At 39.4% G+C, this 142,903-nt stretch overlaps 14 protein-coding genes, 3 long non-coding RNA genes, 1 other non-coding gene and 6 pseudogenes across 25 annotated transcripts; 13 read left to right on the top strand and 11 right to left on the bottom strand.

Annotated features, from left to right (window-relative positions):
- The first annotated feature begins 4,188 nt into the window (after positions 1–4,188).
- On the top strand, positions 4,189–5,194 carry LOC147918742 (uncharacterized). Its single transcript, XM_087503681.1, has 2 exons — positions 4,189–4,202; positions 4,429–5,194. Exons 1-2 carry the CDS (start codon positions 4,189–4,191, stop codon positions 5,192–5,194), a joined length of 780 nt encoding a protein of 259 aa, XP_087359807.1.
- Positions 5,195–5,636: 442 nt separating this feature from the next.
- On the bottom strand, positions 5,637–9,097 carry LOC147918741 (uncharacterized; annotated as a pseudogene).
- On the bottom strand, positions 9,013–10,322 carry LOC147918740 (uncharacterized; annotated as a pseudogene).
- A 10,683-nt stretch (positions 10,323–21,005) lies between these two features.
- LOC104770597 (uncharacterized) lies at positions 21,006–22,071 on the top strand. The gene is made up of 3 exons (XM_010495047.3): positions 21,006–21,163; positions 21,342–21,407; positions 21,754–22,071. The coding sequence occupies exons 1-3, from the start codon at positions 21,067–21,069 to the stop codon at positions 21,888–21,890; spliced, it is 300 nt and encodes a 99-aa protein (XP_010493349.1). The 5' UTR covers positions 21,006–21,066; the 3' UTR covers positions 21,891–22,071.
- Positions 22,072–22,824: 753 nt separating this feature from the next.
- LOC104770596 (uncharacterized) lies at positions 22,825–23,748 on the bottom strand. Its single transcript, XR_015593701.1, has 3 exons — positions 23,410–23,748; positions 23,213–23,293; positions 22,825–23,113 (listed from the first exon to the last, which is right to left on the bottom strand). It is a non-coding gene; the product is annotated as an uncharacterized LOC104770596 (long non-coding RNA).
- A 5,313-nt stretch (positions 23,749–29,061) lies between these two features.
- LOC109131175 (uncharacterized) lies at positions 29,062–30,060 on the top strand. Its single transcript, XM_087503680.1, has 3 exons — positions 29,062–29,354; positions 29,442–29,617; positions 29,960–30,060. The coding sequence occupies exons 1-3, from the start codon at positions 29,062–29,064 to the stop codon at positions 30,058–30,060; spliced, it is 570 nt and encodes a 189-aa protein (XP_087359806.1).
- A 5,747-nt stretch (positions 30,061–35,807) lies between these two features.
- Positions 35,808–37,511, top strand: LOC104770594 (UPF0481 protein At3g47200 pseudogene; annotated as a pseudogene).
- Positions 37,512–37,764: 253 nt separating this feature from the next.
- On the bottom strand, positions 37,765–38,307 carry LOC104770593 (uncharacterized). Its single transcript, XM_010495043.2, has one exon. It carries the CDS (start codon positions 38,273–38,275, stop codon positions 37,955–37,957), a length of 321 nt encoding a protein of 106 aa, XP_010493345.1. The 5' UTR covers positions 38,276–38,307; the 3' UTR covers positions 37,765–37,954.
- Positions 38,308–39,308: 1,001 nt separating this feature from the next.
- Positions 39,309–40,056, bottom strand: LOC147918739 (uncharacterized). The gene has a single exon (XM_087504447.1). The coding sequence runs from the start codon at positions 39,875–39,877 to the stop codon at positions 39,464–39,466; it is 414 nt and encodes a 137-aa protein (XP_087360573.1). The 5' UTR covers positions 39,878–40,056; the 3' UTR covers positions 39,309–39,463.
- A 10,233-nt stretch (positions 40,057–50,289) lies between these two features.
- Positions 50,290–54,469, bottom strand: LOC147918738 (uncharacterized). The gene is made up of 9 exons (XM_087503679.1): positions 54,367–54,469; positions 53,752–53,999; positions 53,548–53,614; positions 53,199–53,432; positions 52,942–53,070; positions 52,550–52,775; positions 52,127–52,271; positions 50,796–50,829; positions 50,290–50,711 (listed from the first exon to the last, which is right to left on the bottom strand). The coding sequence occupies exons 1-9, from the start codon at positions 54,467–54,469 to the stop codon at positions 50,290–50,292; spliced, it is 1,608 nt and encodes a 535-aa protein (XP_087359805.1).
- Positions 54,470–62,005: 7,536 nt separating this feature from the next.
- LOC147918737 (small nucleolar RNA R71) lies at positions 62,006–62,112 on the top strand. The gene has a single exon (XR_015594228.1). It is a non-coding gene; the product is annotated as a small nucleolar RNA R71 (small nucleolar RNA).
- A 20,262-nt stretch (positions 62,113–82,374) lies between these two features.
- On the top strand, positions 82,375–84,718 carry LOC104770588 (UPF0481 protein At3g47200). Of its 6 annotated transcripts, XR_015594165.1 has the most exons (4): positions 82,431–83,061; positions 83,171–83,438; positions 83,527–83,954; positions 84,064–84,504. XR_015594165.1 is itself a non-coding variant. In XM_087506675.1 (3 exons), the coding sequence occupies exons 1-2, from the start codon at positions 83,013–83,015 to the stop codon at positions 83,914–83,916; spliced, it is 795 nt and encodes a 264-aa protein (XP_087362801.1). In that variant the 5' UTR covers positions 82,519–83,012; the 3' UTR covers positions 83,917–83,954; positions 84,064–84,718. The 6 variants fall into 6 exon arrangements, 4 of the variants coding, with proteins under 4 accessions (XP_010493341.2, XP_087362799.1, XP_087362801.1 ...); XR_015594164.1 differs by lacking the exon at positions 84,064–84,504 and having other exon boundaries at positions 83,527–84,013; XM_087506675.1 differs by having other exon boundaries at positions 82,519–83,061; positions 83,171–83,954; positions 84,064–84,718.
- Positions 84,047–84,592, bottom strand: LOC104770589 (uncharacterized). Its single transcript, XM_010495041.3, has one exon. The coding sequence runs from the start codon at positions 84,590–84,592 to the stop codon at positions 84,164–84,166; it is 429 nt and encodes a 142-aa protein (XP_010493343.1). The 3' UTR covers positions 84,047–84,163.
- A 515-nt stretch (positions 84,719–85,233) lies between the features above and the next one.
- Positions 85,234–86,634, bottom strand: LOC147918736 (uncharacterized; annotated as a pseudogene). Its single transcript, XR_015594166.1, has one exon. The product of XR_015594166.1 is annotated as an uncharacterized LOC147918736 (transcript).
- Positions 86,635–89,862: 3,228 nt separating this feature from the next.
- On the bottom strand, positions 89,863–91,026 carry LOC147918735 (uncharacterized). Its single transcript, XR_015594116.1, has 2 exons — positions 90,601–91,026; positions 89,863–90,090 (listed from the first exon to the last, which is right to left on the bottom strand). It is a non-coding gene; the product is annotated as an uncharacterized LOC147918735 (long non-coding RNA).
- Positions 91,027–91,339: 313 nt separating this feature from the next.
- Positions 91,340–92,342, top strand: LOC147918734 (uncharacterized). Its single transcript, XR_015592539.1, has 2 exons — positions 91,340–91,546; positions 91,930–92,342. It is a non-coding gene; the product is annotated as an uncharacterized LOC147918734 (long non-coding RNA).
- Positions 92,343–97,788: 5,446 nt separating this feature from the next.
- Positions 97,789–99,681, top strand: LOC104772450 (uncharacterized). The gene is made up of 2 exons (XM_087503677.1): positions 97,789–99,446; positions 99,524–99,681. The coding sequence occupies exons 1-2, from the start codon at positions 98,441–98,443 to the stop codon at positions 99,679–99,681; spliced, it is 1,164 nt and encodes a 387-aa protein (XP_087359803.1). The 5' UTR covers positions 97,789–98,440.
- A 9,038-nt stretch (positions 99,682–108,719) lies between these two features.
- Positions 108,720–109,717, bottom strand: LOC147918733 (splicing factor U2af large subunit B-like). Its single transcript, XM_087504429.1, has 3 exons — positions 109,320–109,717; positions 109,163–109,230; positions 108,720–109,050 (listed from the first exon to the last, which is right to left on the bottom strand). The coding sequence occupies exons 1-3, from the start codon at positions 109,351–109,353 to the stop codon at positions 108,883–108,885; spliced, it is 270 nt and encodes an 89-aa protein (XP_087360555.1). The 5' UTR covers positions 109,354–109,717; the 3' UTR covers positions 108,720–108,882.
- Positions 109,718–109,974: 257 nt separating this feature from the next.
- LOC104772449 (UPF0481 protein At3g47200-like) lies at positions 109,975–116,658 on the top strand (annotated as a pseudogene).
- Positions 116,659–117,163: 505 nt separating this feature from the next.
- Positions 117,164–118,900, top strand: LOC104772448 (UPF0481 protein At3g47200 pseudogene; annotated as a pseudogene). Its single transcript, XR_015594014.1, has one exon. The product of XR_015594014.1 is annotated as a UPF0481 protein At3g47200 pseudogene (transcript).
- A 961-nt stretch (positions 118,901–119,861) lies between these two features.
- On the top strand, positions 119,862–120,511 carry LOC147918732 (uncharacterized). The gene is made up of 2 exons (XM_087503676.1): positions 119,862–119,871; positions 119,922–120,511. Exons 1-2 carry the CDS (start codon positions 119,862–119,864, stop codon positions 120,509–120,511), a joined length of 600 nt encoding a protein of 199 aa, XP_087359802.1.
- Positions 120,512–120,652: 141 nt separating this feature from the next.
- LOC147918731 (uncharacterized) lies at positions 120,653–122,873 on the top strand. Its single transcript, XM_087503675.1, has 4 exons — positions 120,653–120,998; positions 121,445–121,689; positions 121,774–122,002; positions 122,431–122,873. Exons 1-4 carry the CDS (start codon positions 120,653–120,655, stop codon positions 122,871–122,873), a joined length of 1,263 nt encoding a protein of 420 aa, XP_087359801.1.
- A 141-nt stretch (positions 122,874–123,014) lies between these two features.
- Positions 123,015–123,566, top strand: LOC147918730 (uncharacterized). Its single transcript, XM_087503674.1, has one exon. The coding sequence runs from the start codon at positions 123,015–123,017 to the stop codon at positions 123,564–123,566; it is 552 nt and encodes a 183-aa protein (XP_087359800.1).
- A 16,476-nt stretch (positions 123,567–140,042) lies between these two features.
- Positions 140,043–140,566, bottom strand: LOC147918729 (uncharacterized). Its single transcript, XM_087503672.1, has 2 exons — positions 140,523–140,566; positions 140,043–140,427 (listed from the first exon to the last, which is right to left on the bottom strand). Exons 1-2 carry the CDS (start codon positions 140,564–140,566, stop codon positions 140,043–140,045), a joined length of 429 nt encoding a protein of 142 aa, XP_087359798.1.
- Between the last annotated feature and the right edge of the window lie 2,337 nt (positions 140,567–142,903).

The raw sequence follows: 142,903 nt of genomic DNA, 5'->3' as shown, positions 1-142,903 counted from the left end.
ATAATTTAAGTAACTTGTCCATAAGTATTAGTAAAATAAAATGTCCACAAATGCAAGTAAAAAAATCATAGTCTAAATGATCTAGGTGGGTAGTTTGTCCACGAACATTGAATTTGGTACTTGTTTACAACAAGAATTTAGGAAAAAAATATTGACAGCTATGACAAGATTTCAAATGATGGACAAAACTATAACAGTAGACAAGAAATACGGTGGATCAAAAATGTAATATTGTGGACCAATTTAATACTGTAGACAAAAAAAATATCCAAAAAATAATTTTTGACTTGTCTACAAACAAATGTAATAGAATATGAAATCTGAAGACGAATGTAATTGAGAAAGATAAATTAGGGAAGAAATTTAACTAATTAAGCTTGTAGATTTAAAAGATAATGGAGTGAAGTAAAATTTTTTAAGAATAACAAAAGCAAAAAGAGAAATGGGAGAGAGTAAGACAAATTTCGTCTTGCTCCTATAAAGTTGTGGTATTGGATTCAAGAAATTATCAAATATGGTGGAAAACAGAAGAAATGTTTTGCAATATGATAGATCTGTTAGAAAACTCTTTGTTATATATGTGGAAAAGAAAAAGAATGACATAATATTTAATAAAATAACATTTAATATATGAAAATGTTATTAGCACCCACACCCACTTTATATCAAACTTCTTTCACTTACACCTACTTTCAATACTCTCTATACTTTCCTAAGTTTTTTACTTATGTGTCTTTTTTTTTATGACCAAACCGCCCTACAACTAATATTGAATAATTTGAAAAAGACTATATACAATGGTTGAAAAATTAAACATCCATCTTTTCTCTTTTTAACACTCCACATCATCTTCTTTTTTTCCACCTCATTATTCAACATCCATTTCAATTCTAATCTTTACAATAGTTTTGTTGAATAAAATTCAACACCTTACCCCACCAATTTTATTTCATATTCCTTTTTTTTTTTAATTTTGTAACTACGAAAAAGTTATAGTGAGAAATGAAGTTTTTTTTTATGTCCAAATGAAATGAAAGTAGTCTCTATATATAGACTTTAAAAAGTTATGAATTTGATATAAATTTCTTTTTTAGAAAAAATTGCTTACAACCAAATAATTAATTATAAATAATTGAGAGGAGATAAAAAAACAGAAAGTTCTGGACAACCAATAGAAACACCACAGATAAAAAAAAAAAAGTGTCGCTCCAAAAAAAAAAACTCTCATTACTCTCTCCACTCAGAACATGACACTTGGCATTGAAGACCCAATTTCTTCTGTATGTATTCAACTGAAATTAATCCACCTAGATTTTTCATTTTATTCAACACCTCTACTGGAGGCATTAAACTGTTGAAAAAAAATATTCAACATGTCCATTGTTGATATTCTAAGAATTACTTATTCTTTTATGTGAATGAGACACTACCGTTTGATCATAACCATGTAATATCTGAGGGCTGTGGTTTGTTGAAAAAAAAAAAAATGGTCGATGGTTTCCTCCCCCCCCCATTTCTTTCTCTCTCTTCTCTTTCTTTCTTTATTTCTTTCTTTATTTCTTTATTTCTTGTCATTTGTATAATTATTATCAATAAATTATATAATTTTTTTTGTACAATAGATTATGATTACATTTTTTACAATATTTTAAGATGCATTTTGCTATATTTTAGGTGAATAAATTATATATTATCCATTTTTAGCTGAACATTTGTTCATTGATAAGTGGATGGTAAATTATGGTGTAGTTTATGGATATTTACTTATGTTTGAACATTTAAAAAACATATGAAAACCTAATTAATAAAAAAGTTTATGGCTTGGTAGATTAGTTATGAATAACTAAATTTCAAAAACTAATATAATTATTGAAGGTTAATGATGAAATTTATTGACAAGATTGTTGCATGTTCAAACATCAACATAGTTTAGGGTTTAGACTATTCAGTGTCTATGTTTTGAGTTCAGGTTGTATGGTTAAAGGTTTAAGGTGTATGATTTAGGGGTTAAGGTTAAAAGTTTAGGGTTTAGGTATGTAGATGATGTGTCTATATTTTTAGTTCATGGTTTAGGATTTAGGGCTCAAGGTGTAGGATATAAGATTTAAGGTTTAGGGTATAGAGTTTAGGTTTTTGGGCTTATATGGATTCAGTGTCTATGTGGTGTTATATGAGCTAGGGATATATCTAACAAAATTTTAGTGGTGGAGAGGGTGGATGGGCTTTAAAGTAAACCCTAAACATGGTGATGTTTTAGGGTTTAGAGTTTATGTTTTATGACTTATGTGGATTTAGGTTTTAGGATACAACGACAACATCAAATCCATATATTCATGGTTATGTGGATACCAATAGAATTTTTGGGTTCTAGATATTTATGGTTAAGGATACAACGACAGTATCAAATTCATATATTCGTGGTCATGTGGATATCCATTGAATTTGTGAATTCTAGAGATTTAGAGTTTATGATACAACGACAACATCAAATCCATATATTCATGGTTATGTGGATACCAATAAAATTTGTGGGTTCTAGAGATGTAGGGTTTAAGATACAACAACAATATCAAATCCATATATTCGTGGTCATGTGGATACCAATGGAATTTTTGGGTTCTAGATATTTATGGTTTAGGATACAACGACAGTATAAAATCCGTATATTGGTGGTCATGTATATACCCATAGAATTTATGGATTCTAGAGATTTAGAGTTTAGGATACATCGACAACATCAAATCCATATATTCATGGTCATGTGATACCAATAGAATTTGTGGATACTAGTAACACATGATCATAAATGTGGGTATTAATAACACATCAAAGTTTGTTATCAAATCCATAACACATGACCATAAATATGGTACTAGGAACACATCAAATCTATATATTCATAGTCATGTGGATACCAACCGAATTTACGGGTACTAGAGATTAGGGTTTAGAATACAATGACAACATCAAATCCATATATTTATGGTCATGTGGATACTAATAGAATTTGTGGGTACTGGTTACAGATCAAAGTTCCTTAAAATTTATCCAAATAGATAACTATTTATGAATGCAACATTTTGTTAATCCATTATGCATCTAATTTAAGTAGGTATAAGAGTAATTGCATTTGAAGAGAGAAAAAACATTCTGACACCAATGTTAATTTCTTACTTCTTTTTGGTTTCAATGCTATTTCGTGCATTTTCTCTATAATATATCGTTGTAACCCCTTGTCCTTTCTAAAATATTTTTTTGGGGCACTAATCAAAGATAAATAAAAATAATTACTAAAAAACAAATATTTATTAAGTATTTACAATTTTTCATTTAAACATGTTACATTTTTAATGAATGCAAACCAACATTTTCTGAAGTATCTTAAGAAAAAAATTATTATATAATTAATAAAATTTCTATAATTTTTTTTTCAAAATATTTTGCAAAAAATAAACAGTTTCCTAAAGAAAACTTAGTGGCGCGTCTTTTTATTGTAACTATTAGTGATGTATATTATTTTATTAACAAAACTTTCTGTCTTCTAATATTTTATCATGTGCTTTCACTTATTATTTATATATTTTTTAAGCTTATTTACTTTTCTTTCTATACAACGTTTCGTTTTCATTTATACGTATTAGTTTTTCAATATATTCAATTTTTAATAACCAAATATGATGGTTTTTCAAAAATGACTTGTTTTTTTTAAGATTGAAAAACTTTTTAAAATCATTAATTTAACTAAAAAAAAATCTTTTTAAAACTAAAACTTTATAACTTCCTTAAATATATTTGGACTCTTGCATATCTTTACTAATCTCTAGAAAAAGTTTTACAATATAATATAAAATAATGGTATATTTACATAATAATTGAATTGTTTCAATTAATTATAATAATAATTTGATACCTACATGTAATAATATAAAATATGTTTTTTGAAATAACTTTTTAATACTAAGACAGCTCATAAACCTATTACCTTTTAATATAAGACAGATCATAAACCTAGTAGTACTTTCTTATGCAGGACGCAGAGAATTGATTGTCTTTGTAATTTATGGAACTGTCAATTTCTGGGCTTCAGTGTTCATTCTACCACAAGGGTGCATAAGAAGTATTGAGAGTTTGTGTTCACGGTTTTTATGGTGTGGTGATATAAAAAAAAAGCCAAACACCAAAGATTGCATGGAAGGCGTTATGTATGCCTAAGGATGAAGGCGGTTTAGGCTTCAGATGCATTGCCAAATGGAACAAAACACTCTGCTTAAAATTAATCTGGAGGCTGTTCAATGCTTCGGATTCTCTTTGGGCAGACTGGATCCGGAATAACAAAATCAAAGATGGTGTTTTCTGGCTCATTGACGAAAAGAAGCAAACTTCTTGGACATGAAAATCTCTTTTGCATTTGAGACCCCTTGCAAACAGGTTTCTTCGCTGCGAACTGGGAAATGGTGAAAAGATCTCCTTTTGGACTGACTGGTGGTCTCCGTTTGGTCCTTTGATTCAGTTTCTGGGTCATACGGGTCCTTCTCAGACAGGTATACCAATCTCGCACACGGTTTCTCAAGCCTGCTTAAATGATGGATGGCATCTCAGACCTACTAGATCTCCACAAGCGGAACTCTTGCATATCCACCTCACGACACAAACAGCGCCCACTCTGTGTAATGAACCGGATAGATTTCTTTGGAAAATTGATGATGACCTCTTGGACCATTTCAGCACTAGGAGGACCTGGGAGGCTGTCAGGCACCGTCAAGCATCACCACTTTTGGCAAAACAGGTGTGGTACAAAGGGGCTATCCCAAGACACGCTTTCATGCTATGGATCACTCACCTAAATCGACTACCCACAAGATCCAGGCTGGCAAACTGGGGAATGCAGGTTGAGGACAAATGTTGCATATGCAGGCTACAGTCTGAAACTCGAGAGCACGTTTTTCTCCATTGTGAGTTAAGTGAAGTTTTGTGGTTGCAAAATATTAAGAGGCTGGGATACAATCCTTTTGTTTTCCACACCTGGGATGCGTTTACGGGTTGGTTGGATATGTCGGATGCAACTTCCTCCCAGACACTGCGAAGATTGGTGGCGCAAGCAACTATATACTCCATTTGGACTGAGAGAAATGTGCGCCTTCACAATAACCAGGCAACACCACCGCACATCCTATTCAGGTTTTTGGATCGATAGATAAGAGACGCCATTCTTGCAAAGAGCCACCGGAAAAATTTCAAACGGCTAATGGAAGACTGGCTTAAATATGCTTACTGAGACTACGGGAGTCCCCTCTAGTTGGTCTGTTTTTCAGATACCTTTTGTCTTTTAATTTTTTTTTGTGGCAAAAGCTATCACAGAGTCTCACATCGCTATTGTAATCAGTACAATTGAGTTTCTTAAATGAAAATTCACAGTTTTACAAAAAAAAGACCTAGTAGTACTTTTTTAAATAGAAGACAGCTCAATTTGCGTACTACGTCAGGTCTTTTTTTATCAGTTTAGTTGTTGTGTTATCATCTGTGTTAATGCACGCTTTACTTTTTCTTTTGACGATTGTTAACGCACGCTTAACTTTCTTTCTTTTTTTTTTTTTTTTTTTTTGACAACTAAACTCTTAATTTCTTAAACCGACGGTTCAATTACAAGAGAGAGAACAACTTAAGGCAGTCTTTGCCAGGGCATCAGCGATCTGATTCTGAGATCGAGGGATAAAATTAAAATTACAAACAGAGAAATTGTGAGATAGGGCTAGGATATCATGGAGAATCCCGTGAAGGTCCTTCGAGTGGAGCTTCAAATTCAATGCCTTGACTAAACGCTGTGAGTCTGAGGCTACCGAGAGATGTGTAATATCCGAAGCAATTGCAACTTCGATCGCAGTCAGAGTTGCTAAAGCTTTGGCCATCAAGAGGGAGGATACGTGATGTGCCAGATCTGAGCCTTGTTGGATTGTTCGGTCCTGATGATCTTTAATAACCCAGACGAGACCTGATTTTGGCTCCGAGATCCACAAGGCATCGGTGTAGCAGGTAATCAAATCCACATTCGGATGTATTCGATTAGGAGGAGAAGGTTTGGTGGGGGTGGTTTAATCGCTTTTTCCGCTTGTGCCAGTTGCCACTCCTTAGCTCCGACAATTGCTAGATTGATTGCTTCTTCTGCGCTTTAATTGTTCCTTGTTGAAGATCAGCTTGTTTCATGTCGTCCTTAGAGTCCAGAGGATCCATGGTGACAGCGCCCCCCCCCCCCCCCCCAAACCCCAGAGGGTGGTAGGCAAACAAGCTGGTTTGCATTGGTGAGGCCTTCTGAGGTGGATGACACCAGGGTAGGAGAGAACGGTGTGCTAAACGGGGCCAGGTTCCAGACTTTGGTGGCGAAAGGACAGGTAAAGAACAGGTGGAGTTCAGATTCAGGAGTCTTACAGTGTGGGCACAAGATATCTTCCGACACATTACGTCGAGTAAGGTTTGATCCTACTGGAATTGGCTGCTGGATGATTTTCCAGAGGAGCATCTTCGTCTTCTGGGAGGTCTTCAAACCCCAAATATTTGAGTGCCAGTTGAAAGGAGGGGTAGCCTGAGGACTAGGAGGTGAGTTTTGACTTGAAGCCTCTACGTGAATAATGTAATAGCCTGATTTTGTGGTATAAATTTCATCTTGTGAAGGTAACCAAGCCCATTGGTCAGCTGCACCTTTTTTGCTAGGCTTTAACTTGAGAATTTCTGATTCATGTGCAGGAAGCACTCGTCTGATAAGATCCACGTTCCAGTTTGAGGTTCCTGGTTCTAGGAGGTCCGCAACTGTCCAGAGATGTGACTCAACTGGTGGTGGTCCCATTGGGGTTGAGGGGGTGTCGAAACTTAGCCACGGACTATTCCACAGGGGAGTGGACCTTCCGGAACCAATGAGCCTGCCCACATGCGGTTTCAGTAGGTCTCTACCGTTGCAAATGCTTCTCCACCCATGGGAGGCCGAGTTAGGTATAGAGCATTCCAGGAAACTGGAATTTGGGCTATATTTCCCTAGTAAAACTCTGGCTAAGAGACAGTTCGGGTTTGTAAGAAGGCGCCAGCTGATTTTGGCAAGAAGGGCGTCATTGAAAGATTGAATATCTCTGAAACCTAGCCCACCTAACTTGAAAGGTTGTGTCATTTTCTTCCAAGAGATCCAACTCATTTTCTTTTTTCCATCACTTTGATTCCACCAAAATCTAGTAAGCGCTGATTGGATTCTTTTGCAGAGGTTATTAGGAAGTTTGAAGCAAGACATTGTGTAGGTGGGCATTGCAGCTAGGACTGCCTTCAACATGGTGAGTTTCCCAGCAGAGGAAAGGAACTTGGACGACCCGTTAAAAGCCTTTTGCTTAATCCTATCCACAATCATGCTGAATAGGTCCTTCTTCTTTCGACCAAAGAGTTCAGGTAGTCCCAAGTACTTTCCTTGTCCTCCTTTTTTTTGATTCCTAGGATTCTCTTTGCTTCTTCTCTAACCAAATTCAGTGTCTTTGCTGCAAATGTGATTGAGGATTTGCTTTGGTTTATTTGTTGGCCAGAGGCTTGTTCGTATACCCTCAAGATACTTTGCAACTTGGAGCAGCTTTGGGGGTCAGAGCGACAGAAAAACATAGTGTCGTCAGCAAACAAGAGGTGGTTGACATGGGGGCAATTCTTTGCAACGCGTATACCAAGCAGGTCACCTTGGGATTGAGCTTTTGTGCAGAGGCCAGAAAGCACTTCACTACACATAATGAACAGGTAAAGGGAGAGTGGATCTCCTTGTCTGATCCCTCTCTCCGGAGTAACTGCACCACAAGCTTGACCATTCAGAAGGTAAGAGTACTCTACTGTATTTATGCATTGCATGATCCATTGTACCCAAGTGTGGTGAAAACCCATTTGATCCAACACTGCTTTAATAAAGTCCCATTCCAGGTGATCATAGGCCTTACTCATGTCAGTTTTGACTGCCATATAGCATCTTTCTTTTGCTTTCGAGGTTTTTAGATAGTGGAGAGCTTCATGAGTAATTAGTACATTATCTGAAATAGCTCTCTGAGGGACAAAAGCTGATTGGTTTTCAGAGATACATACATGGAGGATAGGTTGGAGCCTTTTTGCTAAGATTTTGGAAATTATCTTGTAGTACACAGAACAGAGAGCAATGGGTCTATAATCTGAAACCTTTTGAGGATTGATGAGTTTAGGGATGAGCCTGACATGTGTACGATTTCTTTTCAGGGGTAGAGAGCCGGACAGAAAGAAAGCCTGGATTTCAGAGGTGATAGTAGGTCCCATCGTCTCCCAATTTGCTTGGAAGAAACTGCCTGAGAAGCCATCAGGACCCGGTGCCTTGTCAGCATGAATGGAGAAAACACGCATTCTTGACTTCTATGATAGATGGTAAGGTAATAAGGTCCGCATTCACAGCCTCGGTAATACAATGGGAAATGCATGCTTCCACCACCCCTCTGCAACTGCCAGGTTCTATTTTGAATAGACTTTGAAAGTAGTTTGAGATTGTGTTAGTAATGTCTTTTTCTTCATAAACTGGCCTTCCCTCCGGGTCCTCAATGACTGATATATTATTGAAAGCATTGCGGGATTTTGTTGTCGCATGAAAGAAGCTTGTGTTTTTATCTCCCAAAGCTAGCCAGAGATTTCTGCTTCTTTGTTTCCAGAAAGCCTCCTCCTTTTGATATGCAAGTAATAGCTCCTTGTTTAGTAGATCAATGGTCTCTTGAGGTGCAGTATCATCAGTCATAGCTTCCTCCAGTTGATCTCTAAGGGTAAGTATAGACTTTTGGCTATTCAATTGTTGTGTTTGGCTCCATTTGGTAATGTATTCTCTGCAGGTACGGAGTCGAGAGTCAACACTAAGGTTGGGTTGAGCATTCCAGGATTGGGAGACTAGTTTTTTAACCTCAGGGTTTTCTTTTAGTCTTCTGTCAAAGTGAAATATCCCATGGCGTCTTTTCTTCTTTGGATCAAAGGAGGTAACTAGCGGTCGGTGGTCAGAGCCCTCAAAACGTAGGTATTCGCTTCTGCCTGAAGGGTAAGTTAGAATCCATTCGCTATTCGCCATGACTCGATCAAGTCGACATCTAACTAAGTGAGAATGTCATTTGCCTCTCCATGATAGGCAGTTCCCGGTATGTTTAAGGTCATAAAGGTCTGCACTTGACATGAAGGATCTGAGGTCAGAGAAAGATCCATCTGGGCGAGGTGGACCACCTACTTTCTCTGATGAGTGAATAATATCATTGAAATCACTGGTGATGATCCAAGGAGTTGATCTGTCAGCTGTGTACTCCTGGAGATTCTTCCAGGCTTCCACTCTTTTTGATCTATCCGGTTCACCATATAAAAAGGTAGCAAAGAAACTTTTTCCTTTGGCTAAGATCTTTGTGTCAATATAGTGGGGATTTGAGTTGAGGATCTCAACTTTCACATTATTTTTCCAGAACAGGGCTAGACCTCCCGCTCCTGGGGAATGAGGTGGTACCAGATGGTGGTGCGAGTAATCAAGCCATTGCAGGGTTTTCAGAACTGAGTCGGAGGAATTTTTAGTCTCCATGAGGAACAGTAAGTCAGGGAAGATACGTTTTCGTATTTCCCTAATACACTGGACTGTTATGGGGTTCCCCAACCCACAACAGTTCCAACTTACCATCCTTAAGGAACTGGGGTTAGGGGATTCTGAAAATCCGCCTTTTTCCTCTTTACTGCAGGGATCAGGGAGATCAAGGGAGAACCAGTTGAGGAAGGTTGAACCGAAGTGGAACGGTTCTGTGAGGGGCTTGTGTGGTGTTCCGAGGATGAGATCCGCAGGTTGGGGGCTTGACCTTGACCTTTTGGAGAGGGCTTAGAAGTTTTTCTCTGGGTTGTCTTGGAGGATCCTGGTTTCTCTGCATTTCGCATCACAGGTAATTTCCTTGGGGATCCTTGAGCAAAGTTTCTTTTTTGTGTTTTTGCTCCCAGTAGCTTCTGATTATGTTTTGATGCTTTTTTATGAGCAGGAGGCAGTCCCCTTCCTCGTTTGCTTGGCCCCGAGGCTTCTATCCCTAAGGTTGGGAGATCAGATTCCATAAGGCCAGGGCTCCGGGGGTTATCACTTACAGGTAAAGGTAAATGTGAGTGAATATCCTCTGAGGTGTGTTGGTAAGCAAGGATAGAGTCAGCCGTTTTTTCCATGAGATTCTCCTCTTCACTCTGCATCACCCTCATGCGACGAGTAGCACTCTCTTACGGGTCTGGGCAGGAGATGTATTGTATGGTGACCTCTCGCAAGTCCTCCAGGACTTGTGCTCTATGTGGGGAGTTAGCGGGTATAAGGGGTTGAGGTGTTGGGAAGGGGGGGAGGGAGCTTCCTGTCTTGGCGGTGGTGTGTTTGGGTCTGGGCTAGACACATTTCTTTCCAGTGGTGGGCGTCTCGCTCGAGAGGAGACAGAGGGGTCGCCAAGGTCAACTGTTGAAGAAGCTGGTTTCTCTCTCCATTGAAGGTTGCGAGCTGGGTGAGGCTGTTGTCGAAGAGACAGTGAACCCCTGAAACCGTGTGAGGAAGCTGAAGTTTGGCGCGGTGGGGTACGACGATGTTGAGAGTAGTGCTTTGCAGACTCAGGTTCCTTGTGGCTAAGGCGGTGGTCTCTAGAATTCGAATAGAATCTTTCTCTTCCTTCCAGACTGGTAAAATGGCGTTTTCTAGGATTTGGGTTTGGTCTAGGTAAGGAGATCCTTTCTGAATTTTGATATTGGTTTTTGTGGGGCAAGAAATTGTCTTGCGGGGTATAATAATTCCTTGAGGTAGATCTTTGAACTTGCAGGTCAGGATTCTGGGCTTTCCAGTCTGCGGAGGTCACTTCTTGGGCTTGGAGACCGGGACACTTGCTCTTTTCGTGGGATAGACGTAAGCAGTGGGAGCAGTAGTTTTTTAGATTTTTGTAGTCCATAAACACTATGACCTCACTGCCGTCTTCAAATTCAACAACCGTTTCTTTAGTAATAGGTTCGAGACCATTGATAAGGACCTTCATTTGTATAGCAGAGGAGGTGATTTCCCAGTCCAGGAGCTCTCCTAGAATTTCTCCAATAGTTTGTAGCATCTCGACTTTCCAATAGTGCTTAGGCAGGCCCTGTAGTTCTATCCAAAAGGGTATCATGGCAGGGAAGGTTGAGGAAATGACTGGTTCCCACTTTTGCAGGATGACCATCCATTGGTCAAAGTGGTAAGGTCTATTGGCCAGGACTTGGTGTAAATCTTCCTCTTTTTTGAATTTGAATTGAAAACATCCCTGCCCCAGATCTGACCCCGAGACTTTTCCTCGCAGGTTCCATCTGTTAGTGAAAAAAGGGAAGAGAACCCACATACATTGGATGGTAGGGTTGGTCAGTCGTCCTATGAGGTTCTTTTTTGTTAAAAAGCTTGTGTTGACGCTTTACTTGCATTCACAATTCGTATAAAAGGAGAAGCGATTTATCTTCTTAGCTTGATCCATCACATTTTGATTTTAGAAAAAAACATTGGCAACATTTGTTTCGTCTTTATCTTGATAAGCAATAAAAATTCAATTAATTCAAATCTTTTAATTAAGATTTCTCGAACTTTACAATGTTTTAACACTAACGGCATCTCCAACCCCACTCTATTTTAGAGTCAAACTTCTATTATAGAGCAATATTTGCTCCAGTCCTACTCTATATTTTACTCTAAAATAAAGAAAATGATAGGATTGCTCTATATATAGAGCAACTCTATTATCACCTCTATTTTTTTATATTAACTCTATTTTAGAGTTGAAAATAGAGTAAAACATTGGAGGAAAACAATGCTCTATTTTTGAGTTACTCTATTTTAGAGGAAAGAATAGAGATATAGATTGAAGATGGTCTAAGTAACAAAAAGTGCATTAAGCTCGTGGTGTTGGATCGTGGCAACTACGTATCAGCATTTCGGCGACCCGCACTCGTTTTACGAAGATGTTATTCCCATTAATTTTCTATCAAGTGATGCTTATTTATACCTGCTACTAGTATTTTCGCTTGCTCTATTGCTGTTGTTGTTTATATCAGCGATGAACTATGTAACAAGATTCTTGTAACTGAATCTCAGAGACGATGAAGAACAAGAGAGAGAGACGTTGAGCTGAAGAGAGAGATAGAAAAATATCTTTGTATTCTCATTAATTAATTCAATGTACAGATCGTATCTTATATACAACATCTAAGACTATGGTTTAAGTTAATAATGACTTAACTATACTCTAAACCATATAAACCGGCATATAAGCCATATAACCCAAGTATCAAACATACTCATACTCCTGATACACCCCCGCAAACCTTAGAATCCGGAACAAGTGAAGGATTGTATAGGTTTGATAAAGACATCCGTGTAAGCAAAGAGTGGAAAAGGCTTCGGATGTAGAGGCTTTGTCAAGATGTCTGCCAATTGATTCTCACTCGATACATGCAATGCTTTGAGGTTTCCAAGCTTGATTTGATCCTTGGTAACATGACAATCGATATCAATGTCCTTGGTTCTCTCGTGAAACACTGGATTCGTAGCTATATAGATCGCCGACTTGTTATCACAGAAGAGCTTGGCAGTTGTCGAAACCGGTGCATGAAAGTCTCGCAAAAGCTTTTGTATCCATATGATTTCACAAGTAGCATCAGCTAAGCTCCTGTATTCCGCTTCAGTACTACTCCGGCTAGCCACCTTTTGTTTCTTCGACTTCCAAGAAATCAGTGAAGTGCCAACATAAACACACAAACCAGAGACAGAACGGCGAGAATCCAAACATGTTCCCCAGTCAGCATCAGCAAAGGCATTGATACAAGTATCATTATTAGCAGAGTAAAACAAACCTTGCCCCGGACTACCTTTAAGATATTTAAGAACCCGGAGACCAGCCTGCATATGCACATCAGTAGGGAACTGCAGAAACTGACTCAAGGTATGTACCGCATAGGTAATGTCTGGCCGAGTAATTGTCAGATAGAGAAGGCGACCAATCAACTCTCGATAAGGCTTTGCAGACTCCATTGGTGTGCCTGTATCCTTGGTCAGAACAACATACAGATCCATCGGGACAACAGCCGGTTTGCAAGCCAATAGACCAGTGTCCTCCAACATATCTAAAGTGTACTTACGCTGACAAACCGAGATGCCCTTAGACGTCCTGGCAATCTCGAAGCCAAGCAAGAAACGTAGTGGACCTAAATCTTTTATCTTCAAAGCAGAATGTAACACCTTCTTCAGATCATTCAGGTCTCCATCATTATTGCTAGCAATTGCAATATCATCAACATAGACGAGTACAGCAATAAAGCTAGTCTCTGTATATTTCACAAACAAAGTCGTATCTGATGGAGACTGTAGAAAACCAGCATTTACCAGAACAGAGGTGATAAGCTTGTTCCACTGTCTAGAGGCCTGCTTTAGGCCATAGATAGATTTGTGTAATCTACAAACTGGATTAGGAGGAAGAGTTGCCATGTTACCTGGCGTGTATCCTTGAGGGAGACTCATGTATATCTCCTCATCGAGCTCACTGTGCAAGAAGGCATTGGAGACATCCATCTGTGTCAATGTCCAACCTCCCTTAGCAGCCAACTCCAACAGCAATTTGACACTAGTCAATTTAGCAACCGGGGAAAAAGTTTCATCATAATCCACTCCTTCTTGTTGAGTATACCCCTTTGCGACCAATCTGGCTTTGTATCGTTCAACTGAACCATCAGAGTGATACTTAATTGTAAACACCCATTTACAACCAACAACATTCTTTCCAACTGGCAGAGAAACAACTGTCCATGTCTTGTTAAGCTCCATAGCAAACAGCTCATCATTACAAGCTCCTTTCCACTTATCAGAGGCCATGGCTTGTTTAAAATTCTTTGGTTCAGTCTCTACCGAGTAAGATAAGATATAAGAACAGTAATGGGGATTGAAACGATCATATGAAAGTATAGAAGATAGAGGATATGGAGTAGTATGATTAGGTGGTAATGGTGTAGAAATAGATGCTAATGCACAGTGGTAATCGGATAAGTAACTAGGTGCTTTAGTCATTCGTTTAGTACGACCAGAAGGTAAGGAAACATTAGCAGTCCTAGAAGTCAATGGTTGGTCTACCCTAGGTGTCAATGTCAACTGTGCAGGTTGAGAATTGGTAGATGATGATGATGCAGACGTAGATGCATGAGTAGATGCAGACGTAGTAGCATGATTAGATGCAGAATAAGGATTCAGTAATGCATCATCTGGACAAACAACAACAGTAGGTAAAGCAGGTAAAATAGTATGCGAGAAAAAATCAGGTTGAAAATGTTCTTTGTTTAAAAAAGGAAAAATTGTTTCATGAAAGATCACATTCCGAGTAATAGAAATCTTATTTGTTGTTAAGTCTAATACTTTGTAACCTTTATATCCTAAAGGATAGCCTAAGAAAACACTAGATTGAGCTCTAGGCGAGAACTTATCCCTATCAACTGACAAAGTACTAGCATAACAGAGACAGCCAAATGCCTTAAGAGTTGTATAGTTGGGTTTCTTATGCATTAATTTCTCATATGGTGACATATTATTCAATAACACTGAAGGTATCCTATTGATCAGAAATGCAGCAGTCAAAACACAATCACTCCAATAAACAATTGGTATATGAGATTGAAAGAATAAAGCTCTAGCCACATTTAGTAAGTGTTGATGTTTCCGTTCTACAACCGAGTTCTGTTGGGGAGTATATGCACATGAGAAGTAATGAATTATACCTTGTTCTTGAACTATGGAAGCAAAACCTAACTCAGGTGCATTATCACTCCTAATTGCTTTAACTTTGGAATTATATTGATTAGAGATTAAAGAAAGGAACATTGGGAAAATCTTAGAAACGTCACTTTTATTTCTTAGCATATAGACCCAAGTAACCCTAGTACAATCATCAACTATAGTAAGAAAGTATTTATATCCCTCTACAGACTCAACAGGAAACGGTCCCCAAATATCCAGATGAATCAAGTCAAAAGGCGAGGAAGACATGTTATTATTGAAAGGAAAAGACAGACGCTTTTGTTTAGCTAATGGACATATATGACAATGATCATGACTACGAATAACAGACTTAGACAATGAAAGTGTACCAGACATACTTTGTAACTTGGCAACTGAGGGATGTCCTAGGCGTTGATGCCAAAGGCTATCATCAGTAGACAAGGATCCACAGAAGTTGATGCAACCAGGAGACTCAGCAGGTGCAGATTGGGATTGAGAGTGATTATTGAGGATGTATAGATTGCGGAAAAGTCTACCACTCCCAATCATCCATCCCTGAGAAGACTCCTGTATGAAACATGCAGTAGGATAAAAGTGAGCAGAGCATTGACTATCATGTAAAAGACTACTAACACTTATCAAATTAAATTTGTTTGTAGAAACAAATAGGACATTGTACAATACTAATTCATCAGACAATCGAATCGTTCCTATATGCGTAATCTCCAGTTTAGTACCATTAGGCAAAGCTACCGTGATTCCTGAGACTACAAATATTTCCGTAAACTTTGATATATCACAACAAACATGACTTGTAGCACCACTGTCTATTATCCAAGAACCACTGGGCAATGCACTTTTTAAGGAAGAGAGACAATGATGTTGATATGTGAAAATGTTATTTTCATAACGAAGATTAGTAGATATGATAGAGACTTTACCAGAAGAAGATTGAACAGCCATAACACCCTGTTCAGAGACAGTAGCCTGATTCTGATTAACCGAAGACTCTAGAGCAGAACTTTGACACGAGAAGTTAACTGACCAATCAGAGTTTGAGCTTGTTCCTGAGTTAGTTTACTGACATCGAGATTCACAGCATTGATAGCTGGAGATGGATAGTATGGCATAGAAGTGCTCATAGGTGATTGCGAAGTAGTAATCTCAGGAAGCTCAGTAAACAAATTCGCAACAGTTCGTTGTTGTGTGCCAAAATTCGCATTTGGATTAGACTGTGGAAACTGTGGCAAAGACATATACAATAAACTCATTCCTATTTTCTTTGAAACAGATCCAATCAACCATGTGATAACCATATCGTTACACCTAGACCAAGCATCAGAATCCGGATGATCTATAGGCAGTTTAGAAATCGTACCGTCAATGAATCCTAACTTGTTTCACACATTCAAGGCCATCCTCACAGATCTCTTCCAAGAATGAAACTCAGCACCCGTATCAAGTCGATCCGTGACTATCTGTAAGCCTGCATGATCCGTGCTCAACAGAGAATAAGGACTCGCATACAAATCTGTACGATTCTGAGAAACTGGAGCCGAAGAATTCGAACGATTCGGAGAACGATTTGAAGCCATCAAAGCTCAAAAGACGTAGAAATTGAAAAATCCCAAACAAGAACCAGTGATTACGATCAAAGACAAATCGAGAATTGAAGAAAAAAAAAACGAAAATCAAAACTCGCTCGCGAACACGAATTGAAGAATCGCGAAGACGATGAACGAAAGAGAATTTGAAAGATCCAAAAGAAAAGAGAAGAGATGAATGAGAATAAGCTCAATCGAAGACGCACTCATGTTAGCTTGAATCGTGATAGCTCTGATACCATAACAAGATTCTTGTAACTGAATCTCAGAGACGATGAAGAACAAGAGAGAGAGACGTTGAGCTGAAGAGAGAGATAGAAAAATATCTTTGTATTCTCATTAATTAATTCAGTGTACAGATCGTATCTTATATACAACATCTAAGACTATGGTTTAAGTTAATAATGACTTAACTATACTCTAAACCATATAAACCGGCATATAAGCCATATAACCCAAGTATCAAACATACTCATACTCCTGATACTATGCCTTACCACTCAACACTATTACCGACGGTTATATCTTCAGCATTCTAGCATTTTTATTAATCTTGTATCATTAATCTGAGAGAAATAAATATTATGGAATTTAAACTGCATACTTGGTGTAGAAACTTTTAAAATCTTAACTACTCTGACCAAGAGACTTCCATAAATTTAAGAAACGTTATTTTTGTTAAATGTAGTTAGATTCATCACTACAGTTAGGTTAAAATCGTTATTTTGTAATGCAATATTTTGTTTCAAATTCCGCGAGAAGTGACAGTGATTTAGTGGCGTTCATAAATTCATCAAAAACCGGCACCAACTCACCCCGGATCAAGTCTTCTTTCTACAATGAAAGTAATTGGACTATATATGTACCAACCTGTTCTGGTCGATAGATGAAAAAAAAAAAAATCAGATTCAGCTAGGTATTAATCAACATGAAACTTGTGTGTTGTGCCAGAACTCTGTTGCAGCTAAGAAACCGTTAAATGTGATATAATTAGATGAATTTCTTTGTGTTGTAACTAACTAGCTAGTGTTTACTACGTCATTGTTATATTTTTAGACACGAGACAGTTAGTTACAACACTCTATTGTTTAGCACATGAGTTGTATTGTAAAACACTGTATTGTTTAGACTTTAGACTTTAGACACTAGATAGTTAGGTACTAACTGTAATACGATAGGATCAATGCAATCACTATCTGATCTGCATTTATGTATATAATTTTTTATGTTAGTTGGATTAAATTACGGCATATTTGTAAACGTGAAAGTAGCTTTCAAATGTTTACATAAATATACAAACGCAGAAACTGCCGTTGGAAACAATTGCTCGTTATATGGGGTCAGTGGCGGAGGCAGGGTTAGGCCTGGGCAAAATACCCAACCCGAAATACCCGTATTGGAACCGAAATGAAAAATCCCGATTCGGATCGGGTATGGATCTTCTACATTATACTAATTGGATCTTGATTATAAATATTTTTGGGTATCAGTTCGGTTCGGATAATATCCGATACCCAATTAGTACCCAAATATATCCGAACATATGTGTATATACTAATTTTTTCTCTTTGTCTCCTCTTACAGAGACGTCTAAGACTCATTTAAAAGTAAGTCCCTTTCATCTTGATGCTTGGTTTATAACGCGAGTTTAGTACTTTTCATTGATTGATTCTCGTATTTGGATGTTTGATGTTTCTTTGAATTTTCTCAATAACTCTAGCTTTTATAGTACTTTTGAATATGATTTTGGATATTACTACTCTACAACTTATTTATGTTTTGGATTATTCTGTTTAAGAATTGTGTTTTTCTTGCTTATTTTGCTTGGTTAAGGTACTTTGGTATGATTTTTAGTTATAATTTCATGAAGTTTGATCTAGTTTTTCAATCTATAATTAGGGTACTATAGATATATATATGGGTACACTTAATCTTACAACTTCATCCGTAAAAGCAAAGGCTTTTTCTCTCCCAGGCGAAGTTATCGAGGCGACCTCCAGTCTAAACTGTTCCGGCGCCAGTGGAGCTCCTGCTCGCCGGCGTCGGGATAAAACCACCTGTTTGCTCTGCTGTTTCGAGTTCTTGCTAGTGCTTTCCCTCTTTTTAGCTCTTTTCCCCTCTTATTTTTATCTTTTTCAAAATCCCCAAAATCTTTTGAACCCTATAACCTCTTGCGGCGTACCATCAACCATCAACGAAGGGAAGCGGTTTCCGGTGAACTTCCTCCCTCAGCTTTTGGCCGCCTCACCAAATCAGAAGCATCTGAAAGTCCTCGGGTTACAAAAATTGGATCCGGTTTTGGATCTGAAATTTTCTCGATCCGACTTTCACTTCACCCCTGATGATCCCTCACCCTGGGCTTCGTTGCTGGCAGGAGCTTTCCCTCTTGGACCGGCAGATGCGCCATGCATAGGGGAGACGTCGACGGCGCACGGCGATTCTATTCTGGGGGTAACTTGTATTAAATCTGGACAGAGTAAGCCTTCTTGCCTCACTGCCTTCATAACAGAACAAACTCATCCCGCGCTATCATTGCATCACTTTTTTCCGATGATTCCGAGTTCAAGGCCAACCATCCCACTTCCTCCGGGCAGCCGCCATGGTCGCAATCCGTGCATAGCCATCACACGCTTAGGGTTCCTCTTAATGGATCCTAAAGTTGTTTTTGGCCCATTAAGGCTTCAACTGCCCAAGCCCATAAGGTGTACTTCAATTTTCTATCCCGTAAAACCCAGGTCAGTTTTTTTATGTCGATGGCCGAACCTTAGCCGCTGGTGTGATCAAGATTACGATCTCTATGGTAGAAGACTCCATCTGAGACGTAATGCATCATCGTTATTATGGCTTGGCTTTAATCATTCGAGAATCCTGGTAGGAATATCCCTTACGGCTTTGTCTTATGAACCCCTTAGCTTGTCGTGTAATGGTATATGGATCCCGATTCCAAGTTGTCAGAGTTTTGAGTATGGCTATGGTTTGTCTGAGCCTTTATCTCACTCTATGACAACACTAACAAAAGACTTCAAGCACCAGAGCATAACCAACTTTGCTCGAACCATTGTCAAAGTCCTACTTTCTGTAGATTTTCTCATACCGGTGAGATCCACGGCTCTGACCCCTTCCTCAACGTCACTTTGTCCTGTGACAGTGGCTATTTGTTCCTCCATTGACCTGTTCATGGAAGAAATGTCGATGATCCCTGACCTCACATGTACCAAAAGGCTAGCTAGTCTTTGGCTCAAAGCTCTCAAGGAACTATTATTGACTAATCCTATCTATCCTTTTCTCTATCTTTGTAAGGGATTGGGGAATGCCCTTTGTTGCTGTAGTATTTTACTCTTTGGATTCTTAGAATCCGTAACTCTATGTATTTGGTTTCTATCTTAGTGAAATGAAAACATAGTTTGACCAAAAAAAAAAAATGATATATATGGGTACTATGGTTCCAAACGGGTAAAAAATACTTGTACCGAACCGAAACTACAAAATATTGGATATATTTTGGTAATTAAAAAAAATTACCCGAACCGAACCAAACCCGAACCGAAATTTCTAAAATACCTGAATGATTCCATAATTTATAAATCCGAAATACCCGAAACCTGAAATACCCGAAACCTGAAATATCCGAACCAAACCTGAACCGATACTCGAATGCCCAGGATTAGGTAGTGTGCAAGTATGTGGGTCAACTGACCCTGGTGAAATTTTAAATTTAGCTGAAATTTTAAGAAAAAAATAAAATCGACTTATGTAAAATAGCACAATTGACCCTAGTAAAATTTTTAAATCACATAATTGACTCCAACAAATTTCTTTTGACCATGACGTGATGATTTCCTAACTCCGCTACTGTATGGGGTACCACCAACTTTATCGTATTAGTATAAGTTTATCAATTAGTATGTAATTGTCATTAATTAACATGCAGCTCTTCTAGGTACCTTCTTTATCTATCATAATACACTGTATAATGCTTTTATTTGTAATTTAATTACGAGGTAAGGCCCGGTCTCAATAAGTTAAAAGTGATACAGTACATGTTAGGCCTGGGCATTCGGGTATCCGTTCGGGTTCGGTTCGGATATTTCGGGGTTTCGAGTTTAGAGGTACAGAACCCGTTCGGGTATTTCTAGACTTCGGATTCGGATCGGGTATTTCGAGTTCAGATTCGGATTACCCGAAGTTCACAAAATTCAAAATTTTAGTATCTAATTTAGTCTAAATTATACAATAATACGCAATTTATCTAAAAGTTTAGAATATTTTTTACCTAAATTTACTAATAAACAGTTTAATACTTCAAAATATCGAAAATATCTAAAAATCTGAATATTTTAGACACTTATATTATTAAAATTATAAATATCACTAATATATTACTATTAACATTAATAATGTGGGTATATTCAGATATCCGTTCGGATTTTGGTTCGGATCGGGTTCAGGTTTGGATTTTCGGATTTAGAGATTTAGAACCCGTTCGGGTATTTTACAATTTCGGATACGGATTCGGATCGGGTTTTTTGGATCGGGTTCGGATCCGGATATTTTGCCCATCGGGTTCGGGTATTGACCCAGTTTCATAAAACTCATTAAAGTTGACTTAGATCCAACTCTATCTATATAAAGAGTGTCTCATGGATATAGCCGGATCATCAAATAGAACAAGCAAAAAAAAAAAAAAAGATGTTGGGTTTGGTGTTAGGAACCACTTTTGTCGGATCAGTTCCCATGATCATTTACAGACGCCGTGCAAACGAGCCCTTACCGAAACATAAACGAGGTAAGTACCACGACTGTCTTTATAATCCGTATAAGACAAGATATATATGGAAAAGTTCTTGCAAACCTTTCTAGTGTTCTTTTGGTATAATATGGAAAAATACATATATTTTACGCTTGCTTTTGTAATGATTACAACAAAGTGTTAATGAGAGTAGATCTGGTTTTTGTGGTACCAGGTGGAGGAAGCAGCATCCTCGCAGTGTGTCTAATCCTACTTTTGTTCCTAACGCAAGCACTTGGAGGTATCTATCTTCTACCGAATTAAAACTCTCTTTATGAGTAGATCCTAGAAGAGTCTCTTTATGATTAGAAACCGATCAACATAGATTAAACAACTACAAGATTCTCAACTTTTTTTAATAAAAAATAATAATTGTAGGGTTTCTAGTTAGAAACTGATCAACAGAAAACAACTACAAGATTCTCAAGGTTTTTATAAAGTTAATAATTGTAGGGTTTTTCTGGAAAGGAAAATGTTAAATACATATGTCCTACTTGTAGAAAATAAATTATGAGCGTAAACCTCCCTAATGTTTTCATAGGTTAAGTCATATAATATAACTCATATAAAGTTTTTAAAAATATAAGCAAATCTATGCAACAATGCTGGGGGAATCTGTAAACCTGGAGGAGCACGAAACAAGATCCATGCTGGAGAAGAATTCGACCCCAGGCGCGAAGATGTCCGTGATGATCAGGATGACTATGATCAGTTTGAGTTATGATTGGCGGAAGATATGCTGCAATCCCATGAATTTTCTTCTCATATTTTAGTTTCCAATAATGAAATGAAAAATGTGTGTTTCCCTTTCAATAGTTTATTTTATTCCAAGGAAAGTGAACGTTTTGTCCTTTTCTATTACTTTTATCACCACTTTATACAAGTTGCGTTATATTTTTATTAATCTCTCTCCATCATTCATATACAAGTTGCGTTATTATTAATAGATACTACAAGGAATTTGCCAAAATACCACAGGATTTAATATTGATCAAGAGTTATAAAGTATTAGTGCTTTAGAAATAAAGTAGTTAGTAAGAATTAGTTACACATTTAATTACTTAATTCTAGCTTTACTGTCTCATGTATCTCTCTCTCGTGTATCTAATTCTAAATTTCTAACTAACTGTATCAAATACCCTAGAAAAAGAATTGAACACATTAATCAATTGATGATATGAGCTGGTGCTTTGCAATCGACAAAACTAAGGCACTTCCTTATATGGGTTATATGGGTTAAACGCATAACCTCTTGAGGAACATACTTTAATAATTAGCAAAGCCAAGCGGATCCCGGAGAAACTGTCAGTCTTCAAGGGTCACCACTGGGAGGCGGCGACTGATGTGTACTTTGGCACCGGGAGTGGGATGAGGAAGTCTGCACAAGTACTTATATCAAATTAACTAGCTGATCAGAATGGCCATAGATCGCATTGTCACACAACCGGCTCGAAGTCTTTTCAACAAAGTCCGCCACAAGATTGTGTTACTTACGTCCTTACATAGATTCTTGTTTGGGAGAGGTTATTACAGTTCCAGTGTGATGTACTCATGAGTAACCATAACAAATAACATATATAACTTGTATTTTGATACATTGGAGCATGTTGCACAAACTGTGAGTGAAATCAGTCAAGAAACTAGTGGCTTGATTTTAATTAAAGAGCAATTAAGAGAGCATTCATATTAAATTTGCTGCAGTGTGGAAAGAAAATTGCTGAAAAAGAGAGAGACAAAATAAAATGTTGGCACTAATCAGTTTATATGAATTCTAATCTGAATCGCTATCTTTTGGTCCTCTCAACTTATAGTGGGGTCCACTGTACATTTGATTGCTTGTTGGAATACCACTCGTTATTGTGTCTGCGCTCGGGCAAGCGGCTTCTTCAATACCTATGCAGAAATCGTCGGCCTTTCGCTTTGTTCTTCCTGATGAACTCGATTGGACTGTGTATATATATGTTGGAAACATATATAAGACTTTTTTTTTTTTTTTTTTTTCTGTTGTTATCAGAAGTAAAAGAAATGGTAAAGTAATTGACTCACCCGGAACTGTACAATCAGCTGAGATGCTCGGCCTGATCGGGCTTATAAGGTGTTCCTCTTCCGCTCTAGCTTCCTTATCAGCTGCGGTGACAAAAAAAAAAAAAAAAAGAAGATTTTGTTACTCTGACGTTATGTCAAAAATATGATTTACTAAAGGAGATTTGTTGAAATTTCACTAACTTAAGAAAAAGACTCACCTTCCAGTCGCCCTCCCATGGCATCATAATATAACTCACGGAGTACGTAAATAAGAAAAAGAAGAATAACAAGAAGAAGTGCTCCGATGATGCAGGATCCTAAGACTAAATACAACATCATCTTCTTCTTCTTTTCTTTTTTTTTTTCTTTTGTAATTGTGAGAATGGTCAAGCTAAAGACGAAAAATCACTTCCTTTTAAAAGTATTGAGAACAGCGTCAACGAAGATGGGAACACAACAACTTATAAAACTTGATTAAAAAAAGACCTACCGTAGCACATAAATGAGCTGTCCTATACGAAAAGAAGTAATTAATTAAACATTTTATGATATGAGCTGGTGCTTTCTTATCGACAATAAGGCGCTTCATGCAATAAAATAAACACGGACGAGTATTCGTACTTACAACGTGTTGATAATAATACTACAGGTGATCCGCTTGATTTGTCTCCCGTCTCGGTGATAGATTTAGTGACAGGGCCTGCGAAGTAAAGGAAGATCTATTAAAATCCCTTATACAATATATTAATTTTCTATGAAATAAAAATGATTACATTACATATCACGATCAGAACGACTATTTTTGGAATTTTATGTATTCATACGAAATTCTAAAAATAGTAAACCTAGATTTAATCTTTTATTTTTTAATATTTCTTGCTATGAGTTAACACAATGACCACCAATGAATTGCTACAAAAGAAATATTAAACCATGAATTAACACAATGAAATATTTCTTTTGTAGCAATTCATGAATTAACACAATGACCACCATGAATTGCTATTTTTGCTATGAGTTAATACAATGACCATGAATTAAACCATGAAATATTTCTTTTGTAGCAATCCATGGTGGTCATTGTGTTTTTTTTTTTTGGGTTCACCTGTACTGTGGTCATTGTGTTAAACCATGAATTTAGAGGCTTAATTATGAAAACTTATATGTGAACCAAAAGAAAAAAAAAAGAGTTATGAATAATTTTGTTAAACTTCGTATTTTTCTTTTTGTAATAAACGATACTATTGATTTGATTTTTTTTGTCAAGTTTAAATTTTGCCAGAAATTTTTTTATCAATTCTTTTTTGGCTTTTATTTCCAAAATATAAAGTTGCCAAACTAATGACATTTTTTTGGCTAGAAATATAGTTTTATATAGTCTCGTCGAAAAGGAGTAATAGAGGAAGTGAGAAACCCATTTGTTATTTAGTGAAACTTATTTATCTTTCTATAAGGTAAAATAAGCATTGAAAAAATATTTTGCAATTTTTGCAATGTGAAAATATTTTTTAAAATTTTAAAAACATAATTTTTGGCCAGTTTTCTCTAGTTTATATTGCTTTTTCTTTGTGTAACGACACAAATTTACAAACAACTTTTTAACTAAATGTTTTAATATCAATATTATTAAAAAAATTATACAATACTTTATCAAATAATATCGAAGACACAAGAATTATCAATCTTTCAAGCGGGTCGACTTTGCCTACCACTCATTTTGAATTGTTTTCTTGGTCGACTTATTTTATGTTATCAATATCATTACCGGATCAAGTTAACTGACTGGTTCAAATGCTGCAGTTGTGGTTGCGGGAGATTGCAGAAACGAACGATTGCAGTTTCAAGCATTATTAAGCGTTTTAAACGACTGGTTTAGCGGTTTAAAATTAGTGCGTTTGCAGAAGGGTTACGACTGGTTGACGAGCGGATGCAATAGCGGTTGAAACATAACAAATGTGATATATAATATAAAAATGTTTAAAAACACCAAAATTTATATTAAACTTGATTTATAATTAAAATTTATTAAAAAATACAAAAATAATTATTCAAAAAACAAATAAATTTCATATTGAAATACTTATTCCTTTATGCATTTGGCTTTTCACCAAAAAATTAATCAAGTAATTTGATAAATGACAAAACATATGCTTTAGATCTTAGATCTTTTCTCTTTTTTCTTAGATCGTGGATCAGTAGTTGCATCGGCATGAATAATCAAGTGAGAGTTGAGAAGAGTCACTGGTGATTTGTTTTAATTTTTTTCATAAATAATCTTATTTTCTTAAATTTCTGATGAAATATTATATTTATTTAGATTTTTTTGAACTTGTGTGATGTGCCATTAAATTTACATCAAATTTTCCGGGTTATTATTAATTGGAATATTATTTTCTTCTAATTGTTTATTTTATAATCTCTGCAATCGTATTCGTACTTCATTTTCTCTCATACTTAATGAGTAAAATGGTTAGATAGAAGATATAACAAAAAAATTCATTATCATTGATTTCTTTTAAGTTTTTTTACAAAAAAAAGAAATCCAAACGCAATTGTCCGCAACCGCAAACGCTTGTGGGAAGCAGGTTTTAGAATTCAGTGGTTTGGAGCGGTTAGAAGCGATTAGGAACGATTGGGAACGTTTTATGTGATTGGTTCCAATCGTTAGCAACCGCTACCACCCACAAACGCAGCATTTACGAGAAGTAGTGGGAGAACCAGTAAACACCTTAGTTGAGAACTTTACACGTCCTAACAAAAAAACAAAATTAGAAACAATAGAACTTTCTTGTAACGATTTCTTATACATTCCTTTTTATTAAAAAAAAAGAAGACAAAAAGACAAAAGTCAAAACAAGATTATGAGTAGTGATGCCATCTGTGTGAAGTGTGAACGGCTTGATCTGTAAAATGTTTAAACTAATAACATGTGGGAGAAACGTGATATTTGTATAATATGGCAAGAATAAAAAATTAATCAATTTAAATTCGGTCTAGATGATCAAATCGATCTATCTAAAAAATCTTCAAAAAATTGCATCAAATCTAGAAGTGTATAAGATAGAGAAAATGATGAATTTTTTCCAAAGATATGGAAATAAACTTTTTATTTACATTCGATACCACGGAAATGTAAAGAATAGCTAGCTTGGACTAAACAAAACGAGAACATCTTACACATTCAAAAATCCTAGCTAGGCTTAATTTACTAGTTAACAATTTAAAATCCTAATTTGCAATCCACGCGAGTTAGGTATTTTTTGAAATGTTTTTGAATAATAAGAAATCTGTTTTCTCACTAATTTTTTTTTTTTAAGTTTAAGTTATATTTTGCTGTGTGAATTCTGAATACATTATTCTGAATACACATCGATCAAAAATTATAAAAATACATTATTTGTTTTACAAATAGTGTCATTTTATAAAATTTTCTTTATTTCACAAAGAATATCACTTTATATTTTCAATGTGACTTTTTACATCAACTTTCTTATTTACCCTTAACCCAAAACTCTTTTTACTAAACTTAAATAATTAACTATTCATTAAATAAAAGTATATTTATATACTTCTAGTTTTTCTCAATTTGTGGGTCCTGTATCAAAATGACATTTTTTATACAGAAGTAATATTAATTTATTTAAAAATAGTTAGTAAGAACTAAATTAGTTACACATTTAATTACTCCTAGCTTACTGTCTCGAAGTGCATAATTAACCTCTTGAGAAACATAATTAATTAGCAAAGCCAAGCGATTCTGGGAGAAGCCATCATTCTTCAAGGGTCACCACTGGGAGGCGGAAAATGTGGCACTGAGAGTAGTAGTATGAATGAAGTAGCAGAAGTTTCTAGGAATAAAATTAGAAATACGTTTATTTTTAAAAATATCAAAAGCTAGGGTTTGAGGGTCTCACAACTTTCTCAAAAGTTTTTGGATTTGTGAATCTTTATAGCGGTTTATAACAGATATATAGATGACTCCTTTTACTAAGGCCTTTCTTTTCTTTTAATTAAGTTGTATTAAGGACAAAAGACATTAACACTGATTCTTTATTTTAATTTATTGTTGATTTATTTCATATTTTATATTGTTTTTTCTTTGATAACAAGAAAATTGAAGGCCGAGTCTCGTAATTTCTTTGGACTGTTAGCATAGTCCACTCTCAAACTACTTTTGAATCGAGGAGACAAGAACTATCAATCTTTCGGAACGGACTGCTGTACCTACTACTACTACTAGTAGCCCAAATTTTATATTGTTTTCCTGGTCGACTTATTTTATGTTATCATTAACGGATCCAATCTGTTTAGTTGAGAACTTTACATACCAAATCACCCAAAAAAAATTAAAAAAGAGTCAAAACTGTTGTAAAACACTTAGTGGATTCTATCTGACCGGCCCGTGTATTATCTCTATAGTTATGGTCCATTGTACTTAGGCCCATCGGCCATGTTCTAAAGCTCATGCGGCTATGTATTAGTCTTAGGTCGGTTTACTTAATCCTTTATAGGAACCTATATATATGTAACCTCTTGAGACTTCATTCAATAATAAGAACAAGAGATTTCTCCCTATATCCTCTAGTTTACAACACGTTATCAGCATGATAGCCTCTAACCCTAAAACCCTAAGGCAGCCGCCGATTCTCTTCTTCTCTAAAACCCTAAACCGCCTTTGTTCTTCTTCTTCTTCGAGACTTATCCTCTTGTCTCGGAGATCTCTTGTTGATTCACGAGCATCCTTAGCTCGTGATCAAGTTTTATCCTAAACCCGATCGAGGTTCGTTGGTTCGCGGTTTCGGGGGTGAGTTCGCGAGGAGCTGTTCGAGGGAAGCTGTTCGCGGAAGCTGTTCGTGATCGAGGAAGAGAGGAATTACCAAGGTCTTTAGCTCCCGGTTCATAACCAGTCAGAATCCTAATCGGTGAAGATAAATAAAACTCGAAACCCTCTTAAAACCATATATTCGAATCTGAACCTTAAAGCTATTGAACCTTAAAAACAAACAAGTAAAACAACCAACATAGTTTAAGATCTCTAAAACCTAAAACTTAAAATTCGGATCATGTTTAGGTTGTTAGATTTCTTGAGAATTAAAACCAATTATATTACAAGATTAAAATTTGGTTGATTGTTGCTTGTTGTGATGCATAAGAACCTAGAACCAAAATTGTTAGATTCATAAGATATTAAATCAAACTGTTCTAGGATATTAAAACTTGGTCATTCATGCATCATATAGAAATTCGAACATGTATAGGCTGTTAATAGAACTCGGCTGCATGAATTAACTCTTAGGATTTCTTAGATAAACTTGAACATAGTTTTCCTGCAAATTTTCGGCCATGAAAACCATAGAACTCGAGTATGAGCTTGTCTAGGATCAATTAGGATAACTTCCATAACTCTTAACCATTATCCTAAAACTTAAGTAAAATTTACATTATAGTTTAAGAGTATATCCGATTAAATTAAAAACTTATGTTAAAGTTCCATAAATTAAAACATAAAATTTCGGATTAAATATTTAATTAGGATAAGTTCCTAAAACTCTTAACACATAAATCCTAGACTAAATAGGAAAACTTAAGAAAAGGAAATCCTATCTAGAAATAAGGAAATCATTGCATGCATATCTATTTGATTTTGTTGTCTTGCATGCATGAATTTAAACCATAAATCTATAAGAGGCAAGGCATGTTTCGGTCTCAAATACCGCATGGCCTAAGGCATGGTTCGGTCTCAAATACCGCATGACCTGAATAATATTTGTGGCATGGTTCGGTCTTAAATATCGCATGTCCTAAAAATAATGTTGCATGGTTCGATCTTAAATATCGCATGCTAACTATCGGTTGTCTACTTTATGCAGATGGCAAACCTCAAAAGCCTAGACTACCCCATCCTGCAAGCCTCTGGAAAGAACTACTTGCAATGGGCAAATGACACCGAGATCTATCTGTCATCACACGGCATGCATGAGTGCATCGATGAGGAATTCGAGAGCACTGACAAGAATAAGAATCAGTGCCTCCAGCATATACATCATCACATTGTTGAGTGTCTCAAAAGCCAGTACCTCTTCATAAGAGATCCTATCGCCCTTTGGACACAGCTTAAACGCCGTTATGGGCACCAAAAGACGGTGCTCCTTCCAAAGGCCGAGTTCGATTGGAAAAGCCTAAGGATCCAGGATTACAAATCCGTGGAAGAGTATAACTCTGAGCTCTTTAGGATTGTCTCACTCCTTAGGCTGTGTGGAAAAGAGGTAACTGAGCAGGAGCTGATAGAAAAGACTTTGTCTACTTTCAGCCCCAATAACAGAATTCTTCAACAACAATATCGGCATCAAAAGCTCGCTGACTATGGGGAACTCATTGAGTGTTTACTGTTAGCCGAGCAGAACGATGAGTTGTTGATGATGAACAGTGCAATGAGACCTCCTGGTACAGCCCCATTACCAGAAGCAAATAAAGTTGATTTGGGAAAGAAAGCTGCAGTAGAGCCTAAAGAGCCTAATGAGACCAACTACGTCCACAGAGAAAGACACTACGGCCGTGGCCGTGGTGGCAGAGGACGTGGTGGTCGAGGAGGCCAGGCTAGTCGAGGAGGCCGCATACGTGGTGGTAGGGGCCGTGGGTCCTTTAAACCACACACCAAGGCCAAATCGACTTGCCACCGATGTGGTATGTCAAACCACTAGGCCAAGAACTGCAGAACTCCCAAACACCTCACTGATGCATATCAAGAATTTCTTAAGAAAAATCCAGAGGCCAACCTTGTGCACCTCGATGATGAAGGAGACTTCGATCATGAGAAGGATGACTTGCTAGACTATGAGACTTCCGATTGCCTCAACAATGAAGATTGAATTTCAATTTTTATTTTGGTTTAATTTCTATGCTTTTATGATTTAATTTCCTTGTAATGACTTTGATTTAAATTCAATGGATTTTATTTTATAAATTTGACTTGTTAAAATACAAACTTATTGTCCTCTTTATAGAAATGGCCGAGGACATGAGTGAACTAGTAGTGGACAGTGGCTCCAGCCACACCATACTAAAAGACAAAAGATATTTCATAAATCTTATTATGAAAAATGCTAATGTTAGTACAATTGCGGGTATAGCAAAATTGATAGAAGGCTACGGCCAGGGTCACATACTCTTGCCTCACGGCACATACATTGAGTTATGTGACGCCTTATATTCACCCAACTCTAAGAGAAACTTACTGAGATTTAAAGATATAAGACTAAATGGTTATCATATTGAAACCAATGGTGAAGGATCTAAAGAGTTCCTCTACATTACAGAAAATGTGAAAGGACAAAAGAAGATCCTAGAGACTATACCTGCACTAGCCTCTGGTCTATACCATGCTAGAATCAATATGATAGAAGCTAACTTAGCAAAGCACAGAATGGTTAACCAACAATTCACTCTATGGCATGACCGGCTTGGCCATCCGGGTTCGAACATGATGCGTAAACTAATTAAGAGTTCAAAAGGGCACAACCTCAAAGAAAGAAAAGTTTTCCCTAAAAATCTCACTTGTGTAGCATGTGCACAAGGGAAACTTATAATAAGACCCTCACCAGTAAAAGTCACAAAAGAGACTTTAAACTTTCTGGAAAGGATACAAGGTGACATATATGGACCAATACACCCACCAAGTGGGACATTCAGATATTTCATGGTGATGATAGATGCATCTACCAGATGGTCTCACGTATGCTTGTTATCCACAAGAAACTTAGCATTTGCTAAGATGTTAGCTCAAATCATAAGATTAAGAGCACATTTTCCAGATTTTCCACTTAAGACTATACGTCTAGACAATGCTGGTGAATTTACACCCCAAGCGTTTAATGATTACTGTATCTCCATGGGGGTGAGTGTGGAACATCCTGTTGCACATGTACATACACAAAACGGATTAGCTGAATCCTTCATTAAACGAATACAATTGATAGCTCGACCATTGTTAATGCGATCGAAGCTTCCTGTGTCAGCTTGGGGACACGCGGTCTTACATGCAGCAGAACTCATACGCATCAGGCCATCTAGGGAACACAAATATTCACCATCCCAACTATTATCGGGTCAAGAGCCAGACTTGTCCCATCTCAAAAGATTTGGTTGTGCCGTTTATACACCAATTGCTCCACCACAGAGAACTAAGATGGGACCTCAAAGAAGGATGGGAATATATGTTGGTTATGAGTCTACCACCATTATAAAGTATCTTGAGCCACTCACAGGAGATTTATTCAAGGCCAGATATGCGGACTGTCAATTCGTTGAGTCCGAATTCCCTACATTAGGTGGAGAGACTAGCAAGCTGGGCAAAGAATTGACATGGAATCAAACATCCTTAAATTGGCAAGATCCTCGAACTCTAGCATGTGATGCAGAGGTTCAAAAGATTATACGTCTACATAGCTAGCTAATCAATTGCCAGATTCCTTTGTTGACCCGAAAAGAGTAACAAAATCGTACATACCAGCTTGCAATGCACCATTACGTATTGATGTTCACAAGGAACACAATAATCAAGTTGCTACAGAGTCTACACCACGTTTGAAACGGGGTAGACCATTAGGTTCCAAAGATAAAAATCCTCGGAAAACAAAAGGTGCAAAACAGACCGAGGCCCAGGGAATTATATTAAAGCCAGACGTTGTCACAGAAACCCCTAAGGTACAAAGTGAGGCTCAGGACGCTGAACCTCATGAACCTGAAGGAATTGACAACAATGAGATCTCAATAAACTATATTATGTCTGGAATACAATGGAACTGAAAAGATGTCGACATCGATGATATATTTGCATACAAGGTAGCACTTGAGATAAACGAGGATCATGAACCCACATCTATATTAGAGTGCACTCAAAGCAAAGAATGGCCTAAATGGCAAGAAGCTATTGATGTGGAGTTAAACTCTTTAAAGAAGAGAAGTGTGTTTGGTCCGACCTTAAGGATAACACCTGAAATTAAACCAGTAGGACACAAATGGGTCTTTTTAAGAAAGAGAAATGAAAACAATGAAATTGTGAGATACAAAGCACGGCTTGTAGCACAAGGATTCTCTCAAAGACCCAGCATAGATTATGAATAGACATACTCCCCTGTGATGGATGCAACGACTTTTAGATATCTAATAAGTCTGGCTATAAGAGAAAACTTAGATTTGCGGTTAATGGATGTTGAAACTGCATATCTATATGGTCCACTGGATAACAAAATTTATATGAGATTACCAGAGGGTATAGAACTCAAAGATAAGAGTGGTTCTAGAGACCAATACTGCATAAGGCTAGACAAATCGCTTTATGGACTGAAACAGAGTGGTCGAATGTGGTACAATAGACTTAGCAAATATTTGGGAAAGAAAGGCTATAGGAACGACCCAATCAGTCCATGTATATTCATAAAGAAGTTTGCAAACAAAGGATTTGTGATAATAGTAGTATATGTGGATGATTTAAACATCCTTGGAACCTTTGGGGAAATCGCCCAAACAGTAGAATATCTCAAGAAAGAATTTGAGATGAAAGACCTAGGCAAGACAAGATTCTGTTTGGGATTGCAGCTTGAGTACAGAAACAATGGAATCCTTGTGCATCAAAAGGCATACACAGAAAAGGTACTGATACTAGGATTTTGTGTCTCCTATCCTAGCAGGTTCAATTAACCTTAAGTGTTGTAGTATTTAAGGTGTCAATCCAAATGGGATGTTGCTAGCAATCAAGATGCAATCAAGGAATCACAAGTCAAGCCAATTCAAAAAGAGTGTTTTTTCTAACAATCCTAGAATGACAAAAATGCAAACGAAAATGTGTTCTGGAACTAGAAACGAGAATGCAAGACAAGAAATGAAAATTAATAAAAACAGAAACGAGTCTAAGCATGAACTAAAAAGCAAGAAGCGAAACAATCTCAGGAATGTAATATCAATCAAAAGGATAAAAGTCCTAAGGATGGGAGTAATTGATGTCGGTGGAGTATCCTAGTCTACAGAGTGTTTAACATGCCACAAGCAATCTATCCCTAAACAATGAACATCACAACTTAGCTAATCCAATCTCTCGGTAAAAGCTACTCAGACTCAACCACTTCCATACCTAGCTCTCGCTAGAGAAACGTGGTCGAGCAGGCATGACAAACAAATTCATTCACGTCAACAAACATCCTAGACAACTAATCTCTTAGGCTAGGAACGTAAGTCTCTGGGACTAGTTGGTCAGACATTTCATCGAACACCTTTTGGGTGTGGAAATGTCTCGAACCTAGTTCCAATTGATCAGAGAGAAACTAGTAATTCTAACTCTAGTCCAGAAGGGAATCATACAAATCAAGCTTAAACACCATACATCCTAAGATCCTCCACCTAATCTATCCCATCCTCAAGAACTAACGCACTACTCAGATCCAGAAATCATCATCAACAATACAAACTCAGAAAACATTGAAACAAGCATTCTTAGATAGGTAAAAATAAGATAAACAAGTTTGTAGAAGAAATCAAATGCAAATACTCAATGTAGCAAAAGATATCTGGATACAAAGTCTGAGAACGGTTCTTGGTGGCTAGGGAAACCTTACAAAATAAAAACGAGATAAAAACTAAGATTATGTCGCAAAGACTTAACAAAACGTATTTATAGTAAAGACATAAAATCCCTAAAACTTAAAACGACAAGATGAAGAGTCGGTTTGGGAATCTCCTGAAGCGTGTAAGATGGAACGTCTTCCTGACATGTGCGAACGAGTGATGGCTCGAGTGAGTGATGGCATTGGCACGAGTAGCGCGACTCGAATGACATGACAGTGCGACTCGAACGGCATGACGGCGCGACTCGAACGGCACGACAGCGCGACTCGAGCTGGATGTATACGCTTCCACTAAAACGATGATAACTTTTGAACCACAGCTTCGATTGGCTTGAAATAAACGGCATTGGAAAGATGACTCAATTCGATTGGCTTGAAATAAACAGCATTGGAAAGTTGAAGACGTCAAAAGCTGAATCCCCCGACCGGTGGCTCGAAGGACGACTCGAACGGCGACTCGATTGGCAGACAGCGCGACTCGATCGGCATGACAGCGCGACTCGATCGGATGTGTAACGATGGAATGATGGCGTGACCCAAGCGGATGTGTGATGATGGAATGATGGCGCGACCCGAGCAGATGTGTGATGACGGAATGATGGCGCGACCCGAGCGGATGTGTGATGACGGAGTGATGGCGCGACTCGAGACAGCCTGGCTCCAAAGTCTCCTAAATACCTGAAATACTCCAAAATGCACGATGTATGCGAAGATAATGCAAGAACTACCTAAATATGAAAAGTGTACAAAAGAGAGTAGAAATTCATGCAAAACAATTAGTTATCCTAACTAGATGCGTGACAAAAACATGCTTAGCAGAGACAAAATATAGACATATCAGGTACTCAAGAGATTTAATATGGAGCAAGCTCACTCATTGACTAGCCCAATGGTTGTGAGAAGTGTAGAAGTGGATAAAGATCCATTTGCTCCTAAGAAGGACAATGAAGAAGTTCTTGGTCCTAAAATGCCATACCTCAGTGCTATAGGAGTGTTAATATTCTTGGCTAGCCACAATAGACCAGACTTATGTTTTGCCGTGAACCTCCTTGCAAGATTTAGTTCTTGTTTAACCCAAAGGCACTAGAGTGAAATTAAGTATTAATTACATTACCTACAAGGAACTTTAAATTTGGGTTTATATTATACTAACTATAACAAAGATGTTTTAATTGGTTTTGCTGATGCAGGTTATAACAAAGAAAGTTTAGTGTGCTAATAGTACTAAATGAGGACAAATCAGCAACCATACTCTATGAAGACAACACAGCCTGCATCGCACAGCTCAAGGAAGGTTACATCAAGGAGCACATACTGCCGAAGTTCTTCTACACACATGAACTACAAAAGGCCGGAGAAGTTCAAGTGGTGCAAGTTCAGTCATGCGACAACTCAGCCGATCTCTTCACAAAGGCACTACCGACAACAACTTTCAGGAAGCTCACACACCAGATTGGAATGCGGAGGCTTAAGGACTTAGAGTGATGTTTGGAACAGGGGGAGCAATGTGTGCTGTACTCTTTTTCCTTCACCAAGGTTTTGTCCCAATGGGTTTTCCTGGTAAGGTTTTAATGAGGTAGCATCCCCTAAGCACATTGCAGCGATCCCGTCCAAGCATAGGCACGGTCATATCGTCCAAGGGAGAATGTTGTAAAACACTTAGTGGACTCTATCTGACCGGCCCGTGTATTGTCCCTATAATTACGGTCCATTGTACTTAGGCCCATCGGCCATGTCCTAAAGCCCATGCGGCTATGTATTAGTCTTAGGTCGGTTTACTTAATCCCTTATGGGAACCTATATATATGTAACCTCTTGAGACTTCATTCAATAATAAGAACAAGATAGTTCTCCCTAAATCCTCTAGTTTACAACAAAAACAAGATTATCACTGGTGATGCCATGTGTGTGAAGTGTGAACGGCTTGATCTGAGAAAGGCTTAAACTAATAATAATATGTGGGGAAACGTGATATTTGTATAATACAGCTAGAAGAAAAATTATATCATTTTAAAATCGGTTCTTGGTTTTACATGAATCGTTAAGTTTTTGTTTAGATGTTCAACAAAACCATTTCACAAAGTTAAAAAAAAAAAAAAGAAGACTGATAGCAAGCTAGAGATCCATGGATCCTCCCAGCCAAACCAATGGAGAGAGTGCCACATACGGGGACGAAAAAGCTGAAGAAGAAGAAGAAGAAGCTTATTTTCTCTTAGATAAAGTGATCCCACCGATCCATCTGAAGGAATCAGCAGGTGGTAGATCTTGTTGCATCTATAGAATCCCTCATACTCTCGAGCGAGTCAACGACAAAGCTTATGCACCCAAGATCGTTTCAATAGGCCCTTATCACCACTCGAGTGATAATAAACATCTCAAGATGATAGAGGAGCATAAAAAACTTTATTTGAAGATGTTCGTGTCAAAGACTAAGGACAATGGCGTCAACCTAAGTCACTTAGTCGATGTAGTCTCAGGATTGGAACAGAAGATAAGAGACTCCTACTCCGAGAAGCTAGAGTTTAGTCGACAAAAGCTGATCAAGGTGATGATTCTTGATGGTTGTTTCATTCTTATGTTGTTCCTAATAGTTTCAGAAAAGATTGAATACACAAACTACAAAGACCCAATACTCATGCTGCGATGGATATTGCCAACTCTTCGAAGCGATCTTCTTCTTCTTGAAAACCAGGTTCCTCTCTTTCTTCTTAAAAGTCTTTTAGAGACATCAAAGCTAGCTCCATCTACTACCTTAAACATGCTAGCCTTCAAATTCTTCAACTACTCGATAGAAAAACCAGACGAGTTCTGGAAGGAACACAACGATCTTAGAGCAAAACATCTCCTTGATCTTATCCGTAAGACTTTCATACCGTCCCGCCTCCACCAACCACCCCAAAGCAATGTTGTATCAATATCTTGAGTGGTACTGAACATGGGGAAAATTCAAGAACAGAGACATCCCAAAACACTTGTCTCGGTAAGATAGGTAGTTCAAAGGAGAGAACTGAAGCGCAAACATCATCGCCTCCTCGCAGCCCCTTTCTTGGACTAATTATCTCAGCTAAAAAACTTCGACTTCGGGGAATAAAATTCAAGAAGAGGGAGAATGTTAAGACACCTTTAGACATAAGTTTCAAGAATGGTCTGGTTGAAATACCACTACTTGTCTTTGATGACTTTATCAGCACTCTTTTGATCAACTCCGTTGCCTTTGAGCAGTTTAATATGAATTTCTCCACTGAGATTACAAGCTATGTAACATTCATGGGTTGCTTGATAAATACAGAAGATGATGCGACCTTCTTAGTCGAGAAAGAGATTATAGAGAACTATTTCGGAACGGGTGAAGATGTTTCTTTATTCTTCAAGAACATCGGAAAAGACATCTCATTCAGCATATATGATAGTTTCTTGAGAGATGTGTTCGAGGGGGTGAACGAGTACACTTCAAAAGGTTGCCACGTGCAATGGGCAGGGTTCAAGTACACGCATTTCAACACTCCATGGACATTTCTTTCATCTTGTGCGGCTTTGATGCTTCTTCTCCTTACCATTTTCCAAGCTTTCTTTGCAGCTTATCCTTACTTTCGTCCTCCCAAAAACAATTGAGTGTAAGTGCGTACTTTATATGTTTAAGCTAGCAGTACTTATGGTGTATTGGAACAAAAATTAATATCAAATTTCAAATTATTATTTAATACTTTTTTTTTTTTAGAAAACAAATTTAAAAAGTGTGTCTTGTTGCAACAAGGTAGCACAAGATAGCAAAATCAAAATATAGAGAAGGTGCGGTCGAGTATAAAGGCGATCAAACATTTCTTTCAACAGTCACAAAAGCTAAAAATCGTGTTTTCTGTATTGGGAATAATATCCTAACTAATATATAAGAGATATATACTAATTTTGTGATTTACTTGTTCTCAGTCCAGTGATGCATTCTAAACACTTTAATTTTGTTCTATATCTTAAAACACCTTTAACTAAGTCTGACATAGCTTACATCTCGCATAGGAAAAAGTAGAGACCAGTGGCTCAATACAAGATTATAAATTAAAATAATACTGAGAAAGAAAGCAATCTAGAGCTAAAATTTTAACCATGATGAACTTTACATCTCAATACTCAAGTCCCATCTTGTTCCTTAGTTCTCCTCTGTTTTTGTCACTCCTCGTAAATCAAAGCTCTTCACTTTGTTGAAATCATTTTTCAAGGATAAAGAAGAATCACCTTCCCCAAGTTTTTCATAAATAATGTCGCTAATATACATATATTCAGATTTTCTGTATCCCGGTGATCCCATGACGTTTGTCTTCCTGTCCAGGGCTTCTTCTTCAGCATCTTTGACTCCTACTGGCTCAACCACATCCTCTGTTTTCACAGGATTGTGTTGTTGCTTCTTACTCTGCTTCTTCCTCATCAAACATATGATGTTGAGACAACTAATTAAACATCCTCTAGACATTTTCAAGATTTTATCAACCTATTGCTTGTTGTTTGTAATCAAAGTTATACATAGACAAAAGATCAGGTTTTTGATGTTTATATATACATCTGAGTTCTTGTAGATTGCTATTGTAAGCGTGTTCTGTGGCTTTTTGAAAGTTGACTTAAGAGTAAATGGAGAGTTGTCCAAATTTTAGTAAAAACTACAAAGAAAAAAAAACGTGGAGACTAAAAAAATTTATAATAACGAATTGTTATCTCTTGCAGAAAGTTAAAGAAGAAAAGTTAGGTTTCCAATACTTTTTTGTTCCTCTGCCGACCTAACGTGGAGACTTGTCAACATTTTGCTAGTGTGAAATTTCACTCCTCCTTTCTTAAGTTTCATTACAAAATTCGAGGATGACTAATCCATATAAAAAATAAAACAAAAGTTTTTCAAGTCTTCCACCTAACCAGAAGACAACCTGAGGTGGTTTTGAAGGTTTGAATTAATGGATCCGACATCAACAGTCGTGGACATATATCGATTAGTTTCAGAAGATATTGGTCCAAAACTTCTGAGAGAATCAGCTGGTTCAGAATATGTTGCATCGTGAGAATCCCACAGAGCCTTGCACGAATCAACCTCAAAGCTTACGAACCAAAGATCCTCTCCAATGGTCCTTACCATCACGGTAAAGAACATCTCCAGATGACACAGCAGCATAAACGCCGGTTCTTGAAGTTTTTCGTGGCTAAAATGGAAGAGAAAGGAATTGATCCTCAAGAACTGTTCAAAGCTGTATCGAGTTTGGAAAATATTATAAGAGGGTCTTACTCCGAGGATCTTGGTTTTGATTCTGAAAAGTTGGTTGAGATGATGGTTCTTGATGGTTGCTTAATCCTCACGTTGTTCTTTGTTGTTTCCGGGAAAGTTGTTTACACAAATCTTGATGATCCTATTTTCAGAATGCCGTGGATTTTGCCGTCGAATCGAGCCGATCTTCTCCTTTTGGAAAACCAGGTTCCTTTAAACACAATGAATGATTCTTGATCGTCTAAATACTTTGCTGTTTTCTTTACCACTTTTGATATTTCTCACATAAAGGCAGTATACAGTAACAAAGATGTGATCAAGATACATAAAAGTAGGAACCAGTGGTTCAAGAAAATATTTTATGAAGAGAGTCGTACAATTTCATGCACGCGATGAACCTATGTACTTATTTCACTTGGCTGTGTCGTCTGTGACTCCTCGTATATCAAAGGTCTTCACTTTGTTGAATTCATTATTCATTGAAGAAGAGATACTTCCCCAGAGTTCTTGGTAGTCCACCGGGCCAAAGCCGCCATTGTTGCTTCTTAAATATGAGGGGGGACAGTACGCGTACACTGGTGCCACTGCCATGCATGGCTCCTTATTGGGTCTCGTCTTCTCCGCGCATTTATCCGGCCCCGTCTTGTCTTTTAGATTTTCTTTTGCTTCAACCGGCTCTGGCAATCTCTCTGCTTTCAGTTTCAAGGGTTTGTCTGGTATACCTTCTTCTTCTCCAACCGGCTCTGGCAACCTCTCTGTTTTCACGGGTTTGTTTTCTTTCTTGCTCTGCTTCTTCTTGAAGCAGCTTAGACATCCTGTAGACATTTTTCTAAGGGTGGATAGATGAGTTTTTAACAAACAATATGTGCTTCTTTGTCGAACTTAAAGAAGGTAATACTACCAGATACAATTAATCTTCAGAATGAGAGAAAGAGATCACCTGAGTATTATAAGGGTGTTTCTCAACAATTTAATTCTTGGGACTCCACGCAGCTTCCTTTCTTCCACCACTCACTTGCAGGAAATTTACCAAAAGAGAAAAAAAAAACAAAAAAAAAAAAAACTTAAATTACGTAGCTCACTTTATGTACTGTAAATCTTTATTTAATGTTCCCTCAATTATGGGTATTTTAAAGAATACAACTTTGAAAAATACCAATAATAAGGAAAACATTTTATTATCCGTTTAGAAAATCTTATAAATATTTTATAACATGCAGCATATAAAAGCTGCAAATGGATGACCATTTGAAATGAATAAGTTGGAAAAAATAACAAATTATAAAAAAATTTGTTCAATCCAATTCTCCTATCCTATTTCGTTGAATTAATGCTATTCACCTCTTTTTTTCAACTCAATTTCTTTTTCCAATCGTTCATCCTTAACCATTTGCACCTTAATATAATATGCTTTCTTCAAATTTTTAAATCTGGTATTTATGAAAATAGACTAAAACTAAAATACTGATGTTTTTGATAGGTGGTGTCATAAAAACTGTATTTTTTTTTAAGTTCTCCCAGAACAGTTCTGATTTCTCATTCCTTGCATAGTAATAAAAAAAAGTATGTGAAAAATCAAAATTAAAAGTTAAAACCAGGTTCCAAAAAAAAAAAAAAAAAAATTAAAATGTAAGAAAAAAAAGAGTTGGTGAAGACTGAAAATTGGTTGTTTCTCATGATTTTGACTGTAATCTGTAGGCCGTAGTCCAAGAGAGTCGTTTCTCAAGTCTTTGATTATCCAAGCCATCAAATGTGACTTTTTTTCAACTCGTAGGAAAGACCCAGAGTGCTATATCTGACCACTAAATTAAACTTATCCCTTTAATACTTTGTTATTGTGTCTCTAATCTCTATACTCGGTTTACGTACGAGTTATAAGGTTCAAATAGAATCACATCTGTAGCTTTTCTTTCACTCTTAAGGAGTAATTAAGCTAGCCACAATTTTAATTTTAGCCATCAGATGGTGGAAATTGGAAAAGTAATTGACAGCTGCGATGCATATATTTTCCGTTCCTTTAAGAACATTTTCAAAAGGAAAACCTCATTTGAAGGTTTGCTGAACGACGAATTTAATGTTTGAAGTGTTTATCTCCAATACTACAACCTTAAATTTAATTTGAAAAGAATTTTTATTTAGCTAATGTATTCCTCACTATTGGTCATAATAATTCATTCAAATCCTCATTTTTTTTATAAATACCTACATAAAACATGTGAAATATTACAAGCAATATTAATCAATAAAAAGTTACATTATACTATAAGCTTGCATTAAAAACAAATTATGTAATAATCATGACAATAAACATATAGACTCAAATACTATATCGAGCTCATAACTTATTAGTATTTCACAGCCTCAATAAATTACCTTCATATCAGACCCAAAAAAAACTCATTATTAACTCTAGGACTGAGCCGGATCCAGATATTAGGATTTTTTAGGATATTTGTATTCGTTTCTGGCCACTTCGAATATCTGAGTTTTGATATCCGTGAAAATTGCCACATCTTTGTTTGGAACAATTGTAAAATGATATTCAATCGAAAAAGTTTTTTTTTACAAAAAAATGCATCTACATCAATTTTAGTTTTAAACGGAAGCAGAAAAAAAAAAGTATAATTGGATTTAGCAGCTTCAGGCCATTAAAAAACTTAGCCGTTTGGTGTTGCATCGAGAGCAGTTTATTGCGGACAAACCGGTCAAGAAACTGGATAAATAGGGTGGGTGTACTACGTGTAACGCCTTCGAACCGCCGTACGGTTGGACAGGACAGTGGACGGCACTGGGAACGCTACTTGTCGAAATTGCACCCAGGTAGTCTGGTCGAGGGACGGAAGCTGCAGTTTCCCGACCAGTCCTCCTGGACGCGACTCCGTCCACGGTCAAAGTTCGCTTAGGCTTTGCAACCCTTGCAGCTCTGACGCGTTGGGTTGATCCGGACAAGACCGAGTATCAAATACAACTTGCCATGTTTCCCCAAAAATCGAATATATTACTTTAACAAATTATTACATTGAAAATAAGTATGCAAAGCAACATACATAAATAGTCGGATACTTTCGTAGAAAACATCTTAGGAAAAATATAGGATTTTACAAAAACACAGAAAAACCCTATCCGGCACCCTAGAGTTTGCTCCAGCTCTAAACTCATCCTAAGCTTCCTGCAAGACAAGCACTAAACAACATGAGTAATCTAAGATTACTCAGTGAGCCTGGGTACCCCTTCCTAAACATGCTTCTACTTCCCCTGCCCCGACTATCCCAACAGCAAGGAAACAAGCAAGGCGATCAAAGCTACGCAACATAAACAATAGCGGAAGCAATAACAAACATGCAAGCAAGAAGGTTAGATCAGATAAGACTTGACTCGATCAACCTAGACTCTTCCCTCAACAATAAAGACGACTAAAGTAAGACACAGGTTACTTGGATACTCTAGACTCTTTACTCCTACACAACAACAAAGACGACTAGAATTCAACAAGGGTTACTTGAATACTCTAGACTCTTTTCACCTAAGGAACAACAAAGACGACTAGAATATAACAAGGGTTACTTGAATACTCTAGACTCATTTCACCTAAGGAACAACAAAGACGACTAGAATACAACAAGGGTTGAATAATCTAGACTCTTTTCACCTAAGGATCCTCGATAATGTGTTCTGTTCCACAACACTTCCCATGCTGAAACCACAAAGGTAACCAGCATGAGCCCACTCAAGCAACTACGTCTAGTAGCGGTCACTCTAGTAGCTAGCTAGACGTGACTTTGTCCCACGCGAGTGGTCATCGAGAACTCTCGCGAGACAATCACAAATTGGAATAGAAGATCGACTACTCTATTCTAGCTAGGACTCAGGAAAAAAATTTGAGAGACTCAGCTAAAACAAGTACTACAACACAAACAATTCAAGCAAGAAAATCAAGCAAAGCACGCAAGAAAATCAAGCAAGAAACAAGCAACAATCAACAGGCAACAAGAATGAAAATACAAGCGACTTAGATTGTTCTACATGCATGTAACCAATTTATCCGATTTTTAAGCAAGGAATATTGCAAGTAAAAATCTATCACTTATATCATGCATGCAAGTCCATTGTCCAAATTTTAAGCAAGCCAAATTGCTAAAAAAAATGCATCAAGTAAACATAATTTCATCATGTAAACATGAGGTCCAATTTTCTTCAATTCTCAACATGCATGGTGATTCATAGCATAAATTCTATGTGGTTTAAACAAGAATCTAGCATGAATTTACCATATTACGCATGCACAAGTTAAACTGATTCTAGCATGAATCTAGTCTAAATTCAGCAAGAAATGGGTACGTACATGGGTCCTAAGAACCATGCAGCACCCCACACAAAACTACCACAGAACTCACCACAAGACTCACAGTGTTTTAGCAGATCGATAATCGGACTTCATGGCATCGCGGATCAGACAACCTTCCTTCCTAGCTTCAAACAGCATCCACACAGCGTCACCGTTCAGCGTCCCTCTGCTTCCGCGAACAGCGTCTCACTTCGCTTCGAGAGAGAGCAAGAGCTTAGAGAAACTTTTGGTGTTTTTCTTTTGAGCTGAGTGATGAAATAAGAAGGGGGTGGCCTTCTTTTTATAGGCAAAATGGGCGGTGCTACTCGCCAATGCTTGGTGAGCACTTGCTCGATCTCTCTCTTCTCTCCTTTGGTTAACACTTGGCGCACAAGTCTCCCAAAGAGTCTTCTTCTTCTTTCTTACATGAGTTGGCAAAAACAAAGAGAAAATCTCTCTTGTCTCCCACTTTAGATGCATGTAATTTCATTGGCCAAAACCTTAGGAACATAATGATAATGTCCTTCTTTTGTGTTTTCAACAACAAAATGATTAAACTTCAGTTCTGCATGAATTTCTATTGGCTGGTTTGTGAAATAAAATCCCTCTTGCGCCATCCGACAGCTTCCTTAAAATCTGGGTCGATGTCGGGTTCATCCGTCGATCGTCCAGTACGTCCGCAAAATCTCGGTCTTCGACCATAATCGCCTCGGTCCTTCCGTACTCTCACGGTACTTTCTCATCTCGTCCGCACTTTCTCGATCTGTACCGTCCTTCTTGGTACTTCTCCGCCTCTCTCGGTACTTGTCCGTCTGTACCATCCCACTTCCGTCTGTACCATACTTCCTCGGTTCGTCCGTATTTCCTTGGTATGTCCCGTACTTCTCGTCTGTACTCGGTCTATACCATCACCGTCCCGTATGCGTCCGTCCTTCCCGGTCTGTACCATTTCCGACCCGCGTATGCAGTTTTCGTATAGGTCGCCGATACCTGATCGGACACAGAGTCCCGATCGTACTTCCGATCACTTCGGTCTTGGTTCGGCTATCCTTCGACTTGATAATTTTTTTCCTCGGACTTCTTCCGGTCGTTCTTCCTTATTTTCTCTTCTTCTTCTTTCTGAGTCTTTTCCGGGTTGTTCTTCGGACTTTTTGTTTTGGGATTTCTGCCCTTAGTGAGGGTCATTACATTCTCCCCCCTTATAAGAATTTGTCCTCGAATTATAGTGTCTTCTCCTTCTCTTATTGCGATGTTGTTGTTTCTTGTCATCTGCGTCTTCATCTTACTACCATATACACCATTACTTTGCTACTTTGGTGTAATGCTCCTGGAGCAATTGGAACTTCTTCTCCCTTTTGTTGGTCTTTAATAATCTCCCTGACTTGTTACCGATATTTGGCACTCTTCCACCAGTACACATCCTTGCCAATTTTCTTAAATTTGCCCCTACGCCATATACTTGGTCTTCTCACGCCATTAGTAAGCTTCTTCATCTCCAGCATTCGCCTGATTTTTCTATATACTATCTTCTTCAGGTACTAAGGTTGCTTCCTTGATGTAGTGTGACCCATCTACTCACTTAAACTCCTTGTATCCATCCCTCTCTTTCTTCAGCTTGTTCTTGACTCTTTCCTTTTGTCGTAAATCATGATTTACTCCAATTTTTCTTGGTATGCTCATCATGTGAGTTTGCATCCTCCCATCTGTTTGGCCCCTTAGTCTAGAACGCCAACATAATTTTACTTCTCCGGCTCCTTAAGCCTTGCACTTCTTATGAATTTAACTTCTCTGGTTCCTCAAGCTTCGCATTTTTCATAGTTTTTCCTCCAGTCTTCTTGGACTCTATCTTCTTATTCTATAACCTCCATGTCCTTGATTGATTTTATCACTAGACTTGTTTAAATGGTCTTTGGTAGAAACCATTGACTTCTTCATCTTTGCTGTTTGTATCCAATTACGAACTCTGGTTTGTCTCCCACACTTCATCTAACTTTTCACCATGATTGGTTTGGTAGATCTTCACTGGTTTTGGCATAAAGCATTGATTTTGCTTTACCTTCCTTGTCATGCATTATCTTCTTGCATCCTGTTCTTCGCACTTATTTGAAGTCTTTGACCATGTAATATCTTCTTGCACCCTCTTGATCACACTTGATCAATTCTTCTTCTCGATTTGTTTGCCAATTTTTTTTTGTTTTTTTTGATTGGTTTGCACTTCTTCTTTTGTTTGGTCTTGCCCTTTGCTCAAATTTATTTGCCCTAATCCTTTTTTTACCATTGCTCTCTCTAGCTCTTTTTCTTTAACGGTTCTGACTCGCCTCTCCTTGGTTGAATTTCTCGAACTTCTTCACTTTGTCTGATCGCGCTTCGTGGTGGCTTACGTGAATCCTCAATCAATCATGCTAATCCATTGCAAACTAATTACAAATAATTAACTATGCAACCTACAAAATACTAAAGCAATCAAAGCAAGCAATTAAACAAGCAATATTAGCAAGCAACACACAATAAGTAGATAACCGCGGCTAGAGATTAACACAAGTATTTTACACCCCAAAGGGAAAAAATAGATGAGTTTCTTCCTCCTCCTAGCCTTCTACTTTACAGGGTTCGGATCCTAGACAACAACACAACTAAAGGTTAAGTCTAGCGGATTACACAAAAGGAAAACCTATCCGACCCTTACACCAAGCCCCAAAGGAAAAATACTTCCCTTAACCCCACTCTTCACTGGTTCTGGCGCTTCCTGCACTCCTCACAAGTGCACACGCACAACCTATTCGGCTCGTCAGATTGCGGTTCAGCGGGAGGCACAATTTCAGTTGAGGCAGCAGATGATGAGGTTCCGACTTGGTCCGGCTGGTTCTTGGCTCGCACATCCTGAGCTGACTGGTTCTCACTCACACGCACAACTTGGTCTAACAGATTCACTTCCGCTTGGACAACAATAGGAAAAGTGCCCTTGCATCCTACACTCGATACACACGACATGCTCAAGGTTTAACATTCGTCTAAGCGACGTCCTCCAGCAATCTCTGGTTCGGTGTCCTACTCCTTCGCACAAATCACAATAGGACTGGTTCCTGAGTTGAACATGATCTGGATAGGTCACCCTTTTCCGAGCGGTGGCCCTAATCCTTAGGCGTCCTCTTGGTTGCAGAAACGAGGACTGAGCGTCCGGCTGCGCCCTGGACTACACTTCCTGGTCGGTCATCCTTGGCCTTTTGGTATTACTCTCTCCTTCCTCAAACCTTACATATTCTTGGTTCAATCTCCTTAGCTCGACCATTCTGTTGGTCCTCTCCATCTCTAGGTCTCTTGGTACTCCATCTTGGTCAGGTTCTGGCTGTGGTAATACCATTCGCAATGGTATGGCTCGAATTGGACTGTTTTGTCTCGGCTCAACATGATCTGGTCCATCTTGGTCTGGTACAACTTGATCTGATCTGTCTTGGTCCGTCACAACTCGATCTGGACTGCTCCTCGGACCCGTGTCCTCTCTTGGCTCCACACTCGCTTCAGCTTCTGGTTCTTGTTCTCGCGGCATCCTGCCTTGGTTACTCCTCACCTCGACCACTAAGGTCGGTATTCCTTCATCATCACACGACAATACCTCGATCACTTCCATATGTTCTTCCTCATCCGACGTTGGTTCATAAGACTTAGAGTCTCCGTCACTTGGGTCCCTTCTTCTCTCGGTCTCCGGTACCGCTTCGTCACCACCAACTCCACTTGTTGGATATACTTCGATAAGAAAGTTGAAAATTCTATCGATTGCCTCCGGGTGTTCTCTCATATAGTCTAAGGCATTGGCATCGTCGATATGATTCTCTACAAGGTCCAATAGCAGATTTTGCAACCTATCAGCAATCTCGACTTCCTCTTCCCCATGGTCTCCAACTGGAATGGTTTGAAAGTTCCCTTGCGCTAACATCCTGACTTGGATGCCACTTAGCTCTCCAATATCCAACACCACTGTCTGATCATCCTGATCCACTCCCACCTCCTCCGATCCTTCCAGGCATTCAGATGGATCGGTCTCAATAGATGGATTAGCGTCATCCTCGTCCAATAGTCCGTCCACACTCCAAGTATCCGGATCAATTGGGTCGTGACTGCTCTCCGATTCTATCCACAAATAACCATTGTGATTCTCATGATCACCATGTCCCGACCACTATCCTCCTGAACTATCCCCATGTCTCGGCCACCCTCCTCCTGAACCATCCCCGCAATCTGAGTCACCTGAAGATATCTAAACACACGCAAGGGTAGGTAAGTTGCTAGTCCATTCTAAGGTTCAAACTTAAAACTAGACAAGCAAACAACCGGAAATCTAATTGTGTTTTTGCGACGCATTTACTCGATAAAATATTGAAAAGCACAAGTGCCTGCGGGTTCAAAACACCGCTCTGATAACACTGTTTGTAACGCCCCGGAACCGCCGTATGGCCAGATAGGACCGCAGACGGCACCGGGAACGCTACTTGTGGGAACCACACCCGGGTGGTCCGGTTGGGGGACGAAAGCTGCAGCTTTCCGACCAGTCCTCCTGTACGCGACTCCGCCCGCGGCCGAGGTTTGCTTAGGCTTTGCAACCCTTGCGGCCCTGGCATTGTGTTGACCCGGACAAGGCCGAGTATTAAATGAAACTTGCCATGTTTTCCCAAAAACCGAATATATTACTTTAACAAATTATTACATTGAAAATAAGTTATCAAAGCAACATACATAAATAGTCGGATACTTTCATAAAAAACATCTTAGGAAAAATATAGGATTTTACAAAAACACAGAAAAACCCTATCCGGCACCCTAGAGTTTGCTCCAGCTCTAGACTCATCCTAAGCTTCCTGCAAGACAAGCACTAAACAACATGAGTAATCTAAGATTACTCAGTGGGCCTGGGTATCCCTTTCCTAAACATGTTTCTACTTCCCCTGCCCCGACTATCCCAACAACAAGGAAACAAGCAAGGCGATCAAAGCTACGCAACATAAACAATAGCGGAAGCAATTACAAACAAGCAAGCAAGAAGGTTAGATCAGACAAGACTTGACTCGATCAACCTAGACTCTTCCCTCAACAATAAAGACGACTAAAGTAAGACTAGGGTTACTTGGATACTCTAGACTTTTTACTCCTACGCAACAACAAAGACGACTAGAATACAACAAGGGTTACTTGAATACTCTAGACTCTTTTCACCTAAGGAACAACAAAGACGACTAGAATACAACAAGGGTTAATTGAATTATCTAGACTCTTTTCACCTAAAGACCCTCGATAATCTATTCCGTTCCACAACACTTCCCATGCTGAAACCATAAAGGTAACAAGCATGAGCTCACTCAAGCTACTACGTCTAGTAGCGGTCACTCTAGTAGCTAGCTAGACGTGACTTTGTCCCGCACAAGTTGTCATCGAGAACTCTCGCGAGCCAATCACAAATTGGAACAGAAGATCGACTACTCTATTCTAGCTATGACTCAGGAAACAAATTCGAGAGACTCAGCTAAAACAAGTACTACAACACAAACAATTCAAGCAAGAAACAAGTAACAATCAACAAGCAACAAGAATGAAAATTCAAGCGACTTAGATTGTTCTACATGCATGCAACCAATTTATCCGATTTTTAAGCAAAGATTATTGCAAGTAAAAATCTATCACTTATATCATGCATGCAAGTCCATTGTCCAAATTTTAAGCAAGCCAAATTGCTAAAAAAAATGCATCAAGTAAACATAATTTCATCATGTAAACATGAGGTCCAATTCTCTTCAATTCTCAACATGCATGGTGATTCCTAGCATAAATTCTATGTGGTTTAAACAAGAATCTAGCATGAATCCTACCATATTACGCATGCAAAAGTTAAACACAGGACTCACAGTGTTTTAGCAGATCGATAATTGGACTTCATGGTACCACAGATCAGACAACCTTCCTTTCTCGCTTCAAACAGCATCCACACAGCGTCACCGTTCATCGTCCTCTGCGTCTGCGAACAGCGTCTCACTTCGGTCCAACAGCATCTCACTTCGCTTCGAGAGAGAGCAAGAACTTAGAGAAACTTTTGGTGTTTTTCTTTTGAGCTGAGTGATGAAATAAGAAGGGGGTGGCCTTCTTTTTATAGGCAAAATGGGCAGTGCTACTCGCCAATGCATGGCGAGCACTTGCTCGATCTCCCTCTTTTCTCCTTTGGTTAACACTTGGCGCACAAGTCTCCCAAAGAGTCTTCTTCTTCTTTCTTACATGAGTTGGCAAAAACAAAGAGAAAATCTCTCTTGTCTTCCACTTTAGATGGATGTAATTTCATTGGCCAAAACCTTAGGAACATAACGATTATGTCCTTCTTTTGTGTTTTCAACAATGATTATGTCCTTCTTCAGTTCTGCATGAATTTCTATTGGCTGGTTTGTGAAATAAAATCCGGGTAGATGTCGGGTTCGTCCGTCGATCGTCAGGTACGTCTGCAAAATCTCGGTCTTCGACCATAATCGCCTCGGTCCTTCCGTACTCTCTCGGTACTTTCTCGTCTCGTCCGCACTTTCTCGATCCGTACTGTCCTTTTTGGTACTTCTCCACCTCTCTCGGTCCTTGACCGTCTTTCTTGGTACTTGTCCGTCTGTACCATCCCACTCCCATCTATACCATACTTCCTCGGTCTGTCCGTATTTCTCCGTATATCCTGTACTTCTCATCCGTACTCGGTCTATACCGTCACCATCCTGTATGCGTCCATCCTTCCCGGTCCGCACCGTTTCCGACCCGCGTACGCAGTTTTCACATAGGTCGCCGATACCCGATCGTACCTCCGGTCACTTCGGTCTTGGTTCGGCTATCCTTCGACTTGATGATTTTTTACCTTGGACTTCTTTTGGTCGTTCTTCCTTATTTTCTCTTCTTCTTATTTCTGAGTCTTTTCCGGGTTGTTCTTCAGACTTTTTGTTTTGGGATTTCTACCCTTAGTGAGGGTCATTACACTACGCTTGCCACCATGCCTACAACTTTTACGTTCGAGCCAGAGAGTGTGAACTGTCGCTTGAAAGACGATCCGCAGAATGAAACCAGTAATACCTTTGATGGTTGATCCCGACAGAAGAGAGATCAACTGTGCAAAAGAAGGTGTGTAGTTACGCTGCAAGAGCTTGCGAGCTAAAGCTTGCCAGACCCGAGAAGAATATGGGCAGCTAAAGAATAAGTGAGCGAGTGTCTCCACTGGTGCAATGCACAACACACAAGAGATGTCCACGCCTCTGTTCCAGCACTTCATGCAGTCTCCCGTAGTGAGCCGATTGCGAACAGCAAGCCATAGTGAAACGACCTGACCTATTTTTTCAATAATAATAATAATTATATAATTAATTATCCCATAGTATTTAATTATAATCAACTATTAATAACCAAACATACACAGTGGAAGACATATCAAACCAAATCCAAAATACTAAAATACAATACCAATCATAACCAATAAAAATCAGCAACCTAACATGCTTCTAAACTAGATTACAACATAAATAACATAACCAATAATACAACTGAGACCCTAAATCATCATTTTCCTTATCGCCATGATTCCACGCTACACATGCATTGCCTACACCAGAAACACAATGAGATGCGTGAGTATTACCAGAAATACCCAGTAAGGCGATCCTCCCATCTACGAGCTATACACACAAGCAAACCAAGAGTACAACCACCAATAAAACGTAACAAACCAGTCATTATAATAGAACACTCAAGAACACATTTACCACACCTACACATCATCACACACAACAAGTCATACAACCCAATTGTTTAGCTAAGCTCATGGTTCCGCACTCAACTTAACAAGCTGATTCTAACAACAAATATAACTAGGAGCGACTCTCCTCGCATCTGAAACAGTCCAGAAACGTCCTACAACAACTCACACAACCAAAAGCAACCTTGAAGCAAACTAGACAGAAACATCAGAAAAAACAGTCTCAAAGACGAAACCCTAAAATAAAAACCAACCGTTAACTATCAAATCCCTCCGGTGAAAAAGCTAGCCCAAGACGTCACGAAACTTCCCACAAAATATCTTGCCGATCGGAAACCCGACTAGACCACGATCTTAGTTACAATCTCCGATGGTCCCAACTCGCGTATGAGAAAACGTATCTCACAAAACTGCGAATAACTCATCGAGTTTAAATCCAAATCCAATTCTGTAAAAAAAGAAAAATGACAATGAAGGGAATAACTCTACCAAATTTTGGTTACCTTTTACAACGATTTGATATGTCGAAACTGTTTTCTCCCAAACCCTAACAATTCTGCTCCTTCTTCTTTTCTCTAAGATAAAGCTTTGTTGATCTCTTTCTTCTTCTCCTTTACACCAAATCGACCAAGGCTCTCACTCTCTTTCTCTGAAACTCTAGTGTCAACAATCCACAAAAACGAGAAGGAGGATTCACTTTTAGAAAGACTACTAGGGCTTTTGGTTTAAATTAGATTAAACCAGAATTTAATTAAACCAAAGTTAACTAAAATCCACTTTTTTGGTTTAATCAACACAACCCAAAATATAATCGCGGAGCACGAATTTTACACATAGCAAAAGAAGAGTGCTTTGGAGTAGAGTACGGGTACCAAATTCCTTTGCACCAGCTGACTAAGGGTCCTACACGTCAAATCTGCAGCCAAGTCTCTGCAGTAGAGAACTGCGGCTTGTACTTTTCATCGGAGCGCCTCTATTAAGAAATGTCTACCTGATCGCTTTGTCTCCTATCCCAAAGTTTTGTAATCTCCAAATCGATGTGGTTGAGCAGAACAGAGCGACGGCGACGACTTGTATGGGTATTGATGACTGATGCAATAGTAGCAGTTGATGAAATTCCAAAATCCATGAAACCCCTATCACCAAGCAGATCATAAAGACAACCATAAGAGCACCAACAATCATACCAAAAAGATGCTTGCGAGCCATTTCCCACCTCCATCATATGAAACGCGTTAGCTTGCGATATATACTTTAACAACTTCTTCCACATCTAGGAGCCCATAGATGTGGAATCTTTAACCGACCAAAAAGAAGCAGAACAGAGCAACTCCCTCTTTACCCAGTTAACCCAAAGCGAGTTTGTAGATGAGACTATCTGGCAGATCAGCTTGAAGCAGCTAACTTTATTCACCTCAACACTTTCAGTCCCAGCCCACTCTCTTGTTTAGGCATACATACATCCGCCCAATAAAGCTTATTTTTCTTAGCATTAAGATTCGGGCCTGACCAAAGGAAAGCGCGCTTGGTAAGCAGAGGCAGTCCTAGATAGCGGACATGTAATGAGCCAGATGCAATAGAGAATTGAGCTGTGAGCGCTTTCCTAGTTGAGCTCGAGACCCCGCTAGAAATAGTGTCGACTTCTCCAAATTGATATTTAACCCTGAGAAAGCTACAAAATCTCGAAAAAACTCTAAAAACCTTCCATAGAAGAAGTTGTACCATCAGAAAAAACCATGATATCATCCGCAAAACAGAGATGAGTGAGTTCCATGTTCTAACAACGGGGATGGTAGCAAAACTTACGGGCTACTGCTGCACGGTCAAGGAGAGAAGATAGAACATTCATACAGATCACAAAGAAATATGTTGAAAGCAGCAGCCTTGGCGCAGACCCTTCTCGCTTTTGAAAAACCCCGCAATCTCCCCATTTATCTGAATAAAAAAAGTGGCCATAGAGATACATAAACTAATCCAATGTATAAACTTAGCCGGAAAATGCAGCGCCTCAAGTACATTTAGCAAGAAAGGCCACTGGACCGAATCAAATGCCTTACAAATACCTATCTTCATCGCACATCTAGAGGAGATGTCCTCTTTGTGATAATCTTTGAAAAGCTCGGTAGCTAGCAATAGATTGTCCATCAAGAGGCGGTTCTTTATGAAAGAAGACTGGTTTGGCGTGATGAAGTCAGACAGAATAACTTTGACACGGTTTGCCAACAGTTTCGAGATGAGCTTGTATAACACATTGCAACAGGAAATTTGCCTATAGTCCTTCATTTCCTTAGCTGTGGCTGTTTTTGGAATAAGAGTCAAGATTGTAGTGTTGACACATTTGGGCAAAAAAACCAAAAAGAAAGAAAGACTGCACTGCCTTCGTGAGATCATTACCTACAATGGATCAAATACTCTCGAAAATCTCAACCGTATAACCATATGCTCCCGGTGACTTATTCAAAGGCATAGAAAATAGAACCTGCTTCACATATGCCTCAGAAACAGCCATAAGGAGTTGGTTTTGTTGTTGCTCACTACAACGAAATGGCAGCAGCTCCTTCTGAACTCGGATGGCCGATGCGAGAGTAGGTGCGAGAAGAACTGCTCCACCTCTACCTTAATGACCTCTATATCCATGAGGCAGTTTCCAAGGGGATCAAAGATCTCATGAATAAAATTCTGAGAATTCCGCTCTTTGATGACATTGTGAAAGACTTGATTATTCTTATCTCCCAGTTGCAGCCTATGCAATTTTGATCTTTGTTTCTGGAACTTTTCCTCCAACCCTGCAACTCTCTCCCATCTAGCAGAGCTAAGGCCTCTGCAGCGACCACCTGAAGCATGGGAGAAGAAAAACTTTCGAGCTGCTTCACACAAAAATCCTCATAAGCTTCATACGATCTGCGAGTGATGTCTGATAGTTTTTGCCTACTCAACTTCCGGAGCAGCGGCTTAAGTTGCTTCAATTTCTTACTCAAACAAAATAGCGGCAAAGTGGAGTGAAATAAGACTGGAGAGTCCCGCCAGAAGCCTAAAACACACGGTAAGAACTCTGGTTTGGAAGCTTTAAGATTCGTAAATTTAAAAGGTCCTTTATGGCTATGTAGCCCGAAATATAAGTAAAGAATACCACAAAGATAGTCAGAATATCCCCCGCCTCCATCACATAGTAAAAATTCGGGAAAGTGGTTAGCCATTCCACATTCTGAAGAGCCTTGTCTAGCTTCTTACATATTAAACCATTTTCTTGATTATTAGACCAAGTAAATGACGGTACCAGAGGCCGCATATCCAACAAAGAACAATACCGCAGAACATCTTGAAAATCTCTCATCCCAGAAGTGACAAACGGAACAGCAGCAGAGTTTGAGTGCTCCTCAATATCGATAGTTTTATTAAAATCACCGAAAAGAGCCCATGGTTTACCGTGAAATGAGGCAAGATCATATTGTTGTTATTACTTTGGTGTGAATGACTAAGTTTGTTAAATCACGCTATTGAGAAAGAGTATACTAGAAGTCGGAATGATACAAAAATGACTAGACATTATCTACCATAGTAGTCATGCATGACATGTATATTTGAAACAATTGATCGTGATAATGATAAATATGGAGGTAGACAGAAAATTAAATATGGGCATGTAGCATAAGACGAAGACAATCCCACGACAGAGATTACGAGCATCGAATAACATTAGTGATAATACTTGAAGTTGAATATATTCCTCATTGATGTTACCAATGATTTAAGCCAGATTATACTACTTTGGTTTAAAACAATGAAGTCTTTCAAGAATTAAATCTAACCATTATCGACAGCGAAAATGGAAACATGTTGAGAAATGATAAAGTTAGTATCGCTGTAGAATGCAAGAAACGGTAGGAACTAGGTGTGAGCGAATACTGAATGATATTATTAGCTAGGTGATTACATAGTATATATACAGCTAAATAGTAGGGTTTAGCTTAATACTAATTACAATTATAACCTCACTATATACATCTCCTAATATCCCCCCTCAAGATGGAGGGAGTGGACGAACTCCAATCTTGTAAATATGATCTTCAAACTGTGGACGTGGTAGCGGTTTAGTTAGAGAGTCTGCGAGTTGATCCTTGCTAGAAATGTGGGTAATACGTAACACACCAGACTGTATGAACTCACGCACAAAGTGGTAATCAAGGGCAACATGTTTCATCTTAGAGTGGAAAACAGGATTAGCACAGAGATATGTAGCGCCTACATTGTCACAGTAGAGGACAGGAGCCACCGGTAACGGAACACCGAGTTCAGTTAGCAAGGAATAGATCCAGCGGAGCTACGATGCCGCATTCGCCACCGCTCTGTATTTAGCCTCCGTAGAAGAACGAGAAACACTTTGTTGTTTCTTAGACGACCAAGAAACAGGGCTCCCACCAAAGTAAATGATATATGCATTGGTAGAGGTGTAAGTATTCTTATCACAGCCCCAATCCGCGTCAGAGAACGCATGAACCATAAGCGGTACATCAGCCCGGAGGAATATGCCATGAGTCTTCGTACCAGCAAGATATCTCAAAATGTGCTTTGCAGCCTGCCAATGCTTGTCAGTCGGTTGATGCATGAATTGAGACAACTTGTTCACCGCAAATGCAATGTCAGGTCGAGTGAAGGACAAATACTGTAGACTGCCAATCACTGTGCGATATTCCTTAGCATCAGATAGTGCCGTACCTGACTCGAGAGTAAGCTTGGGTGAGGAAACCATAGGCGTGATGACCGGCTTGGCATCCAACATCCGAGTTTTGATGAGAAGATCAGTAATATATTTGCGTTGCATTAAGTGTAAGCCTTTCGACGATCTGGTGGCTTCAATACCCAAGAAGTAGCTCAATGGACCAAGGTCTTTGAGAGAAAAACGATTAGCAAGCGCCATATTGAAAGCTTGTACCAAAGATGGAGCACCAGCAATGATAATATCATCAACGTACACCAAAACATATATGTAGTCGGAGCCTTTGTGATATATGAACAAAGATGTGTCAGCAAGAGAGTTGCGGAAACCGGCTTGTAAGAGGAATGTTTTGAGTTCCTGGTACCATGCACGAGACGCTTGTTTAAGACCATACAACGCTTTGTTGAGTCGACAGACATAGTGTGGCCGATCTTTATCAATAAAACCCGGCGGTTGTGTGACATAAACCTCTTCCTTTAATGTGCCTTGGAGGAAAGCATTGTTGATGTCGACTTGATGAATCTGCCAGTTCTTCTTCACGGCGACTTCAAGGACCATTCGAACAGTGGTGGACTTAATAACAGGACTGAAAGTCTCTGAGTAATCTAAACCATATTGTTGGTTAAACCCGTGAGCAACGAGCCTTGCCTTGTATCTGTCAACAGAACCGTCAGCATGATATTTAATAGTGAAAATTCACTTACACGATATTACGTTTTTGTTAGGCACCGGTGGAAGTTTATCCTAGGTGTGATTCTGTAATTATGCATTGTATTCGTCGCACATGGCCTGTCTCCATTGCGGATCTCTGAGTGCCTCTGCCACTGTCGCGGGAATCTGATGTAAGGACGAGGATGTTGTGGTGTGAAGGTTGAATTTTTGTTTAGGCTAGATGATGTGATTTTTAGCTCGAGTTCGCATGGTATGTATGTTTTGTGGTGGTGCAGGAACTTGGGGTTGGGGTTTCGGAGATTGTGATGTATCACGAGAGTGAGAGGAAGAGGCCGAAGCGTTGGTGGATGTCGATGGACTTGGTGTTTGGGTTTGGCTAGATGGGCTTGAGCTAGGTGTGTTGCGTAATGGGCTTGTGTGGTTTAATGGGCTTGGATTTGGAGGAGTCGTGGTTGATGGATCGGAAACAGCATTGTCATGATGAGACGAAGCTGTACCGGTAGAGGACGAGGTAGAGGTGTGCGACGGTGACAGAGCAGCAGAGTGTGGTGACGATGGAGATAAGGGAGCCGGTGAAGACGGACCTGAAGAAGGCGGAGCTGACGGCTGCGACGGATGAAGGACCCGTGATGGGGGTGAAGAGGAATGAGCTATTGGCGAGTGGAGGACCGGGATGACAATCGACGATGGAGGCTCCCTAGAAGCAGACTCAGCCGACGCCGGAGTTATAGGTTCAGCAAACGGAAACTGATGCTCAACAAATTGGACATGTCGAGATGTGTAAACACGACTTGTGCGGACATCCAAACAGAGATAAGCACTCTGTGTGAGTGAATATCCCAAGAACACGCAAGAGGCTGATCGACTGTCGAGTTTGTTGGCAGTGTATGGCCGGAGCCAAGGGAAACATAAACACCCGAACACACGAAGCTTCAAGTAGTTGGGAGCTTGGTTAAACAACTTGACATATGGTGAAACACCTTGAAGAACATCCGTTGGCATGCGGTTAATGAGGTAAACAGTTGTGGCAAATGCAAACGGCCAATATGACTTAGGAACAGAGGCTTGACTGAGTAACGCAAGACCTATTTCAACGATATGGCGGTGTTTGCGCTCCGAAATGCCGTTGAGTTCCGGCGTATGTGGTGGCGTCGTGAGATGACTGATGCCGTGTTCAGCGAGATAAGACCGCAAAGCAATAAACTCTCCTCCGTTATCCGAATACAACGTGGTTAAACGCTGTTTAAACCGATTTTCTACCAGTGCTTTGAAAGCCACAAACACCTCCTTCACTTGTGATTTTTGCTTGAGCGGATAAAGCCAACTATAACGCGTGAAATGATCCACCAATACCAAATAGTATTTGTAGTTATCTGTGGAGACAATAGGTGATGTCCAAACATCATAGTAGACATACTCAAGAGGATGAGTGGAGACAATGGTGTTGGAATGAAACGACAACTTATGGCTTTTATTAATATAACAGTCTGAACAAGAGAACTGTTTGGAGTTGGTAGAAATAGGCAATGCAAATTGCGAAACAATACTTTTTAAAACAGGTAAAGCAGGATGTCCAAGCCGTGAATGCCACGAGGAGAGGTCGGTTCTCGGTTGAGGTGTGACAACGAAGCTGGTGATGACATTGTTGACAACCGGCCACTCATATAGCTCATTCCTAGTTCTGCCTTGGAGTAACCGGGCCCCCATTTTGAGATCCTTCACCTGAAAATACGCAGGAAAGAAGTGCACCAAGACGTTATTTGCATTGCACAGCCGATATACAGAAATGAGATTCTTGCAGATATTGGGCACATATAAGACATTCATAAGTTTAAGATTGCGAGAAGGTGTAGGAAGTAATGCAGAACCAGTTTGAGTGATTGGAAGACCCGAACCATCCACAATGGTCACTTCCTCACCGCCGGTGTATGGCTGATGCATCGACAGATTGGCCAGGTCGGAAGTGAGATGATGTGTGGCACCAGAATCCATTATCCAATTCGCAGGATTATAAGTAGGAGCCATGACCATATTCTCACGTGGTTGCCATGGCGTCATTGGTGATGGAGAATAGCCAGCCGGAGTACCATTGTAAGGACTTTGGTGCATAGGATAGCCACCACCGGTTTGAAGTTGAGAACAACGGCAGGCACTATGTCCATAGACACCACACAGTTGACACCTTCCTTGATAGCCACGGCCTGAACCACGAGAGTCTCTGCGCTGAGATTGTTGTTGCGGACCACGAGAACCATTCCGAGACTGGTGGCAATTGTGAGAAGAACCACCCGATGGCTTGTAGGCGACAGCATTTGCAGTGATAGGAGCCGAGGAACTGACCACGGTCTGAAGCTTGAGTTCCTCATTAATAAGCTTTTCATGAACCTCCGTTATCGTTGAAGCAGTGTCACGACCCTCGATCTGATCAATAACACGCCGATAGTCATCGGGAAGACCACCTAGGATGTAGTCGATTTGATCCTCATGAGCAATCGGACTCTCAAGAAGTGCCAACTGATCAAACCGTATGGTGAAACCCCAAACATACTCCTCGATAGTCTTGGTACCTTTCTTCCAGTGAGTGAGTTGGTCACGGATCTGTTTGATATGAGTGCGGCTGGGCTTAGCATAGGTGTCCTTCAGAGACACCCAGATGTCACGAGAGGTGATGGCTTTCGACAAAAGAGGTTGAACAAAGATGGAAATGGTGCCAAGGAGACCAGAGTAAATGAGTTTGTCTTGATGTTTCCAGTGTTTGAAAGCAGGATTTGGTGTTGAAACACCACCGTTGACAAGAGTAGAATCGGGTGGAGAAACCGATCCATCGAGATAGCCAGCAATATCATAGCCATCTAAGAGAGCGTGGACCTGACGGCTCCACATCATGAAGTTCGTAGCGGTCAATTTAGTCACATTGGACATGTTGACATTAACGAGAGAAGTGTCATCAGATGATGCAACAATTTCGTTGACAGCAGTCATTATCACGAAAAGAAGAAAGAGACGTGGAGGCGAAGAGAAAGAGAAGAGGAGGAAGAAGAAGAGAAGCGGCTGGAAAAAAAATTTAGGTCTTTTTGGATCTTTTAATGCTCTGATACCATGTGAGCGAATACTGAATGATATTATTAGCTAGGTGATTACATAGTATATATACAGCTAAATAGTAGGGTTTAGCTTAATACTAATTACAATTATAACCTCACTATATACATCTCCTAATACTAGGAACCTTAAGCATAACATGTTGAAAAATGATTGGATTGAGTTTAAAAAATTCTACAAGAGCAGGTTTGGAGCGGATGCTGTTATGTAACCTCCAACATACGGGGACAGTCGATGAATACTGCAACCAATTCGAAGAATGCTTGGGGAGACAGACATGATTTGTCCTGGAGCTGCATGATTTGTCCTCTCATCTCCTCCAACGTGGCTATTAACTCCGTCACTGTATCCCTTAAAATCTTGGTTGTCTGGGGTTCAGACAAACTGTCAAGCGCGGGAGGACTTGTCTCTTGCGGTTGGTGATTAGGAAGTAGGTCTCGACGCTTAGGGAGGGTAACGACTGCACTCGAGTTGGAGAGTGGTCGAATGACACTTTGAGTTTTCTCCTTGGTTACCAAAACCTATGTTTCTGCCTCATTGACATCCTCAAAGATGCTAAACCTAGATTTCTGATCTTTCTCTTCAATCACGAAGGTCTGTCCATCAATAGTTGGTCTCTTCTTGGAATCCTTGATATCAAACTTCATCTTGAAGTTTTTACCCAGATTGAGATCAATCATCCCCTTCTTGACATCAATGACTGCTCCAGCTGTAGCTAAGAAAGGCCTTCCCAGGATTAGTGGATTTTTAGGCTCTTCATCCATTCCCAGCACCACAAAGTCAGTAGGAATCTCAGCTTGTCCAATTTTTATGGGCAGGTTCTCTAATAGACCATGAGGCAATCTAGTAGTCCTATCAGCCAATATTAAGCGGAGGTTGCATGACTTGTATTCGTTGAATCTTAGCCTCTGAGCTACAGAGAGTGGCATGAGGCTTACTGAAGCACCAAGGTCACATAGGCACTTTTTGAAGGCCAATGGACCTAGAGAATAAGGCAAGGTGAAAGAACCAGGGTCCTCTAGCTTCTTTGGGATAATCATCTTCTGAATAACAGCCTTGCATTCATGAATAACCCCACCTATGTCATGCACTACCCTCTCATCTTCCAGAGCCTTAGCTTGAGCTCCTTTAGCTATCTTCTCCTTCTCTTTGGTCTTTTCGGTTACCAAATCAGTTAAAAACTTTTGATATTAAGGCACAAGTGCAAATGCATCAAGCAAAGGCATCCTAAGTTCAATCTCCTTGACTTGTTTTTCGAACAGAGCTTTATACTTCTCAGTAAGCTGCTTCTTAAACCTCACTGCAAATGGTAGAGGTGGCTTGTATGGTGGGGGAATGATTCGCACAGGTTTATCCTTGGGAGCAGCGGGTTCTTTAGTAGCTTCAGGATCAAATTGCTTGGCTGACTTAATTGGATCCTTGAGCACCTCATCAGGATCCTTTATCTGAACTTCATATTGAAGAAAATCCTCCCCATCTAAACTCTCAGTGTCCTCAATGAGCCGTACATCTACAGCTTGGGTGGTGATTGCATGGATAGTAGCATAGTCCTTGGGGTTTTGAACTGCTTTTCCAGGTAGTTGGCCAGTTGGTGGGGAAGAAGTAGAAACAGTCTTGCCTTCCATATACTTCATCTTGGAGTTAAGAGCTTCAAACTTGACATTCAGATCATTGTAAGAACATTCCATCCGCTGACTGAGTTCAGCAAACTTCTTAGCAGTATCCAGAGAACCACTAGCTTGACCTTGAAGAAGTTGTTGCAGCATGTGCTTCATTTCTTGATCTGGAGCTTGAGTAGGTTGAACTTGTTGAGGTGAAAATCCTGGTGGTGGTCCGGAAGGAGCGTGATAACCTTGCTAGAACTGTTGCTTAGGCACGAATCCTTGATTGTAAGGAACAAAAGGTTTTTGCGGACTTTGTTGTTGCTGCTGAGGAGGGTACACCTGATCTTGTGGATTTGCAACATTGGTGCTCCGGTAAGACAAATTGAGGTTCGTCTTGTAGGGGTTATAATATCCACCTTGATTCTGAACGTAGTTGATTGCTTCAGACTGCTCACCCTTCCCATCCTGAACTTGAAAAGGGTCATCCTCAGATACGAAATGGACAGTCTGCTGCTGACTTAGCAAGAGGCGGTCAAGCTTGTCATTGACATTCTTAAGGTCCCTCTTGTACTTCTCCTCAGACCCAGCGTCGCCGCGAACTATGCGGTCATAATCCTCATTGTAGTTGCCGTCAGACTGAGCGAGATTCTCAACCAGTTGCCATCCTTCCTCAACATTTTTGTTCAAGAAATTACCGTTAGAAGTAGTGTCAAGCAGCATGCGGATTTTTGGAAGTACACCACGGTATAGAGTGCTCAGCAGTGACTCGTTGCTGAAACCATGGTGTGGACACTGGCTGTGGTAACCCTTGAAACGCTCCCAGGCTTTACAGAACGATTCTGTGCTCTTCTGAGTGAAGCTGGAAATCTCATTTCTGAGACGTGCTGTTTTGGAGTTGGAGAAAAACTTGGCCAAGAATGCCTTCTTGCAGCCATCCCAGGTGGTGATTGATCCCTTGGGAAGGTTTTTCTCCCATTGATGAGCGTTGACTCCCAGGGAGAATGGGAAGAGGCGCAACTTGTAACCGTGCTCACTCACGCCGTTGATCTTGGTAAGACTACAAAGACGGTCGAACTCGTCCAAGTGGTCAAGTGGATCCTCCATAGGCAAACCGTGAAACTTGTTTCCTTGGATCATGGTGATCAGACCAATTTTGATCTCGAAGTTGTTGTTCTTCACGGCGGGAGGGACGATTCCAGCATGCTGAGTATGAGTGTTCGGCGCATCCCCGCACCAATGTTTTGCGGTCCCTGATGTGGTTCATGCTGTTGTTCCATAGTGACTTGTGCGGGATGATCTGTGGGTTGACGAGCTTGTCGTGGGCGTTGCAACCGATTGATTTCGTCGATAACAGGAACGAGATTCTGATGCCCTCTTGATATGGTGTGCATGCAAGGTTACAATCAACAGGTACCTGAGATGCAAAACAAACAAGCAGAAAACCAAAGCAAATTAGTGCTCAGAATGATTGTGTAACAGAACTTAATCTTGCAAAACTTGAAATCTTAAATGTAGCAAAAAGAATCCCAAATGGCAACGGCGCCAAATTGATACTAGGATTTTTGTGTCTCCTAGTTGGTTCAATTAACCTTATGTGTTGTAGTATTTAAGGTGTCAATCCAAATGGGATGTTGCTAACAATTGAGATGCAATCAAGCTATCACAAGTCAAGCCAATTCAAAGATTTTTTTTATCTAACAGTCCTAGAATGATCAAAATGCAAAACGGAAATGAGTCACAGAACTAGAAACAAGAATGCATGACAAGAAGCGAAAGTGAATAAAAACGCAAACGATTCTAAGCATGAACAAACGAAACAGTTCCAGGAATGTAATAAAAATCAGAAAGAAAGAAGTCCTAAGGATGGGGTAATTGATGTCGGTGGAGTATCCTAGTCTAAGGAGTGTTTAACATACCACAAGCAAAGTATCCCTAAACAATGAACATCACAACTTAGCTAATCCAATCTTTTGGCAAAAGCTACTCAGACTAAACCACTTCCATACCTAGCTCTCGCTAGAGAAACGTGGTCGAGCAGGCATGACAAACAAGTTCATTCACGTCAACAAACATCCTAGACAACTAATCTCTTAGGCTAGGAACGTAAGTCTCTAGCACTAGTTGGTCAGACATTTCATCAAACATCTTTTGGGTGCGGAAATGTCTCAAACCTAGTTCCAATTGATCAGAGAGAAACTAGTAATTCTAACTCTAGTCCAGAAGGGAATCATACAATCAAAGCTTAAACACTCTACATCCTAAGATCCTCCACCTAATCTATCCCATCCTCAAGAACTAACACACTACTCAGATCCGAAAATCATAGTCAAGGATGCAAAAACAGAAATCATTGAAACAAGCATTATTAGGTAGATAAAAATAAGATGAACAACTTTGTAGAAAGAATCAAATGCAAAATCTCCATAATCTCAAAGATATCGGAATACAAGTCTGAGAACGTTTTTTGGAGGATAGGTTCAGAAACCTTCTGGGAACATAAACGAGATAAAAAATAAGATGTCTCTGCAAAGACTTAACAAAATGTATATATAGTAGTCCAACATGGAAAGCCCTAAAACTTAAAACGACAAGGTAAAGCGTCGGTTCGGTAATCTCCTGAAGCATGTGAAACCAAACGTCTTTCTTCCCGACATGTGCGATCGAGTCCATGTGCGTCGAATGGAATGCAATGTCATCATGGCTCGGACGAAAGGTTGAGGAACATGGCTCGATCAAACAAGCTAGAGTGCGTGGCGGGGAAGCATGGCTCGATCAAACAAGCTGGAGTGCGTGGCGGGGAAGCATGGCTCGAGCGTGGTGTATACGCTTCTACTAAAACGATGATAACTCTTGAACCACACCTCCGATTGACTTGAAATAAACGGCGTTGGAAAGATAACTCAATTTTTCTACAACATTGATGAAGACGTCGAAAGCTAAATCCCACTCGAGTGGGATGGGTCGAACGGATGGCTCGGACAGAACGGAGATGGTGACAATGGCTCAGACGAAACGGAGATGGTGAAAATGGCTCGGACGAGACGGAGATGGTGACAATGGCTTGGACGGAACGGAGATGGTGAAAATGGCTCGGACGAGACGGAGATGGTGACAATGGCTCGGACGAAACAGAGATGGTGACAATGGCTCGGACGAGACGGAGATGGTGACAATGGCTCGGACGAAACAAAGATGGTGACAATGGCTCGGACGAGAATGGCTTCCAACGTCTCCTAAATACCTGAAATAATTCAAAATGCACAATGTATGCAAGGATGATGCAAGAACTACCTAGATGTGCAAAGTGTATAGAAAGAACTAGAAAATGATGCAAACCAATGAGTTATCCTAGCTAAATGCATGATAAAAATAGGCTAAGGAGAGACAAAATATAGGCATATCAGATACTCCCTCAGCTGAAACAATATGACCCAAGAACCCCATCTCACGCTGCTAGAAACTGCACTTACTCAGCTTAGCAAACAACTTCTACTCCCGCAGTTTCTCCAGAACTGCTCTCAGATGTACTGCATGCTCCTCAGAACTCTTGGAAAATACCAGAATGTCATCGATGAAAATGATGACTGGCTCGTCCAGAAACTCTTGAAACACGCTGTCATCAATCTCATAAACGCAGTTGGTGCGTTAGTCAACCCGAAAGGCATCACTACAAACTCATAATGCCCATATCTCGTCCTGAAAGCCGTCTTCCTTACATCTGCCTCATGTATCGGAATCTGATGATAACCTGATGCTAAGTCGATCTTGGAGAACCAAGTAGCACCCCTCAACTGATCCAACAACTTATCAATCCTCGGGAGAGGGTACTTGTTCTTCACAGTAACTCGGTTTAAACCCCGATAGTCAATACACAACCGAAAACTCCCATCCTTCTTCTTAACAAACAGCACCGGAGCTCCCCACGGTGAACAACTAGGATGGATAAAACCCTTACTCAACTAATCCTCCAGCTGCTTCTTCAGCTCTGCCATCTCTACTGGAGCCATCCTGTAACAGCATCGTCCCCGGTTCCAGCTCAATAGTAAAAAGATCCGACCAAGATGGTGGTAATCCCTGCAATGACTGGAACACATCCTCAAAGTCCTCCACTACCAGAATACCGCTAACCGTAGACTTCCCCACTGACTCTGGCATAGATATAGTAATCAGATAAGCCTCACGGCCCTTCTCGATCATCTTCCAAGCCTGGACGGCGGAGATCACGAGACTCCCCGAAGTCGGTCTAATACCCTGAAAAACTAACTTCCCTCCTGGACGCTCAAACTCTACTCTACCCCGATAGCAATCTAAATGCACCCTATGCCGATGCAACCAATCCATCCCGAGAATAACATCATACAACTCCACTGGACTGATAAGCAAATCCGCTGGCCACGACTCTCCTGCGATCTGGATATCAACCCCTCCAGCTCATCCAATGACTCTCAGGAACTTGCCTCCCGCAACTCTGACAACTCTTGTACGCTCTCCAGGATCCCCTCTGATCCCCGCACTCTTGGCACACTCCGGAGTAATGAAGCTATGAGAAGCTCCAAAATCAAACATGACATGGGACTTAAACCCGCCCACCAACAAGGTCCCTACACAAACCTCATGTGTTGAGAACCTAACACTTGACCACAAGCAAAAACAAATATAATCTGAACTATTGAATTGACCAAGTTCGAATCTCAGAAGTTATACATGTGATCGCTCCTACACTAGTGCCACCGGGCTCCCTGGTCGAGTACACCTGTGACGTCGGCTCGATCCAACCCACCGGCTGCACACCCTGCTGCACTCCTGACTGACCACCAGCCTGCACCGCTGCTACTGCCATCTGCTGCAACTTGGGACAACGAGGCTCGATATGCCCCGTCTCTCTACAGTAGTAACACACCCGAGTGTCTGTCCGCGGCTCCATCACCGCCCGCTGCTCTGTCACTGCCCGCTGCTCACCTCTCTGTGGACAGTTGGTCACCTTGTGGTCCCTGCTACCACACTCAAAGCATCTCGCAACCCCATGCCTCGATCTCTGCATATCATCAAACTTCCGCTTCTGCCCATGCGCAGGCTTGCCGCCCTTGCTAGGAACAGAATGCGGCTGAGACCGCTGTGGCTGCACCAAAGAGCTGACCACACCCACTTGTGACCTCAAGTCATCCTCTATCCCAGCTGCAACCTCAACCAGCTCCGCTCTCGTAGCATAGCTCCTCACTCTGTACCGAGTCCTCAGATCATCCCGCAGAGTCAACAAGAACCTCCGCACCTGAGCCGACTCTGGCTCCCATGCCTGGCCTGCATACCCCACAAGCCGACTAAACTCTGCATCCAGCTCCCGCACTGTACGGTCCCCCTGAGTTAACCCCAAGAACCGTGCCTCCATACGATCAAGAGCCTCCTGAGGAAAATACTTGGAGTTAAACTCCCTCACCAAATCTCCCCAAGACATACCTCGCTGCACCCTCCGTGCTGTCACCGACCTCCACCACACACGTGCATCTCCTGATAAGTAAAACACTGCCAGATCCACCCTGAACTGGTCGGGACACCTAAGCGAAAGGAAAAGATCCTCCATCCGCTCTCTCCACTCATCCGCTACACTCGGATCGGTACCTCCTGAGAAATACCCCGCTCCCACTCGCCGCAGCTGCTCCATCATCTGCACATACTGAGCATCCACTACCTCGGCCCCCGGCTGCACACCTGCCTGCAAACCCGCCACAGGCTGCACCGCTGGAACCTGCCCACCATCCACTGGCGGCACTACCGAAACCTGCCCACCTACCACTGGCGACACTACTGTATCCTGCCCACCAACCATTGGCGGCACCACTGCTGGAAGTCGCTGCAAAATCTGAGCGAACAAGTCCATCAAGACATCCTCCCTGCCCAGAGCACCCTCTGCTGCAACCCTCACACCCGGGGCAACACCGTGACCGACACCGGGCCCATCCGCCCTGCCGTCACCCAAACCAGCCTGGTCTCCAGACACACTAGGATGAACCTGTGACTCCGCTACCTCCTCACTGGCCATGCTCTGGGTCACACTCACACTGGCCTCAGGAACCTGACCTAGTCCCCGACCACGACCACGACCACGCCCACAACCACGACCACGACCGCGACCAACAACATCCTCACCTCTAACCATCTGTATCAACAAGAACAGAAGGCTAAGCAACAAATAGTTCTAATAACACAAGAACACAACTTACCGTGGAATCACAAATCAGGCTCGAAGAGGATGTTCTAGGACTTCATGCCACACACAATTGACCAACTCACACAATCAACCATAGCATGGAATCCTAAACATCAACAGCAAAAGCACAATGAACCCTCGACCTAGAACCGTAAGGGCTCTGATACCAAAATGAAACAACCCTTTTTTTTTATATATATAACATATAATTCACTAGTTGTCTCATACCCACTAACATTCTAGCAACAATCAACAACCGCGGATAACCAAAGAAACCATTCCATTAATCCAATAAGAAAACCAACATAAATAAACCAATAATCAATAATGCAATAATCCAACCAACAATGAAATAGCAAGGTTCCAACATCCTACAATGTTCTATCCTCTCAAAACTAGCAACCTAACAATAGCTAGACCACAATCAATCAAGCCTCTAGAACATCCTCCTCCTCATCGCCTTTGATTGCACGATCACACTTTTCTTTTACCTGCACACCACAAACAACAATTGAGATGCGTAAGTATTATCATAAATACTTAGTGAGGCCATCCTCCCATCTACTAGGTTATACACACAAGCATATGAGACCCTCAAGTTAAGCAAGCAAACAAAACACAAGCAATACATCAAACCAGGAAAACAAGTCTCGGTTGAGACTGGTGTCGACCGACGCTTAAACCGGTGTCGATCGATGTTGTGAGCCATGGTGTCGACCGATGCTTTAAAGGTGTCGATCGATGCTGACACAAACAGTGTCGACCGATGCTCGAATGGTGTCGATCGATGCCATACCTGCAGACGCGAACTGCACGAACACGAACGACGAATCCCGATTCCAATCATCCCGATTTCGTCCCCAAACTCACCCAAATGACACACAAACCTATGGGAAACTCGAAAACAACACACCCAAGCAAACAAACACCACATAAAGACGAGGAACAGCAAAACAAAAGAGATCTCATGCTTAGATCAACCATGGTCAAGCACTCACCTCAAGAACAGGAAGATTGGATTGAGAAACGTTGGAATCAACACCTCCAGAAGCTTCTCCTTCGTTCCCAGCAACAGCTATCACTTCCACAGCCTCAGATCTCTCCCAAATCACACAGAAACGTTTTTCTCTCTTTTCTCTCTTTTTCTCACTTAACGGCGACCAAAAGTGACTTTCCCAAAACCCTTAATTCGTCCTAGACACTTATATCCCGATTTAGGGATTTTCATTGAACCAAACCAAACCAAACATCAATTAAAACAAACTGGAGCAAACCGGAAATCATGGTGTCGATCGATACACCAAGGGTGTCGATTGACACCCACACCAAAACCATAAAAATTGGTTCGCGGATGTTACAATGGTCTTTACAGAGAGAGACTAAAAGAAACTTCGATGGAAATTGGAAAGAGTTTCAAAACCTAGTTTAAGCTGAGAAAGAAGAAGATTGGCAAAGTAATAGGACTTATGCAAATATGGATTTTTGAGCTGATTTTAAAGAGTTTATACAAGTGTCTTTGCTGAAGCAATATCAAATATCTAATTTTTAAAACTTTCTTGATTCAATTTTTTCTGGCATCCATCAGATCACTCTTGCTGATGCGACAAGGATTGTTATGTTCGACGTTATCACTAATCCTTGTATAACTCAAGACTCCACCTTTTTGATAATCCTTGTAATTAGTAGAGAAATAAGAAATACCATTTTCTTTTGATATGTTAAATTCAAGACTCCACCTTTTGATAAAAGAAGAAGAAAAATCCTACTTGGTCAAATATACTATAGATCTTTTGTGAATGACATGAATTGGTGAAAAAAAAGAAGAAGAGATGAACTTATAAAAAGTTAAAGTTGATTGATAAGTTGCATCAATCTCTGGTGAGTATTTGAAGCAAATGTGTATCAACAGTAGTTTATACTCTAATAAAAAATAACTCAAATTTCGATATAAAATCAACAGTTAAAATTAACCTTTAGTGTGTGACATTGATTTTACCCATCATATGAGAAGATATAGGATAGTAATCATCAGACGTTTTCTGATGACAGAACCGGATTTGTTTCCCGTAAATCCAAATTTTGGAACCTTTCTCTCTAACGATCGAAATTCAATCTTTTTTTCAAGAGTGTTTACATATTTTTCTATCTCGATTGATAAGCCATCTCAATTTTTTTTTGGGAGCAATGCGATAACCCTTAATGCACTGATGGGCGAACTCTTCGATGCGGTTTTGACAGAGTGAAAAGACTTATTTTAGGTGTTATCTATATCGTATATGATGTGTTTATCTAAAAGAAAATAAAGAAAAAAAATAAAAAAATTCAAATGATAGGATAAGTCTAATTTTTTAAAAAATTCAGGAATACACGATTTTGGGTATCAGATTTAGATTTTTAGGTTTAATTTATTCATTTTTGGAGTTTGTTTAAAATATTAGGCTATAAAGTTGAAAGGACCGACCTTTTTTTTTAATAATAAATATATAAATATAATATAATAAATAAACTACAACTAGTGGTCTCATATCCACTAGCCACCTAATCACAATCACAACCAACAGCGGAATAACAATACCAATAAATATCCAATAATACCCAATATCATAACTAATAATTATAACATCAACAATATCCAATAATCAAATAATAGGAAACATAGAATCAGCAACCTAGCAATGTTCTAATGACCCAACTCTAGCAACCTAGCAATGCCAGACAACATCAAACCGAGTCCCTAGAACATCCTCCTCTTCATTGTCTTGATTCCACGATCACACTTTGCCTTTACCTGCACCACAAACACATATTGCAATGCATGAGTATTTTATAAACACTCAGTAAGGCAATCCTCCCATCTACTGGGCTATACACACAAGCAATAGAGTCATCTCTAACCATCAAACAATAGTCAACAAACAACAAATGCAGACCAGGACTCTGCATCGACCAACGCCAACATGCATCAACCGACACCACATGGGGATGCATCGACCGACACAGAAGCTGCATCGTCCGATGCAAGTTACACTTGCATCGACCGACACCCAATCTGCATCGACCGACGCATGCTCGACATAACACGAAAACCCTAGAGTTTTACACGCCGTCCTCGCACTTGCATCGACCGACGCAAGATTTGCATCGACCGACGCAATGTCGAGCATCGTGTTTCCCTGAAGCTTCTCGCCGGATCTTCGTTCCTACATCCACAAAACTCGATCCCGAGCCACAAGAAAGCTTCCTAATGTCCATAGCAACGATCTAACAAGTCTAACATCACACAACAAGCAGATTAAAGAGTTATCTAGCTTAGATAAGCCATGGTCCTGCACTTACCTTTGCCAAGACGAATCTGAACCTAAACACAAGAAGAAAACGCTTCTAGGAAGCTCCTACAACGATCCCAACTACAAATCTCAACATGAACAGCCTCAAAACTCCAGAAATTCCCAAGAACACCAAGAACACTTCTCTTTCTCTTTCGTTTCTCTCAAAAGCGGCTAAACACGCCTAATGAGACAAAACACGAGCTTAAGGGTTTTCCTTTACCCAAAACGTAGCATTTGACTTAAGTCAAAACGCAGGAACTCGACCTTGCATCGACCGATGCAACATCTGCATCGACCGATGCAACATCTGCATCGACCGATGCAACTCCCAAACCGGGATTTCGGTTCACGGATGTTACAATTCTCCCCCACCAATCTAGATTCATCCTCGAATCTCGAACAATCATCAGCCAAGGACTCCCGTGCAACCATCTCCACGGCCCGCACTCCTTCGACCGATCTACAGAAGGTCACCTCTAGGCGATAAACTCACGCTCCAAGCATTATTTGCTCTCGACTTTTTGGACTTTCCTTTACTCATAGGCCTAAACCTTGAGTTTTCATTGGCTCCTCATCAGACCTAAGTCTGCATGCCAATGTTGGCTCCTCATCAGGCCTAAACCCGCATGCCATAATATATATAAGGAAAAATCCAAAACTCGTCTCTCGGGTTGCCACCCTACAGTGCGCCCCCGGATCGTCATCCGAAGTCGATATACCAACCATATTCCCAAGCCACAAAGTCTCTGAATATGGCAGTACTAGGAGAACCTAAGTCTCCCAAGAGTCGCAAGCAAACAATTCTGAACACGTCTTAGTCCTATCCCTATCCAAGTTTCCTTCCCGTGGCTCGCGTAAAACATCTCAATGTCCTACCAACCACATATCCCCTCACTGGAATACCTCATGACCACACAAGGATCATATACGTGCCACAAGGGCCACCACAAAGGCCAAACAAAACGTCCTAAAGAGGACCGCCACCAAGGCCAAACAAAATGTCCTAAACAGGACCGCCACCACGGCCAAACAAATGTCCTAAACAGGACCGCCACCAAGGCCACTCGTCCCGAAGGACCATCACAAAGACCATCTGTCCCGAAGGACCGCCTAAACAGGCACTCTGGCTAAACAGCCCGCCACAAAGGCCACGCAATGGCTAAATAGCCCGCCACAAAGGCCACACACGGCTAAACAGCCCGCCACAAAGGCCACACAATGTCTAAAAGACCTCCACACACGGGCACACTGACTCGAAAGTCCGCCACTAAGGCCACACAATATCTAAAAAGACCGCCACACACGGGTACACTGACTCGAAAGTCCACCACTAAGGCCACACAAGCCCCTCCAAGGCTCTTCACCGCTAAAATGGACAAATTCTAACTCCCGTAAAACTTTCCATGTTTAGCACTTTCCATTTTTGGAAACTTCCCACTTTTGGAAACATCTATTTTAGGAAACTTTTCCCCAAAACCCCGCCTCACGGAAACTTTGTACCCTGAGCACCACCTCATCTTGTTATTGAGTCGCACAACCAACCACCCCAAGCGACCGAGTAACAAGAGAGATGGGCTGGAATACTCCATTCCTGCTCCAGCCACGGATTACAGATGGGACCTAGCTAGACAAGTTCAAGTCGTAGCTTGCTTCTCATACCACTTCTTAAACCTTGCCTTCATCTTCGCCTCAGGCTCCCAAGTCTTCTCCTCAACACCATCACAGTCCCACAGGACTCTCATTAAAGGAATCTTCTTCTTCCGAAATTCCTTGATCCTCCTCTCTATCTCCTACCTGAAACTCAAGATCTCTCCTCCTCCTATCAGCATAACTCCTTTGCCTATCCTGAGCCTCCTTCATGTTCAGCTTGAGAACCTGAATCTTCTCTGAGGTCTCCTGAACAAAACTAGCACCAAACATGCTCCTCTCCCCCACCTGAGTCCAGCATAACGGTGTACGACATGGTCTCCCATACAAAGCCTTATAAGGAGCCATCTTAATACTCGCCTGATAACTGTTGTTGTAAGCAAACTCTATCAGGTTCAGGTGATCTGCCCAATGGCCACCCCAATCCAAAACACACATCTTCACCAAATCCTCCAGCGTCTGGATCGTCCTCTCTGACTGTCCATCTGTCTGGGGATGATAAGCTGTACTCATATGCACCTTAGTGCCCATCTCTCCCTGAAATGCCTTCCAAAACACCGAAGTGAACTTAGAATCCCTGTCAGACACAATGCTCGCTGGCACCCCATGCAATCTGACTATCTCCCTCACATACTTCTTAGCCAAGACCGCTGCTCCATCAGTTTTCTTAATGGCCAGAAAATGTGCTGACTTAGTCAACCGGTCCACAATGACCCAAATAGCATCAAAGATCCGTGACACTGGCAATCCTACCATAAAATCCATGGTGATCGTATCCCACTTCCACTCAGGAATGGGTAAACTCTTCAGCAAACCGCCAGGAACCTGATTATCAGCCTTCACTAGCTGACACACATCGCACCTCGAGACCCAACTAGCTACATCCTTCTTCATCCCGACCCAGTGATAGTACCTCTTGAGATCACGGTTCATTTTAGTCGCTCCTGGATGAATAGAAAACCTGCTCGCATGAGCCTTTCTCAGGATCTCCTGTCTCAACTCCTCATCCTTAGGCACACAAACCCGACCGTGCACCAAGATAGTACCATGATCTGAGACCTAATACTCTGAATCCACATCCTTTCAGGCATTCACCAGCCCGAAATCCTTCTCCTGAGCCAACCGCACCCTACTCAGAAGATCTGCTCTATCTACTGCTTCCAAACCCAACGGTTCCTGTGAAACATCACACAAGCTCAAAGCACTGATCTCTCCTACCAGAGAATCCATCTCCTCCTCCTGAGCCGAAGCTACCCTCTTCCGACTCAGAGCATCTGCAACTGTGTTAGCCTTACCAGGGTGATAGGCTATCCCCAAAGCTCCATCCACCGCCTCTGTCTCAAATTCAGCTCAGGCTGAGTGAATATATACTTCAGGCTCTTATGATCTGTAAACACATGTACCTTTGCACCATAAAGATAAGATCTCCAAATCTTCAGGGCAAAAACTACAGCAGCCATCTCCAAATCATGAGTAGGATAGTTGCCCTCATGCTTCCGCAACTGCCGCGAAGCATAGGCAATCACCTTCCCATACTGCATCAACACACACCCCAAACCAACTCTAGATGCATCAGTATAAAACACATAGGGTTCCCCCTGCTCAGGCAAAGCCAACACTGGCGTAGTAGTCAACATCTCTTTAAGGCTTTCAAAGCCCTCCTCACACTCCTGTGACCAAACAAAAGGAACATCCTTCCCTGTCAACTTAGTCATAGGGCGTGCTCTACTTGCAAAACCCTGCACAAACCTCCTGTAGTAACCTGCCAACCCAAGGAAACTCCTGATCTCTGTGGCATTCTACGGTCTAGGCCAATCCCTGATAGCCTGAATCTTCTCCGGATCCACAGAAACCCCCTTTGCATAAACAATATGACCCAGAAAACCCATCTCACGCTGCCAAAAACTACACTTGCTCAACTTGGCAAACAACTTCTGCTCCCGCAGCTTCTCCAGAACTGCCCTCAAATGAACTGTATGCTCTTCAGGACTCTTAGAAAATACCAGGATAGCGTCGATGAAAATGATGACAGACACGTCCAGAAACTCCTGAAACACGCTGTTCATCCACCTCATAAACGCTGCTGGCGCGTTAGTCAACCCGAACGACATCGCCACAAACTCATAAACCCATACCTCGTCTTTCTTCTTGACGAACACCGACGCTCCCCACAGTGAAGTGATAAGACAAAAGAGTCCCCTGCTCAACAAATCCTCTAGCTGCGTCTTCAGCTCTACTAAACAAAAATCAAGTATGCCGACATCAACTCACCACCACTCGGATATCAACATCTCTTGTCCATCGAAGAACCTCTAGTAACTTGTTTCTTAGGAAAACTTCCACAAGATAGCTTATTACAAAGTTAGCTTTTCGCTTAGCAATTCTCCACAGCAAATCATCAATACGAACGTAATAAAACAAACAAGTACCATACGTCGCACATTCTGATTCACCGAGTCAAATGCTTTGCAAGCCGCCAACTCAAACCTCTTGCCTTGTCCCCCTCAGCAAGCTTACCAAAACCTTGAATCTTGCAACCCTGTCCATCTCCAATGCACGTAATCCAACATCGTTGTAACGATTAGATTATCCTGCCATGAAGGCTTCTCGTGCACTTATGTATTTGGCAAACATGCCTTTCCCGGCTCACACCTGTTTTAACCCCCCCCCCTTCCCTGGACTCCAGCACCACCGGCCTCACAATCCTGGCGAAATAGCCACACATTCATAACCGCTCTGGTTCATAAAACCCTGATCCATTGGTCAACACATTTAAAACCCGAGATTAAACCACCGTCAATCTCTCGAGGTCTACATTCAATCGGGTTGTTAATCTCACTCTCAGACCAGCGTCTTCGATTTATACCGTCTCACTCTAGGAACACAATCCTCAAGATCTCGGTATCAGGGGAACTACTCATCCCCTCAAGGGAACATAATCCCTTTGGTCACTCTCGGAGCCTCTAGCCCCTCGAGCTATCGGTATTCAGGAGAATCACCATCCCCTCAGGAGCAACAATCCTTAACCACTATAAAATCTCCCCAACAAAAGTACCTCCTGTGGTCCAAGTAAAACATTGCAATGTTACACCTGTCCACTCAACTTCTAATATCCAACTGGATTACCCAGCAAACAGAGAAAATATCTGCTCCAACTACAAATGTCCACCTATCCGCCTCTCTAGGCTCGATACCTCTCGAGTAGAATATCGCACCGGTGTCTACAACTGCTCCATCCTCCTAACATAAGATGAAAACTCCTCAACATCTGCAGCCCTCGACTGCACCCCGCCACATGCGGTACAACTGGAGCCTGCACTGGTACCCCTCTTGGTAACCGCTCCAACAGAACGCCAATAGATCCGCCAAGCGATCATCTCGACCGTGGGCTCCACCTACTGCAACCCCACACCTGGGTTCCCAGCACCCCCGGCATTCACACCGGCTAACCCTCTCTGGTCCCTCTTGATACGCTTGCGACCGTCTGACGTACCTCCTCGTGGGACTCTGTACCACACACTCGCTGGCCTTAGGACCCGCCCGAACAACAACTCAAACACCTTTAACCACTGCACTTCCAAGAACAGAGGCTAACAAGCAATCATAACATAACACAAAAACACAAACTCACCGTGGAATCATACTGTAGGCTCGAAGAGGATGTTCTAGGACTCCATGCCACACACAATTGACTAACTCACATAATCAATCGAAGCATGCAAATCCCAAACATATACAGCACAAAGCCTAGTGAACCCAAACCTAGAACCGTAAGAGCTCTGATACCAAAATGAAAGGACCGACCTTTATTTTTAATAATAAATATATAAATATAATATAATAAATAAGCTACAACTAGTGGTCTCATACCCACTAGCCACCTAATCACAATCACAACTAACAGCGGAATGACAATACCAATAAATATCCAATAATACCCAATATCATAACCAATAATTATAACATCAACAATATCCAATAATCAAATAACATGAAACATAGAACCAGCAACCTAGCAATGTTCTAATGACCTAACTCTAGCAACCTAGGAATGCCAGACAACATCAAACCGAGTCCCTAGAACATCCTCCTCTTCATAGCATTGATTCCACGATCACACTTTGCCTTTACCTGCACCACAAACACATATTGCAATGCATGAGTATTTTATAAACACTCAGTAAGGCAATCCTCCCATCTACTGGGCTATACACACAAGCAATAGAGTCTTCTCTAACCATCAAACAACAGTCAACAAATAACAAATGACAAACCAGGACTCTGCATCGACCGACGCCAACATGCATCGACCGATACCACATGGGGGTACATCGACCGACACAGAAGCTGCATCTACCGATGCAAGTTACACTTGCATCGACCGACACCCAATCTGCATCGACCGACGCATGCTCGATATAACACAAAAACCCTAGAGTTTTACGCGCCGCCCTCGCACTTGCATCGACCGACGCAAGATATGCGTCGACCGACGCAATGTCGAGCATCGTGTTTCCCCAAAGCTTCTCGTCGGATCTTTGTTCCTACATCCACAAAACTCGATCCCAAGCCACAAGAAAGCTTCCTAACGTCCATAGCAACGATCTAACAAGTCTAACATCACACAACAAGCAGATTAAAGAGTTCTCTAGCTTAGATAAGCCATGGTCCTGCACTTACCTTTGCCAAGACGAATCTGAACCTAAAAAAAAAAAGAAAATGCTTCTAGGAAGCTCCTACAACGATCCCAGCTACAAATCTCTACAAGAACAGCCTCAAAACTCCAGAAATCCCCAAGAACACCAAGAACACTTCTCTTTCTCTTTCGTTTCTCTCAAAAGCGGCTAAACACGCCTAATGAGACAAAACACGAGCTTAAGGGTTTTCCTTTATCCAAAACGCAGGAACTCGACCTTGCATCGACCGATGCAACATATGCATCGACCGATGCAACTCCCAAACCGAGATTTCGGTTCACGGATGTTACAAAAATTAAGTAATTAGGGCGTTAGTTTTAGACTATTTAAATATCTTCTTATGGTTTTTATTGTCAAGAATTTTTTAGACTGACTCAAAAGTGCCATTTACTCAATTAATTTTAGTATAATTCCAAACTTAGCTATTTAGTTAGTACCAATAAAGAAAACATTGTTACAAATTCATTGTAGTCAACAAATTACAATAGGAATTAGTCTGGCTGTTCTTTTTCTTGACTCGACTATTCTCTATAGTGATAATAGTTAAAAATATAAATTTACCACAATTTAAATTTTGTTTTTACTTCTAACACATATAAGCTTACTAGGAAAAACACTAAGAAATAAAGTTTATATTATTAAAAGTACTTTTATATACACTTATAATAGAATATATTTTCTTATATATTAATTATTAAAACAATTTTTGTAAAATTATTTGTAAATTTTTAATTTTGGAATATAACTTTTGTGATAGTTATGACATTATAAAAGAAAAAGTTTTAATCCATGTGTTCAACATAATGGAGAGAGGAGAGTACACCAAACTTTAAACAAAAACCACAATAAATCAATATTAGATATTAATATGTTAAATTAAATAACTTTTTTTGGAAATTAATATATATATATATATATATATTTATTTTTTTAGAAATGATATTAAAATATAACTTATTAATAAAATATGTCTATGTTGTTGTTTTTTATTTATACTTTAGTTGTAGCATATAATTTTTCCAATGTGAATTCGTATCAATTTTAAAATTTAATATTTTTAGACAGTCAAATCAAAGTTTGTATGGTAAAACCGTAAAAGTACTGGACAACAATAGCTTTATAATTCATTAATTACAACATGCATCGACAGTTTTCAAAAATAATGTCTGTTTATGATATGCGTTACATTTTGTCTTTACTTCTAACTTCCAATACACTTTTTTTTTTCTTTTGTATAAAACTATTTTTTATGCCAGCTACTTACAATATGCATTAGACATTTCAAAAGAAGAGAAAAGTTACATTTACATTTTGTCTTCATATATTTTCAATTTGGGATAAACGTTACATTTTGTTTTCATATATTGTTTATGCCAGCTAATTGTAACATGCATTGGCCGATTTTAAAAAATATAAAATTGTAAATAAATGTCTATTTTTGATAAGTGTTACATTTTGTCTTCACTTCTTTTCTTCTAACTTCCAAGTCTAGACACATTTTTTTGCTTCCCTTGTAGAAAAACTTTTCTTTCTTCGGTATATGAAGACAGGCAAAATGTAAATGTAACGCCTATAATTTTTTATGACATATTACACTAGATACAAAATCTGTTACAAATAAACATTCTTTTAGGCCAGCTAATTGGAACATGCATTGGATGTTTAAAGAAAAAAAAATTGTAAGTAAATGTTTATTTGTGATAAGCGTTACATTTTGTTTTCACTTCTTTTCTTCTAACTTCCAAGTCAACATAGTCATTTCAGTATGTTATTAGTTTATTACATTTGATACAAAATCTGTTACAATTAAATATTTATTTTTGTTCTGTCCAATATGAAATATGTGTACAGCAAAATTTAAATTTTCAGCTAGTACACTTTCCTAGTTTAATTATATGAAAATAAAAATAATTTCAAAAATTTTATCTAAATTTTTTAGAAGTCATCTACTTATAAACATTTTTGATACATGTAGAATATAATCTAAATTTGATGTTTTTTAAATCATTTAAAAAGTCTTCTAAACTTGAGATAATAAAATAAGCAAGAACTTCAATGCATTTTTTTTCAACATTGGCCCTATATACTATCTTGTTCTGAGCCACCGATTACTTCTATGTATCTGATTTCATGTTTACAAATCCAAGTATATATTTATTTTCTTAAGCACAGATATGAAAAGTGCTAAGAAAAAAGCCGCCAAGGATTTAGATTCAAGATTCAAGATGTGGATATTATTAGAGTTGGACACTTTAGAAGAAACGACTTTTTGACACGTCAACAAGGGAGGCGATTCAGCAGGCGATTAGGGTTTTTTTTGTCTGTCACACGAAAGTGCATCTCCAGTGTTTTTCTGATGGTGGAGGGTTATGGGGAAGCTTTGGCTCCCGATTCAAGCCAGTTGAAGGATGTGTCGAGTCGTAAGTCTTATGCAAATGATATGTCTGTGTTTTATAGGGTTTTAATTATAGTTTTTACATTTGTTTTGAGTCTTTTATTGAGTTAAAGTGTGTTTTTAGAATCTTTTTATTTTTTTTTATGAGTCTGTATAGGTTCTAGGTTACTTTGAAAAGAAACTGAGTGTTTTGGGGATGAAAACATATATCTGGAGCCAATTTGGTGAAGACTGATCAGACTAGCAAGCAGATGGAGCAAGTACAGGAAAAACACCCAGGATCGACGTGACTACATCAGGAAACTGAACTTGTCACTAGTTTTGAAGAGGCAAAAGTCTTTGTTGAGGTGGATCTTCTAAAAGGGTTACCAAAACAATATTTCTTTAACGTTAGGAGAGAGGAAGTATGTGTGGTAGAGAAAGAGAAGATTCCAGAGACTGTTTGAAAGCCACCACCTCCAAAAGATCCGGTGTCCCTGCGAGTGCAACAGCCTCGAAATTCCAAGAATGCTCACAAATACTTCTCTTTCCTCTCAAAATGCAAAAGATGTTATCCCAAGCAGTCTTAGCAAACAAGTTTCCCAGAAAAAGCTTTAAATGCAGGGTTCTTCTGGAACATTAGGGGCTTGAATAAGTCCAATAAGCAGGATGTTATTAGAGAATGGGTGAGGAAAAGTAATTTTCAATTTCGATGTATTTTTGGAAACAAAGGTTAAGGCCAAAACGTTGATAAGGTGTTGCAGAGGGCTTTTGGAGATTGGAACTGAATGTCTAACTATGAGTTTAGTAGAATGGGAAGAAGTTGAGTTACATGGAATACACAACCAAAGCTGCAGGTTGTTTTTAAGAGTGGTCAACTGATTACTTGTTATGTTCAACTAGCAGGAGACGTAGAGGAGTTTTGGTGCTCCTTCATTTATGCTCTGAACACACCGGAAGAGCGACAAGTGCTTTGGAGTGTTATTAAGCTTTAGATGATTAGATAAATATGCATTAGACACCGTTCTAGAACTCAAATCACGATTGTAAAGCTAACCCACTCTCGCAGCGTTAACTATCTAAGCAATGAATTTATTAAACCTTCAAATCTTGTTTGAATCTAGCAAACTAAGCAAGCATTAACAAGTTCAGATTTGATTAATTCACAAGGTGTCTTAACTTCAACTCTAGTTGGCTAAGGGTCACTTTTCTCACCTATGTTCTTTTCCAACAACTCAGCAACACTTTTGGTGCCCCGATGAATTAAACCTAAGATCAAAAACTAGGTAGCTAATCTAGTTTCAGCAGTAAGAACAAGATCAATCCCAAATCTAACACACCTACGTTAGTTAATCATAAATCCCCTTTTCAAACCCGAAACCCAACTGAGTACTTCTCGTAAATCAAAGGTTTTGACTTTGTTGAATTCATTACCCATTCCTGAAGAATGAACATCTCCATGGAGTTTACTATGGTCTTCTCGGCCAAATATTTCAAGAACCAGCATTGCTGCTGCGTACTCTGCGACATTGTGCGCCGAAGTCAAATCTGTGTATCTTCTCATCTGCGCTGATTTCACCAACTGGCATTGTCAATCTCTCTGCTTTCATGGTTTTGCCTTCTTGCTTGCTCTGCTTCTTCCTAGAACATATGACTTTCAAACAACTTAGACATCCTATAGACATATTTTTATGTTCTGTATGTATAACACTACCGGAGACAGAGATTTGGATTCTGATTCCTTGTAGATAATTAAATGTTCTTCAGTATGAGAGAAAGATGTCTTAGTCTTTTTAGCTGTTTATTATAAGCGTCTTTTACTTTGGCTTCTTTAGACTATCCTCATTAGTGTGTTTCTCAGTTGTTTCTTAAGGCAATTTTTAATAATAAAAAGAGAAGAAGAAACTTTGTTAAGAGAAAAGAAAAATTTTGTTGATTATTGGTAGAACCATGTTAAGGTGTTTCTTAGTAATATAATAGTAAAATAATAATTAATAACTTAAAATATTCAAAAATATTTTATATATCATAGAAATATATTTTAATAATAAAAACATAAAATAACATACAACATTTAAAATTAAAACACAAAACATTAAAAATAAAAACATAATACACAACATGAAGAGAGAACACACGAAAATGAAAGAGAAATGCCAAAAAAAATTTACCCGATTAATCTCATTTCACCATTCATATCGCACCACCTGTCCACTAAGAAACGTTTCTTTTGGTTTTAAAATTAGAAACGTTTCTTTCAATCCTTAGCTTATGTTTCATTAATAATTAATATCTATACCTAAAAAATTTCTTAAGAAACATCTAAGGACTACCAATAAGGATAGTCTTAGAGTTGACTTAAGTAAAAGCAAATTTGAAGTTGATGACTCCACCATACAACTTCCTTTCTTTTACCACTCACTTGCTAAGAAACTACCAAAATATAAAAAGAAAAGTCATTGCTATCCAAATGCAAACGCCTAGAGCATTTTTGAAGGCGTTGCATGCGGTTTGTATTAGATAGCAAAACATTTTTTTTTTCTTTGATAGCAAAACATCTTATAAACCACATCCTCTGTTTCCACAGGATTGTGTTGTTGTTTCTTACTCTGCTCCTTCTTTTGATTCTTTCTCAAACATATGATGTTCAGACAACTTAAATATCCTCTAGACATTTTCAAAATCTTAGCAACCTATTGCTTGTCGATTACTACTGTAATGTATATATATAGTTCTTGTAGATTATACTACTGTAAGCGTGTTATGTGGCTTTTTGAAAGTTGACTGAAAAGTAAATGGAGAGTTGTCCAAATTTTAGTCAAAACTACAAAGAAAAAACAAACGTGGAGACTAAAAAAAAATTATAATAATTGTTATCTCTTGCAGAAAGTTAAAGAAGAAAAGTATTTCCAAAAAAACAATACTTTTGTTCCTCTGCCGACCTAACGTGTAGACTTGTCAACATTTTTGCTAGTGCGAAATTTCACTCCTCCTTCCTAATAAAAGTATTTCAAGTCTTCCACCTAACCAGAAGACATCCTGAGGTAGTTTTGAAGGTTTGAATTAATGGATCCGACATCAACCGTCGTGGACATATATCGATTAGTTACAGAAGATATTGGTCGAAAGCTTCTGAGAGAATCAGCTGGTTCAGAATCATGTTGCATCGTGAGAATCCCACAGAGCCTTGCACGAATCAACCTCAAAGCTTACGAACCAAAGATCCTCTCCATTGGTCCTTACCATCACGGCAAAGAACATCTCCAGATGACACAACAACATAAACGCCGGTTCTTGAAGTTCTTCGTGGCTAAAATGGAAGAGAAAGGAATTGATCCTCAAGAACTGGTCAAAGCTGTATCGAGTTTGGAAAATATTATAAGAGGGTCTTACTCCGAGGATCTTGGTTTTGATTCTGAAAAATTGGTTGAAATGATGGTTCTTGATGGTTGCTTTATTCTCACGTTGTTCTTTGTTGTTTCCGGGAAAGTTGTTTACACAAATCTTGATGATCCTATTTTCAGAATGCCATGGATTTTGCCGTCGATCCGAGCCGATCTTCTCCTTTTGGAAAACCAGGTTCCTTATCTTCTTCTTCAAACTCTCTTCGAAACGTCGAAGTTAGTTACTTGTAGTGGTCTAAACGAGATTGCTTTTGAATTCTTTGACTACTCATTACAAAAACCAGAGACGTTTTGGGAAAAACATTATGGTCTTGAAGCAAAACATCTCCTTGATTTGATACGTAAGACTTTTGTTCCTGTTACGTCTCAAAGAAGCATCAAAGATCATAACTATCTCACAATCCTATGTTGTTCCGAGGGGAAACATGGAGAAACTAGCAGTAAATCATCAGATCATGAATATCTCGGATTCGTTCTCTCAGCCAAGAAGCTTCATCTTCGGGGAATCAAATTTGAAGCAAGGAAGAACACAGACTCAATCTTAGACATAAGGTATAGTAACGGAGTGCTTCATATTCCTCCGGTAGTCATGGATGATTTCACCGCCTCAGTGTTTTTAAACTGTGTCGCATTTGAGCAGTTATATGCTGATTCATCGAACCACATAACGAGCTACGTAGCTTTCATGGCTTGTCTTATAAACGAAGAGAGCGATGCAGCGTTCCTTAGTGAAAGAAGAATACTCGAGAACTATTTTGGAACAGAGGATGAAGTGTCTAGGTTTTATAAAAGCATTGGTAAAGACATTGCCCTTGACTTAGAGAAGAGTTATTTAGCGAAGGTGTTTGAAGGAGTTAACAAGTATACTTCGAAAGGGTTCCATGTTCACTGCGCTGAATTTGTTCATACGCATTTCGATAGTCCATGGACATTTGCATCGTCATTTGCAGCCTTGTTGCTTCTTATGTTTGCAGCTTTGCAAGTCTTCTTTGCAGCTTATAGTTATTTCCGTCCTCCGAAAGGAAAGTGAAAGATGCTTTGTCCACATTGAATGTTTTTTAAAGTTAAGTAAGTTAATAAGTAAATTAAGTGTACTGATGATTCTTGAATCTATTTTTTTTTTTATTTTTTTTTTGCTATTAACACTTTTGATGTTGATATTTGAACCTTCAAACAGATATGCTTGCATTGATAAATATCTAACCAGATACATAAAAGTAGAAATCAATTGCTCAAAGTTAACATGTGATGAACGAAGCATAACCTCTTTCTCATATTCACTTGGCCGTGGTGGTGGCTACTTTGACTCCTCGTATATCAAAGGTCTTCACTTTGTTGAATTCATTATTCATTGATGAAGAAGATGCATCTGTTCCTGTGTAGTGATCTCCATAATATTCGTTCACTTTCGGTTCAACATCGCTGCTGCCTACATGTGAGTGGTAGGACCATCCTGATCCTGGTTCGGGTCTGAATATGTCTTCCTCGTTCTTCTTCTTGTACGCGCTACACTTTACATCTGTTTCTTTTTTTTCAACTGGCTTTGGCAATCTCTCTGCATTCAGAAATTTGTATTGTTGTATAACCTCTCTTTCTTCAACATCTTCTTTTTCTCCAAGTGGCTCTGGCAACCTCTCTGTTTTCACGGGTTTGTCTTCTTTCTTGCTTTGCTTCTTCTTGAAGCAGCTTAGACATCCTGTAGACATTTTTCTAGGGGTGGATAAATGAGTTTTTAACAAACTATATTTGCTTCTTTGTCGAACTTAAAGAAGGTATATACCAGAGACAGAGACCTTGAAAATGTTTAGATCTTTCAGTATGAGAGAAAGAGACCTGTGTTTTGGCTGAATTATTATTACTTAGTCGTATTTCTTTGACTTGAGAAAACGCGGAAGCTTCCTTTATTCCACAACTCATTTTCTAGGAAATTAACATGTACTTTTAGAAAAGTGATACGAATGAAGAAAAAAGAGTTTAAACAAGAGGTCATATACCCGTGACTTTTACACATCATTTACGTATGTAGTCCAATTCCAAATATATACACAAACACTGTAAATAATAGATGCGCATATGAAAAGGATATAGTAAACATAAGGTGAATACAATTCTGTGAAGGCAAGAGATCTTATTGGCAGCTACTATTCCCTTTTTTACCTGCGCCAGTTAAGCCAAAACCAAAATCACAATGAGGTAACCATGAAAATAGACATAAACTCATATACTCAAAAAAAATTAAAAAAATTAGTCCCTAGTGTCACATTTTCCATAAAGCATCCTGGCAGCTCCATGTTTTCCAAAGTTTTATAACTTAAACAGCAGCAGTCTTGTTCCTATGATAATTGAACCCTTTAAAACACAACACCCCAAATTGCGTAACCCAAGCTATAAGGCTATAATTGCTGATAAGTTTTCTAAACAGACAGATCTATTTTTTACCATATATTCAGATGTTGTTGGACATGCAGACTCGATCAGCAAAATACTCTCTTTCCATTATAAAAACTCAAGAACGGTATGTAAACAGATATATCTTCCATATTAGGTCTTCGTCTTCATCGTCTACATGATGATCATCATCAGCTGTAATCGCTAGAGTTAAGCAAATAATCCTGGTACGTGGGACTCCAAAATCAGCGAGATAGCGACATCAGCCATATTGAGAATAGGGTTAGGCTGCATCGTCCTGGTACGTGGTAACAAGGCGAGAGATTTGGCCACGAGAAAGTAAATGACGACTACTCAAGAAGAAGAGAAGAACTTGGGAATAAAAGTCCAAAGTTTTTTTTTGTTTGCCGTCTGAAAATTTTATTAGATATCACTGAAACAGAACAAAAGCAGAGTACTACAGATTATAACAATGCAAGAAAGCTTCTAAGAAAAAGAAAATGCCTAGGAATAAAGAGAATTAGCCCAAAAAAAACCTTCCACTCTTTTCTTCTTCAATACGCGTATGTAGCCAAGTAGGACCTCCACTAGCTAGATAAGATCTAAAACGCCCTTCACTTGTAGTTGTAACACTTTTAGCAATGTCTTTTGCAATCAAATTCGCGTTTGGTGCCGAGAGCTTAAATATTATTTTTCTAAAACCTGGTAGTAAACGATGAATCTTATATGAACGATAACGAGGCCAGTTAAGAGAATCAATCACCGCATCAACAGCAGGAGAACAATCAGACCAAATCTCAACGTTGTCCAACCGAAGATCTCGAAGACTTTGTAAAACCCAAAGGATACACCGTAATTCTGCAGCGATTCGAAACGGGTAAAAAAGCCTCCCCCGCATGAAAAACAGCATCACCATTGTGATCACGCGCAATCCATACTCCACCACACATATGAGATTCATTAATATATGACATGTCTCGGCTTCTTCAAGTGCATGATCAACAAGAACAGCCAAATCACCCTGATTACCAGCGTCTACTCGTTCATTACGATTCTTCCATATGCCCCAAAGTAACCAAGGAATCGCCACCTTCACCTTATTGGCCAATCCATCATTTGTCATCAACTTTAGAACAAAATCTAGGTTTCCATGGATAGAATCTGTAAACTCCTTTGAAGGCAAAGGAATACTAGAGATCTCCCAAACTTTACGTGCTGGCCAACAATGGAAGAGAACATGACTAATCGACTCCAATGCTGACAAATAGAGCAACTTAAACCAGCATTTAAAGTTTAAACCATGAGCTTGTAAGCATTCAGAAACTGTCAACGCACCAGACAAGGCACACCATAAAAACATTTTAATCTTCGGGACAGTTTTAATTTCCCATATTTTACCTGTACGAGCTCTAAAGTTTTGTTCTTGTACCGACACCAGTGCAGTCTCACGCCTTAATGAAAACTAAATTTCTAATTTGTTTAGCAAAACACTTAAAATAACTGGCAAAACACTTAAAATAATTAAGAATTTGTTAAAAATACTATTTTTCATATATCCATTTTTAAAAATACATTTTTGGTTTATTTTCATTTTTGCCCTTTTTAATATTTAATGACCATTTTATCCTTACATGAAACATATTTTAATCAATAAAACAAAAAACAAAATTATCCCACCAAAAACATTTTCGACATATTTTCCCGCCATAAAAAAGTTTGTCAAACAAAAAATTGACATAAATTTTCGACAAAAAAAAAATTTCCGCCAAAAAAATTAACAAGGCTTTTATAATGTTTTTATAAGGTTTTAAACGATTTAAAAAATATTTCTAAGACATTTATAAAGTTTTTATAAGTAAAAATCTTATAAAAACCTTATAAAAAACCTTATAATTTTTTTATAAAAACTGTGTAAATGTCTTATAAAAACTTTATAAAAACCTTATAAAAAAACTTTTTAAAAACTTTATGAAAACCTTATAAAAACCTTGTTGCAGGTTTACAAGATTCTTATAAGGTTTTTATAATATTTTTAAAGCGTTTACAAGATTTTTATAAGGTATAAATTTCATAAAATTTGGCAGGAAAACCTAATTTTATAATTTTGGCGGGAATGTTTTTTATTTTTTGGTGGAAATTTTTTTCGATTTTGGCAGGAAATTTTTTTTTTTTTTTTTTTGCGGCAATTTTTTATATTTTGGTGACTGTGCATTTTTGTTGTCATTCAAAAAAAAGGTAATTTGATCATTTTGTACATAAAGAGGGATAGTTTTGAAAATGGTCCACGGGATATTTTTAAAAAAGGACATAGAAAAAAGGATATTTTGAGAATGCCCCAAAATAATTAATTTCCTAACTCAAAACAATTTTTCTTTTCTAGTCTTTTTTTGTTTTTTGTTTTTTCAACGTAGATTTCTGAATGTTTTAACTTTTAACTTTGTTTTTGTTTATTAAAAAAGGTACTCAAACTAAAAGAGAGCAAGCATGAAGCATACTCGTCTCGTCTGTTTACGGCCCATTCTTGTTTGCTCTATAAAACTTCCAAAAGATTATATAGGTTTAGCAAGTAGCAACCTAAAGCTATCATAATGCAAAGACAAAATTACTCAGATGTTATCTAAAAGTTGGTTTGTTCCTGATATGTAATTACAATTGACATCCTGGGTTTGTTTTTTACTTTTAATTTCGAAAATATTAAGAAAGGTACATATCAGCAAACGATTCCACGTCATTATTGACAGTGAACGTCTGATTTATATTACTTTACGGCTGAGTTATAATACTTAAAGGAAGACGAAAGGTCTCGTATATTCATATGACGGCTGAGTTATAATGCTTGATGGCTGACTTATAACAAGAAATAAACTAAAAGTGAACGTCTGATTTATATTACTTCACGGCTGAGTTATAATACTTAAGGGAAAACGAAAGGTCTCTTAGATTCATATGACGGCTGAGTTATAATGTTTGGTGGCTGACTTATAACAATAAATAAACTTAAAGTAAACTTGTCGTGCGTTGTTTCCGTATCTATCTGCAAAACTCGACACCCTCTATCATCGGTGTTAAATATCTATTTGTGTTTCTTTACCCAATTACCGAAAACAACAACTACTGGAACTTGATCCATGAAAGAAAATGAAGAAGAATGAGGAAAAATAATAAGAATGAGTGTAATTAAGAAGTGAAAAACAATGAGAAAAACAGGGGGAAGAACAAGGTGAAGAAAAAGGTAGAAAACATGTAAATCCTTCACTTTTGAACCAGTTGAATAAGAAGAGTCGAAGGAACGACGTTTCGTATTTTCGGAGAAGATGATGACATGGAATGATGACATGAATGATGTGTCCGAAGTGGCAAGTCAGCCACCAAACGAACATGTAAATCAGCCATCAAACAAGATTATAACTCAGCCGCAACATGAATACTATTACAGTAATTAAAAAGCAAAAAAATGGCTGCCAAATTCAGCCGCTTAATCAACTGAAAATTTGTAACTCAGCCGTATCATTTAGTAAGTCAGCCGTAACTGAATGATATTCTAGTAATTAATCTTTTGCTACTAAGTCAGCTGTAAAATGGCCGAATTGTCCGATAAGTCAGCTTATGACGGCTGAGTTATAGTTTTTAACCATAACTCCGCTGTAACGACATCTCATAAGTCAGCTGTTGTTCATAACTCAGCCAGCCAGAAAAAGTTAATTCAGCCGTGTCGTAGTGATAACTCAGTTAAAATTTTGACAACTCAACCATCGGGTGAAAACTCAGCCGTAAGGACGGATTTCATAAAGTCAGCCGTAACGCTTGGCTGAGTTATGCTCTAAGTCCGCCGTCCGCTCTTACTAAATGTTTTTTTCCATAAATCAGCTCCAACATACCATAACTCAGCCGTCATTACCTCTATAACACGTTACGGCCTGTAACATAAACAAAGGCACACTGCGTATTTTCAAAATACCTAAAATGTCTTAGTAATATAAAAAAAAGTTTTGTTGGTTTTGATAATATTACCAAAAATGTATAAGATCTGAGTAAATCTCCCTAATGCAAACTACCAAATCTTATTTGAGAAATTTTTTTAATGTCATATATGAAAAATTTTAACCATGTAAATCTCAACAATGATTATACTTTCATTTGTACTTATTAGCATTAATTGTTTCAACCATTGTGTTGATATTTACAATTGTGTACATTAAAAGATTTATTTTATATATCAAATACCATACCAACTCCCACAACAAAACAAAACTTATTGGTAGATACTTTGACTTATTTAGAGTTTCAAACTTTAAATGTTTTTGGTTATGTTAAGCATATAGTCCATAAAGAATGGCTTTAAATATTTTAAAGTCACATCCATAATTCTAAAATCAATACTTGAAGCATACTACATATTTTTCGTCACTTCTTCTTCCTTTTGCTCATCTTTTTCGCTTAGCTTTTTCTTTCTCTCTTCTTCATCTCACTTGAAGCTTTTTTTTTTGTTGCAGGTTTTGAAACAACCCTTTTTTTTATATATCATATAATATAATTCTCTATTGGTCCCATACCCTCTAACATCCTAGCAACAATCAACAACAGCGGATAACCAAATAAAACAATTCCATTAATCCAATAAGAATTCTAACAATAATAATCCAATAACCAATAATGCAATAATCCAACCAACAATGAATAACAAAGTTCCAACATCCTACAATGTTCTATCAACTCAATACTAGCAACCTAACAATAGCTAGACCACAATCAATCAAGCCTCTAGAACATCCTCCTCCTCATCGCCTTTGATTCCACGATCACACTTTTTCTTTACCTGCACACCACAAACAACAATTGAGATGCGTAAGTATTATCATAAATACTTAGTTAGGCCGTCCTCCCATCTACTAGGTTATACACACAAGCATATGAGACCCTCATGTTTAAGCAAGCAAACAAAACACAAGCAATACATCAAACTAGGAAAACAAGTCTCGGTTGAGACTGGTGTCGACCGATGCTACAAGAGAGTGTCGACCGATGCTCCACCAAATGGTGTCGACCGATGCCACTAAGGTGTCGACCGATGCTTCACCAAATGGTGTCGACCGATGCTCCTAGAGTGTCGATTGATGCCTCTTCTGCAGACACGATCTGCGTGAACCCGAACGTCGAACTTCCGTTTCAATCCACCTCGAAACCGTCTCAAACTCACCCAAAGACCTCGGGAATCTCTGGTAAACACTAATACAACGAACCCAAGCAAGCAAACACCACAAACAACAAAGAAAACACCCAAACAAAAGAGATCTCATGCTTAGATCAACCATGGTCAAGCACTCACCTCAAATACAGGAAGATTGGATTGAGAAATCGATGGAAACAACACCTCCAGGAGCTTCTCCTCTGTTCCCAGCAACATCTATCTCTTCTATAGCCACAGATCTCTCCAAAACACCAAGAACCAGCCCAGAAACTCACAGAAAACGTTTTCTCTCATTTTTTTCGCTTTTCTCACTCAACGGCGACAACAAAACTCTTCCAAAACCCTCAATTTGTCGTTTAGTCAGTTATAAACGATTTAGGGATTCTAATTGAACCAAAATGAACCAAACAGCAATTAAAACAAACTCGACCAAACCGAAACACATGGTGTCGATCGATACACCAAGGGTGTCGATCGACACCCACACCAAAACCACAAAATTTTTTGGTTCGCGGATGTTACAGGTTTTAATCAAGAACTCAAATCCCAATAATCAAATATGTTATTAGAGGATCATCTTGACCAAATTTAGACTCTCATAAATAAGCATAATTTTTTTTTTTGGCATATAATTTTCTTTTTTTGTGTTGTAAATATTTTAAATTTACCCAAACTTTACTAATAAAATTTTATAGAATCTCATTGAAACACATTTCATTTTCTTTATTAGAAAAAAAGAAAAACTCTAAAACACAATCAAATCTCCTAAAAGTCTCATAAATCTTTCAAAATTCTAAAATATTAAAATCCTACCAAATCCTTAAAATATCAAGTTGAATAACCCCCTCTAAAACACAATCAAATCTCCTAAAAGTCTCCTAAATCTTTCAAAAATCTAAAATATTAAAATCCTACCAAATTCTTAAGATATCATATTGAATACCCCCCCCCCCCTATAACCCATCTATCTTTTCATGTCTCTTATATATACCTAGTTACCTACATAAAACAAACCAATCCTTCATAGGTCCTATTAAGATGATGAATATATCTACGTTTCTCTTTGGCGTGTTCCTTTGTTCAGGTATTCATTTTAAAATTTGTATTTTATAAAAATTGTAGATGTTCATATATTCTTACAAAAAGAGAATACCATGCTATATTCTAGCAAATGGTTAACTCAAGATAAGAGGTTATTTATCAAATTGAATGACCATTCATCTCAGTTTTTTACCATTTGAGATGAATAAGTTAAAAAATTGATTCAACTCATTCAATCAAATTTTTTAAAAATAAACAAATTATAAAGAAAAATTGTTCAACATATTCATCTACTATTTCGCAGAGAAATGAGTTGAATAATGTTCAACTTAATTTTTTCTAATCATTCAACTACAAGCAAATTTTTGAACGCGTAATATAATATGAAAATATAACTTATTTTTTTGAAAACTTATCATTAAATAGGGATTGTATTAAATGAAATAGCAAATGCGGATGTGTGTGAGACTCCACTAGGAGGATCGTGTGCAGACTGTGCTGCAAGGTGTGCATCATCGATTAAGGGTTCGATTGGAAGTTACTGTGATGAAGAAGATTCATGCATTTGCCAGTACTACCATCGTGAGAAATGTTGCAAAAAGGTCCAGTTGTTCAGATTAGGTTGTACAGAACAACAATGTCAAGCGATTTGCAATAAAATGCTAGATGACCGAGCTGTGGATATTCATGGTAGTTGTAGGTTTCACCTCGGGGCATATACCACTTGCATGTGTGAATATAAAAGTACAGATTGTTAGAAAACTTGAAAGAGAGAACTCAAAATGCCCAAATGATGTATCTTTATGTTAACAATAATAATATTGCAAATTTTAAAGAGATATGCTATTAAAAATATCAAAGTATTTGACATTAAGTTTTCCAATTTTCACAATTTAAACATTGTTTATTTTTGCAACAACACAACTATTATTACTATTTTGAATGTTTCACACTAACCAAAACCGTCGTGTCATGGGACCAACCAAACTTAGCCAAAATCAGTCCACCATAAAAAAAGCGCCATAGAGGAGGATCAGGCTTTATCAGATAGGGACTAGTCAGTTTTAACACGTTAAAACCAATAGAACTAGAATGATACTGGAATGATACCCAAAGAAACTATTCTACTATTAAATTTTTTTTTTTTAGTATTATGTATTCAAAATTTTTAAGTATATATAGTACTAAATCTTAATTATATATATATATATATATATATATATATATATATATATATATATATATATATTCATTCATCCCCCAATCTAGCCATTGATGCATCATCCACATTCCCATACTCTAAAAAAACCTGCAGTTACGTATATCATTAGAAGTTATACATAGTTGCTAGATAACCAAAACTAATTAAAACTAGTAAAAAAAAAAAGAACTGACGAACCTTTCCAACTTCTGGTGTGGGATCATGATTCGGGTTAGGTCGTCCGATCACAATATTTACCAAGTTACCTGCACATCAAACAATTCTTTTTTTTTTTTGGTGAGATGCACATCAAACAATTCATTAGTAATCTTGAAATATTCTTATATATGCGTAATTAAGCGCTAATGACCTAAGGAAAATAATACTTACCATATTTTCCACCTTCTTTTCTCAAATCCTCCATTAGGTGTTGGTCTTCATGCATTTAAGACTACAATTGAGAAATGCAGCGCGCAAACCATTCTGGTTCTTCAGAATAGGTTGTACCGACCAACAATGTCAACTGACTTGTAATGACAAGCTACATGACCGAGCTGTCTACACATCCATGTATCTTTAACTGGTTTTGAGAACGAGAATAAAAATAAGCATAACTAACATACTAAGAAATAGTAATAATATATAGCAAAACTTAAAGAGATATGTTATAGTACAAACTGTGGTTTTTTATTTAGTGTAAAGAGTGAGACGTAGTCTCCTATTTTTATCACAATAAAATTAAAAAATTTACTGCCCAAACATATCGTGGACTTGTAGCTCGTAACGCTCCAGTAGCATCTTCTACAAGAAGTCCAAAAACCAATCGGGTATTTATTTATATTTGACTCTTCGATTGGGGTGGATCTAGACAATTATAATATCATGAATCTTAATTAATGGACACGATAACTGCATATGGATCCGGATTTAGTAAAATATTAGAGAATTAATTACCCACTAATCACACCTAGCTACCTATTGACTTTGTTGTCACTGATAAGCTTCTCTAGAGAAAAGTGTCGTGGTTTCCTTTCTCTTAGTAAAATTATTTAGGTGGATCGTTGGAGCCAATAATTTGAAGAAAGTAGACAAAGAAGAGAAAGCTTCCTTGCTCTTAAAAAACGTGTTCCATCTACTGAGTTGCCCACTCTGTCACACAGACCAATGACACAACCTATGCGCCCAAGATCCTCTCAAGCGGCCCTTATCACCAGTGCACTGATAAAAAAACATCTCCAAATGATTGAGGAGCACAAGCAAGTATATTTGGAGTTCTTTGTTTCAAAGACTCATAATATAGGCGTTGGTCTAAGTGACTTGGTCAATGTTGTCTGGGGGTTGGAAGACCGAAGACGAGATCAGAGATTCTTATTCTGAAACTCTTCAATACAATAAACAAGAGCTCACTGATCTCATGGTTCTCGATGGTCTCTCAAATCCTCCATCAGGTCTTTGTCTACGTCGTTTACGTGATCATAATTATCAACTGTAATCGCTAAAGTTTAGCAAATAATCCTGGTACGTGGGATTCCAACATCAGCCATATTGAAAATAGGCCCAATAGGGTTAGGCTGCATCATCCTGGTACGTGGTAACGAGGCGAGAGATTTGGTCACGAGAAAGAGAGAGACTACTACTCAAGAAAAAGAGAAGAATTGGCAGTAAGATTACAATCCTGTATTTTATAATGGAAACTAAATTTCTAATTTGTTTAGCAAAACACTTAGGAAAATTTCCTAATTCAAAACACTTTTTCTTTTCTATTTTTTTTTGTTTTTGTTTTTGTCAACGTAGGTTTCAGAGTCTTTTAACTTTGTTTTTGTTTGTTAAAAAGGTACTCAAATTAAAAGAGAGAAAGCATGAAGCATACTCGTCTGTTTACGACCCATTTTTGTTCATTGCTCTATAAAACTTCCAAAAGTTTATTATATCGGTTCTAGCAAATAGCAACCTAAACCTAACATAACGTGGACTATCCGAATCTTATTTGAGAAATTTTTTTAATGTCAAATATGAAAAATTTTAAGCATATAAATCTCAACAATGAATATGCTTTCATTTGTACTTTTCGCATTAATTGTTTCAAGTTTCAACCATTACCATTGTGTACATTTAACAAAATTTATATTATATATCAACATATACCATACCAATTCCCACAACAAAACAAAACTTATATGTAAATAGTTTGACTTATTTTGGGAGTTTCATAAATCTAAAATTCTGGAGTCAAACTTTAAATATTTTTGGTTATGTTAAGCTTTCGATGATATAGTCCATAATGAATGGCATTAAATATTTTAAAGCCACGTTCATAATTCTAAAATCTCTACACTAAATTTAAAAGGTAAAAAGTCAACAGTTAACCGGAACCAAAAAACCGAACCTGAACTGAACTGAAATATTGGACCCGAATCCGAACCCGGAATCTAGGATTTACCCTATTGAGTCTTAAACTCCTCTACCCGAAAATCCGAACCCGAACTCGAACCGAACCCAAATCCAAAAATACCCGAAATAAAAATAGATATTAATAATTTAGGACCCGAATACCCAATTTTTTAATTAGAATACTCAAAATTATACCCAAAATTTCAAATTTTTACCCGGAATTCCGGGTATTTACCCAAAAATTCAGGTATTTATCCAAAAACCGAGAATTTACCCGAAAATTTTTGGGTATTCGGGTAAAATTCTGGGTTTTTATGTATCCGAAAATAATCGGGTTTTTTGCGGTTCTAAAAATCCATACCCGATCCGACCCGACCCAAAAAAACCCGAACCAAAACCGAACCGAATTTTTACATTTACCCGAATGGGTCCTAAACTCCTCTACCCGAAAACCCAAACTCGAACGGTTCCTACCCGAACCCGACCCGAGTACCCGAATGCCCAGGACTATCACTTATACATACCTAGTTATCTATATAATGTTTTTTCAAAAAAAACCAATCCTTTATAGTCCTATTAGGATGATAAATATTTTTACATTTCTCTTTGGCGTGTTCCTGTTTTTAGGTATACATTTTAAAATTTTCTATTTTATAAAAGTTGTAGATGTTCATATATTCTTATAAAAAGAGAAAACCATACTATATTTTAGCAAATGGTTGACTCAAAATAAGAGTTTGAAAGAGTTGAATGACTACATCTCATTCTCATTTTTTTCCATTTGAGATGAATAAATTGAAAAACTATTCAACTCATTCTATAAAAAAATTTGAAAAAATGAACAAATTACAAAGAAAAATTGTTCAACATTTCTATCTACTATTTCCCAGAGGAATGAGTTGAATGATATTCAACTTTTTTTTTGTTAGACTCAAATTTTTCTAATCATTCAACTACATGCAATTTTTTGCACCCGTACTATTATTTAAAGAAAAGTTTATTAATTATGCCATTTTCATTCAAAATTTTCTCCCAAATGCCAGTTTTTTCTTCTATCGCCAAAAATGCCAGTTTTGTGAGGTAAGGAGAAAACGAAAAGACAAATATACCCTCTCGTTTAATGGATGATAAGAAGTGGCGGGGGAATTCAAAATTGAAGATATTAATGATGATTGGACCTGCATTAATGGCGAGATGGACAGACAATTACGATTTATTGTGGTAAAAGGAGTTTTATGGAGTTAATGCTGCCATTTTTTAAGATTAAACTTTCCTAAGCTTAAACAGATCTGAAGTAGATAGTAGGTGAAGGAAGGTGGAGTTGGTTGGCGGACAAGGGGAGGTATGTCTATATTTGCATTTATTATGGTCGGTTATAAAAGAAGGATGTTCTTGCATTAAATCTGGGCAACTGCAAATTATCCTGCATTGATTGTGTTAAAACATGATTCTCTTTCCATTAATTATGCAGATGTTCGGAACAATGTGTCTCCTGCTGCATGAATGGACATGTTCAGATATTGGGCTGTGGAAGTTTTCTGTTCGTCATGGACAAATGGCAAGATTTTTGTCTATCGACAAAGATACAACGTTTATGGGGTTGAAGGCCAAGATTGCAGAGGTTTTGGGTGTCAAAGAAGAGGAAAGCAACATGGAGTTAAGCTTTTGGCACCCAGGAGACACAATTGTCTTTACACATAGGTAAGATGCCCCCAGTTTCAGTAGACAGTGATGTTGAGTTTCAACAGTCTAAAGTGAAGAATGAAGAGTGTGGTGGACTGTATTTGTATGTTTTCCTGAAGAAGAAAGCGACCGTCGAGGAAGGACATAATATTGTGTCCACCGATAATGAAAGAGAGACGACTGGGATGTTGGTAGACCCAGATGGACAAGACGATTTGTCATCTGGTGGAGATCATTTCTTGTCTACTGACTATGGACATAATGGGAAAGCGAAGGGGTTGTTTACCCCGGCAGTTGATAACAGTGTATGTCCATCGAGCGGAGAAGTCCCCGATGAATTGTTGTTAGAATGTGTGAGAAATTTTGAAGACAGCCATCATGCAGAGATGGGGCACAAGGAATCAAGAGTGGGTGACAAGCATGGGAAGAGGAAAGTAGGGGCAGTCGAGGAAGGATACGGAGAGGGAAGTGGTCCATCGGGTAGCTTCGAAGAATTGCCATGTTTTGAAAACTCGCCAGACTATGATTTTGACGAGTGGATAGAACAGATTAACAAAGATTACCCGCAAGAATGGGATCCTTAAAAAGGTAGGGTGGAGAGAGCAATGGATCCTATTGGTTTTGGGTTAGGAATAGAGCTAGATGAGGAGTTGCCGAATGAGGGCGTCACACGTGATGATGTGAGTCATACTACAAGGATGAAAATAGTGCCACACAATCCATCGGTGATATCTGATGCACCACCAGTGCCTTTTGAGGACATCTTATGTGGTGTTACTACAGGGATGGGTGATGCACCAACAGTGCATGACAATGTTGTAGGGCAACCATCTGAATTTATTGGCAGTGGCTTGGAGGAGATGGACTCTGGGTTGGGCGTGAGTGACTGAAGGATCATGGAGACGGACTATTTCCGGAGTAATAGAGCAATAATAAGGGAAGACGATTCTCATCTAATGAATGATGCTCCCCCAGTGCATGACAATATGAGAGGAGCCCCCGACGAAGAAAGGAATATGGATCTAAAAATGGCGACCGATGGTCTTTATGTGGGGCGAATATTTGCAAACAAAAAGGAGATGCATAAGATGCTGTCCCTATATGCGATGACAAGGCTGTTTAGTTTCCGGATAAGTAAGTCAGATCCAGGCAGAGTTATAGCAAATTGCATAGACAAGAACTGTGGGTGGAGAGTGTATGCAACAACCCATGCCAATTTGACTAACTTGGAAATAAAGACATTGACATTGAAGCACAGTTGTGATGTTGGGGCAAGGTCGAGATATGGAGAGAAAGCAACCGCAAAAATATTGGCAGATCTGCTGAAGGCCAAATTCGCAAATGGCAAGAAAGGACCAAGAGCATGCAAGCTCCCTGATATTGTTTTGTCTGAATTACACGTGACAATTTCTTATACGAAGGCTTGGAATGCAAAAGAGCTTGCCATGGAGCAAGCCAGAGGGAATGAAGAAGACAATTATCGGTTTCTATCGACATACTTGCACCTACTGAAGTCAACGAACCCAGGGACGTTGACTACAATGCACAACACGATGGACAAAAAAGGGAACACATTGTTCAAGTACCTGTTTTTTTGCTTTCGGTGCTTGCATAGCTGGTTATCAATATTTGAGGAAAGTGATTGTAATTGATAGCACAACAATGAAAGGGAAGTATAAAGGTTGCTTGGTTGCAGCTAGTGGACAAGATGAGAATATGCAAATTTTCCCCTTGGCATTTGGAGTAGTTGATGGGGAAAATGAAGGAGGATGGGTTTGGTTCTTTGAAAATCTGAAAAAAATTGTACCAGATGAAGAAGGCTTAGTCTTTGTCTCTGACAGACATGCATCAATATATGCAGGCCTACGTAGAGTGTATCCTTTGGCACAGCATGGGGCATGTTCTGTTAATTTATTTAGAAATGTGAAGCACAACTTTCATTGCGAAGGTTTGGCTATAGTGGTTTCTAAATCTGCAAGGGCATATACAGTTGGCGATTTCCATAATTGGTGGAGAGAAATAGAAAACCGTAGACCTGCGTGTGCTACGTATCTCACAGAAATTGGACTACCACACTGGAAACTTTCTCACTTCCCCGGAGATCGTTACAATATAATGAGTAGCAATATCTCAGAGTCGCTGAATGCAACAATGCAAACTGCTGTTGATTACCCGATCGTGTCGATGGTGGAGTTTATACGAGCAATGTTGATGAGGTGGTTTTATTGTAGGAGGACAGAGGCAAATAAAACAAAAACACGATGCACCCCGGAAATAGAAGAAATACTTATAGATCACCTGGACCAAGCGGTCGACTGTCAGGTGCTATCAGCCAGCGAGTGGATTTACCAAGTGAATGATGGACGCGGTATTGTTTTCACGGTGGACTTGCTGAATAAAACTTGCACTTGTCATGTCTTTGATGTATTAAAGGTGCCTTGCTGTCACGCTTTAGCTGCGAGAGGAGTGCTGCAAATTGATATTTACACCCTCATTGGGGAGTTCAACCTTGTTGAGCCGTGGAGGAAAAAATATGCACAAATCATTATGCCAGTACCAAAAGAAAGGGATAGCGATATTCCAGAGGCTGTAACTGAAGAAGCTGTTAATCCACCTCGAACAAAACGCGGTGGTGGGAGGCCGAAGAAGAAAAGAATACCGTCACAAGGTGAAAATCATAAAGTAAGTTCCTCATGAGTGATAACTTTTGAAGTGATCTAATTGACAATTTTTTGATGTAATTAGAGGAAAAAGAGGAAGACACCAAGCAAGTGTGGAAGATGTTTTGGGGTGGGATACAACAGGAAAACCTGCTCGCAGTTGATTTGAAGGAAAGGTTTGAAAGTAGCGATGTTTTTTGTAGATGGTATCTCATGTATGTGTTTGGGTGGGTACATGGTTGATTGTTCAACAGAGGCTACTTAACTATTTTGCATGTGCCTTCCATGAATGTAAGCTAGAAGAGTCTTTTTGTATCTTATGTTGGAAGGGTCTTTTTTTTATTGTCTATCGGTTGTATTATGTCTACTTTTAGCCTCGGTAGACATGTCGAACTGATAATTGAGATTCCATTTGTAATGTCTTTATTATGTCTATCGGAATTGTAATGTCTATCAATTTTATTATGTCTATCGAGATTGTAAGTTCCTCGGTTTTATTCCTACTGACTTTGTTTCGTTTTTTGTCTATCCTGATTGTAATGTCTATCGGATTAGAATGTCTACCACCATTAACTTGTGGAAAAATCCCAAAGATAAAAGAGCCAAACATATTCATTCGTTGTACAACTAGATAACAAATAGACCAATAAAAAGTCGAATACATGTCCCTCGAGTAAGGCTGGACTAAAACAGCAAAGCAATACAATCTTCCGAGTGAAATAAAAGGGTAGACATAATCGGGGAAGACAACAAAAAACATAGGAAAACTGATTGCCAGCTACTTGAAGTATACACGAACACATAGCTACACATACAAACAATATAAATGTCTTGTTAACGACGTGAACTATTATCATCACATAAGGACATCCATAAACAAACATATGTTATGTCTATAACACCATAAACATTCGAGGTTAGCCGGAATCCGGCGTTGACCGGTATTGACCGACGTTGACCAATATTTACCAGCGTTGATCGTTGTTGACCAGAAAAAAATATTCAAAAAAATATATATTTTTTTTCCTAATAATAATAAATTTGTTTTATGTATTTTTGAAAATACAAAATTAAAAATGATATTTAAATAGAAAGAGTATAAATTTGTTATTGTTTATGAAAAAATCTATTACACATCAAATTTTGGTGGTATAGTTTTATTATATTATTTTTGGTATATTTTCTGTATTAAGAAACAGACAATTAGTGGGTTCACCCTTACGGGCGAACCTCTCTTATTCATCCCCTTTAAATTAAGGAAACAAATCTTAATTAAAGAAACAAAATATGTTGATCAATCAATTTTAAAATTGTTAATTTTAATATTATATTACAGTTTTTAATTATCACATCTAAAACCCTAACCATTTATTATAAACTCAAACCGACATATAATTTTGTTTAATTGTAAAATCTAAACCCTAAACACTCTTTTATAAATCCAAACAGGCATATAATTTTATTTAATAGTAAAATCTAAACCCTAACCACTCTTTTGTAAACCCAAACCGACATATAATTTCGTTTAACTGTAAAATATATACCCTAACCACTCTTTTGTAAACCCAAACTGATATAATTTTATTAATAAAAGATCTCTTTTTAAAAATATGATATGACATGCCATATTATTGTATTCTGATTTGTTAATTATGAGGGATGAATGAGAGTTGTTCACCCCTAGGCTTAACAAAATTAGTTACTTTATATACAACAAATTTTGTTTTTCATATTATTTTTATTTTTATTTTGGTAAATAATTTTCTTGTATTTTGTTGTTGTTATATGTTGTTTTTGTAAATTATACAAATCATCTATCTTTTTTATTTATTTCTCAAAAATACATAAAAACAAAATCATTATTATTTTTAGAAAAAAAAATATTTTTTTGAATATTTTTTCTGGTCAACGCCGGTCAATACTGGTCAACGTCGGTCAACTCTGGTCAACGCGGGATTCCGGCAGACCTCGAATGTTTATGGTGTTGCACACATAACCTATGTTTGTTTATGGATGTCCTTATATGATGACAATAGTTCACGTAGTTAACAAGACATTTATATTGTTTGTATGTGTGGCTATGTGTTGGTGTATACTTCAAGTAGCTGACAATTATTTTTCCAAAAACATAACTTTATGTCCATCGCATTGGATGGACATATTCGCCAGATGATACTCAGTTTCCAAATTTGGTAATGGAAAACCCAACTGCGAAGAGAAGGGTAAACAAAAACATATGTTGGTCGGTTGCATTTTGGGTGTGTCGTAGGAGGTGGGAATCGCTGAACAAAAGCCCTGAAGTCTGTGTACCCAGCACTTAACTCTGCGACCATCTCCTGGAGGTTGTCGATCTGTTCGGCATTCGACTTGACAAGAGAAAGGACCGAACGAGGGTCACATCTTTCACCCTTGTCTGTGTAAGTTATGAACCACATCATACGGTCATCTGCCTCCAAAAACCTCGCCTTGATGTCGTGTATCTCCTCCATAATGGCTTTGTCCCACCACTTGGTGTAATGATGTCCACCAGTCTTGCGAGAAGAAGAAGTTGGATTAGGGTTAATAAAGTGGGAATGGACAACATTTAGAGTGAGAGATGGAGAAGTATGATATTTGAAAAAAGTTAAAAACTTACACCACTTCTTTTGCATTCATAGACAATACGTTCAATGCCTGGTTCCTCGGTTCTAGTTCCCGTTTTAAGATGACTACCACAAATGCACTTCTGAGGTATGCCATAGGTAGGATCTCCATAATGTCAAGACCTAATAGACGAAGTAGATGAAGGAGAAGCCGAGGGTTGAAACTGAAACCCATTAGATGACTCGGATGAAGATGAAGGTTGAGAATAACTATACTGACCCATTTTTTTCTTATCAATTTTGGATAGGTTTCAGAAAGAGGCGAAAGAATGAATAGAAGGCTCATGGCTGGTATAGAAGGGAGATTTTCCCTTTTAATGACAATTAGTAAGGGTATATTGGACAAAATAATATTAGTTTGACTTTTAAATGTTAGAAAGGAACTGTCAGATGTTAAACTGTGAACACGCAACAAAAACGTCAGTGATTTACCTCAACTGTAGAAAGCATAGAGAAGGGATAAAGTAGGCATCACCCCCCACTTGAACATAAAGAAACACGCCTACATTGGGTTTCCACCCACTTGTTTACATAAATATATGGGTCCTAATTAAAATAAGTAACAAAAGGTAACCGATATTGTCTTAAGGAAAGGAAACAAAAGATTTGGAGGTTATAAGGAGACAACAAACTCCTGGTAGACATCTACAGCATAGGACATCCGAATTTGGTCCACCAGTTCCTCGGTAAGGAAATCCGGCATTACTCCTTGGGCATGGAGCTCGATGACCTTGACGGTGAGAGGACCACAGTCGCCGGTCCTTTCATTCTGGTAAACATTCTCCAACCTCGACATACTAAAAACGTGTGGCAGAGGGATGTCCGTCATCTCTGGGTCGACAAAAGCCTTGACAATGATTAGGAGCAAATCCATGAAAAGATTCATTAGGCGAGGGAGCTTCTTCGGACCATTGTTGATAATTAACGGATCAAGGACAAAGATGTGGGCCTTTTTCAGGTTAATAGCTACTGCAACCCACTGGCGTTTCCCCCAATTCATAGGTACGTAGACTGTATCAACATCGGTGTACCATGCCAGTCTGGTCGATCGGTTATGGACAACCCCTCTAACATAGCTTTTAATAATGTTGTTCTAGGAGAAGGTATCCTTATGTTTGCAATTCTGAAAACGCCGTAAGTCAGTGGTTATCCTCGTAACGCCAGGTGTCAAGGACAGCTATTTTGGACTCGTGAAACTTATCCTCGTAACGCCTCCAGATCAGGCTGAGCATTGCTTCCATGTGCTACAATAATCACTTATTTCTCCGTTACTAATATAAATGATACCAAACTGTTTGAAAGGTCGGAAGTAACTTACAGGGGTATCAACCCAGTGTTTTGGCGTGTATAACTCGGTGAAGAAACTGCACTTGACATTGATACCATCAATAATGTACTCTCTGCAAAATACGATCATGTGCATTTTCAGAATTTTGTCCATTATAGACATATGGGATAGGTAGACAAAAAAAGAGAATAAGGGTGGACGATACTTTTTGGCATAAGCTTTGAGCTGTGCGAGAAACTTCCACTGAACTGATGGTCTAACGGCTTTAAGAGGAAGGAAAACATCCTCGTCTGAGCTTGATTATGAAGCTTGTTGTCCCATCGGGGAAGTAGAACACTGGCCATAACGCCTAGGAACCGTCCTACTTCTTTTCGTCGAGAGTGGAGTAAGATATTGGTCGGCAATAGGGTTACGACGTTTCCTACTAGCTTTGGTTGGTACCTGTGAAATTCCATTACCATTAGGAAGGCAGGAATGTAAATAATGTTCAAAAAACATTGATAATTTAATTCACATCAATCCTACCTCAACAACTGTTGCATTGGTTTCATTAGGACATACATCTAAAGCCTGTCCATCTTCATCTGCATCTGCATCTGCATCTGCATCTCCATCTTCCTCTCCATCTGCATCTCCATCTGTATCTCCACTGGCATCTCCATCAGCTGCATTAATGTTCTCCTGCTCAGACACAATCTTTTCCTCAGCGTCAAAATGGTCACCGCCAGACATGCTTGTTTCCTGGTCACCCGGAGAGTCAACCATTTCATGCTCCTTAATAACCCGGTGGACATAAGTAAATGAGAGTGGACAAGTTGTGTTAAACAACATGATTTGTCCATCTAATGTTTACCTGATTCTCTATGTCGATGTGTGGTGGCTCATGTGTATCACTGGGTTGGTTGGAAAGTACCGGCTTCTTAGGCTCATCATCAGGTGTCCAGTCAGAGTCCTGTCAAAAACGAGGAAGTTACGCAACATTTATAAACTCGTCCATCAGGTCAAAGAAAGAACAAGAGAACAACTACCTCATGTTGATCCAGAAATAGTGATTCCATTGTGTTGTCCTCCTCATCAGCTGATGCATCTTTCTCCTCATGAGTAAATAATTGTACAGGATTTAGGGTGTAAATATGTTAAATAAAAAAAGATAATGCATTTGTGATTATGTTAAACTTCATCCGTAGAGGAGTTGCCCAGATCAACATTATCTGGACTGTGAGCGTCTTCATTTAGTCCATCATTTCCCTCCTAATTTACGATGGCAGAGCATGTTAATACAAGTTAGGCATGGGGTGTAAAAAGTGGTAAAGACATATAGTTACTAGATCCCTAGTTGCTAACCTCTGAGTCTTCGATCTTCTTGCTGATAGTTGTGACAATGTTTTGGATGTCCACCCCGTAACTATCCCATCTTGATTGGTTGAACTTATCCACCGAGTTTGGATCCTTGGTAGGTGGTGAGCTACAGAAAACCCCTTTTCTCCTCAAAGTGCTGAGTATATCATCATAAATCTCGACCTTTAAAAGACTTTTCTCGACAGCCCACATCTGCTGAATTTTGGAAAAGTGTTCATTGTTTTTCCGGTCAACCTCAAGTAGAAGTTCCTGTGCAGTGTAAGAATCCAGAGGAACATTTTCTTCTCCCATAGACCCACTCGGTTTCCGTTTGCCTTTGTTTTGTTTTGTGGTATTCGGAAAGGTAGACTTAGTTGCCGGTTTCGAAGGTAGTTCCACCGGTTGGGTAGGTCCATCGTGTACTATACCCATAAGTGGGAGAGTTGCCAGTCCTCCGTGCCACACATCCAGCTTAAACTCGTGGCCGTCCTTGATTTTTTGGCAAATGTAATCAACTCGCTGATCTTCCACCTCGTCATTCCAAGAAATTGCCATTCTGTCTACTGGATCGTTAGAGTGCATAATCCATTTGACGTCAAGCTGTTTATCAAAAGTATAAATGGGATGACATAAAGACAGGATCTAACTTTTTACGCTGTTTGGATAAAATACAGAAGAACTTACAGTTTTTGCCATTTCTGTTTTGAGGATGTTAGAATTGTGGAATGACCTCAGCTTTGTAAGATGCTGAACAGAGCGGTCCGTAAACTTGAGCTCATCATCAGCATCAGGGAGATAAGTCTCCAACATGGGGATAGCATTTAGGATCAACAACTGGAAAGCAAGGGTGAAGCCATGTGTGGCAGTATGGGACCGCATCAGCTTTTTGCGTAAGACATCAGGAGTGCGGTTGAACTTGCCAACCTTAACCGTCTCTATTTTCCGTTCAAAGGAATTCCTTCCCCATGGGTAGTTGACAAAAGTCCGCAAGTCCTTCAGCATCTCTGCTACTTCCTTTGATGCTCTAACCTTTGAGGAGTCGCAAACAAGTATACCTTCTACTATAACAATGAGTGCAAGCCGTATCCTACGTTGCCCGTCCATTCTATCTTCTTTAGGCAACAACTTATCCCGCTTCAACATGTAAACAATGTCACGGATTGAGTACAAGTCTTTTGGACCAACCAGAGTATACCAATAAGGTTGACAGCCTTCGTCTGGTGTTTGCAACTTTTTCGTCTCTAACTCAGAAGGGTAAGGTGTACATTTCAGGCCTGTGAGGAGACCAAACTCACGGAGGGAAAACCGAATAGCCCACCAAATACAAACCACATTTCGTGTAGCTTGCGGGTTACAAGGGACCGACAGAGAATCTGGTGGACAAGTTTACCAGACAGTGAGCTTTTGCGGACCGGTAGTTGAAACAGATGTCCAAAGGGAGATGCTTTCAGCCATTGAAACTCCGGAGTTCCCTGAAAAACTTCAACAATGTCCATCAGATATTCTGGCTTTGAGTATGAATTGATGCGACCTCTAGCAGGATAGCAATTAATCGCGAATAACCTAGGAGGGAGTAAGGAGACGTCAATACCCTGAGTAGCTTCCGCAGGCAACAAATTACTATTGTCCCCAAACACTTCATCCATCCTGTTCAACGGATGACAACAATGTTCATCAAACATTTAGTGTTTTTGTACAAAGTTGGAAATGGTCCATCTTAGAGTGGATATCTACCTTGTCTGTCTCATTTGGTCCACCATTGGCACATCATTGTCAGTGGCGACACCAGGTACAAACTGTCCCTCCGGAGGCATAACAGACGCAGTTCCAGCGTGGTCATCAGACCTGCATTTGAGGCATAATAAGGAGCGACGTAAGGAAATTTGGTGGACAGTTAACGGTAGACAAAAAGATAAGAAACAGGGCTTGGTCCATCTTAGAGTGGATATCTACCATGTCTGTCTAATCTGGTCCACCATGGCCACATCGTTGTCAGTGATGACACCAGGTACAAACTGGTCCTCCGGAGGCATAACACACCCAGCTCCACCGTGGTCATCAGACCTGCATTGGAGGCATAATAAAGAACGACATAAGTAAATTAGGTGGACAAGTAACGATATACAAAAAGATGAGAATGACAGAAGTTAGGTGTGGACATACACTGTCTGCGGTAACTGGTCCACCTGATGTATTACAGGTTCGGCACTTTGTTGTCAGTAGACCTGCATTAAGGGCAATCATGTAAACTGGTCCACGAGTACACCAAAACGATGAACTGAGGAAAATACGGTTAGACAGACCTTGACTGTTGAAACTTGTCCTCCGGAGGCATAACATGCCCACTTCCAGCATGCTCATCAGACCTGCATTGGAGGCATAATAAGGAGTGCCATAAATAAATAGCATGGACAAGTAATGGTAGACAAAAAGATAAGAATGAGAGGCATAAGTAAATGGACTAAATTTGGTGGAGAAGCAACGGTAGACAAAAACCTCTCTTGGTGGATGTCGTCCATCGGTCCAGCTAACCTGCACATTTGGCAACTTATAAGTTAGTGAGACGGAATCATGTTAAAAAGCAAAGGTGGAGAAACACCAGTTCTAATGGTTGTCTAAAAAAGCTAAGGTAGACAAAGAACAGGTCTGATGGTTGTCTATCAGTAAGTCAATGGTCTATCATGATAAAAACAGTGGGTGGACAAAAAAAATCGGATCTACAAAAGGTGCAAAGACGGATTGATGTAAAAAAGCGAAGGTGGACAAAGCCATGTTATGATAGTTGTCTACCAGTAAGTCAATGGTCTATCTTGATAAAAACAGTGGGTGGACAAGAAAAGTTGGATCTACAAATAGGTCTCTCAAATATTTGGTCTATCGTCCAAATTTCAAAATTTGGTGGACAAACAAAGTGGATATCTTAACTGGTCTATATCGGTTTGCACAACTAGATGAAATACGCGGCTATGAGAATTCGAAGCAATAAACACAAACAAACCTGGGAGAGGCGGTAGCGGCCATTGTCTCTCCCTCGCTTAAATTCACGGAATCTGGGACACGCACACTAAAACGAGAAAGACGAGCAGTTAAGGTTTTTGGATTTTTTTTTTTTTTTTTTAAAAACAACTTTAAAGTTATCTCAAATACCAAGGGTCGGGTTCGGAAGGATGTTCCCCTGTCTCGCCGACTTTGGCGGGTGGAGGCGGAAGAGGCGGAGGATTTGGCCGTAGAAGTGACTGTATTAAGTAATTCATCATCACACCGTAAGACACTGCCGTGGATGTTCGGCGACAAAGAAGAGACGAAGAAGAAAGAGAATTCTGGCGACAGAGGTGAAGAAAGAAAGATCTCTGAAAAGAGAAGACGAACGAGTTGCGTTTTACAAAGTAATAAAAAAATTAATTATAATTATTTTGTTTAATTTAAATTATTTCTGTTTAATTTTTAAGACATATCTGAAGGAGTGTAAAAAGGTCTTTTTGCAGTGAGCATGTGGCAGGTGGGAGAAGCCCAAAACGAAAGTGGCATCCTTCATGGCAGAATGTACAAAATTCTCTTATTTAAAAATATCACTTATTTTTCAAAAAATTATCACCAAATAGGAATTTTATTAAACGAAATAACAAATGCGGATGTGTGTAACACTCCACTAGGAAGATCCTGTGCAGACTGTGCTGCAAGGTGTGCATCGTCGGTTAAAGGTTCGATTGGAAGTTATTGTAATGAGGAAGGTTCATGCATTTGCCACTACCATTGTGAGCAATGTCGCAACCCGTTCGGGTTCATCAGATTAGGGTGTACGGACCAAAAATGTCAAGCGATTTGCGATGAAATGTTGTATGACCGAGCTGTGGATATCCATGGTTATTGTAACAATCACCTCAGGACAAAAACCACTTGCATGTGTGAATATAAAAGTACAATTTGCTAGAAAACTTGAACGAGAGAACTCAAAGTGTCTAAATGATGTATCTTTATTTAAAAATAATAATATTGCAAAATTTAAAGAGACATGTTATTAAAAAATCAAAGTATTTGACATTAATTTGTGTAATTCTTTTTATATATTTTCATTTTCCAATTTTCACAATCTAAACATTGTTTATTTTTGCAACAACAACAACAACCAAAACCGTCGAGTCATGGCCTCATGGGACCAACCAAACTTAGCCAAAATCAATCAACCAAACAAAAAGCACCATAGAGGCAGGCTTCGATCGGATTGGATGTAGTCAGTTTTAATCCGTTAAAAAACAATAAAAATAGATAAAGACAAAAAAATCTTTCATTCATCCCCAATCTAGCCATTGATGCATCATCCACATTCACATACTCGAAGAAAACCTGCAGTTATGTACATCATTAGAAGCTATACACAGGATTTAGTTGCTAGATAGCCAAAACTGATTATTACTAAAACAGAACAAAAAAAAAGTGAACTCATCATATACCGAACCTTTCCAACTCCTGGTGTGGGATCATTATTTGGATTAGGTCGTGGGATAACAATATTCGCCACGTTACCTGCACATCAAACAATTCATTAGTGTTCTTGAAATATTTTTATATAAGCGTAATTAAGCGCTAATGACAAAAGCAAAATAAATACTTACCATATTTTCCACCTTCGTTTCCCAAATCCTCCATTAATTATCGTGTTCATGTATCTACGACTACCAATGAGAAACGTCGCAAACCGTTCTGGTGCTTCAGATTAGAGTGTACCGATCAACAATGTCAACTGACTTGTAATGACAAGCTATATGACTGAGCTGTCGACACATCCATGTATCTTTAACTGGTTTTGAGAATGAGAATAAAAATAATAATCATAACTATCATATTAAGTAAAAGCAATAATATATAGCAAAACTTAAAGATATATGTAAACTAATATTTTTGGTGAAAAGAGGGAGACTGTTTTTATTACAAAAAATAAAAAATAAAAAATAAAAAGAGGAACATATCGTGAACGTGTCGCGCCAGCCTCCAGTAGCATAGCATCCTCTACAATAAGTCCAAAAACCAATTGCGTCTTTTATTTATATTGGACTCTTTGATTCGGGTGGATCCGATTATAATATCATGAATTTTAGACGGACACGATGCATCTGGATCCGGATATAGTAAAATACTAGAGAATTAATTACCCACTAATCGCCACCTACCTATTGACTTGTTGTCACTAATATGCTTCTCTAGAGAAAAGTGTTGTTGATTCCTTGCTCTTAAAATTATTAAGGTGGATCGTTGCCTTGGAGCCAATAATTTGAAGAAAGTAGAACGACGGTAGACAAAGACGAGAAAGCTTCCTTGCTCTTAAAAAACGTAATCCGACCAAGTCTTCTAAAGGGATCATCAGGTAGACCTTCATGTTCCATCTACCGAGTCACCCACTCTGTCACAAAGACCAATGACACAACCTATGCGCCCAAGATCCTCTCAATTGGCCCTTATCACCATTTGATAGGATCCATCAGACTTACTATCGTAAGGGAAGGAAGCCACGTCAGCAGTCTGAGGATTTAGCCGTTGGAGAAGAAAGAATCGTTGACCAAGAGAAGTGAAGGAAGTCTCGGGTTGACTCAGAGGGTTTGCAGTTAGAGAATTGTTTTTGAATAAATGAAAGTTGTATCTCGTTTAGATTCATTATGTTGATTTTAGTGAGAGAAACTTGTGAGGAGTGTTTCTAGCGATGTGCTAGTGAGAGAGTGTGAGATCTATGTTGATCTGAGAGAGTTCCGATATTGAGATTACATTCTCTGTATTCTCTTCTTCATTCTAATAGCAAAGTATTATTCAGATATCTTAAATCTATCATTGGTGCGTGAAACTGCGATCGAAAAAACTTATCGCGATGGCAGAATTCAAATATTCAGAGGATTTTGACGCGGCGAGCTATCAAGAGGATCCGATGGAGACGAAATTGAAGTTTCTGTGTGGCGGTTACAAGCGTTTGGTTCAATCGAAGGTGGAACACGATGATAAGCTGACTTCGCTCGATTCGACGATGAAAGCGGGGTTGAAGACGCTGTCGCAACTCGAGGTTCACCTGGGGAAACGACCGGAACAGCCGGAGACTTCTCACCAATCGCCTCAGGTATCGTATTCGTCAGATCCACGCTCGCGTGTTGGTGAATTTGGGAATCTGCCTTTGGAAAATCGTTCTGGTTTACTACGGAAGATAGAGATGCCTATTATTGATGGATCTCATGCGTATTATTGGTTTTCGAAAGTCGGAACGGTTTTTTCGCATAGGTCGATTCTCAGATGCTGATAAATTGGATTTGGTGGCTCTTAGTTTGGAAGGTGATGTGTTGAAATGGTTTAATTGTGAGTTGACTCGCCGTGAGTTTCGTTCTTGGGAGGAGTTTCGTCAGAGGTTGTTCTTGCGATTTGGTGAAGCTATTGAGCAGGATCCGGGTAATCGACTCTTTGCTATCAAACAAACAGGAACTGTGGCTGCTTATGTGAGTGAGTTTGAGGATTTGTCTGCACAGGTGCTTGGTTTGACTGATTCTCATCTTGAGAAGATTTTTTACAATGGTTTAAAGCAAGAAATGAAGGAAGTTATTAAGATGAAGGAACCTCTTGGTTTGGATTTTCAAAAGGCTGCAGTTTTGAGGATGAATTCTAGTTCATTTTGTCAGCTATTGAGTGAGAAGAGCAACAAAATGGTGGTGGGATCCAAATCTTTTTCTTCACATCCAGTGAACACTTATGTTCCTCCCCGTTCTGTGTTGTTACCTGCTGATACTGGTACCATGGTGGCAGCGCCAGTACAACCAAAACCGGTGTTGCAACCTCGTCAATGCCATACAGCAGAGGAGCTTGATGCGATGCGTAGTAAAGGGATTTGTTTTAACTGTAAAGGGAAATATTCACGAGGACATGTTTGTCCATTGAAGGAATTGGAGATTTTAACGGTTGTGGATGGATTGGAGTTGGAAGTTTTAGATGCGGAGGTTAAGGAGATCGTTGAGTGTGTGGAAATACAAGAACCGACGTTGTGCTGTCTCTCCTTTAATTTGTTTGTTGGTCGTCATTCTCCTCGTACGACTAAACTGGTGGGCATTATTGGTAAGTCGAGAGTGGTGATATTGATTGACTCCAGAGCCTCACATAACTTTGTTACACCCTTGGTAGCTGCTAAGTTGAAGTTGAAAATGTCTTCTGACCCGAATCTGGAGGTTGTTTTGGGCAATGGAGCTTCGGTTCATGGCCATGGCTCTTGTACGGCGGTGTCTTTCCAGGTTGCTGGTGTGGAGTTTAAGACTGATTTCATTGCGTTGGATTTGAGTGGTGTTGATGTTATATTGGGGATGCAGTGGTTGGAGACTCTTGGTCCGTGTGTTGTGGATTGGCTTAAGCAGGAATGGAGTTTTACTTATAAAGCTAGAACTGCCACTCTCTTGGGAGATACCTCTCTCCATGTTCCTCCATTATATTTGAAGTCCTCTGTTCGTTCTCCTACTGTTGATAAGCAAGAGACTCGATGGTTGTTGTCTTTACAACAATCGGTGACTGGTTCGGATCACGGCATTCCGGCGCTTGTTCTGGCTGTTTTGGAGCGGTTTGCTGTAGTATTCGAGGTGCCTTCGGGATTGCCACCAGTTAGAGGTCAGGAACATGCGATTGTTCTGCAACAGGGGATACACTCTATTACTGTTCGCCCTTATCGTTATCCTCACGCTACTAAGGAGCTTATGGAAAAGATGGTGGATGATATGCTAGGTGCGGGCATTATCCGTCCGAGTACGAGCCCCTTTTCAAGTCCTGTCTTGTTGGTAAAGAAGAAGGATTCTTCTTGGAGGTTCTATGTGGATTACAGAGCTTTGAACAGGGCCACTGTACCGGATAAATTTCCTATTCCGGTTATTGATCAGTTATTGGATGAATTACATGGTGCAGTTATCTTCTCTAAGATTGATTTGCGTTCTGGATACCATCAAATTCACATGAAGGATGAAGACATTGCGAAAACTGCTTTTCGAACCTTAGAAGGACACTATGAGTTTCTAGTTATGCCCTTTGGGCTAACTAATGCACCAGCTACTTTTCAGGCGTTGATGAACAAGATTTTTAAGCAGTATCTAAGGAAGTTTGTCTTGGTGTTTTTTGACGATATCTTGGTGTATAGTGCCTCGGAAGAAGAACACGTTCAGCATCTTTGTGTGGTTTTGCAGGCATTGGTTTCGCATCAGTTGTTTGCTAATAGCAAGAAATGTATGTTAGGCGTTACGCATGTTGAGTATCTAGGACATATTATATCAGCTGCAGGAGTTGCCACTGATATAGTTAAAACGGAGGCAATGACTACTTGGCCTACCCCTGTGAATGTTAAGCAGCTTCGGGGATTTCTCGGGTTAACTGGCTATTATCGCAAGTTTGTGCGTGGCTATGGCACCATGGCGAGACCACTTACCGAGTTATTGAAGAAAGATCAGTTTCATTGGTCTCCTGAAGCACAAAAAGCTTTCGATATGTTGAAGGACACTATGGTTAAGGCCCCTGTTTTGGGATTACATGATTTTTCTAAACCCTTCATCATTGAATCAGATGCGTCTGGAACAGGTGTGGGAGCTGTGTTGCTACAAGATAAGCGTCCTATAGCTTACTTTAGTCATGGTTTGACTAGCCGTGAACAGTTAAAGCCTGCTTATGAACGGGAGCTTATGGCGATTGTGTTAGCTGTGTTAAAGTGGAAACATTATCAATTGGGAAGGAAGTTTATCGTGCATACTGATCAACGTAGTTTGAAGTTTCTTTTGGAACAGAGGGTTGGTTAATTTGGAGTATCAGAGATGGTTAACGAAGCTATTGGGATATGATATGAGATTGTGTATAAACCTGGGATTGATAATAAAGACGCTGATGGTCTGTCTAGAATTCCTCACTCGGTTTCCCATACTTTACTTGCTTTGACTGTTCCATCGGTGCTGCAACTACAGGATTTATATAAGGAGATTGACCAGGATGAGGGGATTAAGGCGATCATTACTCAGTTGGGGGATGCTGATTCTACAAAGGGCCATTACTCTATGTTGAATGGTCGCCTATGGTATAAGAAACGTTTGGTTATTCCTCGTTCTTCTTCCTTTATCCCTCTAGTTTTACATGAATATCATGACAGTGTAGTTGGTGGACATGCAGGTATCTTAAAGACCTTGAAGCGCATTCAAACTTGTTTTCATTGGGAGGGTATGCAACAAGATGTTCAGTGTTACGTACAGGCGTGTCGGGTGTGCCAGACTCATAAGTACTCAACGTTGGCACTTGCTGGTTTGTTGCAACCTCTTCCTGTGCCCACTGCTATTTCGGAGGATGTGTCCTTGGACTTCATTGAGGGCTTGCCAACATCAGGTGGAGTGAATGTGATCTTGGTGGTGGTTGATCGCTTGAGTAAAGCTGCTCATTTCCTAGGACTCAAACATCCTTTTTCTGCTTTGGATGTGGCTAATAAATTTGTTGAGGGAGTGGTACGCTTACACAGTTTTCCAAAGTCCATTGTTTCAGATAGAGATCGCATATTCTTGGGAGAGGTGTGGACTTCTTTGTTCCGGGCGGTGGGAACTAAGCTTAAGTACAGTACCGCATATCATCCTCAGTCTGATGGGCAAACGGAAGTGTTGAATCGATGTTTGGAGACATATCTCTGATGCTTTGCGTCTGGACACCCTCGTACGTGGCAGAAATATTTGGCTTGGGCAGAGTATTCTTATAATACCGCTTTTCATTCTGCTATCAAGACTTCACCATTCAAGATGGTTTACGGAAGGGATCCACCGCGTGTGTTGGCTTTTGAAGATGGTTCTACTGAAGACTGGGAGTTAGAGGTCCAGCTTCGTGAACGTGATATGATGTTGCAACGTATTCGTGATAACTTGTTGCGGGCTCAAGAGATAATGAAGAAGCAAGTTGATAAGAAGCGTCGTAATGTGGTGTTTGCAGTGGGTGATTGGGTTTATTTGAAGCTTCAGCCCTATCGCCAGATGTCTGTTGTGCACCGGAATTGTCAGAAGTTGGCGGCCAAGTTCTTTGGTCCGTTTGAAGTATTGGAGCGTATTGGAGCAGTTGCCTACCGTATTAAGCTACCTGATGGTTGTAAGATTCACAATGTTTTTCATGTCTCTCAGCTTAAAGCGGTAGTGGGAGAAAACCAGGTGATTCAAGGGGATAATCCACCGGAGCACATCGTTGAGGAGATTGTTTTTCCGGATAGACAATTGTGGAGGTTCGTTTTGGTGAAACAGGGGAAAGGCATTTCTTGGTTAAGTGGCAGGGTAAGCCGGTTGCGGAGAACTCCTGGATGGCCTCGAAGACTTTTGTACGGTTGTTTCCATCTTTCAAGCTTGAGGACAAGCTTGTTCTCCGGGAAGGGAGTATTGATAGGATACATCAGACTTACTATCGTAAGGGAAGGAAGCCACGTCAGCAGCCTGAGGATTTAGCCGTTGGAGAAGAAAGAATCGTTGACCAAGAGAAGTGAAGGAAGTCTCGGGTTGACTCAGAGGGTTTGCAGTTAAAGAATTGTGTTTGAATAAATGAACGTTGTATCTCGTTTAGATTCATTATGTTGATTTTAGTGAGAGAAACTTGTGAAGAGTGTTTCTAGCGATGTGCTAGTGAGAGAGTGTGAGATCTATGTTGATCTGAGAGAGTTCCGATATTGAGATTACATTCTCTGTATTCTCTTCTTCATTCTAATAGCAAAGTATTATTCAGATATCTTGAATCTATCACCATTGCAATGATAAAAAACATCTCCAAATGATTGAGGAGCACAAATATTTGACTTGGTCAATGTTGTCCGGGGGTTGGAAGACGAGATCAGAGATTCTTATTCTGAAACTCTTCAATACAATAAACAAGAGCTCACTGATCTCATGGTTCTCGATAGTTGTTTCATTCTTATGTTGTTCCTTGTAGTTTCACATAAGATTGGATACAAGATCCCATTTTCAAGCTGAGATGGATACTGCCGACACTAAGAAGAGACCTTCTCCTTCTCGAGAACCAGGTTCCTCTCTTTCTTCTTACCAACCTTCTAGAGACATCAAAGTTAGCTCCATCCATTAGCTTAAACAAGCTAGCCTTCAATTTCTTCGACTATTCCATTAGAAAACCAAAAGGGTTTTGGGCACAACACCATAACCTTCGAGCGAAACATCTTCTTGATCTGTTTCGTAAGACTTTCATACCCGGTCGGTCTTCACCGACCCCTCCAACGCAGTGCTGCATCAATATGTTTAGTGGTCCTCGGGGAAATAATTCAAGAACAAAGACGTCCAAAAAAACTTGTCTCGGTAAGATATATTGTTCAAAGGCTAGAACTAGAGCGGAAACATCATCGAGGAGTACTTCTCTTCCTCCTCTCCGTCCTCCTCCTCCTCCTCCACCTCCTCCTCCGCTTCCTCCTCGCCCTTTTCTTGGTCTGATTGTATCGGCCAAAAAGCTTCGAACCCGAGGGATAAAATTCCAGCTGAGGAAGAATGTAGACACGCCGTTGGACATATGTTTCCAGAACGGTTTGCTTGAAATACCACTACTAGTCTTTGATGATTTTATTAGCTCTCTTATATCAAACAGCGTTGCCTTTGAGCAGTTTAATATGACATGTACCACGGAGATGACAAGCTACGTTACTTTCATGAGCTGCCTCACAGACAGAGAAGAGGATACATTGTTCTTATGCGAGAAAGGGATTATAGAGAACTATCTTGGAACCAGTGAGGAAGTTACTATGTTCTTTAAGAACATAGGAAAAGTCATTGCATTGTCTCTTTCTAAGAGTTACTTGGCTAATGTGTTCGACGGGGTGAACAAGTTCAAAATACACACAGGACTCCATGGAGGACTCTATCATCTTCTGCAGCTATAATTCTTCTTCTTCTCACCATAGCCCAAACCTTCTTCGCAGCCTTTTCTTATTTTCGTCCTCCCAAAAATTGAATTGGATGTTGCACTTTCACCTATGGCTCAGTCTCCAACTATACCATGCATGTTAGCTAGCATTCATCATCCTATCCATTTTATTACTCTTGTCGTTGTTTTCTATTAATAATTTTATGTTTGACTCTTACATTTTTCAATTTCATTTCGTTGTGTTGTTTTTTAATATACATTTCTTTGTTTTTGATTGCATTAATACCTTCGATATTGAATAACAAATATTTTGGAGCCGTTGTATGCAACTGCATTTTGTGTGCTGTGTGCCAACTGCCAACCTTTTTTTTTCAAAAATTATCATTTGTAGTTTTTCTTGGTTTTGTTCATATATCTCTATCTCTACAATTTATTGGGGGTTGAAGTTACCTATAAATAAGGGATCGAGACCCAAAGTTGCCCCTAAATCCGGATAAAGTAAAATACTATTAAAGAATGGATGCAGACAGACCCAAAGTTGCTCCAGGCCACTCCTATTGATCTGATTAAGTCGTCTCTTAAGAAAAAAAAGTCGTCTCTTTTTTTCACGTTTAGAGAAACTTAATATGGTAGAGAGAGCCATCAACCATGGATCATCCGACCCAAGAGATTTAAGGAAGTCAAACGATAGTAGATAGAGAAGATTCCCTGCTCTTGAAAAACGTGATTCGCCCAACTATTCTGAGGAAATCATCAACTTATTATTCTTGTTCCATATTCAGAATCCGTCACACTACCACACAAACCAATGACACAACCTATGCACCGAAGATCCTCTCAATCGGCCCTTATCATCATGACACTGACAAAAAACATCTCCAGATGATTGAGGAGCACAAACAACTATATTTGACGTTATTTGTTACATGGACTCAAGAAAGGGGCGTTGGTCTAAGTGACTTGGTCGATGTTGTCTGGGGACTGGAAGAGAAGATCAGAGATTCTTATTCCGAAACACTTCCATTCAATAAACAAGAGCTGACTGATCTCATGGTACTCGATGGTTGTTTCATTCTTATGTTGTTCATGGTGGCTTCAAGAAATTATAAATACGAAATACATAATGATCCGATTTTTATGCTGAGATGGATACTTCCGACTCTTCAGAGAGATCTTCTACTTCTTGAAAACCAGGTTCCTCTCTTTCTTCTCAATGATCTTCTTATGACATCAAAGTTAGCTCCATCCACTAGCGTAAACAAGATGGCTTTCAAATTCTTCAACTCTTCGATAAGGAGACCACTGGTGTATTGGGATAAACACATTAATGTTAAGGCGAGCCATCTTCTTGATCTCATCCGACAGGCTTTAATACCAGGTCCGTCTTCAGAAGCCCTAGAACAGAGCTGCATTAATATTACCTGTGATTCTGTGGGAGAAATAGCTAGAGAGATCGTCAACGACACTTGTCTCAGTATAAGAAGATGTTGTTCCAAGAGGAAAGACGAATCGTTTAGACGTTCAAGCCATTATGTTGGGCTGATTGTTTCAGCCAAAAAACTTCGACAGCGAGGAATTAAATTCAAGCTGAGGGGGGATGTCGATACACCGTTGGACATATGTTTCAATAAAGGTTTGCTTGAAATACCACTACTAGTCATTGATGATTTTTTTAGCACTCTTTTATCCAACAGTGTGGCTTTCGAGCAGTATAATATGAGCTATTCCACGGAGATGACAAGTTATGTTACTTTCATGAGTTGCCTCATAAACACAGAAGAGGATACAATGTTCTTATGCGAGAAAGGGATCATAGAGAACTATACTGGAACCAGTGAGGAAGTTACTTTGTTCTTCAAGAACGTAGGAAAGAACTTGGCGTTTTCTCCTTCTAGAAGTTTCATGGCTGAGGTGTTCGACGGGGTGAACAACTTCAAAAAACCTAAGACTCCATGGAGGACTATATCATCTTCAGCTGCTTTAATTCTTCTTCTTCTCACGATGATCCAAGCCTTCTTCGCAGCCTTTGCTTATTTCCATCCTCCAAGATATTGAACTAGTTGCAGTTATGGCTTCATCAAACCATAATTATCCAGGCGTGGCTAGCTCTAATTAATTAATGTCGCACTTTCACTCATGGCTCTGTCTCCAACTGGACCATGCATGTAGCATTCATCCTATCTTATAAGTCTCTCTTCCTTGTTTTCTACTATTAATCATTTATGTTTGAGTCTTAGGTTTTCAATTTCATTTCGTTGTGGCTTTTATAATCTACATTTCCATTTCTTTTGAACAATAATCTTATATAATATGACAAGGCATGTGTACTTTTTTTTTTTGTCAACAAAAGAAATCAGTTCAAATAAGCCAATTTGTGGGAAAATTGTTTACAAACAAAATAGGTTGCGGAGAAGAACGCGCACGGCGTGCCAAAGAATTCGCTCGTACATTAGCATTTCTGGAAACCTGAACCAAAAAAAAAGAAGAAAACTCCTCCATGTCAATCTGGATATCGTCTAGGTAAGTTGCGAAGGCTGGCCAATCTTGGGGGGAATACACCATCTTCACCAAATCAGAACAGTTCGTGAAAAAGACCACCTCCCGGAAATCATGTCCAATCATGCAGCACATCGCCCAAATGAATGCTTCAACTTCTGCATGTAACGGAGACAGACTACGCCAATAATTGGTTGCGCCGTGTATTGGAGGGGATCCTTGTGAAGAAGTGCAAACCCATCCTGCACCTGCAAAAACATCCGTTGCTTTCCAAGAACCATCCACAGAGCACCCATGGCCTGAATACACCGACGGGAGGGGAGCATGACATCCCCGAGTCTGAGAAGGCAAAATGCTAGGGGAGGAGGGAAACTCGTCCGACTCTGTCTCCACCTGTGCATGCTGCCAAGTCTACGCCTCTCATACCGCCACCCGGACAACCTCATCGGGTCGTTCAACCTGATTCTCGAAAACCCGAGCATTTCGTGCTTTCCAGATATACCACATTAGCCAAGGAAAAGCTGCCACCTGTGAACCCGGGTTTGTAGAACCCAAGAAATGATCCACATTAGCATAAACAGAAGTTAGGTTATGATAATTTGTATTCTGTTGACCCCCATGGTTCTAGTGGTGGTCTAGCTTTATTTTTCATGGATGAAATAAAACTTTCTATTTTATATGAGTGTAATAGAATTATTGATGTTCAAGCTTTCTTTGGTCAACAAATGGTATTTTTGTCTTTTGTTTATGGGGATCCAATTCCGCAAAATCGGGCAAAGGTTTGGGAGAAGTAAATGGATATCGGTTCCTTCCGTATTGATCCTTGGTTCATTGCAACTTTAATGAACTTGTAGGGAATCACGAGAAAAGGGGCGGGGCTTTACGGTTAGCCTCTTCTTTTGTGCCTTTTCAATCAATGCTTCGGCATTGTGGTATGCTTGAATTCCCGTGTTATGGGGAGCAGTTATCCTGGAGAGGTAACCGCTGCAATAATCAGGTGGTAAGGTGCCGCTTAGATCGGGCCTTAGGGAATGAAGATTGGCAAAGTTTTTTCCCAAATTCGAAGGTTGATTATTTGGAGATGGTTGGGTCCGACCACTGTCCTATTTTGGCAACCTGTCTGAAAACAGCCTCACGACAGAATAGGCAGTTTCGTTTTGATAAACGCTGGTTGGGGAAGGAAGGATTATTAGGGGCAGTAGAGTCGGGTTGGGCGGGTACAAATAATTTTAGGATTCCGGTTTTTGTGGATAAAATTAAGAATTGTCGAAATTCGATTTCGTGGTGGCGAAAAAATAATGTGGTCTCTGGACCGTCTCTTATCTCCTCACTGAAAGCAGCCTTGCAGGAGGCCAAGATGGATGATCTGATTGCTCAGGAAGAAATTCGGGACATAGAGAGAAAACTAAAGGAGGCTTATCGGGACGAGGAGTTGTATTGGTAATAAAAGAGTAGAAAATTTTGGCTTCGTGTGGGTGACAAAAATACAAAATACTTCCATGCTTCGACGAAGCAGAGGAGGGTGCGGAATAAAATTGTAAGTTTATTCGGTTTGGATAATGTCTGGGAAGAGTCACCCTTGGGTATGGAGACTATTGCATCTAAATATTTTGAGGATTTGTTTAAACGTTCTGATGTAGCTGGTATTTCGGATATACTTCAGGAAATTTCACCTATTATTACAGATAATATGAACATAAGTCTAACTAGGGAGGTTACGGAGGCGGAGGTTCGGAAAGCCTTATTTGCAATGCACCTGGAGAAATCTCCAGGTCCTGACGGTATGACGGCTCTATTTTTTCAACGGTTCTGGCCTTCTTTAAAAGGAGATCTGGTGGCTTTGGTTAAAGATTTTTTTAGAACGGGTAGTTTTGATCCTCGTCTGAATGAGACGAATATCTGTCTCATTCCTAAAGTGGATCGACCACAACGTATGATGGAATTTCGGCCTATTAGTCTATGTAATGTGAGCTATAAGATTATCTCAAAAGTTTTATGTTTTAGGCTTAAGCGGTTTTTACCGTCTCTGGTTTGGGAAACGCAATCGGCCTTTGTTTTGGGTAGGCTGATTACTGATAATATTCTAGTTGCCCAGGAAATGTTCCATGGGTTAAATACAAATCAACGTTGCAAGTCGGAGTTTCTGGCTTTCAAAACGGATATGAGTAAAGCGTATGATCGTGTTGAATGGGATTTTCTGAAGCGGTAATGGGTAAATTAGGCTTTGACAGGAGATGGATTGCATGGATAATGTGGTGTGTTTCATCGGTTTCGTATCAAGTTCTTCTAAATGGTCAACCTCGTGGCTCCATTTTACCAAAGAGGGGTTTACGTCAGAGCGACCCTCTTTCTCACTATTTATTTATTCTTTGTACAGAGGTTTTGATAGCGAATATTAAAAAGGCGGAACGGGAGAAGAGACTTACGGGAATATCGATAGCCCGAGATTGTCCATCGATTTCGCATCTATTGTTTGCGGATGATAGTTTGTACTTTTGTAAGGCAGAGGAGTCTGAGTGTAAAGTGGTCATGGATATTATCGGTAACTATGGGAAGGCATCGGGACAAGAGGTAAATTTAGAGAAATCATCCATCATGTTTGGTAAGAAAGTGCCACCTGATGTAAGGTCTCGGATAAAAACAGTTATGGGTATTTCCAGAGAGGGTGGTATGGGTTCTTATTTGGGTATACCTGAAAATATTCAGGGTTCGAGGACTAAAGTGTTCAGCTATGTTAATGACAGATTAGATGAGCGAGTTAATGGCTGGTCGGCGAAGATTTTATCAAAGGGGGGTAAAGAAATTATGATCAAATCTGTTGCGGTAGCTCTGCCGACTCATGTTATGTCATGTTATAAATTGCCACAGGCGTTAACGACCAAACTTACGGGTGCTATATCTAATTTCTGGTGGAAATCTAATGATAAAGCTAGAGGTATGCATTGGGTTGCTTGGGATAAGATGTGTGTGGATAAATGCGATGGGGGTTTGGGATTCCGTGCCCTTGAAGAATTTAATGACGCAATGTTAGCTAAGCAGTATTGGAGGCTGATTCATTACCCGAATTCTTTAATGGCTAGGGTGATGCACGGTCGATACTTTAAGAGAAAACATCCTTTAATGGCATCTAAACCATATTCTCCATCCTTTGCGTGGAGGAGCATTTTTTCGACTAAGGGAGTAGTGGAAAGAGGGGCAAGGTGGATAGTAGGTTCGGGTCGTGAAATTTTGGTATGGAGGGATCCATGGATCCCGGATCATCACCATGGATCCCGAATGGTAGGGGGAGAGTTTTATTTCCTAACCTGATGGTCAATCACCTCATTAATTCCCGTACAATGGATTGACATCTGCCTATTTTAGAGGAGTTTATGGATCCTGAGGACATTCCGCTCATTCGGAGTTTGGCGGTCAGTAAGTCAAGATGTTCGGATAGACTGATCTGGCACTATACTAAATCCGGTAAGTATTCAGTGCGAACTGGTTACAGGCTAGCACGGGAGTTACAAAAGGAAGTTGTAATCGGGCCGACGTGCACAGTTTTGCGGACACAAGCTTGGAAACTTGAAGTCCCCTCAAAGGTTCAACATTTTTTCTGGCAGGTGGCGTCTGGGACTCTTCCTGTGAAGGAACGGATCGCTTATCGGGGAATCCGGTGTGATGTTACGTGTCAACGGTGCGGCGTTGCGGTGGAGACTATTAATCATGCTCTTTTTGAGTGTGCACGTTCGCGTTCGGTTTGGGAGCAAGCTCCGGTCCAGTTGTCTTTGACTTGTTTTCCTTATGATTCGGTGTATCGAATTTAGACTTCCTCTACTCCAAGACTTTCTCACATTCTGGGGGTCCTGGCATTGGATATATGATGCCTTGGATTATGTGGACTATTTGGAAAGATAGGAATAAGAAGGTGTTTCAAGGAATAGAGGCAGAGCCATTTGATATTATAAATGAAGCATCAAACGATAAAATTTCTTTGGGAGGAGGCCAAGTCTTTCACTGTGAATTACTTGGCTCCCCAATCTTCTCCGGAGGAAAGAATTTTTCCGACTCGATGTCAGGTTGATGGCTCTTGGAAAGGTACGGATCCTTTAGAAGGTTTGGGTTGGTGGTATGGTGATACCAATGATAGGACGATCCTTTTGGGAGCTCGTAGTTTGCGACGTAGTCCCTCTCCTCTTCATTCGGAGTTTCAAGCCTTGTTATGGGCTATGGAGTCTCTTTGGGCGGTGGGAATTGATTGCCCTAATTTCGAGTCTGATAGTTCTGATTTGGTGGCGATGGTGCAGACTCCTGAAGATTGGCCAGCCTTCTCGCATTTACTGGAAGATTTCCAATCCCTTCGATCATCCTTCTCATCCTTCACCTTGACCCAGATTCCGAGGACGTCAAACGTGCGTGCAGACTGTCTGGCTCGCTCTTCTAGATCTCTAGCTTCAAAGCTTTCTTTTGTAAACTCTACTCCTCCGATTTGGGCAACCATCTTGGGAGTCATTTTCTAATTTAATTTAATGTTTGGTTGAAAAAAAAAAAAAAAAAAACAGACTCCATAGGGAATAGATGCGGCCCCACCGGAACATGTGCGAAAGCCCAGGCCTTGCGAGCCGATGGGCACAGGAAAATAGCATGATTTATATTCTCCACCGCTGCCCCACACCGTGTACACAGCTCATCACAATCCACCCCGCGTCGTCTCAAAATTAGCCAAAACCGAAATACAGCCCGTCAAGATTTGCCACATAAAATGCTGTAATTTTGGTGGGCATGGGACCCGCCAAATCCCAGCAAGAAGAGGAGTAATCTCTGGACCGGCCCCAGAAGACTGGAAGGTGTGCGGGATGGCTGAACGCTCCACCGCATACCCTGATTTAACCGTATATTTTCCATGTTTAGTAAAATGCCAACCCATGTAATCATCCTTCGAGCAATTACTAAAAGGCAAAGCTTCTATCAAAGCTGCGTCCATGGGATCAAAATGCTCAATGAGCAAATTCCTATGCCAAGTATTCATTTGACGATCAATCAAATGAGTCAATCAAAGATTGGGATCCTTAAAAGGACCGTTACTTAACGCTGGTCTCGGGAATTGAGCTGGAATCTAGAGATCATGCCATATAGAAATGGATTCCCCATAGCCGACCCTTTTAATAAGCCATTTATTTACGAGAGAGCAAGCTGAAACGATGCTTCTCCATCCATATGAAGGAGAGTATGACCGTATTGGTTCCAGAGGAGTTGAATTTCGGTAATACCTACCTTAAAAACCCTAGCAAACATTGAGCCCGAAAAATCCATCAACCGCCATAAATGTTTTGCCAACAAGGCCGTGTTACAACAAAGTCCAGTGCCTTTTAAAGCCCAAGCCACCCAACTGCTTGCTACAACAAAGTTTCTCCCAAGCGATCCAGTGCATACCTCCAGACTGGCCATTAGAACTCCACCAACAATTAGTCACAGCACTCGTAAGTTTGGATGTTATTGTTTTTGGTAACCGAAAACAAGACATCACAAAATTTGGTACAACGGTCATGACCGACTTAATTATCACCTCCTGCCCCCCCCTTTGACAATATAGTTTCGTGGACCATCCAGTTGTCCTATTCTGCAACCGGTCCCGAACAAAAGAGAAAACCTTCGTTTTGGATCCCCCCCCCCCCAAACTCTCTGGGAGACCTACATACGACCCCATGCCACCCAAATTGGTTATCCCAAGGACCCCTGCATCTCCGCCTTAGCCAATTCTTCCACCTTATGACCAAACTGAATTGAAGATTTCTCAAAATTTATTTGCTGTCCTGAGGCCGCCTCGTACTGCTTTAAAATATTCAACACAACCCCACATTGGTCCCTATCAACCTTGCAGAAAAAGGCTATCATCCGCATACAACAGATTTGTAATTGGCGGACATTTGTTCGCCACCTTTATACCCGTAATCCGCTTTTCCTCCTCCGCCTTCCGAATATTTGCAATCAGTACCTCCGTACATAAGATAAAGATATAAGGGGAGAGCGGATCACCCTGTCTTAACCCCCTCTCTGGGACTATCAATCCATTAGGTTGACCATTAAGAAGAACTTTGTACTCAACCGAAGAGACACAAAACATTAACCAACGAAATCCATTTATCCGCAAAACCCATTTTCCGTAATAGTGTTCAACAAAACCCCACTCCACTCTATCATACACCTTACTCATATCTGTCTTGATGGCCATATTCTTACCTTTACACGAATTATTAGTACGCAGTCCATGAAACATCTCCTGAGCGATCAGAATATTGTCTAAGATCAATCGTCCCGGAACAAATGCAGATTGGGTCTCTGAGATTAGTCCACGTAATAACCGCTTGAGCTGTTGGCACAAGACCTTCAAAATTACCTTATATCCTACATTGCACAGACTAATCGGGCGCAAATATGCCATCCGAGTCGGTTTCGCCACCTTAGGGATGAGACAGATATGTGTCCGATTCAAGCCCTTTTCAAAAACTCCCTCGTCTAAAAACTGATTAACCATCAAGACTAGATCCGCCTTAACCACCTTCCATGCCTTCTGGAAAAATAGCGCTGTCATCTCATCTTGACCAGGGGCTTTGTCCGGGTACATCATGAATACTGCCTTCTTAACCTTCGCCTCCATGGCAGGGGCCGTTAACCGTGAATTATCCGTGTCTGTGTTAACAGTTTTGACCTCCTTTAACACATCCTCGAAATTATCCGGAGAAATCGTAGCAAACAACTCCTCAAAATACGACACTGCTGTAGCACAAATATCTTGATCCTCAGTAGACCAAACACCCTGTTAATTAAACAGGCCCACTATCCGATTTTGGGCCCGGCGTTGCTTTGCTTAAGCCTGAAAATACTTGGTATTTTTATCCCCCACCCGCATCCAGCGATGCTTACTCTTTTGGTACCAATGTATCTATTCATCTCGACATGCCAGACACAAACGGGCGTTGAGATCCAAAATGACCTTCGGACCCGTCCCGTCATTAGCCTGAGCCACCTCTAATTGTCGCTTAAGCTCCTCAATCAAAACCCTCCCGTAAGGAGCCTGCTGTTTCCGCCACTGAGATATCGCTCGTCTACAACTAACAATTTTGTTCACAAACCCTGTTGAGCCCTGATACTGTCCTCCCAGCCAACCAGCCGATATCACATCCATTAAACCCTCCTTTCCAACCCACCGGCGGTCAAACATGAACCCCCGATGCCCCAAGCGGTTTATAAGGCGCATGATCCGAGGCAATCATCGGTAAATATTCCGTAACAGTATCCGGAAATAGGTCATGCCAATCTGCATTCCCTAAAGCCCTATCGAGGCGACACCAAATAGGTTTCGTATCTCGCCAGCCTTGCCAAGACAGGCAATTCCCCAAATAGGGGAATTCCACAAAGCCGCAATCCTGGATCATTCCATTGAAAGAGAGAAAAGAGGAGGCATGGCGGACTTCCCTCCGCGTTTCTCATGATTTCCCGTTAATTCATTGAAATCCCCAATAAGAACCAAAGAGTCGAGCGAGTAATACTAATACGTAACAACTGTTCCCAAACCAAGTCCCATTTTTGTGGAACTGGATCACCATAGACAAAAGTTAAATGGATAATACGACCCTTATAAACTGCTTCCACATCAATTAACCGATTAGACTATTGCAAAATTGAAACATCAAACTCATCTTTATTATAAAACAAAGTCAAACCACCACTAGAGCCAACAGGTTCCACAGTTTTTAAATTATTATAGCCAAAATGGCCTACAAAGTTTTCCACAAAAGAGAAAGATTGTTTTGTTTCCATAAGAAATAAAAAATCAGGCCTATTTTTATTCTAGAGATCCATCCCTAAGGTTCTCTATAGTAGCATTATTACCAAGACGCTGACAATTCCAGCTTAGAACATTCATTTAAAATTTTTTGGTTTTGGTGGCTTAGCACCACCTAGTCCTCCCTTAACCCCTTCCTGGGCTTTTGGGCCAACACCACTCTCACCAACACCCGGCCCCTGTGGGGGACACTTCCGTGGAGAAAGCAACATTTGAGCATTCCGTTTCTTCGCACTAACCCCTCTAAGCATCGTTCCTCTCCCTCTCCGTACCTTCTGCCCGATAGATGACGTGGAAGAACCTTCCAACAATATCTCACCCTGAATCGCATCCTCACCCCCAACTCCTCCTCTAGATCATCAAACGTACCTAGATCCTCCTGTGCATCCTGCATATGCCCATCCTCCCCCACAACCACTCCATGTCCCATCGGGTTCATCTGAGGGCCTATAGCACCACTCCGAGAGACGTCGTCGACCTGCATTTCCTCAATCAAACTCATTTGTCCTACCCCTAGAGCATCTGTTACAGAATGAGACCCCCCAACCGTAGCAGAAACAACATCTGCATTTTCAGAACCCGATACCTGCTCATCCACCTGCTGCCTGACCGGGTGTAAATTGTATCCCTTATTCCCTTGCACTAACCATACAGCCACTCATAATGGAGCTTAACAATCGTCACTTTGCCATTATAGAACTCTATATCTGTTTCAAAGCAGAGAGGCTTGAGACAATCGATTGTTACATGCACCCTCCCTCTATCAATATCCACCTCCTCGACAATACCCAGAGCCGATCCAATATCTCTAAACGTTGTCACTGCCCAAAACTGGATAAGAACATCTGAGATATGAATCCAAAACTTGTGTGTTGAAGGATAAGCCGGATCCACCACTGGTGTCCACCTGACCAACGACACCATCCAAGAGTCAAATTGAAATGGTTCCATCTTCAACACTTCGACGATATCAGCCTCCTCCTCAAAGTCAAACTGAAACTTCCCCGACCCCAAATCTGCTCCCGCTACTCTTCCCTCCACTTGCCAGATCCTCGGCATCACAAGCAGCAAAGCCTTCATGTCCTGCATTTGAGGATTGAAGCAATGCCCTACCACCGTTTTAGAATATCCAGCGATGAGGTCAGAGTTATCAAAATATGAAATCTTGATCTTCCTCCGAGGCCTTGAAGCTTCCTCTGTCGAACCCACCAAACCCTTCCCCAGGAAACCACTCTGATACATGACGATACCAACCAACAGTAGAAACACAGGATTGAGATGGAAAAAAAAGAGAAGCGTAAACTTCCCGTTTCTGTCAGGATTGCTTTATACCCCAATCGACACCAGAAGGAGAACCGACATAAAGAGGCGATATCAATCAGATGAGATCCGATCCATACCAGTTGGAAATCATATCCCACCAAATCTTGCCCTTTCCAAAGATCCCCATATTCGACATAACCCTCATGAATAGCAGATCGCACATCGACCACTGAATCAGAACCAAACATGGTAACCAATATACGCAGAGAATTCCTTACACATCCTGTGCAATCAGAAACCAACCCGATCTTGCCCGAATAAATTACCCACACACAAAGATCTTGCTGATTCCAAAATTGGATCAACACAGATCCGCCAAATAAATCCCCACCAGATAAACCAAATAAATCTCCACAGGAACCCACCAGACAACACCCCACGAAAGCCAAAGAACCCAGGACTCCATCCGAAAAACAACCCAAAAGCATGTGTGGGTCGAAACCCTAAATCGCCGCTACCATCACCTCGAGAGAGTTTTTCAGTTTTGATGTTTTTTTGTTATCCATTTGTACTTTACATTAATTTGAAATTTGATCATTCAAATTTATTTACTTAGAAAAATAATTATTTCTTTTATCTTCCTCTACCAAATCTTTAGTTATATTTGGTGTGTACTATTTAGTATTATTTCATAGCAAGAATCCATATATTTTACTTTGTTAAAGAAAAAGTAAAAGTAATCCATATATTCTATTTTAATTTATATGATTTGTAAATTTCTTACTAATTTTCCTTTAAATTTTTTTATTCTTCGTCTACCAACTCTTTAATTATTTTTTGTTTTTTATTTAGTATTATTTCGAAGCAAAAATCTCTATAGAATACTTTTGTTAAATAAAAAATAATATATTTTACAAGAATATTTTATTCTATTTTGTTTTTACGATTTATAAATTCCTTACTAATTTTTTTATCACAAACTTTATTACTTAACTATTTTTATAAGATTCACATGTCAATATTTACTATATATCTTAATACTATTAACAGTGACGTGCATTTTGAAAATGTCCAAAATTACACATAGTATTTACAAAATCTGCCACTCAAAACAGTTATCAAAATGTTCTCATTGAGGGTAAATTGGTCTGGACACTCCTAATATTACTTCCAAACATTACTACTTTGGAGAAAACAATATCCGGGTTTAAGGTTAGCCAATCGGATCATGAACAGAGGGGCGCGGATCTTACTTGGATTTTTTCATCTATTTTTCTTAAATATATTAACTGCAATCCATAATATTAAGACTCTAATACTTGAAATTAATCAAAATCCACTAATTTCGTGATTTCTTATTAGCGATCAATTTGTTGTGAAAATTTAGCTACCATTACGCAAACTAATTACATATCGTTACCTAATTTCCCTAATTTTTGATTCGTATAATCGGTTACACATCCAATTAAAACAGTTATTCAAGCATTTATTTTTTAAATGTTATTCTCTACTTATCATTATCTATCTTCGATGTAATATGCATAAATTTATCAGTTTATTTTTAAACATCTAAACTGAAAATCGTATATCAATCCCGTAGACTTTGGTAATTTGATTCCTGATTCTATATTTCAAATAAAAATTCTCACTTTGTTTCCCCCTTTCTCAAAACTATATATACCTATCTATTCCTAACTCGATCATCACCAACTCACACACTACTTTCCGTCGTGAGAGCTAAAAGTAAAATTATATCATTTGCTATCCTTCCTGACTTGCGACCATACAAGACCAATTGGAGAGTGCAAGTGAAAATACTGCATTTGTGGCGTCAATATACTCCTAAGGCTGGTGAAACACTTCAGTGTATCTTAGCTGATACCACGGTAATGTGTTGTTATATAAACATATGTTTTCATACTGCTATTCAATAACGCCGACTAATTAATATTAAATTATTTTTATTAGGGTACAAAGATCCACGCATCTGTCAAAAAAGATTTGGTGGTTCCATATGCTAATCAGTTGCTTGATGGTCAATGGAGATTCATTGAAACATTCAGTCTAACCAATGCTACTGGTCATTTCAGATCTACTTTGCACGTGTAAAAGATTAACTTTGTAAACGGTACCAATGTTAGGGTGAGTGACAATGTTAGTGAGTTGATTTTGTTATCCCTAACAAAATTTCCAAAGATACTTGCCCACGAGGTCCATACCAACATATTGGTTGGGAAGTTCATTTAAATCAGTTTTTAAATTATCGATAATAAATAATTGGCTTCTTTCGATGTTATTGGTCTTGATGTTAATAATAAATCAGTTAAGAAGATTGAATTCGAGCTCAGAGATGAAAAATAAGTTTTGATTGAAAACATTTTCTAACCAAACGATCAGGGCCGTGCCTATAGGTAAGAAAAAAGGCATTTGCCTCAGGCCCCCAAAATATATAGTTTTGTTTTTTTGTTTTTTTGAACCCTCAATTCTGGAATATATGGTATATCGTTATGGATTTGGGTGTCTTATTTCCTAAACAACCCATGTACGACTCATTTGAATATATATATATATATATTCAAGACTATAAATATACAAAAAGGAAAATAATACTCTAAATTGTGAATGAATCGAGTAAAATCGTAAAACAGAAGGAAGAAAGATTACAAGAAATTGGTGAAAGAGTTTATTAAAATAGAAGAAAAAGCAATTATGTTTTAGTTTTTAAATTAATTTTTGTATTAAAAAAATTTCTATAATTTTGAATTTTTAATATTTATTTTATTATAATTTTGAATTTTAATATTTATTTATTAATTAAAAACATATTAAAATGACCTCTAATAAATTATATATGTATGTGTTTATCGGGATTCGCCTTAAGCCCCGATAAACCTGGACACGGGACTGCAAATGATGTTTATTATTTTTTATTATCTATTAACATAATGTATACGTCAGTGATGAGAGATTGTCTGTCACTTTGTGGGGTAAATATGTTGTTGAACTGTTACATGCATATGAGAATGGTGTTACCATTATTTGCTTTCATCATTTCGCCAAGATCAAAAAATTCAAAGGTAATACTTTCACATATTGTATTTCTTTTTTTTAAACTACTGCTGATAAACAAATAGTTGTATATAATTTATTATTTGTAGATATTATCAGTGTCAAAAACTCATTTCGATACTGCTGAGTTTGTTCATACACATTTCGATAGCCATGGACATTTGCATCGTCATTTGCAGTCTTGTTGCTTCTTATGTTTGCGGCTTTGCAAGTCATTTTTGCAGCTTATAGTTATTTCCGCCCTCCAAAAGTGAGAGGTGCTCTGTTTTGATTTTTGCATCTACAGTAGAACCTCTATAAATTAATACTCTTTAAATTAATATTCGCTATAAATTAATAAATTTTTCCAGTCTCGAGTTGGGCCAGTATAAAAAATGAAATATTTCGATAAATTAATAAGATAATAATTTTTTTGAAATCCTATGTAAAAATATGGTCCCATCAATATCATAAATTAATAATCAAATAATATGTATGTATATATATATATATCTAAGAAAATCTAGTGAAATATGACTCTATTGTTGTGTGTATATTCTTGAATTTGTATTTTGTCGTAACTCATCTCTAATGTTTTTCATTGTCGCCTTCTCAAATTACATCCAAAAATTATGGAGAGTCTTAAATGCAATAATTAATTCTTTGCATGTAATTGGTTCTAAAATTACTGTAATATCTTCTTTGACTTAATCATTACCATGAATGATACTAGTAGCAATTTCTTCTAAACTCTAAATTTCTAACATTTATCATTTTTACCAAAATTCTAAACTTAGCCATTACAATAGCCAAGATTATAAATTAAGAAATTCTTTAGAAATATGAATGATAACAAAAGTATATTATTGTAATATAAAATTTTCAAAATTATAAAAATTTAAACTCTATTTATAAATTAATAAAATATTAATTTATCGATAAATTAATAATTATTAATTTATCGATAAATTAAAACCTCTATAAATTAATAAATTTTTATGGTCCCGACTTTATTAATTTATAGAGGTTTTACTGTATATTTTTTTTGCTATTTTCTTGGACACTTTTGATTGTTTACTCACATACATAAAAGTAGGGATTTGTGGCTCAAGACAAGACAATATTATCAAGATTCAAGAAAACCTTACCAATTCATGTATAAATATGGGCTCTAAGTTTACATTTGATGAACAACGCATCTCTAAACCTCTTCTCTTACTCACTTGGCTGCGGCATCTGTGACTCCTCGTATATCAAAAGTCTTCACTTTGTTGAATTCATTATTCATTGAAGAAGAAGAGATACTTCCCCAGAGTTCTCCGTCGTCTCTCGGGCCACTAGGTTGCTCAAAGCCGCCATTGTTGTTACCTGCATATGAGGGGTAGTACGCCGGTCTCAGGCACAACTCCTTAAAGGAAGTCGTCTTCGCCGCGCATTTATAAGGCCCCTTCTTGTACAAGCTGTTTTTTACATCTTTTTCAACCGGCTCTTGCAATCTCTCTACTTCCAGGGGTTAGTCTTGTATACCTTCTCTTTGTAAATGTATAGAGAACACACAATTTAAACAATCCGCTTGGAAACGCGCCAAGAAAACACTTCTATTCAATCTTATAAAAACTTTTGTTTGTTACAAGATATGAAACTAAGCTCACTCTCCTATCTATCTAGCACAACACCCTGTGTAGATCTAAAAGAGTAAAACACACTCACCTTCTAAGCCTTTTTGAGAATGCTTGAAGGTTTACAAATCTCACAACTTTATCCCCACGAGTGCTAGCTCTTTTTATGGCTAACCCTCGTCTACTTATACCCACACAAACGATCTCTAACCTAGATCTATGTGTATCTTAACTAAAAGGAAATATTCCTTATCTCTAAGAAAATATCCTTCCTTATCTCTCTCGATCAAATATACTCTCAATATCTTCGTATATATCTTGATCTCTTCTTCCTTCCTTCTCACGCATCTTGTCACCGCGTTCCACAATCTTTCTTCACATCAACACATCACGCGACGTCAGCATATCAGCCCTCTGAGACACTTCACAAGCTCTGTCACCTTCAGAGCTCTGATGCACTTTCAATCTCCCCCTTTTTGACTGAATCTTGCCACAAAAGCAACCAAAGCATCAAGCTTGAAAAACACAACCACAGCCAACAAAAAAAACATAACCATGCCGGCAAACAAGTGCAACGAGCAACGATCGAAGCAAACAAACGCTTGGTAAGGCAAGAAAAAAGAAAAATCATCCCACTAAGACAACCCAACAAGTTTTTAAATTTCGACAGAGCAAAGTTTGAAAGGAACACAAATAAAAACCAACAAAAACAAACAGCTCCCCCACAGCGTAATCTCCCCCTCAGGCCTCGAGTCAGACTTATCTCCTCCTGCTTGTTTGGCACAATTTAGTCAAAAAATATCAATAGGAAAAGCCACAAGTTAAGGCTAGAACCAAGGAGAAAAACTACTTACCAGCTTCCAAGGCGTCTTGCAGGATCTTGATTGCAAACCGGATGGCTTTGCGCTTTGCAGACGAACCACTTCGAGAAACAGTCTCAGCAGGAACTGATGCAGTCTTCTTCCCCTTGGTCTTCTTTGTGTCTTGAGACCGAAGACTTGAAACAGGTCTCTGAGCATTCAACAGCTGGTAAATGAGACTGGGAAACGGCAACCGAAAGCCTGACTGAGCTTGCAACCCAAACTGCATGATCTGATCATAGATCATCAGTCCAAAGTCGAACGAAATCCCATGCATGATCATGTAGATCACCAGAGCCCTGTTCGTCGAGATGTACCTCGTGTTCACCGTTGGAGACCAATTGCTACAGCAGATCCGATGCAGGTCCTTGATGACAGGATTCTTGATCGCCGTGGACACCAACGGCTTGCAGAACTTGACCTTACCATCAGAGAGGAAAAGAGCAAGATCCTCGTCCAGAATTGCAGCCGTCTGCAACCGTTGTTCATGCACATCCACAGACTGTAGACCACACAGAGCATTGATGCGGCTTGGAGAGAAATCGTAGACCCAGTCACGGACAAGCACCTCAGCTGACTCCCCCTCAACTTTGACCGTTGGAAGATTCGCCCAGAATTCATAGACCACATCTGAATCATAGGACCCAATTTGTGTGATAGTTTTAAGCAGCCCAGCTCTATCTATGAATTCCCTAGTATGATCAGTGACTTCTAGAGAGTAACAGACTTCTGGAGCAAGCATTCGAGAGGCAAAGAACCCATACTGTCGTGCAGCTTCTGAGGAGATGAACTGTTTGGCATCGAAGTCCTTTGAAGAGGCACCCCGAGACGTGGTGGAGGTGCCCTTATCCCTGGGAAGAGATGGACGCTTAGAGTCACGGCTGTCGAGATCAGCAGGAGGTTGTCTTTTGCACAGACGCGAAGAGACTCCCTGAGATGACATAGCAGGCACTGGCACATCACCTGTAAGATCTACCACCGGAAATCGGGACGACACCTCTCTCGACGGAGAAGACGAAGAGTCAAAAGTCTCGTGGTTCCCCTCGAAGTAGACGGGCTAGGGAACTGGATCCACTGGAGCCGGAATTGCTGAGGTGGACACGTCACGAGGCTGATAGATCACCATTGATGTCGAGGGATCGATCAGAGCATGAGGAGTTGGCAGAAGCAACGAAGATGGTGGAGTGTGGAGCTCCTCATCGGAACTGGAATCATAGTGGAAACCACTAAAGATGGACTTCATGATGATTAGAGGATCGATCGACAAGAGAGGAAAAAGATGAATTAGAAGTTTAATCGACACAGGATTGAAATTACAGAGGTGATGCGGAAAAATCGAAAACCCTAGCTGCTCCTTTTTATACACCGTGAGTCTTAATGGGCTGCACGATCTCGGCCCAAAAAATTAAAAACAATCCTGAAAACACTCAATTAAACATCAGTGTACACCACATCTTATTTCCTTTTTCGACTACATTTGTCTGTCAATTCAGTCACAATTAATGACAGTGCATGAATAACTGCATTCATCACGTTCATGAATGAAAACAAAGATACGCACAACCACTAATGATGAACCCCTAAGGGACCCAGATCAAGCCTGAAACACATATGAGCAATATATATATATATATATATATATATCTTTTAAATTATTTTTTTCTTAAATCAGAACACTAGCCATACCTGTGTCGTGTCAACCACTTGTTCAGAACCTTTGCTAGGAACTATCACAACCTCTTGAATTGTCGAAGATCAGAAAACTGTTGCATGTGGGTAGTCTTTCACACTGGCATACCTTCAGTCTTCAATCCTTCCCAACATGTTAAGGCAAGGCATTTTTCCTTTTTTTTTTTTTATTCCACTCAGCCTCTTGATGGCTGCTTCATCACCTTGAGCTTTACTGACATCACTTGATTTTGTCAGTCACTGAATCTAGGCTTGTTATTCAACAGGTCATTGATCCTGAGAATAAATGTGCATGTCTCTTCACAGCTCTTTGACCTCCTTAAATCATGACAATGTTTAACAGGATGGACAGACTGGCATGACAGGCAGCTATTTCCCACAGCTATTTTTCCAGAGAGTTGATCTTCTATATAGACTTTCTCAGATTTGTGAATCTGTTAAAGTCCAAGGGTTTAGTAAACAAATCAGCCAGCTGAAAATCGGTGCTCACATGGTCAATTTCAATCAGTTTCGCCTCAACTAGTTCACGAACAAAGTGGTGTCTAATATCTATGTGTTTAGTTCTAGAATGCTGAACAGGATTCTTAGAAATGTTTATTGCACTCAAATTATCACAATGAATCAACAGAGTATCAGAATCCATACCATAATCGGAGGATATTTGGCGCATCCACAGGAGCTGTGTACAACAGATGCCCAAGGCAATGTATTCAGCCTCAGCGGTTGATAGGGAGACATTGTTCTGCTTCTTGTTGTGCCACGATATCAGGTTGTTGCCCATGACGAAGCATCCCCCACTTGTAATTCGACGATCATCCACAGATCCTGCCCAATCAGCATCGTAGTATCCGCTTAGACTGGTGTTGGTATCCTTGGTGAAGAAGATACCAAAGTTCATTGTCCCTTTGATGTACTTGATTATCTTCTTAACCGCTAGTAAGTGTGACATCTTAGGCTTGGCTTGGTACCGTGCGCATATATACCCACCGACAAACATATGTCTGGACGACTCGCTGTCAGATATAGCAGGCTTCCAATCATACCTCTGTATAGTCGCTCATCCACATCCTCGCCTCCTTCATCTTTTGAAAGCTTGTCATTGACCCCCATAGGAACTTTTGATTCTTTACTCTTCCCTAAACCAAACCGATGTACCAACTCTTTGGCATAGGTGCTTTGAGACACAAAGATTCCATCAGCAGATTGTTCAACTTGCAAACCCAGAAAGTATTTCAGCTCTCCCACCATACTCATCTCAAATTCCTGTGGCATGCTTTCCACAAACCTTTTTACCAGAGGTTGACAAGTAGAACCAAAGATGATGTCATCTACATAGATCTGAACAAACATCAGCGTGTTGTCACTGTTAAGAACAAACAGTGTTTTGTCTACACTTATGCGACTGTAGCCTTGATCCAGAAGAAACGTTGTCAACCTCTCATACCATGCTCACGGAGCCTGCTTGAGACCATATAGCGCTTTCTTCTGCCGGTACACATGCTCAGGATGTTGTGGATTCTCAAAGCCTTTTGGTTTCTCTACAAACACCTCTTCTTGTAATATTCCATTCAGAAAGGCACTTTTGACATCCATTTGATGTAATGTGAACTTGAGAGCACACGACATACCGAACATGAATCTGACTGATTCTAACCTTGCTACTGGAGCAAAGGTCTCATCAAAATCAACTCCATCACCTTGAGAGTAACCTTGAGCCACCAGTCTTACTTTGTTTCTCACAATGCACCCACTGGCATCACTCTTATTCTTGAAGATCCACTTTGTTCCCACTACATTGACATTAGCAGGTCGTTTAGTGAGTTCCCACACATTACTTCGCTCAAACTGTTCCAGCTCATCTTGCATCGCAGCAACCCATAACTCATCTCGAAGTGCCTCTTTGTGATTCTTTGGCTCCATAGTTGAAACAAAGCAGGCGAATTACACAATCTCAGAGTCCTGAGAAACAGTGTCAGGAACCACAACCTTCTGTTTCTTTCCAGCTAGTTGAGCAAAATCAATATGTTTGCCTCTGGTAACTCTACCCCCTGAATCGCACCGATAACATCACCTGAGGAGTGATTCCGATGAACCTGAGAAGATGGAGTAAGAGCATCTGTTGATAACACAGGGCTGACAGAGTCACCATGGATTTTAGGCCCTTGCTCGTGCTTCTCATCATCAGTTACCAGGTCCTTCTCGGAGATAACAGGTACCATAGCAACTCGTTGAAGCGAGGTATCATCAAAGACAACATTGACAGTTTCTTGAACCGATTGCGTGCGTTTATTGTAGACACGGAATGTAGTGCTATGTCCTGAATAACCAAGGAGGATCCCTTCATCATTCTTGGAGTCAAACTTACCCAACTGATCCTTGTCATTCAGAATGTAGCAGAGACAACCAAACACATGAAAGTAGCTTACTGTTGGAGAATTCCCTTTCCATAGTTCATGGGGAGTCTTGTTGGTCCCTGGCCGGACATACACTCGGCTGATGATGTAACAGGCGGTGTTAACAGCTTCATCCCAAAAACGATGAGGAACCTGATTACCATGCAGCATAGCTCGTGCCATTTCTTGCAGCGTTCTGTTCTTCTGCTCTACAACACCATTCTGCTCTGGTGTTCTTGGAGCAGAGTACTTATGAACAATGCCCTAATGACTGCAGAATTGATCGAACTTGTCATTCTGAAATTCACCTCCATGATCACTACGAATAGTTTGGATAGAGCATTTTTCACTCTTAATCTGCAAGCCAAGTATACGAAAACATTCGAGAGCATCCGATTTTTCACGCAGAAATCGCACCCAGGTGTAGCGAGTGAAATCGTCAACCATGACAAAAATGAACCGTCGCCCAGATATGCTTTGAACTTGTATAGGACCCATCAGATCCATATGTACCAGTTGAAGTGCATGACTAGTTCGAATGTCTGCCACTGGCCCATGAGATGCCTTGACTTGCTTGCCCTTGTTGCAAGGACCACATATGAAATGTACGTCGCCCTTCAGCTTAGGAATTCCACGCACAACTTCTTGATTAGCCAATCTCATCATTGTGCGAATATTCAAGTGACCAAGTTTCTGATGCCAGTGCTCTGTGTCCAACTCAGTGGTCGTGTTGAAACACTGCATTGATGATTTCCACATGTAACAGTTATTACCAGATCTCCTTCCTCTGAGTCGCACAGATCCTTGTTGATCAACAGCCTTGCACCCCTTCTTGTTAAATGTGACATTCAGGCCTTCATCACACAACTAACCAATACTTATCAAATTTGCCTTCAAACCTTCGACCAAGAAATGAGATTCACCACTATTTGTACCCTTTCCTCGGATTCTTCCCTATCCTCCATCACCAAAAGTAACTCTCCCTCCAGCAACATCTTCTATATGAGATAGATTGTCAAGGGCACCAGTCATATGCCTGGAGCATCCACTGTCAAAGTACCACTTGGCATGATCAACCTCTGCTCTTTCGGCTGTGTATGCCACCTGACAGTAGAGATCATCTTTGCTGTCATATCCCTGAGTGTTTCTTCTCACAACTGGATAAAACACACCAAGTTGCATCAGGCTTGACACACGATTCTGAAATTGGTAGCACTGGGCTTTATAATGAGTTAGATGTCCACAATACCAACATCCTCTTCTTCTACTAAGCTGAACAGGTCTCTGAGCCGTCTGCTGAAACCCACTTGAGGCATATGGTTGTCTTGTAGACAACCCAGGCTGCATCCTCATCCTTGGGATTCTTGGATTCTATATCACAGAATGCTGACCATACGGACTGGTCGTTGTAGGGAATTCCTTCTCTTTCAGCTTGAGATCAGACCCCATCCCTTTGACAAACTGAGTAGTCGTGTCAGTGTTTGTTCCTTGATAACCCAGGCCCCACTTCAGATTGATTGATCTTCCAGTACTAAGCAGTGTATCCAGATCTTTAGTTCCCTTATTCAGCATTCAGATATTCTTCAGCTGTTCCTCTAACTGCTTCTCAAGACGCAGAGTCTTAGCTTTCTCTTCACTTAGTTCTTTAGTGATCATTGCAATATGCAGCTGCAAAGTATCCCTTTCTGAAGTCAACTGGGTGTTGTCTTGGGTCTTTTGTAACACTGTCTTGATGAGAAGTTCTATCTGATCTTCTACCGACAAATCATCCTCCTCTCCATCTGAGTCAGATTCAACCTTCTCATATATACCTTTGATTTTTACCAACACCTCATCTTCTTCATCTTCCTCAATGACACCCAGCAGTGCCACAAAGCTGTCAGAATCTCACCTTTGCTGTCTTCTTCATCTGAGTCACTTTCGCTCCAAGTACTGTAAGATTTCTGCTTGTTCTCACGTGAAGGACAATCAAACTTAGTATAACCATAACCCTTACACCCATAGCACTACAGAGAATTCTTACGTTTGTTGTTTGGACACTCAGACTTGTAATGCCCAAATCCCTCACACTCAGCACACTGTCGCACCTGCTTCTCACTCTTCCTAATCTCCTTATCAGTATCGGATTTTATGAGCGATGTGGTTCCCTTCCGCTGACCTCTTTCCATCTTGCGAAAGTACTTTTTAACCAACAAGCCCACCTTTTCCTCATCAGCAACCTCCTGAGACTCGGCAAGCTTCTGTTCATCTATAGCTTTAAGGGCAAAAGACTTCTCATTCATCTATTCTTTCTTTTTAGTTGTATCTCAAACGCCTGCGTCATCCCAACCACCTGATTGTACTTGAGCTCATCAGAATTCAGTGACACATCCATAGCAGACCTGTGTGGTTGAAACTTGTCAGGAAGACTTCTGAGGAATTTCTTCACAAGCTTCTTGTCCTTATACCGTTTACCCAAGACTACAGTTTCTTGCGCATTACCAATCAAATGGATGCTGTAATCAGCCACTGACTCGGTTTCAGACATGTGCAAGTTTTTGAAATCTGATGCAAGATTATCCAGCCTTGTGCGTTTGACCCTGCTTGTGCCCTCAAAAGTGACGACCAGAATATCCCATGCTTCCTTGGCGGCTACACATCCTTGAAGTTGGTTGAAGATATCCCTAGGCAGAGACTTTAAGATAACTGACAGTGCCTGTGAGTTGTGTTTGGACTCCACTTTTTTTTCTGCTGTCCATATTTTCCTGTGCTTAGGAACCAGTTCTCCTTCCTCACTCTTCTCCGTAGGATGTGACCAACCATATTCCACCACAAACTAAGCTTCCATGTCGATGCTCGAGATGGCCTGCTTGATTGACACTTTCCAAATACCAAAGCACTCAGGATCGAGTTTCAATGGTGTTTGAACCGCAATCCAATGATTTCTCCATACCCTTGTCGCAAGATCTCACTTGTTGAAAAAGGATACCAGAACTTTTTATCAGGTGTCTGCTCTGATACCAAATGTAAAGGTATAGAGAACACACAATTCAAACAACCCACTTGGAAACGCACCAAGAAAACGCTTTTATTCAATCTTATAAAAACTCTCGTTTGTTACAAGATATGAAACTAAGCTCACTCTCCTATCTATCTAGCACAACACCCTGTGTAGATCTAAAAGAGTAAAACACACTCACCTTCTAAGCCTTTTTGAGAATGCTTGAAGGTTTACAAATCTTACAACTTTATCCCCACGAGTGCTAGCTCTTTTTGTGGCTAACCCTCGTCTACTTATACCCACACAAACGATCTCTAACCTAGATCTATGTGTATCTTAACTAAAAGGAAATATTCCTTATCTCTAAGAAAATATCCTTCCTTATCTCTCTCGATCAAATATACTCTCAATATCTTCGTGTATTTCTTGATCTCTTCTTCCTTCCTTCTCACGCATCTTGTCACCGCGTTCCACAATCTTTCTCCACATCAGCACATCACGCCACATCAGCATATCAGCCCTCTGAGACACTTCACAAGCTCCTGTCACCTTCAGAGCTCTGATGCACTTTCACTCTTTTCCCTACATCTTCTTTTCAAATCAAGTGGCTCTGGCAACCTCTCTGTTTTCACGGGTTTGTCTTCTTTCTTGCTCTGCTTATTCTTGAAGCAGCTTAAACATCCTGCAGACATTTTTCTAGGGGTGAATAGATGAGTTTTTTGAACAAATAGTATGTGCTTGTTTGTGTAACTTAAAGAAGGGACAAAGACATTGAAAATGTTTAGATCTTCAGTATGAGAGAAAGAGACCTGTGTTTTGGCTGAATTATTATTACTTAGTCGTATTTCTTTGACTTGAGAAAATGCGGAAGCTTCCTTTATTCCACAACTCACTTTCTAGGAAATCTTTACTATTAAAGCAAGAGTACTCTCTAGACTCAAAATGGACCATGACTTGGTTTTGGTAGGTTTTTCATTAAAAATGATTAGAGAATCACAAAATTTAATCTAAGTAACCTATAGTTTTGTTTATGACAAATGACCATTATACCCTCGATCGATCACTTAAAAAATTATGGGTCGGGATGCGGATCCTAAAATATCCGAGAACAGAAGGAAAAAAAATCGCGGATCTGTTTGTACTCCATATTAATCATTTTTGGATCCAGAATATTATTTCATTTAAGAGTAGTTATTTAAGATCCCAAACAGAGTTATTTGTTATAGGCAAACACTCTGATTTCATTTTCCTTTAAAGTATTTAAATGAAAACCGTAAAGGGGGTGTATTCAATCTAATATTCCAAGTGATTTTAGTTTTCATGAGATTTTAAATTTTTTTGATGATTTTAGGGAGGTTAATATGATTTATTATAAAATTCTTTCAAATCCCACCTAAAATCATGAGATTTGGATTTGTGTATTTTTAACTAAAGAAATCTTCTCAAATCCTCCATAATCCAAAAAATTATTAAAATCCAAATCTGTAGACTATTTTGAATAACAGTGGATTTTGAGATAGATTTTTTAATCATTAATTCAATAACAGTGGATTTCAGGAGACTTTTTAAAATCCATGATTCAATAACAGGGAATTTCAGAAGACTTTTTAGAATCCATAATTGAATAACATATGATTTGTAAATTTTACACAAATCACTTAAAATGTCAAGTTGAATACACGCCCCTAAATTTTAATTACCAAAAATTTGGATAATTGCTTAATTACCGAAACAGATCATAACAAATATTATTTTTAAAGGAAAATTTTGTGATTCAGTTAAAATCATAGAAAACGAATATTCAAGTTACCAAATTTAACTAAATTGCTTGATTTCCGAGATTATAATTATTCTCTAATCTTTTACGATAAATTTTTCAAAGGAATATTCATTTCCCAGTTGTAACGAATCAAGGAAGTAAATATATTTTGCGTATATTACAGATATCAAATTTTAACTTCTAAGTGATAACCTAAATCTACATAATTTCACTATAATTATATTGAGAACTTCCTATTGAAATATTATACTAAAAGAAGATATTTTTAATTCGTAACACAAAATGATGGCTCTACCGCTTTCATACACTCCTTTGAAAGATCTGAAACCATACAAAAATGCTTGGCGTATTCAAGATAAAATTCTCCACAGTTGGAGAA

This window comes from Camelina sativa, chromosome 20, assembly GCF_030686135.1.
Source record: "Camelina sativa cultivar CO46 ecotype springtype chromosome 20, ASM3068613v1".
NCBI classification, from domain to species: Eukaryota; Viridiplantae; Streptophyta; class Magnoliopsida; order Brassicales; family Brassicaceae; genus Camelina; species Camelina sativa.
Note: the sequence above shows the minus strand (reverse complement) of the source record. Positions and strands in the feature narration are given on the sequence as shown.

Coding starts and splice junctions, on each gene's coding strand:
- LOC109131175 (XM_087503680.1), top strand. CDS start 29,062: ATGGCAAACCTCAAAAGCCTAGACTACCCCATCCTGCAAGCCTCTGGA. Junction 29,355..29,441: donor GTGCTCCTTCCAAAGGCCGA/GTTCGATTGGAA, acceptor CTCACTCCTTAG/GCTGTGTGGAAAAGAGGTAA. Junction 29,618..29,959: donor TGAGTTGTTGATGATGAACA/GTGCAATGAGAC, acceptor AGAAAAATCCAG/AGGCCAACCTTGTGCACCTC.
- LOC147918730 (XM_087503674.1), top strand. CDS start 123,015: ATGAAGCATCAAACGATAAAATTTCTTTGGGAGGAGGCCAAGTCTTTC.
- LOC104770588 (XM_010495039.3), top strand. CDS start 82,549: ATGGATCCGACATCAACCGTCGTGGACATATATCGATTAGTTACAGAA.
- LOC104772450 (XM_087503677.1), top strand. CDS start 98,441: ATGAAAGGGAAGTATAAAGGTTGCTTGGTTGCAGCTAGTGGACAAGAT. Junction 99,447..99,523: donor GAAAAGAATACCGTCACAAG/GTGAAAATCATA, acceptor TGATGTAATTAG/AGGAAAAAGAGGAAGACACC.
- LOC104770593 (XM_010495043.2), bottom strand. CDS start 38,275: ATGTCTAGAGGATGTTTAATTAGTTGTCTCAACATCATATGTTTGATG.
- LOC147918738 (XM_087503679.1), bottom strand. CDS start 54,469: ATGAGAGATTTTCAAGATGTTCTGCGGTATTGTTCTTTGTTGGATATG. Junction 53,433..53,547: donor TACGGTTGAGATTTTCGAGA/GTATTTGATCCA, acceptor TTCCAAAAACAG/CCACAGCTAAGGAAATGAAG. Junction 50,830..52,126: donor ATAGGAGACAAAGCGATCAG/GTAGACATTTCT, acceptor ATTGTATTTTAG/TATTTTGGATTTGGTTTGAT.
- LOC104770597 (XM_010495047.3), top strand. CDS start 21,067: ATGTTGGGTTTGGTGTTAGGAACCACTTTTGTCGGATCAGTTCCCATG. Junction 21,164..21,341: donor CTTACCGAAACATAAACGAG/GTAAGTACCACG, acceptor TTGTGGTACCAG/GTGGAGGAAGCAGCATCCTC. Junction 21,408..21,753: donor CCTAACGCAAGCACTTGGAG/GTATCTATCTTC, acceptor TAAAAATATAAG/CAAATCTATGCAACAATGCT.
- LOC147918731 (XM_087503675.1), top strand. CDS start 120,653: ATGGAGACTATTGCATCTAAATATTTTGAGGATTTGTTTAAACGTTCT. Junction 121,690..121,773: donor GTAAGAAAGTGCCACCTGAT/GTAAGGTCTCGG, acceptor GAAAATATTCAG/GGTTCGAGGACTAAAGTGTT. Junction 122,003..122,430: donor ATCTAATGATAAAGCTAGAG/GTATGCATTGGG, acceptor TGCCTATTTTAG/AGGAGTTTATGGATCCTGAG.
- LOC147918739 (XM_087504447.1), bottom strand. CDS start 39,877: ATGTCTACAGGATGTCTAAGCTGCTTCAAGAAGAAGCAGAGCAAGAAA.
- LOC147918733 (XM_087504429.1), bottom strand. CDS start 109,353: ATGGAGGATTTGGGAAACGAAGGTGGAAAATATG. Junction 109,231..109,319: donor AAACGAAGGTGGAAAATATG/GTAAGTATTTAT, acceptor TTTGATGTGCAG/GTAACGTGGCGAATATTGTT. Junction 109,051..109,162: donor CCACACCAGGAGTTGGAAAG/GTTCGGTATATG, acceptor ACATAACTGCAG/GTTTTCTTCGAGTATGTGAA.
- LOC147918729 (XM_087503672.1), bottom strand. CDS start 140,566: ATGGTTGGTCACATCCTACGGAGAAGAGTGAGGAAGGAGAACTG. Junction 140,428..140,522: donor AGAGTGAGGAAGGAGAACTG/GTTCCTAAGCAC, acceptor GTCTCTGCCTAG/GGATATCTTCAACCAACTTC.
- LOC104770589 (XM_010495041.3), bottom strand. CDS start 84,592: ATGTCTACAGGATGTCTAAGCTGCTTCAAGAAGAAGCAAAGCAAGAAA.